The following is a 121,896-nucleotide window of genomic DNA, read 5'->3' as shown; positions in this document are numbered from 1 at the left end:
GGAATCTATTGTAATTTTATTTTTCTTGTCTAACTCGTCCAATTATTTCTCTAATGGTTGCTTCACTATTAGACAGGATGATGATCTGAACTGAACACATTTTCCAATTGCATAAATTTCTGCTTGAAAAATGCTTGGTGCACTACTCACTGAATGAACGAAGACTTATTCATATTTGTTATGTTAATTCAGTATATTCACAACAATCACTTATCCCTTCCATTTTTAAATTTTTACAAGGAAAAAGCACATAACAATGGTTCCCATTCCACCGCACAATTCGCACAGATTGCAGCCGTTGGATGTGTCTTTTTATGGACCCCTGAAAGATGCAAATAGGCATGAGGGCAACAGGCACATAAAAACATTTAATATCTAAAATAAACCCATAAGATGTTGCAAGTATTTAGCATAGATACAAGTTGGCAATATAAGTAGAGTATCTGGGTTTGGAGCCACGGGAATTCACCCATTGATCTTAAATGATCAAATTTTCAGACAAGACCGCTGATGGCACAAGTATTAGAACAAATTACTGATAATCAAGACCTGAATATCCAAAATTTTGTAGATGAAAATTTTGTGGTATGGTCATAATATCAGACAGATCTATCAAATATTGTTCAATGGTATGAATTGCTTGTAATAAAGATTTTGTTAATGAGCAAAGAAATCAGTTAACCTTTCTGTTATAACAACAACACCAACTATTGCACCATCTTATTAGCCAGGTCAAATAAAGCAAAAGCAAAATGCTACCATATCAAATGCGATTCCTATGAAAGTTATTTTCGATGATAAAGAAGGGAAAATTTTAACGAAATGCAATCAGACTGGAAAAGGTAATGGATGAAGACCGAAAAAAGTTGTCAAAGAAAAGGAAAATATATTAAAACAAAAATTTTACAAGAACATGTTACGAAAAAGTGGACATGAAGTACACCTTCGCTCCGATGCCCTGACATGAAGTATGTGACAGTGAATGTCAGAGTGAGTTTTTGTTTATAACATTGCAATAAAAATGGCAAATTTACTAAATCGTGAAAAAAAATAGAGCTTGTGTTAATTGTTGGAGACATAAAAACATTATGCATTTAACGGAGTACAAAAATTTTGAATAAATTTAAGGCTAGTGGAAGTATAGAAAATAAATTTAAGAATAAACGCCGAAAACGGGTTGCGAATGAAGACACTGAATTTGAGGTAACGCTTTCTATCGAAGAAGACCCAAAAATGTCATTAAGACAAAGGGCCTCTGCAATCCAAACTACTTCAGTAAGTAAAGATACAGTGGTAAATATTTTGAAAGGTAATAAATATCATGCATACAAACCGTAATTTGTACACACGTTACTATCAAGGGATTACGATATTCGTTTTGAATTCTGCGCTCAGATCCAAGGAAAGTTGGATGAAGACCCGTTTTTCACAAGAACTATAATATTTTCGTCAAACGGAACCGTCTCTTCACAAAATTGTCGCTGCTGATCTAACAGTAATCCAAACATTGTGATAAAAACTCAGAACTAATATTCTATTTAAACGAACGTATGCTGTGGTGTGTACAAAAATAAATTAGTTGGACCTTTTTTTCGACATTTCTCAAATGCCGTAAAATACTTACAATTATTAGGAAATCAAGTAAGTAATTCACGAATTTCCGTACAAGAACGTATGCCAATTTGGTTCCAACAAGACGGTGCTTCCATCCATAGTAGATTAAATGCTACATTACTCCTCGAAAATATGTTTAAAGGGAAGGCGATTCAAAGGTATTCAGATATTTTTTGCCTCCTAGGTCTACTGATTTGACTCCGCTTGACTTTTTTATGGGGTTACTTAAAACAGCAGGTTTATCAGCGAGGACCATTTGATGATGTAGTCTATTTGGAGAGGATTATTTCTGAGGAATTCCAAAACATTACTCCAAATATGATACGAAAAGTAATACAAGAGTTTGACAAAAGAACAATTAAATGTTTACAAAGAGAATGTGGATATATCGAAGCTGTAGGACATTAAATTAAAATTTAATTATGCATTCATTATGTATGTAAATTGCAAGGTTGTTCAAAACCTGAATTTTCGTAATAAATGGCTGTAATTGCATATTTTAATATAACTTTTAATTCAAAACAACTTTACTCCATAACATTTTTCTGAATTGTAAGAAATAAACATACTTTAAATTTTTTGACAAACCTCGTATACTGCTTTAAAAAATTAATATCTGATGGTTGCATTTTGACTTTTAGACCATGCAGAACTTTTTATTAAAAATAAGTTTTTTTCATAAAATAAAAAAGTTTTCCATATGGTTCCAACTTAAGTAGACAAAATGTAGACGGTAATCATCATGATAAGGTTGTAGTCAAGTGCCTTCATTATATCACTACTCACTTGCTAATATGTGATAATTATATTTTAAAAAGTATATGTATACATACTACTTACTTTTATAGATCCCGCTACTCAGCAAATAAAACAAGCAATAATAGATTTCAAATTCAAAGCGATGGTGACTTAAAGAAAGACAAGAGGAAACGAAATGTGTGTTCTCAAAGTACGGATAATTTTAAAAATAAAAGAATGGAATCAATTGTTGCCCGAGTATGTGTACCAACTCAAAGTGTCTTAATGAAAAGAGCAACAAAAAAAATGGTAAATTTCTTATTAGTGTAATTTTTATCGTATTTATTTACACTTCTTTTATTCGTTGGGGTAAATTAATAAACACTATCTCTTCTGTTTTTAATTTATTCACAGACTATACACTATTTAGCAGAAACATAACGGACGAGGTAGATAAGCAGATCAAGAAAGCAACTAGAATATCGGGATATTTACGGGACATTATATGGAGAAATGAATATATGAGCATAGAAAGTAAGACGCGAATCTACAAGACCTGTATCAGACCCATACTAACCTATGCCGCAGAAACAAGGGCAGACACAACACAAACAAAGAGAAAAATGAGAACAGCAGAGATGAAGATATTACGAACAATAAAGGGTACCACACTCCACGATAGAATACCCAACACAGATACCTTAAGAGAACTGGGAGTACAAGATGTCGTTAGATGGGTAAGAGCAAGACGCCGACAATGGAGAGACCATGTAGAACGAATGGCTCCAGAACGGATTACCAAATGGGCCAAAACACAAAAACCAGACACAAGACGCCCAATCGGTAGGCCCCCAAAACGCTGGTACGATAGCTGGACATCGGCGTCACAAGAGGGCAGATGACAGACCTGACAGGACCTCGTCCTACTACAAGAAGAAGAAGAAGAAGACTATACACTATTTATAATAATTCACTTATAAATATCACTACGACTATTTGTTCAAAACTAAACTAACTGCGCTTACACAACTACTTATATATCCTAAATAGACTTCTATAAACTTCTAGAACAAAAAAAACAACAAATAAATAAATAAACTTTCCTAGAAATCATTTAAAGGAAATGCTGCTATAAAAAAAGTCTAAAAGGAAACATCAAAGGCGCGTCCGCCATTTATAAAAAGTAGACTTGCTTGTAACATTGTATATATGTATGTATAGATTTGGGATTTCGTATACACTGCGACACAAAGGATCTATTGTTCCCCCCTTTCTTGCTTCGATACTGGAGGACCCAATGTTCACAGTTGATCCATTAATCTCACTCCTTTTAAAAAGTCCAGAATGTGGAATGGTTTCAATTCTTCGTCTTCTATTTCATACGCAACCAGACGTAGTGCTCTGGAGTTCCTTAGTGTTTCACACTTCAAGAGAATGTGGATAGAGGTTTCGTCCTGTGTGCAACAAAATCTGCACGCCGCATTATCTGCTAAGTCTGGCGTCTTAAGATGTTTGTTGAGGCAACAGTGCACCGATAGAACTCCTGTTAATATTCGTAGATTGTTCTTACTCAGGTTGATACATTCAGCAGACCTACACTGGTTATAGTTTCCCAAAAGAGTTCAGATCCGATGAAGGGCTTGTTTGCCCCCGCTTTAACGAGCTTAACAACTCACTAACTAGTCTGGCACCCAATTTTTTTCTCTCGGGCGTATTATAAATAAGCAAAATAAACCCTGGTACACTAAAGGTTTACGTATATTTGCAAAAAACATGCGATCTTTATCTAACCTAAGGAAATTCTCGGATAATGTCTTCTTCAACAATTACTTGAAACGATACAGAAAAATTTATCATAAGACAATAAAAGCTGCCAAAGATATTTATTATAAGAGGAGACTCGCCATGTTTCTAAAGAAATATGGTCCAATGTGAATGATCTAAGAAATAAGGTTTCTTCATCGAGCATAATCTCTCCTTCATCTTATAACCACAATAATTACTTTGTGAATGAATGCTTTGATATCTCCCTGATGCTAATGCTAACTTACACAGTTTCTTTTTTGTGTTCGCAGTTTTAGCAGCATAAAAATACATTGCTGCTCTTTTTTATTAAATAACACCACCATTGACATCGTTGGATCTGCAAAATTTTCAGGACTTATTGTGGACAATTCCTTGAAATGGGAGGTATATATTGCCGCATTATCTAAAAAATTAAGTTCCTCATATTTTGCTCTAAGATCAGTTTCCAACTAACTGAACCTCTTCAACAGTTTATTATGCCCTCATTGGTATACCCTTCGCTTATGGGATATGTGTGGTGCGACTTAATTTGAGCGAATCTTCAAACTACAAAAAGGAGCCAATTTTTGTAAATACAATTGTTCAAATGCAATTTATCACTTTTAACAGACCATTTAATAGACAATTATAAAGATAATGCAATAGATATTGCATTTTCTTATTCATTGTTGCATCTGAATTGTGACAGAAATTACAGAATGTATCTGTTGGATGAGGTATAAAAACAATAATACTCTCCTGAACAGTGCACAATGCTAAGTATAAGAAGTGCAGCCTTTGGGTAATTTTCTAATATGCAATTTAAACACTTTCCTATTTGCTTCGGGATAAAAAAACTTAAATATTTCCAAATACAATGTACCAACCCATAAATCATACAACTTTTGACTTATTGTGATAAGTTTAATCAAGAAATAAAAAATTCATTCCATATTTTCAGCCAATGGACAACCAAAATCAAGAAAATATTAAAAAAGCCAGACCAACTGCCTTAGAATGTTCCAAACGAATTTTCTTTTGCAAATTATGTCAAAAAAGAAATCCGGAAGATTAGTGATGTTATATTTTTTCAAATAAATGTTCTCTCTTATATTCTTTTCAATTCAAATTTTTTCAAATATCGCTAATGTTCAATCATTCGACAGGATGATCGTCGGAATAAGCAAAATGTAACTGCGAACCAAAAGAATAATTACAAAATTTAGAATTGAAAAAAACATTTGTTCTAATAGTCTACTTATAGTTGAACACAAGTTGAAAACGTGAAAAATGAAGATAGATGTTTTTAAAGGATTTTGATGCAGGTATAAAATTGCAATGTTATAACAAGATAAGATTAAAAAAATGGTATTTAGTTTTTCGTTAATAACTCAAAAAATATCAATATTTAAGCAATTTTGAAAAAAGCTCGTTAAAGAGGAGGAAATTTCTGATAAAAAGTCCCAACTTCCGGAATTCTATCTCCATTATTTATAATTTTGATTATTTCACGTTGAAAATAGGGCTCCGCGCGGCTGTTACGGCATGCGTGCACCGCCGCTTAAGATTATTGACTAGACACAAATACCAAACAATAACTTCCCATACAAATTTTAGATTAACAAGAGATGTATACGCGAAAAACCATATGTAGCTATATCGTAATTTGAATGCGTTTGGGATAATACCATTTATTACTGGTAATGTTTCGGTATATCATGACTCATTAGCATCATCATAGTTATTTATGTAACAAGTATTTAAAGTAGCTTTTTTTCCACGTAAATATTGTCAATCACATGAGTCGAAAAAAGGCTTTTACACACGAATTGCATACGATATTTTTCAAAATACAGAATTTTAATGGCATTTTCTTCATGTACTAGTGCGTCAAGTAAGTTTAATTTTTCTTTAAAAGAAACACTTTTATCGATTCCTCATTAAATATATATTTATTAATATTTTTAACATTTTATTCAAAATTATAACAAATTAACAAAACAAGAGACGAATTCAATTAGTAACAATACTAATATTAAATATGCACTTTGTGCAGTTATTTCTACGTTACGAAGTTAATAATAAATTTCTTTACGCACTACTGCTTAAAATTTGTTTTTGACACACTAGTGCGTGAAGTGAAATTTTACTCACTCGAAAATGTGTCTAAGTACGTAGTTTACGCACAGTAGTAGAAAAATATAATTTATTACACTCATACTACAAACTATGCAATACTATTTTCCATTAATTTGTAAAATAAGTTGCATATATACTAATTCCAAATATAAGCACAGACCGTGATCACAAAAGATGATAAAAAAGAAGATTTCTCGAAGCATTTTTATTAGGTTATATTAACAATCACATTGTGTTATTGTCTTGAGTTCTTTTGTTCATACTTTTTCTGTGTTGTTACTTCTAATAAAACTCTTAATTGGAGCATAATTTTATGTCCAGAAGACAACATTGACAAGTTGAGGATGTCTATATTGATTCAAAGAACTCGCATGTAAGTACATAATTACTATTTTTGTATAGAATAATGAGGAAACTATTCATTGATGTTATTCAAATTATGAAAAGATGTTTACATATTCCAGTAATGTATTAATACAACGAATCAAAACAAATAGTATAAACAAAACATGTCGTAGTTGATACAATATGAATATATAAAGTAGAATAAAAATTAATTTACTACTCTCTTCACCATGAAAGACTTCTAGTACATGATGATAAATATTTACTGTTAAAATTTTCAATACACTAGTTACAGTTCTCAGTTTGTTATATGCCTTAACAGTTATTAATTTAATTGCAAAAAATTTGTTTCTGGCACACATTTTTAATGTTTATGAAACGTGTTTTGTTTTTATCTTATATTATTATATCAATATGTTTATAAATTCAATACAACACATTTTTCTTAGTAAATAGTGCTATTCCGTAATTTTTGCTTACGCAGATTCCTAAAAACATTCAAAACAAATTTGAAATAAATACTCAACCATAAAAAGAGATCTCAAATTCTACTAATACCCAGATTACACAAATTTTGTTATTTTCCCAAATACTGAAGCCTAATTACTGAAAACCAAAACCACAGTAATTACAATTAAAAAATAATTGATATTCAAATGCATGTACCCCAAAGAAGTTCTCACTGTACTTTGAAGTTACAGAAATTATAAAGGTTGTTCTAGGTTTGCTCCACTTTGTTCCAACATGGCATAAGGCTGATAATAAAATTTTTGGAGAAAAAAACTGAAAAAAAAAACGAATTTTAAGCTTGCACCGCATTTTCTAGGTATCGCGATTCTAGCAGTTGTTTGTTCTATATTGATCAAAAATAAAGCGTTAAGAATTTTCTTTTTTAAATTTTCAGAAAACTAATTTTAGAGCAAGCACCACATTTTCGATATTATAATCATTGTTCTGAGTTGTTTTAAGTTTTTTCTCAATTATTCCAGGATATTGCTTTTGATAGAAATGATATTTTAGAAATTTTAGGAAAATGGATTATATTATTTAACTAAATAAAATCACACTGCTACCTCAATTTTGAGAAAACACTTCCATATAAATTTTCTTGCTTTTTCTTAGATTTTAGAGGTTGTTATAAGCTTGTTCTACTTTGTTCCCCATAGGGTTGGAAGAGAAAATTGAAATGAAAATCTGCATATTTTTGGAATGAGATATTTTGGAAAATGTTAGAGCACCAAAAATGCAGTAACAGCTTGAAATTGAATTTGTTCCAAACTTCTGAAGAATAAATTGCTCGCAAACAAGCTATTATATAAGATGGTGGAGAAGCCTCGAAAAATCTAGAACAACTCAGAACATTCAATATAATCCCATTTGAGGAGACTGTGGGCTATTAGTGGAAATTTCTAATAAATGTTATTAAAAAGCAATAATTTGAAACAATTTAAAACAAATTTGTAAAAATAAACCTAGAACTGCTAGAATTGTGATACCTTGAAACTGTGGTGTGACTTAAAATCATTTTCTTTAAAAGTTAGCTCTCAGCCTTATGCTTTAAAGCAATGTAGAACCATCTCTGAAATGTTTGTACCTCCAAAATGTGGTGCCAACTTCTTGAGGGTAATGCTTGTAGTTAAGAAAACTCCACAAAACAAATTTATTTACCAATTATATGTCCATAATGAAGAATATAACAAATGAAGGGAAATTAAGAGAGAAATTACCAAAATTATAAAACAATACTACCATTATCCCAAGTATTATTTTTTAGAAATCATAAAAGTATAACAGTATAAGAAGCAATTAGACCGTGTATCAAGAAAATCATAAATATTAGTTATACAATATTATTAAATATTTTGGATTGGAAAATAACAAATATACAAATGCTTCTACAAATATTATTTTATAGTAATTAATATAATATATATTATAGCCAAAGAGCAAAGAAAGTATTTTTATTAGTTTGACTGAAAAGAGATTAGATATATGAATTATATAAAGAAGAATTATAAAGAAAAGGAAATTTCGTGTTTCATTTACAAGTAAACTCTATTCTAAACTTTAGATTTGAATATTTCTTATAGTTTATGTCAAAAGTATCTGCTTGCTTTCTTAGTTCTTTATTTAAATTATTGCAAAACAACTATGCATCCAGCATTAAGAGAGAATTTATATGGTACCAAAAGTTTCTCTAGGGTTAGTTTTCTATTTTTCTATTTTAATCTAATAATGTCATAAAGATATTGCACAGAAGCTCTCTACTGCATTCATTGAGTCACAATGATTATGCACCATTAGTTAAGTCACAAAATATGAAATACCTGAGCAAATTAAAGATGTTCAAGTTATGCATTTCGAAAATCTAGTGATTGATATAATTAATTTGAGATCCATAAACTTTTTTCCTAATAGAATACTTCCAAAATTGTACTAGTTTCAATGCACAGTGGATCCTCTGCTGCTATTCGAACACTTTGTTAGAAATTCGGTAGCAAATGTGGGATATGACACTGCAAATATGTGTAGACCCCCGTTGAGTCTCCTATTGGGGATACATCTGAACCTCAATAAGAGCAAATAAGAAAACTAAAAGCTCATTACAGGAACAGCTGGATTTACGAGATTCCTTCCAGGTATAATGTAGAAAAATAAGAGATGAAATTGAATAATAGATTATTAAAACATGCATTAGACCCATGCTTGTTTGTTCTATGTTTATATTTATATAAAATGTTGATTTTATGACCTCTGTTAAACTCTTTAAAGTAAGGTTATCGATTAATCACATAAATAAACATGTTTTTATATGACATAACCTATTTTTTGATTAAAATGTGTATAATGCGTTTCTTGGTACTTGCTATGGATAATGACATAATTTCAACAACATTGATATCAAAGAAATATCAAATCCTCTCAGTATTTAATAAATACGTTATTATACGTTCGAAAACTAAGGCTTTCATTAATGCAGAAATATTATCTTATGTTTTATTAAATAAATGATATATTTCTTTGTAATTACATAAAATTCTTTTTATTTTAAAAGAAATTTGGAACAATCAAAAAACCTAATTTTAACAAGATAGGGTAACATACCTCACTTTTATTGGCTTTATGATAGTAGCTCTTGAACTTATTGACCAACAACCGAATTTAATCCACATCCCCAATTTATTCCAAATGAGTTTTTCTTTCAGAAACTGGATTCATATGAACAAATCAAAATATTTTTCAGGGGACAATGGTCGTTACTTTAATGTAAAAATACATAAAATTTAAACTTAACTGTGTAGTAATGTGATTGTTATAATCGTTCGATTGGTTACGAGGCTCCTAGTCAAATTAATATTTCAAATAGTTTTATATGAAGGGCCACCTGGAAGAACGATCACAGTCCCGAAAACAAAAATTTTCAGCATAAACATAAATTTTCAGCATAAACATAAATTTTCAGCATAAACATAAATTTTCAGTCGAATAAAAAGCTTAAAAATGGAGGTAATTAAATTTTTCAAAGTCTTGATGCTGTAATACATTATTTAATTACATTATAACAAATTAAGAAATGCATTTAGTACATTGAACCTAAACAAATTATTTAAAAAGTAAAAATAAATATGGACCCTGATCGGTTTTGCCAGATAGCTACTGGGGAGGTTTATCAATTGGTGGGTCATCTACAAACTCAATATCATCATCTTCTTCTTCGACAAGGGCAGGGACAAGTGACACAAGATACCAGACAAAGAATCAGTCCAAGTTTCAAATTTTACCACATTGCCGCAGTTAATTACTGTGAACGATGAAGGTTTGATTCTGCTGTTTCTGAGTACATCTCTCCAGTCATCGGGTGTCTCAGTGTATGATTTCTGGTTCACAAGGCATAAGAGTGACCTCTTATGTTGAAGACCACTTTAACAGTCTGAAATCGTGTCGGTGTACAAACTGTGTAGTGAAGAGAATGTATAACCGTAAAGTTTTTGTTTTGGCCTGCGCACGAGTCTAAGTGCTTTACTGTTGGCTCAGGATATTTTCAAAGTGTTTTAGCATGGAGCAAACATCACCAGCTCCCTTTCGAGCGACACTTTCGTCGTATGTGTAAAATACTGATGTCGAGTCTGAGAACACATGAATGTTGAAGCAAATGAACTTCAGTTGACGACGGTAGTACACGTCAGACGTAGTTATATTAGGAGTTGGTAGATTTTTTTGAAAGTCAATGGTAATTATCTCATTTATCATTATCTCATTTCCTCATTTTTTCTAGCTTCTTTGCGACAGTTTCTTTTGATTGAAATGAAAAAAGTGAAAAAATGTTCACTTCTAGCTAAATGTACTTTTTTTTCGCTCTCCTGTTTATGTAGTTCTTTCGCTAATGTTGCTTTAATTTCTTCGTCAATAGCCTTTGCAATTTTATCTTTTAAAACTGAAACTTAGATTTAAGTAAATCACAACTGCTGCATGTATTCTTTCGAGGAAAACCAAAGGAAATATTGAAGTTTCCATAAAAAATTTCACGAAATGTTGTCAAACCAACACGGTGATCTTTGTTGGCCTGATTGTACATTCTATGCAATTTTGCTTTATTTACTTCTTCAGGCAAATACACCCTAGATATATCTTTTAATGAATAGTGGGATTCCCTCCCTTTAAGGGCTGGTTTCTTCACGTTCTAATAAAGATCCAAATAATTAATAGCCACATAACTTTAGTAGGAACTTTTAATTGTCGAATAAATGTTTACCGTTTTTTTATCGTAGTTGGTTTAAATCCGAACTAACTAATAGGTATTTGTCACTTTATTATGTATTTAACAAATAGTCTACTGTTGGTAACACTATGAAAATTGCCTATATAGCAATCGTCTATGTATTGACGATTTCCTATGATTTGTGTGTTAAGATTAATGTTGAAGTTTTCGCTAGTTGGAGAAAGATGTGTTGGTATGAAAATTATAGATTATATTGAAAATAATTGATAGGAAAGGAAAAAGAAAACGATTAAAAAATTTCATCATCGGACAAAAAATTATAATGATCAATTTTATGACGAACGGAATAAGCTCGTTCTGAAATGTTCTGTATTTCTTCAATCAATTCTTCATCAAACAAATCTTCTAAATCTTGAAAAGCATCCATATTAAATATTTACTTATTTGTATAACGAATATTCCCAAATATAGGTATATAATAACAAACCACGATCGATGTATATTAAAGATTTCTACTAAACTCTTTAATTAACAGTTGTGACTGCCTAATAACTTATTTGGCAAATAACTCGATTTACTCGGAGGTTTACTTTTTATTTTTACGATTTTTTGTTATTCGGTAAATAATAGTAGGGACTTTATTAGGAAGTGAAGAAACCCGGCCTAAGTCATAATTTAGTTTCATTTGGCAGTTGATTTGGTCTGTTTTTGTGTTCACCACAACCATTTGGACTTCACCAAATTGGGTCAACTGTTTCTTTAACGGCGGTTTATTATACCGTATAAGGCTAAAAAAGCTTTGTGCCAAACATCCATTAATGTTTCGCTAACATCAACATGAGCACGTACAGGGTCCTTCACGACGAGCTGAATCGATATGTATATGGGAAAGTACTGGGACTAGTGTTCTGAAAATTTGCTTGCATGGCTTTTTCAAAATGCTCGTTTCAGCCAAAATAATTTCAGCTTTCTGAAACTTCCGGTTATACCAAAAGTGGATCCAAACTTCGTTATTTTAAACGCAATGCTAAGATTTTCATTAAAATTTTTAAATCTACGTAAAATTTCAATACAACTTTATATAAGGCATAGTATGTGTAAAGTCCACCATTTTTTAATTATCACCCTTAAAGACCCAGCACGGGTTTTTAAGAAGAATCCATAAATGTTTGGAAGTTGGGGGCAACCATTTCGAACATTTTAATTTAATTTTGTTCTTCTTCTCTTAGTGTAGTGTTTTTAAATATTTTTTAATTGACTAAAGTATTTTAATTTTTGATGCGTTAACGTTGGTTATTCGTTGTTGGCCATCGGCAGGTGACAATTAAAAACCATGAAAATTTCAGTTTTTTCAGTTTCAACAAAAACCGTTAATTTGAGATATATGGATTTACTAACGAAGTCCCCTTAATTTAAAGCGTATAATCCAATGGTAAAGAGAAAAATGTGGGTTGCCATTTGAATAAATTAAGTCTTCGAAGTTTTTGTATATCGAAATTTGGCACCATTTTCTGAACAACCTATATAGATTTTTGTCAAGGCTTTCACATATTTTGAAAGCTGTAAGTGTTATTTGTCCAAATCCCAAAAATATTAGACCTGACTGAATTGAACTTAGAAATATAATTTTTTTAGTGGAGGGCTGCACGTGTCCAAAAATTTCGAAAATGTGAAATAATTAAAAAATGGTGGACTTTAGGCATACGATGCCTGGATTCCAAAAATTTAATAAAAACCTTAGCATTCCGTTCAAAATAGCGAAGTTTGGGTCCACTTCCGGTATAACCGGGCGTTTCAGAAAACTGAAATTATTTTATGTGAAACAAGCAATTGGGAAAACGCATGCAAGCAAATTTTCAGAATACTAGCCCCAGTACTTTCCCATATGCATATCGATTCAGTTCTGAATGACTCTGAAATGAGTTGACAAAGCTACTCAAGATTTTATGCGTAGGACAATTTATAGTTTATATAAGGAGAACAGGTTTGCGACATTAGAAGTAATCCAGGAACATGTAGCATATTATCCAGAATAAAAACTGAATAAACGAACGGCAATAACCGAATTTCAAGGATCGTTCGATGGCGACATGATTATTTGCGTCAGATAAAAGACTATCGAAGTTCTTACGGACACATAATTTATCTAGATGAAACATGGTTTGACAGTCACGATGTAGTAAATTTCGGTTGGGATGACAATAGTAAAAATTGCTGTTTGAATGGGCCATGTTCTAAAGGGAAACACATTATAATAGTACACGCTGGAATCGAAGACAGTTGCGTGCCTAATGCTTCATTAATATCTGTTAAAAAAATTAAAAACTGTACAGCTGATTATCATGAAAATATGACAGCAGAATTATTCGAAAAGTGGTTTAATGAACAGCTTTTACCTGACATTCGATCACAATCGTTATGGACAACGCATCCTACCGCTCGTGGCAGCTACTTAAGATACCAAATAGTAGTAGTAACAAAGCTCTAATTTTAGCATTTATGTCTGAAAAACTTATTCGTATGCCTGTCAGCGCTCGTACAAAAAACCCCAACAAACAAAGAATTGCTTACTGTTATTAAAGATCTAAAGTTAGAGGAAATTTATTATATTGACAAGCTGTGCGAAGAAAAGGGTCATACTTTTCTCAGAGTACCTCCTCACTATTGCATATTTAACCCTATAGAGTTAATGTGGGCATACGTAAAATCAGAATTACGAAAATGTATTCAGTCTCCAGAACTGAGTAAAAAGGTTGTAGAACTCGTAAAGAAAGTTCTAGCAGCCGACCGCCAAGAGCTTTGGAAAAACATGTTATCAAAGAAGAAGATGAGTATGTGGTATCACCCTATTCACAACCCTTCATAATTCAATCAAATGATGACTCTAGTTCAGACGATTCTGACTACCATTATTATTTATAATGATACTTTGGAATTGAAAATTTTGTTCTTTTGTTTTATTTACAAAGAATTTTCGTTTTCCAGAAAAAAAACGAAAGGGGTACAAAAAGGGCTCAGTTCACGTCTGGTACCCTGTTTAAACCAAACTCTCTTACAGGCAGATACATTTTACTCGTCTATTTACGTTTTATGAAGCCGTCCAATTTATAATGATTGGATTGCTTTTATACGAATACTTTCTCGTACAAGATATACATATTTTTAAAAGTATTCATAAAAATAATAAAATTATAAAATGAAGTATCTACGCCTATGGTAAATCAAACAAAAATATCGTCAAGGCTTTTTATAATCTGCTATTGATTTAAGAAGAACTATACAAGTTTTTCCCAACTTGTATCAACTATTGCATTGAGCTAAGCTCCTATTTATTAAGAAATAATGTACAACAAAAAATTATAGTTTGAAAAACACTATTGTTTTTCAAAAATTAGAAATTTATTGTTAAAAAAAGTCCTATATAAAATTGCTGTTAAAACATTTCAGTTATGTTGAAGATATAATATGATAGTCAGTTTAGCAATTAATTCATTATTCAAATCAATCTAATTAGAAATCTGTTTAGTTGACACTTTTGAAAACATATAACTTCTGTTATTATATTTGTTTCCAAAATATTAACTATAATTTGATAGACATATCAAACAGTCAAAGTTTAATGAGGTCAATGATAAATTACACCATCTAACTTTTATTCAAAATATATGAAGCAATTAATAAAACTCGGGGCGGATTAATTGAAATAATATTATATACACCTTGACTTATTTTATTACAACGTCTCTATTGAAGTGGTTTGCGACCTTTTGAGTATCGCAACCTCTTTTATATTTTTAATTTTAATTTTAATTCCTAACATCCAATATTAATAAAGCAAAAAATAAACTGAATAATACATTTTTTCTACGTTTATTCAATAAACACAACTTTATTGATCTATATTTACTGACAAAAGTGGATATTTATTCCATTTGTGCAATAAATATTTATTGCATTCATCTGTCATTATAGTATAGAGATCAAGACAAACTTAAACATTCAAATGAGCGAAATATTTAGTCCTTTTTCTGTGAGGTCGTAATCAGTCAAAGAAATGTCAGTCAAAAATTAATTTTGACAATTAAACAAAAAATGAGTAATATTATTGGAAAACTAGATGATAGTGATGAATAAGAATTTGTTGAGACCCAGCCAGATGTTAGTGAAATACAGCGTCATTAAATTTATCACCTAGTAAATCAAGAAAACTAAATGAAATTCGATATAATTGTTTGAAAGAGTAGTGCTTCGATAAAAAGTTGTAAATCTAACAGAAATTGTGCTTCTTGCATATTTTTCAAAAAGGTCCACTCCACTTCACATTCTATTGGCTTGCAAGAAGACATCGTTGTATCAATTCTTAGAAGCTGATTTCTGTTGGTGACCATGCGTGAGGTGTTTCCCGAAACCGTATTACTGCAATTTGTTAATTAAAATATTATGATTGACACAATGGAAAGCCTTAGAAAAATCCCAAAAAGTTGTTGTACTGGAGTGATGGCTGTTTAGGCTACAGTACACATTATTAAGGAGGAAGAATATAGTATCATTTGTGCATTTGTTATTTAAAAACCCAAATTGGTGGGTAGTAAGTATTTTATATTTAAATAGAAATGATAAAAGCATCCATTTGACTTTTAACATTTCTGATCAAATCAAATCCTTTAAAAACATCTAGAAGTGATTTCTAATGCAATGAGCTATCACTCACATTTTTAATGTATTATCATTATTTTCAGATGCTTTTCGGATCTTAGATTTTTGTATTTAATATTAGGGTTTTGTTTTCATTATTATTATCTATTTGAATTCATCGAGGATGATGGATTTTTGGCAACTATTTGAGGCAGACTATACAGTATCGATTAGTAAAATAAGTGCTAGTACCTAAGTTAAGTCGAGAATTTGTGCATAAAGATTTACATGTCTAATATCTAAAGGACCTATGGTGTTAGCTATTCACTAAGATTTTATTAGATATTTGCTTTGCTCCTTTTTGTATTTCACTTATAAAAAATAAGGTCTAATAACTTAAACAAATAATGCTCGAAATATCAGCTATTAGTGAGGTTTACGTATATCTGCAAAGAACATGCGATCTTTATATCACCTAAGGAAATTCTCTTCTTCGAAAATTATGTGAAACGATACAGAAAAATTTATCATAAAGCTGCCAAAGATATTTATTATAAGAGGAGACTCGCCATGTTTCTAAAGAAATATGGTCCAATGTGAATGATCTAAGAAATAAGGTTTCTTCATCGAGCATAACTTCTATTTTACCTGATAACCTTAATAATTACTTGTGAATGTAGACAAGAATTTATCAAATTCTATAACTTCTTCTCGTGATCCGCTTTCATATCTTCCTGATGCTAATGCCAACTTACACAGTTTCTTCTTTATGCCCGTAGTTTTCCCAATTACCTTAAGATGGCTATAATTATACCTCTGCATAAAGGAGAAAATAAAAATCAAGCATCGAATATTATCGACCAATTGCACTCCATCCCACGTTATCCGAGATTATAGAAAGATTGGTCAACATTTCTGATTAAATATAAAATACTTACTACCTATCAATTTGAGTTGCACAAATGATGCTATATTCTCACTCCTAAATAATATCTACTCTAGCCTAAACACCGATCATTCCATTGCAACAACTTTTTGTGATTTTTCTAGGGCTTGCACTTGTGTTAATCATAATATTTTAATTAACAAATTGCAGTACTACGGCTTCAGGGGAACACCTCTCGCATGGTTTTAGTCATACCTTACCAACAGAAGTCAGCTTGTAAGAGTTTGTTTCTTCTGTTTATAAAAGACATCGCCTATCTAGACATCGGTGGTAAAATATGTCTATTTGCAGACGACACTAGTTTCTCTTGGAGCAAGCCTGATCTCACGTTATTTCATAGGACCATATCTAGTGACCTAATCACCCTTAAATCATGGTGCAATTCTAATATTCTTTGTCTCAACGTTTCTAAAACTAAAGTTTTATCATATCAAAATACATTGCTGCCTTTTTATTAAATAACATCACAACTGACGTCGTTGTATCTGTGAAATTCTTAGGGCTTGTTGTGGACAATTCCTAGAAATGGGAGTTACATATTGCCTCCTGTTTTGCGCTGAGATCAGTTTCCAAAGAACTGAACGTATCCACCTCCTTAACAGTCTATTATGCCCTTATTGAGTCGCATCTCCGATATGCCCTTCCCTTCTGGGGGGGATTAAAAATTCTGACTCTTCCATCCTTATTTATCTTTGAATCCGTTTCCCTAATTCGTAAGCACGCTGCTCCAATTTCAGAAAGGTCGTTGCACGGCTATCCACTTAGGAAAGCAGAGCACGACCTTTATTTACCTACTCCATGTTCAGAATTAGGCTCAATATTTTACAATGTAAAAAAATGCACAACCATTAGCCAATTGAAATAAAAATCGATATCATTTTTTCCCGCATTTCGCAATAATTTGAGGACATATTTACTGGAAAGTGCCTTCTCTGGGAGCGACGTCTATTCTAATAATAATATTTAATACTGGGCATTCTGCATACTGGTTTAATTTTTGCTATGGACTCATATACGACTTATATACTAATTACTATTACCTATAATTTTCTTTTTGGTTTTTCTCTGTATATTATAATTTTATTATATTTGTCTCTTTATTTAGTTATTTTTATGTTTGTTTTTTAGTTTTTACTAGCTTTTGTCTACAAATTGTGACAATTGTAACAATAAAGCACTTCTCTCTCTCTCTCTCTCTCTCTCTCTCTTTAGAAAATATATTTCAATGAATTTTCATAAGAATTCATTCAAGCAATATAGGCAGTTAGTCTGCTACAAGTTTGGAGTAAAATCATTCATCACATGCGCGGTAGTTTCCGCTGGTAGTGTCATCCGTTGAAGTCATTGAAGAAACCTATGGTGTTTTCATAAACATAAATATTATTGCAGAAATTCCATGACTAACGAGTGCTAAAATGACAAAAACAATAGTTATCATTTATGTGACCCCGATATGGTCAAAAAACAAATTATGTTTCATTTGTGTGGACGTTTAAGTTTCCTATTTTATAGTATTTATTTAGTAAATAAGCTGCTGTTGCTATTTGTTTCGTCACTAGCTGTTTTGGAATGTTATCTTCTAAAGTTGAGATTGTATTTAACCTTGTTTTTATAAAATTGCATGTATAACAGATAAATGCGTGGGAAAATATGTGAAAGGTCAAACTGATAAGTGATAATTCATACGGCCAACAATGTTTATTTTAACGTAACGATTATGATAAGACTATCAGTAATTAAAAGTTTGTTTATATGAATGACACGAGATCACATTTCAAATGATGCTCAATTTTTTCCAGAAAACGAGTTATTTTTCATTCTAGATTGAAATTTATGTGGCACATAAAATAAAATATGTACAAAATTTGACCTTATGGAAAATCACTTCAGTGTTCACGCAGAAACATGGATAGAATAATGTGGAAAATTACCAAATTTTCCATTTTATTTAAATATAATTTCAATAATCAAAGTGTAGGTATTCTACAGTTTACTTCTTCAAAACGTTGATAAATTAATGTTATGAATAAGTTTTCAAAATCGTTTCCTTATTCGCGCGGCATTTTTTTATAAATAGCGGAAGATCCTTTTTCTTATAGCGGGCGGTTTATTTACAATATTTCTTTTAAATAACTCTAGGAAAGTCTATTTATTTGTTTCTTTTTGCTCTAGAATTTTGTAGAATTTTATTTAGGTATATAAATGGTTTGTGTAAACGCAGTTTTAGTTTTAAATAAATGATCGTAGTAAAAATAACGAATTAGTGATATTAATCGCAGAAATTATTCAAGTTATATTTATAAGTAAATTATTATAAGTTAAATGTATTGTATAGTGTGTAAATAAATTACGAACGTAATATGCAGTGTTGATTAATTCACCCCACGAATAGAAAGAGTGTAAATAAATACGAAAATTTTTGGTCGTTCATTAAAAAATGACTACTAAATAATATACAGTGTGTTTCTAAATTCATGTGACAAAATTCAGAAGGTGTTTGCTCGTATGAAATTAATATGGGTCTTTCCTATAACAAAGTTTCCTCATCCCACCCCGTTCCCAGATATTATCCTTAAAAGTAAAATTGAGTTTTTTTTTTATTTTTCGAAGTTCAATAAAAGTGGAAACTTGAAATTCTGCAATTTTCATGTACTCGAAAAGGACCAACTACGGGTATTTTTTCAATATTCCTGTACGGGGGTGAAATTAGCAACCCTTACTATATTTCATGTCAAAACTTTTTTATAAGATGTAGTTTTTTTTATTAAATGGATTGGAAAACGATAAAGATACAAAATGTAATATAATAAATGTTGGAAATAACCACTTCTAACCAAAATCACCTTTTAAGGGTGATATCTCAGAAACAGGTGGGATGAGAAAATTTTGTTATAAAAAAGACCCGTCTGAATATCATACGAGCAAATACCTTCTGAACTTTGTTGTATGAATTTAGAAACACCCTGTAGATGTAATAAATAAATATTTAATAAATATTTCTATCAATCTTATTCTGTTAGTTTGTCTGTCTGGATGAAATTCTTTAATCAAAATTTCACTAATACAGGGTGCGGCAGCATAACTTCCTTTTTTCAAAAGTTAATAAAACTTATTGTATGAATCAGAAAATTTTTATTCGTTTTTTATAATACAGGCACATACATAAAGTTTTGTTTTACTGAGTTTTGAAGATCAAATCAGTTAGGTGACGTCCCCCATTCTCCATATACTGAGTAAACCGATTTCTGGCGTTTGTCATGACTCTTGCCAGCATAGCAGGCGTTATGTTGGCAATTTCTTCCTGGATGTTCGTCTTCAAATCTTGTAGGGTCCTTGGACGGTTCACATACACACGGGATTTCAAAAAACCCCATAGGAAATAATCACAAGGGGTCAAATCGGGAGAGCGGGCTGGCCACTCCAAATCGCCCCTAATTGAGATAAGGCGCTCTGGGAAGTGTTCCCTCAAAACAGCCATCGATGTTCTTGAAGTGTGTGCCGTTGCTCCGTCTTGTTGGAACCAAGTGTCCCCTAAGTCCAACTCATCTAGCCGTGGGAAAAAAAATTCCTGTAACATGTTTACATACCGGTGCGAATTCACTGTCACTGTGACTTCATTTTCCTCAAAGAACCAGGGACCAATAATTCCACGTGAGTAAATTGCACACCACACTGTGACTTTAGGTGAATGCAAAGGCCGTTGATGCAATTGTCGAGGATTGGTATCAGCCCAGTAGCGCATGTTTTGTTTGTTTACGGATCCACACAAATGAAAATGGGCTTCATCACTAAAAAAAAACAATAGCGTCCTCAGGAACGACTTCCAGAAAAACCTCACACGCGTTCCTCCGAGAATTGAAGTCACGTTCAGAAAGTTCCTGCACAATTGCCATCTTGTATGGATGAAAATGAAGATCATCATGAAGTATTCTCCTCACAGAACGATCGGAAAGTCCAAGGGCAGACGCATGTTTGCGCGCAGAACGCCGTGGTGATCGCAACACTGAAGTTCTAACTAACTCAATGTTCTCCGGTGATCTAATGGGCCGAGGGACTCCAGTTCTTCGTCTTGTCACACTTGCAGTTTGTCTGAACGTAGTGACCCACGTAACAATTGATTTCCGGTCCGGGACAGGGGCCAAGGGGGCTAAATTAAAGCGATTCCGAAAGGCGCGCTGGGTTGCGATCACAGAACATCCGCTCGAAAAGTAAACCTCAACGGCAAACGCACGCTCCTCACTGTTCCAACGCATGATGGCGACTGAACTGTGCCGGGACAAAACTTTATAGTCCCCCCTCTCGAACGAGACCACTAGCACTCCGTTACGACATCTACCGACTAAATGGCGAACTTTTTAAAAAAGGAAGTTATGCTGCCGCACCCTGTATTTAATGAACTTATTGACTTCAAATTTCATTCACTTCATCAACTTTGATGACAATACGTGATTATTGAATCATTTAATTAAATTTTTATATGAAACTGATTATTCGAATTGTATTTAGTATTGTTGTCATTCTTTACTAATATGTTTAATAAATTAACTTTTGTTCAAAAATTTCAAAACGATTTCTTGGAAATTCCAAATGAGTTTTCAAACGTAGCTTTGATATCTCAATTTTTCTTAAACGCAGCTTGTATGTAGTTCAGGGTATCATGTTTATTGAGATCCAAAGAATCTATTTTCTCCTTTTCTGATCCATTAATCCCACCCCTTTTAAAAAATCTAGGATGTGAGATGGCTGTAATTGCCAGAGATCTTCGTCTTCTAGTTCAGGCGTTTCCAGGTGGAATACTTTAGAGTTATTATTTTCCATACCTCGAGAGAATGGGGATATAGGTTTCGTCCTCTACGTAACAGAATCTGCACGTTGCACTAGGCTAAACCTAGAGTCTTTAGGTGTTCACTGAGGAGGCAGTGACCCGACAAGACTTCTGCTAGTATTCGTGGATTGTTTTCGTCTATATCTACGTCTTTCAACAGATCTTTCCTGGTTAGAGTTTTCCATGAGTATCATTGTCTGTCACACCCCTCATAAATTGTTCAATAACTGTTCTTATCCCTATCTACGTTCTTTTTCAGTGCTTTCTCTATTATTCTATAGCTGATTCCACTAAAGGGTGCAAGTCCTAAGAAGGATTTATCTTTTTAGCGAGTCTGTTACCTATTTCGTTACCCTTCACTCCAGTGTGTATTGGAATCTATTGGATGGTAACTTGCATAATGTTGACAAAGTTATTTCAATCCAGTGAATCCCCACTTTTGTATCTATCATCACCTCGTATTTTATATGAAATTGCTTTTTACCAAGCCATTTTTTCAAGTTAGGGAACAAAAAATATCTGAAGCAACAGGATCAAGTGAATATGTGCGGACTAGCAATAAATTGAAACACAGTCCGGTTAATTTTTTTGCAAAATAGTGGTCGAATGGGTAGGCCCATTGAACGCATCAACCGCTTCTTAAGTTGTAGAAAAACGTTGATCTCGCTTTTTATTTTTGATCTGCGAGAATTAGAAGAAATCATTGGGTGTCAAACAAGGACTGTACAGTGAGTGAATGATCCATCAAATGGATGTTTTTACTGATCAAAAAAATTTTTGTTTGAACTGATGTGTGAGAGCTCGCATTGTAGTGGTGGAGAATGATTCGTCTTCTGAGATTGATTTCCCTGATTTTTTCGAACACTTATGGCAAACAAATGCTGGTTTATCACTCAGAATTGACCGTTCTACTGTGTTAGAATGGAACGGTGGAGACATGTCTAGGTATTCCGAAAAAATAGCCGTCCATTTGCTTCGAATTGCTTTGTGAGCGAACAATTTTTGTTGGCTGTGGATCGTCTTGAAAGACCCATACAGTCGGTTGTTGTTTTCGCCTAACCAAATGTTCATACAATGTTAAATGTATGCGAATGGAACTAATACCCAAGTACGCTTCAATCTCACGGTATATTATATGACGATGTTACAATATCAGATTACGCACAGCATCGATGTTTTCTGATACAATATCCGATTTTGGACGACCCTCACGAAATTCACCTGTAGCGAAGTGCGACTATGATTGAATTAGGAAAACCAGCAAAACACGGTGGCTCGAGATGGTGCTTTATCACCAAAAGTCGAAACGAATTGATCGACACACTCTGTTGGTTCAGTCCACGTCGGAAGTCATAGAAAATCATCACATGAAAACGATCGTGATTTTAATTCATTTTTTGACCAAGATGAATGTTTCAAATATCTGTATACAACTCAAATAATACTCGTATGACAATACGTTCTGAGACGTTCACTATTAAAAACGTCAAACTTGTGGGTCACTACACTTCCCACGAAAGCATTGTGGTTCGTCGGGGCTTATAAATGGGGTAGTTTGTGTTTGAAGTAACCCTGGTAGAAGGTCTCCTGGTTCCCTGTGCCTGCTTCATTTTTTTGTACGCTGGGCAGGCTTCGGTATGCCGAAAATACCCTTTCGACTACAGGGGAAGTCGGGAAGGTCAATAGTGAATAGTGAAGCGTTGGTTCTAACGATAACAATTATATTAAGTGAAAAACAAGTAAATATATAACAATGCCTACTTACTATAATAAAACCAAAAAAGTATAGGTATATGTGTAGTGTACAAAAATCGAGTTTATATGTGGCATAAAAAGAATATTCAAAGTTAAAACAAAATGTCTCAAGTCGCACACGCCTTATACAAAAAAAATTACATCAGAGGGTTAACCTCCCCAATGTTCTTATTTCCCAATATATCCTAATTGAATATTCATAAATAAATTATGTTTATATCTGGATTCTATCTAAACACCCACGTCTTTGTATTTATATTAAAAAAATCTCTCACAAATTGACAAATCCAAAAATTTTTCATACGTGAGGGTGCTAAACCTTGTCCTAACTTTTAAGTTTGGTAATGAAGGAACTAATACAATTAAGTATTCGGTTCAATTTTTAATGCAAGCTAGCTTTGGATTAGAATCTAGGTTTTAATAAGTATTTATCAATTACGACCCTCGTACTATCTGTCAGATTTATGTAAAATTTTGACAAATTACATCAGAAACATGACTGAAACTAACAATATAACAACTGTAATGTTAGTTATAAACCTTTGAAAATTCATTTTCCGTCAAACCGCCTGAGTATTTTCACTTTTTGTGGTATTTATATCATAATTTCACAGTAATAAGTACCAATAGTAAAACCTAGTTAATTCGAGGATAATTGGTCTCGAAAAATCACGTGTGTTTAAAGACGTTAATATTCATTTGTACTATTTGTTCCTAATAATTTCTTAACGGCATTCGTTATTTTAATTATTTGTTTATATTTCTGTTGTTGGTACATATTTATTCGAGATAATTAAATTTGTTTATTTTAGGCTTTATAGACGTATACCATTTAGGAACATCGTGTTCGTTTCTCAAAAACCGACTATAAGTTCAAGGTTCTTCCTAACACCAGCTGTCAACAGAAGTTTATCTACTACGAAGAAATCTTCAAGTAAGTCCAACTACGATAACCAGAGGTTATTATAGGATAACCTTCTATTTTTTCGTATATATAAGTATTAGAATTCTGACATATTTCTAATACTGTTGTGAACCTTCTTACAATTAATTATGGAGAAACTAGATATCGAATTGTTTTATTTGATTAATTATCAATCTGCAGAAGGTTTGATAGATTTTTTTAGTTTGGTAAACGCTAAGTGGTGATAGAATGTTGAATTTGAAGAAATATTTGTGAGTTGAAAGATGGTGAACTATCGGTAATTAGTCAGTGTTAAGGTGTTTAAATAAGGTATCTTAGAAAAAATTTAAATATACTATTTCAAATATCAAATATTGAACTTCTTTTTATTACTTATTTATTAATTACTTGGCAATCGAAAACCTGTTTATAGGTATATATAAAACAAGAGTTTCGACTAGCATTTAATATTTGAGGAAAAATAAATGAATTGCGACTCGTGCTTTAGTACTGTACTTTTTCTACGAATTTTGTTCTTGTTATAAATTTATTAAGTACAGTTTATGGAAGTGATTCCCTTTCACTCTTTTCTATTTTTTGCTTTCGTTTTCCAGTCCTCTGCGTACCATCTTTTCATTGGTCTCCCTTTTTTTCTTGCTCCTCCTTGTTCTATGTCCATCATTTTTTTTGTTGGTCTAAAATCTGACATTTTCTCTATGTGACCGAGTCCCTCTATTCTTTTGAATATTATCATTTTGCTTAGATATCTACCTCTCCAAATAAATTGCTTATTTTATTATTTGTTATGTTAAGCCATAATTCTTCCTCGTTTTTACCACCTAGTTTCCTCCTGAGTATTTTTCCCACATATCTCTTCTGCTTTGTTAAGAAACCACGTTCCACTTTCGTTGCTCCCTATATTTTTTGGAGGAGATTATCGCATTCAGTGCTTCCAAATGTTTACTGCCCTTCATCATCCTTGCTTCTAGATTTCCTTCCTCGTCACCGTCGTTCTTGTAACCACCACAAGATATACATAACTTTCAACTTATTCTAAGGTCATTACTTTTTTTTCATTCGGTTTTATCGAAAAACTTCTCATTGCTCTTTTCCTTTGTGGTGTTTTCATTATCATAAACTTCGATTAATCTTCATTGACTCGAAGATTCTCTGTCTCTGCCGTTTCTATGAAGGCTCTGCAAAGTTCCTTAAACTCATTTCTCGATGTTGTAATGATAGCTACATCGTCCGCATGTGCCAGTAGTTGCGTTGTCCTTATGTCCCTGCTCTGATCACCCTATTGCGACAACGCTAGATTCAGCGAGAAGTGGCCAGTGCGCTAACATGAGTCAGTCTTCTGTTTCCAGAGTTTACCGTCGTTACCAAAAGACTGATAAGTTTTATCGAAGACGCGGTTCCGGAAGTTAAAGGTGCGCATCCGATAAATCGACCCCTCACTGGTGTTCAAGTTCAACACGAGCTCAAACTTGAAGCAGCTAACCATGACCTAAAAACGCCAGATAACCTTAAGCCAAAAAGGCCAACTAATGGCCCCAAATCAAACCCAGCCCGTCCACGATTCACCAGAGAAGACGTTAATTAGACTGACGAACAATGGGGTTGCGTTGTCTTCTCAGACGGAAGTAGAGTGTTGCGATAGAAGAGGACGAATCCACAAAAGACCTGGAGAAAGATTCGCCCATTGTTGCATAAAAGAAAATGGGACTTTTGGAGGAGGTTCCTGGGTGGTTTAAGCGGTGGTGGTTTCAATGGAAGGAAAAACTGAGTTGGTTTTTATTAAAACTGGCGGTGAAGCGGGGAGATTAACGGCAAACCGAAGCATAGAAGAAATTTTAGGGGATCACGTCGTTGATTGCGCCAGTTTCATCAGCGAAAACTTCATCTTAATGTAGGACAATTCCCGTTCACATTCATGCATGTCGAAATTGCCGCTATGGATAAACCAGCGCATAGCCAGGTCTTAAACCTTATCGAGCATTCATAGGATGAATTTAAGAGAAAAGTTCGGTCTAGAAATTCTGCAGCGGCTACGAAATTCGACCTTGGTATTTTCTTTACTGTTCATTATAACCCTTTTTCATTGTTTAATATTTCTTTTCGTTTGACATTTTTTCTTTATCAAAGAATATCTAAAGCACAACATAGACCTCTTGTTATGAAGCTAAGAATAATGGTTTTGAGATGCTGAATTCAGAAAAAGAATGGGAGCTACAGAGTTTCCACAACGAGCGTGCGATATGAATCCATTTTTTTGTTCACGACTGTATTTTCATGATTCGACTTCAATATACGCAACAAGTGTTTAAACTAGGAGGTAACTACTTAGGTATTAGAATCAAGTTAATCTTATCCGATCTAGGAATAAATTTCCTCCTTATTATGAACGTTTTAAATCAGATAAAGTTAAAAGTACACTAAGCACACTAGCAGATCCGGCCACGCCTTGCTGTGTCTGAGTGATTTGATTTGAAATAATTCTAATGACAATACAATTGCTCTCTCTTCTGCTTGTTTAATGAAATTAAACTGGCATCGAGTTGTTACACGTTCTTCACAATTTTATGATATACCTGGCCTTGAATTTTGAATGTTGTCTCAAAATTACGACCATCAGATGACAAATCACAAACTTTGGATGCTCCAAATGACGTCATTTGGAAGCAAGAATTAAATTTTCGTGTCTTACGCAAAAATGTTTTTGATTCATTTGAAATGCCATAAAGAAGGGATTTCAAAGGTTCAGGTGGAGTAGGGAGTCGTGACAATACAACTTTTCCTGATGCGCAACACATACCGGGTGTTTCATTGCGAAATTTTAACGCCTGACAATAATTGCATATTTTGTCTATCGCACCAATACTAACAAATGATCCACTGTTACTGCGCGGTTGGTTCGATGATTTTCTCGATTTTGTTCTCTATATGAATCTATGTGTTATTGACGTGCCACCCTGGTTCTGAATGCATTTTCTTGTCGACAATTATCACTCTGTTCTCGTGCACGAATTTCAGCTGTGCGAATTTTTTGAGCTGCATTTCTTTCTGCTCTTTGTTCGACTGATTCATGACCTCTTTCAACACGTGCACATCGAGTCTTCTTGCTACGGGTTGGATTTTTTGGGTGGCATTTTACTAAAAATAGTAATTGAATTTTTAATGTGAATTAATTTCGCTGTTCTCTGAATAACTAAGTTAGAAGTAAAAAAAATAAGTAATATACGCAACGAAGACAAAATGAAGAATGATTTGAAAGAAGCACCTTTAAGTGGTATAGGCAAAATAAGACATGTATAGTATGTAGTCTAAGAAAATATATCACCTTAAAGTGTGGCGGCATCCATGAGGTGCAAAGGACAAAATTTTACAGATCTGTAAAGAAATTCGCCAAAGGCGCCATCTGTTCCAGACTTATAGCAACTACTTATTAATTATTAAGACTATTAATTTAAATAATAACTATCCTATCATTCAAGTTGGACCAAATTACATATTCATGCCATTTCATTAATATCAGTTGACTCGTTTTTGAGTTCATTCGTAACATACACACGAACACTGAATTTTTATATATTAAGATTGAATTAGTATAGTTCTCCTAAACACTCAACTCACAAATATCTTCTGTATAATCTTACAAATTACTTCAAGTTATCATTTAGTGATATTTATTTTTAATATAGATGGAACAGAATGGCAAACAGTATTAAAACGCTTTTTACCAGTTGGAATATGTTTAATAGCAGTTATGCAATGGAGAGCATTTAGGAAGAGACAAAAAGAAGGACCCGCTAGGCAATGGGAAATTAATTGTTACTGTATGTTACCTTTGAGGACAGTATCAAGATGCTGGGGATATATAGCAGGTAATTCTAAACAATTTTCTTTTTGCTATCAACTTGTATTATATTCCTTATTACACTTGTTATGTACCATATATGTTATTGGATATAATATTAAGATCATATTTTTGAATCGTTTGCCTTTGTTAATTATATAGGGATAGCTTAATATACTGCCTTTAAAAGGTTTTTCAATTTTCTATTCACACTTTTATTTTAGGACTTGAAAAACTGATTTCATTTAATACAAACAAGAAGTATTATTGTTATTAGATTATTTATTTGGTTCTCTAAATATGAGTCATCTGAAAAAATACACTGTATGAGTCGATGTTCAGGCAATCCTTACATATCCCTATTAAATAGCAAAGTTGCACTGCAAACTTAAAGTTTATTATACATGGTCTCAACATCCACATCTAATTTTTTAGTTTGTGAATTCTATTAAACTCCACTATATTGGTGTCAAGCTGATTAACATATTTAGTTCTACTTTCTTATCAGAAACATTTCTTGTTTATCCTTGCAATGGCAAGATATTTTAAAACTAGCATTTCTTTTTCATCTCCACAAAATTACACATGCTAGATTAATGTAATCATGTACAAGAACCTCCAGATAATTTTTTTCTCAGTTTTCTTCTTCATTCAAAACACTTTCCTATAGGAGCGTTTTTATACACCACAGAAATACACAGATTACAATTGAATTTAGTATTTATAGATGATCAATGATTCTATAATCGGTATAATTATCATAATAGCTATAATGTAAAATCAATTTGATCTTAATAATATATTGTGTAAAATTATTTGCCAAAAATTAATAGACTAATAAATATTTCGATTGTATGGCTTTTTTCTTATTCCAATTCAAGTATTTTTAGAAATAATTGTAATTTTTGGCAAATGTAATCTTATTTCTGTGTAATTACCTTTACCTTATCTTTCAGAAACAAGGATGTGTCTCAACTGACGAAATCGCCAGTGAAGGTCCTTCGTTTTTGTGTTTGTCACAGGTTATATTCTATTTTTATTTGAATTTCTAAAAGTATGACAAACTAAATACATGTCCTATTCTTTTAATATTATAGATGTAAAACTACCCGAACTTTTGAGACCGCCCGTATACAAAATGTACTCCAGTGTATTTGGTGTTAACATTTCTGAAGCTGAAAATGAAGATCTAACGTCTTATCCAAGTCTGGCAGACTTTTTTGCCAGATCTCTGAAAAATGGAATGAGACAGGTTGATCAAAGCAGCTGTCTCGTATCACCTTGTGACGGGACGGTCCTCCATTTCGGGACAGTTGATACTGAACAAGTCGAACAGGTGAGCTCATATTAATTTTTAGTTAAATCTGATTTAAAAAATCAATTTCTATGTTCTCTATATTTGTATATATGTATACTTCAAGGTATACACTGCAACCCAAAGTATCGGTTTTGTCCCCTTTTCTTGCCTTTCCACTTGGGATGGTCAGAGTTTACAGTTTTGATGTATTGATTCCACTATCACATTCAAGTTGTGGGTGGTTTTGAATATATTAAGCTGAAAGTGAAGTAAATTGGTCTGTTAAACTGTTAAATATTTATGTCAGCATGACTGTGTGAGACTCATTATTTCGTGTAATATATCATTTTTTATGGCAATTTGTTTTAGGTAAAAGGGGTGACTTATTCACTGAAAGATTTTTTGGGAGAGCAAGTTACAAAAATGCAAAAATATGGCAGTGACTTCAAGACATCTTTATTGCATAAACCTCTCGAAGGCACTACATTGTATCAATGTGTTATATACTTGGCACCAGGCGATTATCATAGGTAAGAAAATTGTACAAAATAAGCTCCTAACTCATAACTAGTATCCTCCTTCTGATGCTTCTGATATGCCATCAAGATTCTATAAGTAACATCTACCTCCCCTGGGAAAATGAACCATGAACAAATATTCATTCCAAATCACCATTGCAAAAATAAAATTCACTTGTTTTGTCGTTTGGAAAACTGGAATATACATTTTCACACGAGATTTTTTCCAGTAACTTCGAGGTTGGAAGTCAGCAATTTAAATGCTAGGCCATGTCAGTTTTTATAATAATGTATCAAAATACTACTCCATCTAATGAAATGTATATATACTCTCTTATTACAATAGATCAATTATCACTAAATTACATCAATTTCGTCAATGTAATAATCGTTTCTAATTACTTACGTAATTAATTAATTACGTAATTACTTACTTAATCCTGAAGCCCTTTTCCCTTTGCAGGCATGATGGAGTTTAGTCATTAGGTGGGCTTCCTTTTTTCACGGTAATTTCCATTCTTTCCTATCCTGTCTTTTGTTTTATTTCATACCGTCTCATTCCTCAATTTTCCCCTGTCATCTTAATTTCTTCTGTCTAGCTCTTCATCGGTCTTCCTTACTTCCTTATTAATCGTTTATTCTCATAACATGACCAATGTATCTTAATTGTCTTTATTCTATTTTGTTTTGAATTGATTTTGAATTCAAAATTTCCCTTATAGTTCTATTCTTTATTTTATCTTATCTGGATTTATTCTCTATTATTCTTAGAAATGTGGTTTCTGTATTTTTTTATTTTGCTTTTTTGTTTCTATGTGATTGTCTATATCTTTGATCCATATGACAACATGGATGTGGCTACCTTTTTATATATTTCTGTTTTTATTTGTTTTACCTCGTTGATTAATTTTTTTGTATTCCTCTGTAATCTAGGATTTTCCATATATCATTCTTATTGATTCCATCGAATGCTTTTTAAATACCCATAAAACACAGTTGTATCTCTCTCTTTTCTATTGTAAATGCATTGAAAACAAGTCAGATCAGATAAAAAAATTAACAATTAGATAATTAGAAACCATTGGAAAATTTGTTCTTCCATCAACATTTAGCAGATTTGTCAAGAAAATAAAGTCTCAAAAAGCTGTTGCCTTGGACAGATGTCTAAACACCATACATGATTCTAAAAAAACTGATTGTGAATAGGAAGTGATACCATGGTGGAGCTGTGTCTGTATACTTTATACTGGTTCAAAATAAGACCTTCCCATCATTTCCCTCGGGTACTTTGTCCTGATGAAAAAGAACACCTTTGCAATAAACTCAATTTTCTCATTGATGTTGAAATATTTCTCATGCGTCTCAAAAGAAATATTGAACAAAGCACTGATTTATAATACATAGTACTTCATTATCCAAATAAAATTGTTAAACAAGTGTTCTTCAAGTTTTGTTAACAACAGGTAATCGCTTTGGCCAGAATCGGCTCTATATGGTGGATGCTCAAACAACTCAAACCCTACCTAAGCTATTGCGACTAATGCAATGGTGGAGCTGTGACTGGGTAATTTATACTGGTGCAAAATGAAACCTTTGCATCACTTGGCGTTTTTCTTTAATTACCTTATAGTTTGGAACTAAATTGGTATAATAAACGTCTATATATAATTGTATCCCCCTTTGGCAGAAAATCTATTAAACTTTGTTGTCGAGACGCGATGATGAGTAATGATTGTGATTCATAAATAGGCCAGAGGCGACTTTCGTCTACAATTTAAATGGAACGTACCTATTGTACACATGGGTAATTAGTTATTGGAAATCTATATATCTAGAATGACAAAAATTGAAAGTGTTTTTCTTCACTAGTAGTTTATTAAAATAAAAATCATTATTGAAGATATAATTGCAATAATTATGGTTGTAATAATGAGCAAATAGAAGTTTATATAGAAGTGAGAATAATATGAAAATAGATCTTTTAATAATGATGAACTATCATCGTTGGAATTTGGAAAAAATAGGAGATGTACTTTTGAATATGTTACCAGTTCTGCACAATCTTTTTTCTGATCAAATTATTTAATCCGGTGTCTACAATCAACTCTCTTTATTCCGATGTCTCTTTTTTTAGAAGCCAATCTACTGCTAAAATACTTTAGATATGACTTAGAATTACATGTCAAAATCTGGTGTATTTTTGTAGTTATTAGTTTGACCTTCTGTGAAGTGTATATTTTCTCACGTTTTTCTATTTTTTATAGATTTCATTCTCCGGCGGAATGGAAACCTACACATCGAAGACACTTTTCTGGACAACTCCTTTCTGTAAACCCCAGTATAGCAAGTTGGCTACCAGGTCTATTTACTCTTAATGAAAGAGCTGTTTATTTAGGGCATTGGAACTATGGATTTTTTTCATATACTGCAGTTGGTAAGTTATTTTTCATGTATTTACATCACTTTTATTGTAAAATCAATATATGATCACAACTCAATATAGAAAAATGCACATATATCTTTAGCACTCATATTTTATTGTAGTTTAAACTAGCTCTATATATACTTGTAGTATATTCCTTCAAAACAAAAATTATTTTCATCTATATCTTGGGAACAAAGGTTTTTAACATGGGAAATCATAATATCCTAAATACTTGCTTTCTAAGGTAATATAATGGGAATTTTGCTGACAATATTGCTATAAAATAATTATTGAGTTCGAAACCAGCAAATTATAATTTTTAATATAAATAGCAATTGTTTCCTTATTAGAAATCTTGTCTCTCAGTTTCCCATTCATATTATTAAGTTATTAAAATTTGAAAATGGAAAGATAAATTTAATATGGAAAACAGCTTGGGTATACCGATTATTCTCAAGTTTCTGGCTAAGTTGCTTAATTTATCATACAGCTTAATGTTTAATAAAATTCAACCTCACTTGCCTGCCAACATATTGAACTACAATTCAAATTTCCAACTTCTACATGTAGGAAAATTGTAAAAGAATTGACTCGAGGATATTCACAACATCATCTAATTCCAGGTAGCATGGGTGTCAAACAAAAGTAACATAAAAATTCAGTGGCAGTGTTAATACGGGGAGTCTTTTTTCTTTTCTCATCGGTCTTCAAATGATTTCACAATTCTTCTCCACAAGTTGCGATTCTGTACTTTTGCGCTGTAACTCGGTTCTACCTCTCCAATATCCTTCAAAACTTCATCCAACCATTTTTAAATTAGTCTTTCCCTCTTCTACCTCTTTCCTCTTCTTCAATGACCCTTTTAGCAAATCTATTTCCCAGCATCCCTTCAATATGCCCCAACTATCTTACTCATTGAGTTTTTACATTACTTGTTATTGATGGGTATTTATACTAATCCTTCAGTACTAGTAAATTGTTCTTTTCTAAAGTTCTTCACTTGTTTTTATTTCCCCAAACATTTTCCTCAATACCTTCCTTTCCTATATAATTAATTAAAAAAACACGAAATTAAAAACGCTGATATGAACATTTTCTGTAATTTCTTGTCATAAAATTAACATATTTTCATTTTTCCAGGTGCAACAAATGTTGGGACAGTGAAAGTGTATTTTGACAAAACTTTGCAGACAAATAAACCATACAAAAATCGTACTAAAGAAGAAATATGTTTGGGCAATGCCGTGGAATTGAAAAAAGGTGATATTATGGGCGAATTTCGGATGGGTTCTACCATCGTTTTAATATTTGAGGCGCCATATAACTTTAAATTTTCCATCATGCCCGGAGACAAAGTCAAAATGGGACAGGGAATTGGTTGTGTTCATGAACAACAAAATAAATTCGTAGATAGGTTAACCAATGAAAGAATAGGTATTAAAACTGTCGAATAATTTAATATTTAGATTTGTATATATTTTTGTTATGTATTAAATCATTGTGATATTTTTTTAATAAACGAAAAAAGAATTAGTAGTTTCATTATTAGTAATAAGAAACTAAAGATTGAATTATTGCACATTGGAAAAACGTTCTGGCTGCACAGAACTATTCTATAAGAGATAAACCGAAACAAGGACTTACACTGTTCTGAAGCGAAACAACTAGACCAAAACCGATCAATGCATTTGACCTCACATCTTTCCATTTATGATTTATTGAAGATGTTTATATCAATATGTATCGATCGGCGCTTCAAGAACAAAAATGGTCGTTGGATTATACTTATATCCTTGCAACTCCCATGTATTAAAGATATTGACAGAAGAGTCGATCGGCGTGTCGTGACTGTTATCGATCGTTAACTACCATATTAATAACTTTCCTTTTGCAAAGGATGTGATTTCATTCAAATTGAGCTGATGTTATCAGCTTGCCTGTTCTCATTTTTTTAAGGTGTGTCAAGGGCAATGACAAACTTAGATAGTCAATGTTCACGGTTGCTTTAGTGAAAATTGGATCGTTCTGATTAAGTAGCTTCTGGAAGCAGCTGATGCATCTTTCAACTTCTTTTGAGGGTCAGTTATTAGATTTCCGTCGGGATAGTTACAAGCGGTAACCTGAGAATTGCATCCTATGTTCATTCTTTTTAGTTCGACATAAAATTTAAATGATTCATCAGCGTCAAATACCTCTACCGATGCTTCCAGTTCCTATTGTTCAAATGCTCGTTTCTCATTACGAAACATGTTTTTCGCTCTGTTCCGCTTTTTCCTATGCTCCTTGTCTGTTTGTTTAATTTTTTAACTTCTTGAGTACAGCTTCATACACCTAAATGATGGTTCCCAAATAGAAGTGGAGATGGTGTCTGGTGGTGAATAGATACTTTTACAAACTACATAGTTGATTGGTATTATCTTCAATCGGATTAGACACTACCAATTATATATTTTCGAATATTTATTTTCCGAATAAAATCTCTGTAAAAACGAATAACCTAATTTCGAAGAATTCTTATAGCCACACAAGATTTTCAAGAAAAAAGTCAAATTGACTTGTTGAATGAAACAATGTTGCTCATTGTATTCGAAAAAAGAAGCGGTATCTATTTTTTATAGGTTATGTTTACCCGGTTAACTATAATAAATTTCAAAATATTTTAGAATATATATGGTCTTTCTGTTATAATTTACTGTGTAAAAACATTATGGAAAACTGTCCTTCTGTTTCAAAAAAGGTAAAAAGTGGAAGTGATAAAAGAAAATGTGAAGAGAATTACCCAGAAGAAACAATAAAAAAAGGTCCTATATTAAAAAATAAAGTGTCCAGCTATTTTCACAGAACTTCAAGTGGTTTTAATTCCTATTGCGATAAAGGAACAAGCAGCTTTGTAGAAAATTCATTAGAATCTATTGTTGATGAAAAACTTGCGGTGCTTTGTTTACCGATTAATCATGAATCCAAAAAAAGAAAAAGTGAAACATCTACTGATTTGACAGAAAAAGAATTATCAGAAGACACCTTTGATAATACTTTGGGCTCTGTGAATATTAGTACTTTAATAGAAGCAGAAATGGGTAAAACAGAAGGTAAGAAAATTTTTAATGTAAAAGTATGTTGAACATTCTTTAGTTATAATGTACATATGAAAATTTGGGAAAAATCAGGACATTTTTCTTTTTTGATGTGAAGAATTTTCTGCTAATATTAAGCGGTCAATAGTAATAAAAACTAATTTCTCTCAGTGAATTTGAAAATTCAAGAATCACGTTGATTTTGAAACCATTAATTTTCAATTTTATTCTATGTAATTTTAATGTCTGATATCTATTAAGAATTACCTTAATTTCAGTATATAAGTTTTTAAATATAAATATTAAGCTATTTCTACTAAATTGAGATTGGCTAGATATTCTTGTCTTCATATTCTTTTGATTTAGAGAGAGATCCTCTACTATATCTATGGCTTGGGGATGCAACCTCCACTTGTTCTATATTACAAGAATTTTTTACAATATTAATATTTCAAATCTAGGTCTGCAAATAGTAAATAATTTTCAACTACTTTTACATATAATTTTCAATAAATACCTATCAAATTTCAGCTAAATTTGGAGATAATGATGGATTTGACGCTTTTGCTAGTTACCTGGGTAATGCTTGTGTTTCAACAAATGTAAGTAAGCAAATAACAAGAGAATGCCCACAGAATGATGATGATGATGATATATTTCCTTCCTTTCCTGATACTCAAACATTGCAAAAAATAGAAGCTAAATTAGAAGAGAAACTCCCCAATCACAACACTGAAAATAATAAACGAATAAATGAGAATAAAAATGTAAACAAGGATGATTATAGTAAACAGAAAGTTGGAGATGAAAAATCTGCTACACCTTTGAAATTATGCTTCCAAGAAAGATTGAAATCTAAGGAAAGTGTCAAAGAAAATAAGATAGACCAAGAAATAGCAGAACGATCTATTCTATTTGAGAATGAACACGTTACCACAGAATATAGAAAAGAAGTTAGTGAATTATTTGAGCAGATTGAGAATTCTATATGTGCAATGGGAGAGGTTGAAATAAAAGTTAATGTCCCAGAAGAAATATTAGATATAATATTCAATGAAAACAATGAAGCTTTCTCCAATAAAACAGATAGAGGAAATGACAGTGAAGAATTACAACTTACTAGTTCTAATTTAAATTCAAGTTTTGGTACTCTTATTAGAAAAGCACTTATTAATAATTCCACAAAAACTTGTATAGAAAGAAAGAAGAAACAAATTGAAACATTGAATTTAAGCTCTAGTGAAGCATATGCAACATTTTGTAGTCTGGGCCCTTTCTTTGGACTGCCTTTAAATGTTAAGAATCTAATCAAGCAATTCAAAGGAATAGAAGAACTTTATGGTATGTTTATCTGATTTTTATATTTTCAATGTATTCTGTATTGAACTATTAACAACATAGCACCATCTAAATAAATAACAGAGAATGCTATACCCCCTGCTGCAGGATTACATGACAAAATTCTATCTTATTGCGAGACTTTCATAACCATAACATTTCTATACATAGGCACTAATTTCAAGGTAAGAAAAATGAATTTATTAAAACAATTATCATATTTCACTATTGAAATATAATTCTCTTGTTTCAAATTTGCCTGAGCAAATTGTACCATATTGATAATAAAAATATGTGATCATTTGAAGGTTTTTATACTTCATGGTATTCTATTGACTAAATGATTCAGGCTGATAAGAAGGTCAATACTGGTTAATGTGAACTAGGCATTCTTCTGACTTAGTTATCCTACATTGGCTTAACTGATTTATTTGCCAACTTTTTTATGTCATTTACCATGGTTTTAACTCCATAGAAATTAACGCGTCTTCTAGAGTGGCCCAGGACTCAGTACTTGGGCCACTATTATTTTTAATATTTATAAATGACCATTAACTTGTAGAATTTCAAATGTTTTGATTATAATTAAATACAAAATTTTTTATGTTTTTACACTCCATAGGAAAAATAATGAAAAAATCTATTTTGAATAAAAAGTGAAAAAAATTATGTTTTTTGTATGTATTATACAAGTTTGGAGTTAGCCAGAAAGCTTCAAGGAAACCAAACCCATTTATTGGAGACATTGCAAAAAAATAGGACTACCCATAGACATTGTACAGAAGAAGTTGAAGAAATTAAATTACTAGAAAAGAAAACGATAAGGCAATAACAATACTAAAAAGATAATGATGCTTTCTACAAAGTATGCTGATGAAAAAATAAGCATTGACAGACGATCAGCAATGATTGTAAAGTCTTAAGCTGTGGTCGACTATAACATAGGCAAATCTTCTATAGATCTCAAATAGCAAGTTACAGCATTTCTTTGAAAAGGATGTTGAATGAGCATAGGAAAATTGCTATTGAGATGTTATTTGGTACAGAAATGCTAAATGCCTTTATAAAAGAATAACAAAAAAGAATATAGCAATTACTTATTCTGAAATTAGTAGCAAAGAAGTTACTGATGAAAGAAACTACGGATGTTGCTGATTAAGAGATGCCAAAACTAAAAAAAAACCTATTGTCTAGTGACGAAAGATCACAAGGTAAGAAGAGATTGTGTATGGTACAGTAACAAAAATCATGAAAAAACAAAAGGATCAAGTGTAAGGTAATGTTACAAGGACTCAGGACGGTTCAACCAAACTGGAAAACCACATATTTAAATATGGTTCCTTGGGCCATGAAGAAGGTTCGAAATAAAATACGTCGTGGGGTCCATAGGACTGTTCTGGGCAGTGGGGAAAGTCCAGTTGCGGGCATATGGACCACACTGGAACTCAACGTGTTAAAGAAAATTTGAAAAATTTTGGGGCTTCGATATCAAGATGAACGATGCGTGTCAGCGCTCAAACGTAAACTTTATGAATTTTTTTGTCGTTATTAAAAATACTTACATCATAATTGTTTGTTAATTGTTTTCTAATTAGCTGAACTTGTAATAGAATTTTTTATCTACTTTATTATTGGTAGCAAAATTATATAACCTGTTATAATGTCATTATATATCTCCTCTATTGACATTTTTTCGCAAAAGTTCAGTTTACTTTATATAAAATATTCGAGGTAGAAATCCGTGGATAACCTCACGCGGCTTTCTTTATTTACTATCTGTATACTTTTATTCTTTTAGATTGGCAAGAAGAATGCTTAAAACTTCCAGCAATAGAAAATAAAAAGAATTTGATATATGCTTTGCCCACAAGCGGAGGGAAGACCTTGGTAGCTGAAATTTTAATGTTCAGAGAGTTGCTGTGCTATAAAAAAAATGCTATTTTCATTTTACCATATGTGTCCATTGTTCAAGAGAAGGTATGTTATATTATATCTCAATTGTATAATTGGTTCAATCTAGAAGTAGTTTTATCACTTAGTAGATATTGCCATTATTAAAAAAAAATTGACTATGGGACATACATTAGAGAAATTATGTATTCATTCATGTAGTAGTGCAGGTAGCTGATGCGTACTAATGTTCATAAATGGTTTGAGAGCTGAAGAAAAGTTCCAAAAGTTTTTCACTGAAGGACACAACTTTGAACTGTTTTTGACTAACTCTGTATCCACTTCAACCTAAAAACGATCTTCAGTGTCTTTAAATGCATCCAAAACTATTTGAGGAATTTTATGTTCCAACAACGCTTATTATATTTAGTTAGACTAGCAGTTAAAAATATCGACATTGTTTTAAAGCAATGACACTTATATTTTTCTTGATGATTTAATTAAACAACCTATGACAATTACAAATGTATTTAGTTTTTCTTGCATTATCTAGTAAAGGGCAGTAGGTTTCTTTCTCTTGCCATTTTTATTCTTAGATTTTATCTTGCCCCCCCCCCGTTTCTAACGTCTAATCGCCACCACTGTGTAACCCTACAACAGACAAAGGCATAATATGCTTAACTATTTGATTGAAACCTGGACATGTGGCTAGTTTCTCATTTATTTTGAGTTAAGTGGTCTTTAGGCAACTAATACAAGAATAGTAATAAGAGGATACATCTAAAATACATTAAGTATTTGAGGAAAAATATACAGTGTTTGTTTTCCTGTAGGTATGGGCTATATCACCATTTGGTGTTGCTTTAGATTTTTTAGTGGAAGAGTATGCTTCTAGTAAAGGAGTTTATCCGCCTAGACAACGACGAAGAAAAAATTCAATATATGTTGCTACAATCGAAAAAGCTTTAGGTATTATTAATAGTCTAATTGAAACGCGAAGACTACATGAGATAGGTCTCATAGTTGTCGATGAATTTCATTTAATCGGAGAAGATGGACGAGGACCTATATTGGAAGCAGCTCTCACGAAAATTATGTTTTTAAAATGTAAGTAATACTTAACAGGAACTTGATGCCGTTGAGATAGTACATTTTCTCAAAATTTGCTGAATATAACAATTAGAAAGTGGTGATACAAACCATTAGTCTTCTCAAACTTCTATGGAAACATCATCTAAAATTGATGCAAAATCATTTTGTAAAAATTCTTAATGTGTGGACTTAATAGTTTACCAACTATTTCTGTTCACAAGTTTACGTCGTCTATTTTGGGTTTCATCAATTTTTCACCAACACATAAATGTGAATTACAAAACTTTCTGTACAAAGAATGTACAAACAAGTTTCTCTGGATAATTTTCTACACTTTTAATAAGTGGTACACAGAATGGCCGTGAATATGATAGGCTTAGACGTTCATAAAATTGATAAACTAGACTAGAAAAAACTAAATTTCTGTCTCAATAAGGCTTGGAAATGTTTTCTCTTAAAAATTAGATATGACAAAACCATTCCTCGACCAAATTAGACTCACAGAAGCCATTTTTGGTCACTTAGAACTTACGAAATTCATTTTTTGGCAAATTAGATTTAAAAAGCGAATTTTTCACCAAATTAGAATTTAAGAAATCATTTGTATACAAATTTGATTGGGACAAACCATTTTTTGACCAAATTAGACTTTTAAAAGCTATTCCTAAACCAAATTAAACTTAAAGTCAAAATTAGACTAATGAAAGAAATTTCTTGCCCAAATCAAATTTAAAAAATCAACTTTTTACACAATTGAACATTGAATAGCAATTTCTTAACCAAATCAAATAAAAAACGCCAAATAATCACAAGATTAGCTTAAGAAAAGTCATTTTTGTTCAAATAAAAGTTTTATAAAAATCATTTTTTTAGTCCATTCGTTTATCGAATCTTTTAATAATTAATTGGGTAATGCTGTTTGTAATAATAACCCATACTGGGGGGAAATGAATCAGTGTCAAAGTCTACCAAAGATTACCACAAAAAATTAATGATGTTTTTGTATTTTTTTCAATTTTTGGACTTATTTCGTAATTTTGGATAATATCATTTAAGGTCAAAAAACCCATGGATAATTGAAAAAAATAATAATATATAGAATATTCATCAGCATCTGAGGAATATGCTATCGATGTCAACACCAAGAAACTAATTTTCTTTGATGGCGAATTGATTTCAGTCAAGATTAGTTTGGCACAAATAGAAGAATATATGTTCGGCAACTTTTAATGCAGTCATTATCAAAAATTATAAAGAAAATTGATAAAAACTCACAGAACACGTAATTCAAGAAGAATAAAAGTTGTAGGGCTTGAAAAAAAATTGTAAAACTATTTGTTATATCTAAGATGTAATTTCTGGAATCGTTGGTGATACTCATACTGAACACACTGTTTACACTACACCAACACTCACAATTACACTGTTTGACGCGCGTTTCGATAACCAAGTTATCGTCTTCAGAGACAGAAGGAAAACCTGTAATTGTTAGTGTTGGGGTAGTGGTAGTGTAAACATTGTGTTCAGTATATTTGTTATATCTCTTAAATCTTATATATTACTATAATAAGAGCCTAATATAACAACTACAATCTAAATGAGATTTTCAATGTAAAAATAATTCTAACTATAAATGTTACACTGAACTGTCTAATGGCAATTACAATTTACTCTTGGAGAAACAAAATATTTGTTGAGACACATATTATATATTTTCTATACCTCTAAATGGAATCTTCATATTGCCCGAAATGAATTAATATTCTTTACTTTCAGCCAATATACAAATAATTGCCATGAGCGCCACTATAGGCAACGTATCAGATTTGTGTACATTTTTGAATGCCGACGTATATACAAAAAATTTCAGACCAGTTGAGTTGGTTGAATATGTGAAATGTACCAACAACATTGCAAAGATTAACTGGAATTACAAAGACGAACAAGATTTATTGGTAGATCAAAAGAAAATTGATTTTAAGGTAACTTTTCCTTTACAAATACAAACCATATAACACTTAGTTCTGAATTAGAAAATTTGTTCTAATAACAATTAATATTTGTCCTAATTTTCCACCATAAATTAACAATTTGTTATTATAAATTGATCAGTATAAATATTTTAACAATCCAAAACATATTGTCGATTATAATCATGTAACCGTTCATAAAATCAAGAGACCTTTCATCACTTGAGGAGCTATTACTTGAATAGTAATAGAAAATGGATCAAAAATAATGAGTCACGAAACAATTTTACGGAAAAACTCCCTTCTCGCTTTCCAGTGAATAGGAATCTTGCAACAGGACAAATCTAAAAGCTTTCCAAAGGAATTTAACACAAAATACAGTAATAAAAAGGAGAGAAATTGAAATACCATTAATAGAGTATAACCATGACTTCCCCGGCAGAAGACTCTTCCTCAGGAAGTGATATTCTATATTCTATATAAAAACTGGTACTCAGATGGGGTGAACAATTGATATTAAATTTGACGCCACTAGCTTTTGCACAAATGACGTTAAAAATTAATAAAAAAAGTCGGAAAACTGGAAACACCTTATTAATTAAATTAAAAATAAAAATTAAATAAACTAGAAACTATCCCTGGACACTATTATCCAAATTAATATTTATTGCTAAGACTGGGACTTATCTATTGAAATCCAGGATGGTTGCAACCCTCAACTGAATTCCCAGTTGTTGGAGTTGAGTTGAATTTGTTTGTGTGGTGTACCGGTTGAGTCCTTTTTGTGTGGTTGAAACTCCAGCCTGGCGTCTGTAGAACTGCGGGAAAAAATAAAATGAGGCAAGAAACGGGAACACATATGGAAATTATTGAAGAAAGAACGAGTAGAAAGAATAAATTTGAACAAAAGGAGCTTATGCTCTAACATATCAGAAAAATCTGAATTTATATTTTTTAAATATAAATATGTTCTATTCTATTCGTTCTGTTCCCCAAACAAATAGAAAATAGGATTTTATACCTAGACTATTACAAAATTTGCTCAAAACAGAAGGAAATCTATAAAGATAACTGGAATTTTTGTGAGCCCAATAAAAAAAGTAAAGAAAAACTTACCAGCGATTACAAAAAATAAAATCACCACAAATTTAGTAAAATTTACTTTACTGATTTAAAGTGTAGGGAGTGGGAGGTCGATAACAAATTAATTTCTTCAAAAATTCGAATGTTTGAATAAATAAATAAGAAGTGACTACTGTGCCACAATACGTGAACAAAGGAATATTCAAAATGTTTGGATATTACATGTTACAATGGGGAAACAAAATCATTAAATTTTTTATAAATGGTCAGAAACAAACTGGAATACTAATGTAAGGGCCCGAAATAAAACACTGAAAGTTTAAATAAATATCCAAGCATATTACAAGCCGAAATTTATACCATCGGAAATGTATCCAGTTCAATAATAACAATTAGAAATACGGAAAACAGAGAAATAAAAATGGTGTCTGATAGCCAAACAACCATTAAAGTACGAAGCTCTTCTGTAATATGTTCCAGAGTGGTTTTGGAATGCTTGGGCATGCTTAGCGAAATAGGCAGAAATACTTTAACCTTTAGTGGGTATAAGGGCATACTGGAGGAATTGAACTATCAAACGAAGGGCCGAAACACCCATTTTGAAGACGAGAACTCTTTCGAACCAGAATATTGAAATAAATAAATAGATCAATAATAAATGAAGAAAATATTGGACTACTGGGACAACACATTACAGCCTGAATGGATACATCAAGAAACTCTGGTGGAAAAACTTAATATTAAATAAACAACTAAACTTACCTATAATAAACCTGGCGAATGTTAAATCTATTAAAGGATGTGGAATAAAAAATCTGACTGACTAGTTTCAGAGACAATCCTCAGAAACGAGTAGAGATGGAGGGCACAATAGATCTTACATGTCTCAGTAAATTCTATCAAACATACAAGATAACAAGAAATTGTTTGAATATTAAAATATCATTTAGGTGTACTGGATTGAATTGAAAGACTTATCTAAACTGAAGCTGGCAGATGTCTTAAAGTGTCAATGAACCGTAGGAGTATTGTACAAACTTAAAATATTAGTTTAATCAATGACAACTACATGATCAAATTTTTTGTTGATTACTCATTTGATCTATGATTAAGCAACTGTGGAAACTTCATAGATTAATTTAAATACAGACAAATAGAGTTATTTAGGTTAAATATTTTTAAAATGAAGCAACAGATAAAATAATTCATCAAGTACAATGTAATGTCGGATTTGAATTTATTTTCAGTTTATTTTTAGTATTCTGAATCGATTTTGAAGTTAGATCCAGATTTTTTGGGTGGTTTAGTAATGGAAGTTATTCCAAATGGGTCATGTCTCGTGTTTTGTGCATCCAAGAAGAATTGCGAAAATGTAGCTAATTTATTATGCAAAATTTGTAAACCGTAAGTGATGTTTCCTTTTTAATTTTCAAAATATAAGAGACATACATATCAGTTTAATTAATTTTTATATCAATGAACTTATTAATCTTTTTAAATTGAAAATTATAAATTGGTGATAGTTTTTTGTTATTGCTCAGATTCTAGTGAATAAATTTTTCTAAGAATTTTTTAAAACTTTGAAATTATGGATCACTGTTTTCAGATATTTTTCAAAAATGGACAAATAGTAAAATCTTGTAAATCGTAATAAACATAAATGATAGCATTAAGTTGCACAAAACGAGATATGATCAAGCAAGTATAACATCACCTAATAAGTCGTGTGACTGACACACAGATGACGCCGACATTATCAAATCCTTATAACGTTTATGAAGTACCAACTTTCAAAAGACTATGTATAAAATCTCATGACATTTCGATTAATCAGAAAAAAGTGACAGCCATTTAACTGAAGCTACTTTTGTTATTTTCAAAACAGTTTTGTGTGTTAATTTAGCATTGCTTCTTGATAAAAGAAATACTGTAAAAGCTCAGCATCGGCTTCGATAGTATTATCCAGACTGTGCTCAATCAACAAGAACCAATTGTTATTGTTATTGGTTTGCTGAATTTACACGTGGTTGTAAAGACAGCGATGATGGTGAAAGTTCTGTTCGTACAATTGAGGTGGTTACTTCAGAAAACATCAAGAAAGTCCAAAAATTGATTATATCTATTCGTAAATTAAAATTGCGTAGGATACCTGAGGCCATAAAGTTATCAGAAAGCACTGCCTTTACAATTATGCATGAACATTCGACCATGAGGAAGCTTTTTTCAAAGTTGGTGCCGCGTTTACTCACAGTCGATCGAGAACAACAACATGTTGATGATTCAGAGCAGTGTTTGGCCATGTTTACACGTAATAAATCAGATTTTTTGCGTCGATAATGGATAAAACATAGATCCGTCACTTCACTCCATAATCAAAACGATCATTATCAATATTGTTCATTGACTATATCCAAATAGGACAGACAATCAATAGCGAATACTATATAGAGTTGCTGGATTGTTTGAATGCAAAAATCAAGGCAAAACGGTCTCATGTGTTGAAAAAAAACCACTGTGTCGCCAAGATAATGCAACGATTCACAAGTCGATCGCAACGATGTACGAATTAAACGAATTACACTTCGAATTGCTTCTTCATCTCCGAGATCTGGCCCCAAGTGTCCACTGATCTTAAAAAAATGCTCGCCGCGAAGAAATTCAGCTGATATAAAGAAGCAATTACTGAAACTGAAGCCTATTTTAAGGCAAAAACAAATCCTTCTACAAGCACAACATCAAGAAGTAAGGGAAGCGTTGGAATAATTATATTGGTTTTGAAGGAGATTACAATGATGAATCAAATCGATTTTTAGCAAAAAATGTTGTTTTCTTAGTTAGTCACACGACCTATCGAGTGATGAGTTATATATAATATAATTTTTTCTATTTACTATAATCTTAAAATAACTTTGATTTTGCATCACTTGCATATTATGTGTAACTGGGGTTCAAATAATTAAACATTAATTTATTCAGAGTGGGCTATTGATTAGATTTTGAACAAATGTTAAAATATGAACAAAAACGATGTGTTTCCAGCATATTCTCTAAAATTCAGTGAATACTGCCACATATAGGGAGGACTATTTGCTGTAGCTCAGTCTATATTTTTGATTCATCATTACAACAAATGCTGCATTTGTTATACTACTAATTTATATTTTTTACACTAAATTAATACATTGTCTCATATTTTAAGGGATCTCAAAAAGTACAAAAAAGAAGAAAAGCAACAACTGTTACATGCCCTAAAAGATGAAAGTGGAAAACTGTGTGATATTTTATCGATTTCTGTACAATATGGTATAGCGTATCACCATTCAGGTAAGTTTATGAATCAATAATAATTCATTAACCTTGTCATATCTTTGTATATGATTACTTTGCTTGAAATATCTTAGATCTAAATTTAAACTTCAGAAATTATTAATTGGAAATATTTCCGACAATCTTAACTTTATACTTTGAATATTGTGTCGAGTAAATTTTCACATTATAGTAAAATAAAAATGTTTTCCTATATGATGTTTGTCTCAAAAGTATCTTCACATCTCTCTCTTCATGAACTGGTTTTATTTTTATTCTTTATCGTGCGGTGACTAACATCCGTCAAAGTAGTCCCCATTTAATTGAATAACATGGTTCCAGTAGTATTAACAGACTTGGAAGTCAGTTTTAGGAAATGCCTTAAGTGTATTCGTCGCATTAGTTTTAACCAACTGTTGTCGAGCGGCGTTTCTTAGCTGAAAAAGAGCTAAAAGTAACAGAGAGCTAAATCTTGACTGTACAGAGACTGGCCAAGTTATAAGACTTCAGAATTTTAATGCAAACAATGCATCCCAAAGAATGGACCACCAACAGTCCCAAGAATATATCACCAGATTAAAAAACTTACCGACAGATATTAGTACAGAAATAACTTAAAAATTTTCTTGAAATAAAATTGGTTCAGAGTTTTAACACTATTCCTACCAAGACCGGTCAAATGACTGTTTTTAAATTATCAAATAAAATTTCCTACATTCAACGTTAGTAATTCGCCGTTAAACTTTACGACATTTCCTCATATATATGTATGATACATTTGTCAATATTCACTTATTTTTTTATTGTTGATTTTCTGAGAAAAATCTGTAGTCTGTCTTGTAGATTATGTACTCTTGAATAAAAAAATATCTTTTTATAATGGTAAACTGGCTATTGTTTTGCATTCAATATTGAAAATATAAGTTGTGAAAGACGGTCATCTGATCGGCTTCGGTAGGAGTAGCGTTAAAGCTGTACCTTGTTGTCACTGTATGTGTAAAGAAATTGATGACAAAAACAAGATTAAGGAACTTTTGTCACTGGACGTGACAAAAAAGAAAACAAATAAACTTCCCTTCTAGAAAATCGTCATTGAATTAGAGTAATGTATTGGTGCTCTGATTATCTGTGAGAATGTAAGAGACATTATAGTTTATATAATATGACAACAATCAAAGAAAATAGCCAACATAATCTTCAATCTTCATTGTATAACAATCTTACAATTACGTGCACTTGTTTGCGATACAGAAAACTTTGCTTTTCATATTTTTTCGTTTTTTTCAACATAATTCAAATAGTATTTGATTAATTTTTTTATTTTTGCTACCTTCATGTTACCTTGATCTCATCTAATATTTCTTAAAACACATTGCACATTTTTGTACCCTTTACATAAAACTATAAATCATCGTTGAAAGGATAAAAACGCAAACAATTTCGAATAAAAAGTGCAAAATATGATGTGTGTGGTCCATAGGACCGCTCTGTAAACTTTCCGTAGGCTCCACAAAAAAGCATCATTTTTTCGCACTTTTTATTTCAAATAAATTTTTCTTTGGATCCACACTTCATAAGGAGCGTAAAACTACGAAAAAATTCTTTTGACCCAAGGGAACGTTTATAAAGTTTGGTAGGGGCTCAACGTGTCACTGTGAAGATATTTTAGAAAATATTTTTCGAGATATATTATTTTGCTACTTTCTACTTCTTATTATTCAAGTATTATTTAAACTACAATATATTTTAGCTCCCTTTGGTAGGTAAAATTTGCTTAGTTAATTGTATTTGTAATATTCTATTTATTTATAGGTTTAACGAGTGATGAGAGACGTATAATAGAAGAAGGCTTTAGAGCCGGAATAATATACGTAATATGCTGCACCTCTACTCTTGCTGCTGGAGTCAATTTACCTGCACAAAGAGTAATATTAAGATCTCCTTATATTGGAAAAGATTTTATAAATCTTTCCCGTTATAAACAGATGGTAGGAAGAGCAGGAAGAGCCGGATTAGGAGAAACAGGAGAGAGTATATTGATATGTCAACCACTAGATTTACCTAAGGTAAAGGACTTGTTGATGTCACCTATGAATAAAGCTATGTCGAATATGCATATGAATGATGGAAAAGGATTAAGGTGTGTACTTGAAAATGTGGATAATCATAAAACAATATAAATATTGCAGATGAAATTTTTTAACTTAGAGTTTCTAGATCAATTGGTAATAATCACACTGATTGTAATGTTTACTACTACTACATTTACACATATGCATGCACATATGCATATGTTTTCATTTGCAATGTTAACAAAAAGACTATAAAAATGTATAAAATAATGCATAAAAGTAAGAAAAGTATATACATTCACGATTTTATTCACTTTTGATGTACTGGGAAGTTGATAGAAGAAATTTCACAATAATGTCAAAATAAAAACTTTGAAATTATGAAACTGTAGTTTAAGAAACAAATTTGGAACAATAATGATAGGATCTTATCTAACAAACACTCCCGGTATGTTACAGTATTAATAATATAATAAATAATTTGCACCTACGCAATATTTTAATTTATTCTAAATGTTTTTACTGCCCAACTCTTTAAAAATTCTGTTTGAAATATGTTATTGCAAAACAACTGTATATGATATATCGCACCCCTATTTCCATTGTACCATAAGCTCATAAATACTAATTTTACAAGAAAGACAAAACAAGAAATGTTTTCTGGATCAGTTTACTCGGTATTTGGGTGTACCAAATTCGGTGCACATACAGTTTGAAGATACCTTCACTGGTTAGTGATGTAAAATCTATAGAAGCTATAAAAAAATAATTTTTGGAATGATATGGCACTACTGTTACACTCTTCAATTTCTCACTGAAAGGTGCCGCAAGGAGCATCTGAACGAATCCCGAAGGAACTATTTGCTCACACAACACCTCGCCTATACGGACGATGTTGACATAATGGCACGAATCACTCGGCTCTTTAGGGACGATTGAGGAGCTTGATCGAACAGCTGAAGCAAGAGGACTCAAAATCAATGAACCTCTAGCGATAACACTGTTCAAATTCTCACTGGAAGGTACCGCTAGGAGTTGTTGCGGGAAACATATGCTTCTGGGCAGACCAGAAAGCGCTCAAGTTTAGAGGGTCCAAACTCACAATTTACAAGAGAATAATCCGTCCCGTAGTCACATATGACGACGACAAGTGAGCGGATTTTAAACTGTAGGGAACATAAGATCTTACGAACGATTTTTGGCCCTGTCTGATTTTATGGCATTCACTTGAGGTGACTAGGACACGTGGAGAGGATACCTTCTGATCGATACCTGCGCAGAGCCATGTATGGAGTACCTAGAGGATGGCGATTGAGAGGAAGACCCCGCCATCGCTGGTTGGAGGACGTTGAGGCGGATCTGAACCGTATCACTGTTTAAAGAAGAAGAAGATGACACTACAGTTGATGTTAATTTTATTTAGCCTTGTTGAGGCAAATGAAACGAAATATAACTTTATTCAAATTTTAGTTTCATATAGGAAAAAAACCCAAAAAATTTGAACTAAAAATAGCTCACAAAATTTGTGTTTAAACTTGTCCGGTTTAATTAAAGAAAGAACAATTTGAGAAAAAAAAATAATATTGACGTGGGAAGGCTTCAAATAAAGATAATAAAGCCTTTGTTTGCCTCAATCTTTGACTTACTTGTGTAGACCGGGATCAAAACCAAATTAGAAACATTTTTTTCTTCCTCTTTTTCTTATAACCACCTCTTGGAAATCTTCACACTCATAGGAGGTTTTCACTTGAAAAGAAAGGAGGTTTTCCTTCTGGTATCTCACGACTTTTATATCTGAAGATGTATTCCATTATTTAAATTTTGAAAATCAGTTCGGGTTACAGCTACAGCTTTGATTTTTGTAGCATTTCTTGACGAAATAAAATGACATAGTGGCTACGGCACTGTTCATGGTACTTACAGTCAGGTGTAACTCAGGGTAAAAGTGACACTTAACGCCTCACGCAGAATTTATCAGCACTAATGATATGACAATATTGAATCCTGTAGTCAATTTTATTGTTTTGGGATACGGCACTATTGAAATAGGAAAGCTATATCATCAAACACCAAAAATATTTTGGTTCGCAGCGACAAGATATTTTTATAACTTTTTATTGTGTTTTATCTATCTAAGAGGCTCTGGTTTCTCTTGTATATCGTTCTTCGTCTTCGGTGTTTTCTGTCTTTTCTTATCCTCTCAAATTCCTTCAACATTTTTTTTTCTTTTTTGTCCCCAGCTTTTTTATTCAGTTGCTACTCGACTATTTTTCTGTCGTTAATTCTTGTTTTGTTTCTTTTCCAACGTCTTTCTACCATATCCTACCCGTCGTTAGTTTTTTATTTCATTTCCATTGCGTTTATAATGCAAGGAAAACTTTATATTTCCATTCATTACCTAAGTGTATTCCACAGAACTGCTCAATAGATTTAAGTAAACAGAATAAACAGAATAAATAGAAGAATGAATAATCGTATATTCCAGAACCATTCAATGAATATTATAATGTGCTAATAATTTGAAGAATAATCAGGTATAAATACAATTATTTATTTTAAAAAAGGATTTTTATACTATTATTTTTAATGAGGTAAAAACTGGATTTTATGTCATTTTATATATAGAGTTTGATAGAAATATTTTTCGTATCACACTTACCTTCTATACTTGTAATTTAATATTTTTACAGACATTTGCTCCTAAGTTGCATAAGCTTAGGAGTTGCAAATACCAGAGTACAATTGCAAGAAGTAGCAGCTCACACATTATTGGCCGTTCAAAAAAATGTTCTTGATGTAGATATTAAAAAAATAACGGATGCAGTAATCAAGAATCTTTTTAAATTGGGAGCCCTAAAGGATTATGCTTCTAAAGTGAAAGAAAAAGATATTTCCACTGGTTTGGCTGATGTTTCTGTTAAAATGGATGTAAGATATAATACCACTGTAAAAAAATAACATTACTAGCTTCTTTTGAGATTACTAGTTGAAAGTGTAAAAAACTTTCTTTTCAGTTATATCACTTAGTACTATTCTCACTTTCTACCTCGAGAGTCCCAGAGTTCTATTAGAAATAATAGGATAACTAATTAAACTTACTATATATGCACATATACCAACAAACTGGCGACAACTAGTGATCATAAATCTGTAATCCCACTAAAAAACTATATGTGTCAGTAACTCACTTAATGTAAATTGTCATAATATAATTGGTTTCTTGCTCGTTAGTACACAATGTATTTTATTAAATTATTGTTTATAGTAAAAAATATTTTTCAGACATCTCTTCAAGACACACCAGTTAGTGAAAGTACAGAAACGCATAGCAAAAAGAAGAGAATTGTGCTAACAAATGATACTAAGTTAGTGGTTAGCGAATTAGGGTGCGCAGCCATTAAAGGTTAGCTATAATTAGATTACACAGTTTTTTATTATATAATATACGAGGTATGATACAACTACACTTACTCCAGTATATTAGCAACGATCCCCAAGTAGCTCTACCTCAAAACTACCATTATGCCAACAATCTGTGATACCGGTACTATTGTCATGATTTAATATGACCAATCAGCAGTATTAGTTATATATCCAAAACATTTGATGGCTGATATCTAACACCTATTGGCCTCATTTATGACTCCTATAATAAATTCAATTTTTTCTAGTGCATTTTCCTTGGTATTATAACAAAGTTCCATCTGATGCTTTGCAATCTTTCTTAAGTGGTCTCTCCTTTTTTTCAGTTTATTTATGTCTATCAATTTATTGTTCTTTTCGTTTTTAATCCCTTATATTTCTCATCAGTCTGTCTTCATTCATATGTCCATACCAATTGCTATTTTTATGTCTTGATTTGGTTTTTATCCCATTACATTTAGTTTCAGACAATAGTCTTCTTTGATATTTTCATTGAGTGTATTTTAGTCTCATATTTTCTTTTAATTAAGTATCCAACTTTCTGCTGTATATGTTTTAGTATTAGTGGTATTGATTTTAGTCGTTGTAATGTATGTAATGTGTTATAATGTAATTCCCCAAAAATATTTGGAGAAGGCTTTAATATCAGTTTTTAGTAATGTCTTTACAATGAAGTACTTCAGGAAATATTAAACAACTGTCAAAATGGGTTTGCATTAAATTAAATATATATTGAAACTAAATAAAATTTATTCCCAATTATCTGTTATTAATTTATTTTAGGCGGATTGGAGCTTTCCAGGGCGCATATGCTGTATGAAGATCTTTTCGAGGCTCAATCTTGCTTAGTTCTACAAGGCCACTTGCATCTATTGTATTTGGTTACCCCTTATCAGACTGCGGATCAAATAAAACCAAATAATCAAGTTTATTATGAAGTGGTATGATATTTAAATAACCGTTTATATTTCTTCTGTAACCATTATTGAATAAGTGAGTAATCACCTTTAAACCTATTTATTGGATTTATTCAATCTTAAATGTCGTTTTAAATTAAAAAAATATATTCAACCAGTTAAGTTCAAGCTTTATATGGTGCTCCCAGATACTTCCGTAGTCTGACGAAGATAACAAAGACAAAAGTGGTACGTCACGTTAAAATACAGAATGGAATGTCTGACCCATTCGAGACAACAGTAGGTGGGAGGTAGAGTCACGCGTTGGCCTCTCTCCTGCTTAGCACAAGAAAAAGTAGTTCAGGATGCGAAACTTGGTACTAGAGGTACCATCTTTAATAAATCATCACTGGTGCTTGCTTACGCAGACGTCCTGACCTCTGGAATCCTATGAAAAGGAAGGGAAACGTTTGTAAATTTTGAGAATGCTCCAAAGAATGTGCTTGCCCCTCGATATTATTTCGGACTGTCAAAATACTTACGTAAAACGAGTCTCTCAAAAAATACAAAGATCAAAAACTATAAGACTTTAATTAGATAAGATGGAGAGACGGAGTCTCTGGAGATGCTACAAAGATTGGTGCATCAAACTGGATGGTCCTTGCAAGAAACCGGAAAGGATGGTGTTCAAGGCTAGAGAAACTCGAGGTCCTCCTGTAGGGTTATACCGCTAGATATGATGATTCATCTATATTTAAGATTAAATTATAATTATTGTTATATGCATAACTAAAATATTTTGGAGCTTAAGTTATAGGTATGTAATTATTGCCCATCAGAAGTTGGTTGGTACATAGCGTTGCTTAGAAGAGGGAAACAGATGGATTGTGGAACAGAGATGATAATAGCTACGACGGTGTGGATGTATTTCACAAAACAAAATCTTCATTACTATGAAAATATATTTCTGTTAAAATTTGAAATATTTGGTATCGTTTTTACTTGGGACTGTACAAGATATTAATGGCAAAAATGTATAGATACCCCGCCACCTTTTGCTACTTCGTACTCAAACCTTATGTGGAAGATAGAACTGCCGTGCTTTAAAATTTGAACAAGTTTGAACTCTACTAAAGCATTTGAAGGATCAGAATTGTTATGTTTTAGATGAAAAAATCACAATTCTCACAAGTTTCTTCATATTCTATATATATCTACTTTTTTAAGTTAAAGTGAATATTTCACTTCACGTTATAATCTGAATTTTATCTCCAAAGTACTAATTCTAAGGAGCTTACAACTAACACCGAAATTTAGTTTTATAACTCAAACATAAGCTGATTTGTTAATATAATTATTTTGTATACTAAACCTTGTCCATAAAATTTTGTCACATATTATGACATCTCGTTTAAGAACGTCTGTGGAACCTAGAGTTGGACAATACTATTACGGATTGCGAGAACAGATTTTCATACTACGTTAGATCCTTAAGAAGTGCTACAAGTACAACATCGAGACCCTATAATTATCAGCGATTTTATGGCGGCATATGATTCTATCAAAGACCAGGACCATCAATGAATACATATACTAAAAACTAATTGAACTGACAAATATGTCGATCTTAAAAGTGATATGTCACGTTAAAATACAGAATGAAATCTCTGACCCAATTGAGACAACAGTATGTGTAAGGCAGGTTGACGCACTGGAATGTCTCCTTGAAAAAGTAGTTCGAGATGCTAGAGATACCGTGTTTTAAAATTTAAAAGTTTTGTCATATATTTTCTGGTGGATTGAGGATATTTCATTTCATAATCTGAATTTTGTATCTAAAGTACACAATTCTAAGGAGCTTACCACTTGAGTTTTACAATTCAACTATAAGCTGTCTTATTAAGATAATTCTTATATATGAGTGTATACAAATCAATTTTTTCCATTTATATTTTTGATGATATGTTGAACATTTTATTCTAATTTTTAGTTTACCCGATTAGAGCCTAGTGAATTAAAAGTAGCAAGAACTTTGGGATTAAATGAATCCATAGCTGTTAGAATGTTATCAAACAATCCCATCAAGGTATGTAGAAAACTTGATTTCTCTTTAATCGATCTGTTGAAGATATATTTCTAATTATGTAGACTGTACCAGAAAGAGTATTAAACAGATTTTATTTAACATTGATGCTGTACGATTTATGGAACGAAATGCCAGTTTTTCAAGTATCAGAAAAATATCAGGTTAGTGTAGATTTGTTAAATTTAAATTTCGTTCTTCATTTTTTTTTCATTTATTATAGATCAATAGAGGCATCGTACAGAATCTAATGACGGCCGCTGCCACTTTTGCATCAAACGTAGTGAACTTTTGTGAACAATTGGAAGAATTTTGGGCTTATGCTTACCTATTAAAAGGTATGAGCCAGAGATTATCACACTGTTGTGTTAAAGAACTATTACCTTTAATGGACCTTCCAGCTGTAAAACAGGTAATGGAAATATGCAACATGTTTCAATATAAGCATTTAACAATAACACATTTTGTTGAGAAAACCTTTACCACCGTTACACTTATTCTTTGATCAACAAAATCAAACAAAAACTGTTTCTTGAATTATAATGAACACATCGTTGTTTGGAAGCATTTTTTGGGTGAATAAGCTTGTGGCAAAATATTCTAGACTTAGGAGTTTCATCCAATTACTTTTAGGATCTGACGGTATCTTATTTCTGATGATGCTTTTTGGCTGGGAAGAAACCACCAGAGTGCATCTTTTTGAATTGCGAAATTCTCACAGGAGCATATTCTTACAAAGAGTTCTGGCAAATAAAAGTCGTTTGCGTTCTTTTTCTTGGGAGTGTTTTGGCTTCTTGATTCCTGTGTGACCAGAATCCCAGGCATTATTTCTGTTTATATCATCAAATTTTTAGGATTTATAATTAGAAATGAATTAAAGAACAGTGTCATTAATTTCGACGCAATTTCGGAAAGACTATATAAAATAAGGTTACAGGGCAAGTACAGGAAAATAAAGTAATAATTGCAACTACAGAAAACAAAGAATTGATCATAGAGATATTACAGATAGAGTAGGCATGCTATAGGCGCCCATACAAGTGGGAGCGTCTGGCCGATAGAAAGAGAGAGATAATAATTTATGTATTGCCGTCTCTGTCTAGTGGCGCATGCGCGTTGATTAGATTTCGTGTACGCACTTTACCGTTGCCCGTTGAATCAGAGACACGCATGCGCAGTACGCAACAAAAGAAAGAGATAGAAATACATAAATGATTCTCTTTCTCTTTTCATTCGCGAGACGCTCTCACTTGTAGGCATGCCTACTCTATGGTAATATCTCTATGGAATTGACACAGAAGTACGAGTTCTATGAAGATATGGCAAGTGCACTACCCCAAGGTACGATATAAAGATGGTGGTAGGAGATATGATTGCTAAGGGGGAATGGAAACAATATACAAGAAAGTAACAGTAAGCACGAGCAAAGTATCGAAAATGGGAAGTTACCAATTAAGTTCGCTATGTAACATGAAATTAAGATAAGCTTCACAAGTTTTGACCATAGAGAAATGCATAAAATAACATATATTTCACCAGATGGGAGGACTAGGAACTAGATTGACCACATGTTAATAGAAAGAAAACATCAAAAACTGGGTCGTTTTCACAAACGCCGATTAAACAAAACTGGCTATATGGGAAAGAAATGTATTGAGGAAAATGTTTGAGGGAACAAAAACAAGAGAAGGGCTATGGAGAAAAAAAACTGGACTCATCAATAACAGGATGTATGAAAGCCCAAACAGTAAGTTCGTTGGGCATACTAAATGGATGCCGGAAAAGAGATCTACAAAAAGGGTCATTGAAGAACGGGAAGGTGGAAGAGACCAAAGAAAAAATGTTTGGATGCATTTTTGAAGGATATTAGAGAGGTAGAACCGAGTTACAGCGCAAAAGTAAAAGTAATAGTAATTTTTTATAGCTTTGCAAAAAAAGTTCAATACAAATCTTTATCACATTGATTAACAATAATATTATAATAACAATCCTTTTTAATACAATGGATTGGTATTCGTTATACAAAAAGTTGAGGTTTTATTTTTTAATTAAATGGCACTGCCTAATTCGTAAATAAAAATTAATAAGAACTTTTTTTTAGAGTAGAGCAAAGCAGTTATATAATGCCGGTTTTAAAACTTTACAAAGCATCGCAAAGGCGAATGCAAATGCATTGGTGGAAAATATAGAGTTTATGTCTCTTAGAGTAGCAAATCAACTTATTGCAGCATCCAAGGTAATACTTCACTTAAAAAATGATGATTAATTTTAACACTTTTATTTTTGTAGATGTTGCTTCTTGAGAAAGTTGAAAACTTAAGAGAAGAAGCCGAAGATGTTCTAGATGGCGTTGACGTACCTAGAGATAGAGTATAATATAATTTTGAATACTTTATACAATTTGAAGGTTTTAGTTTTCAATTTGATAATGAATAAAAAAGTTTTTAAACTGATTCAGGGTTTTTTTATATTAAATATAGCTGTTGAATTTGTAAAACCAATAAATTTATTTATCTCAAATTTATCAATAGACCGATAAACAAAACAATAGTAACACCTGTATATTAATCAACAAAGTGAACAAAAAATACTGCTTTTTTTAGCAATATTGATAAGTGTTATGGTATTACAGTACACAATTTGACGACCAGCTTTTCAGTACTAAAGATTTTAAAATTATAAAATAAAAAACAGTGAACAATAAAATTTAATTATCTCTTCTTGTACAAACAAGGATGTAAACCTATAGTTGGCAATTTGTTTTTGTGTTTAATCGGTCTCTCCTTTTTGAAATCCAAAAAATAGAATAAGTTATTTGATAGATCTTTTAAGGAGTTCTTGAATCCATAATAGCTAACCCCTTTGATAAAATCATCGATGTTTTCAAATCTGCTTTCTACTTCAGCAATTTTTAAGATGCCTCTGAAAATAAAAAAAAAATGTTTTTATATCAAAGATTTCACTGTATCCTTGATTAGGAAATATATAATGTGCTTGAAATTTGTTTTTGGAATGAGACAAATCCGAGTTTGCATTAATCACTCTGAAACTGAGACGTGGAAAAATTTTGGAGTAAATCTTGTCAAAGTATTGAGTACTAAATTATGAATTTAACGATATAACCCCCAAAAATATTGTCACTTCTATACATAAAATGAAGATTGAGGTAGAAGTGATGAGTCAATTTTGTTCTCAATTGAAATTCCACACAAAAATTACTTCAGAAATGATTCTTGACTTTCTAACAAAAAATGCATGATAACCTGGGTCATTAAATGTTTTTGATTTTTTAACAATTCGTTCTCTTGAAAATAAAATGAAAGTCATTGATGTTCCATGCAAACTAGATGGTCCCATCTGTCACCCACGTTGTGCAGACTTGTGATTACACGTATTGTGATTGTTCATACGTCCCAAGCCAGGGACGTATTATACATTGTTCGATGCCGGACCATTATCAACAAAACAGTAGCTGCCCTTTTTGCTATCAACCCTACAGACCTACTTTGCCTCATCTTTCTACCTACATAATCCCGCTTCTTCGCTGCCAGACCAATATAGATAGATATAAATTAGCTTTCAAACTTCACTTCTGCCCCAATACCTGTCTAGAGCATTTACTAACAGTCGTTGATAAAAATTTATATGAAAATGTGCCAGGAACAACAGTGAAAAAGCAACTGCTTTTGCCGACCACTTGGTTAAAGTATTTAACCGCAACGACGAGGACCCCAATACAAACTACCATAATATACATAACTATTTAGACTCCCCGTTTCAAATAGAACTTCCCATCAAACGGTTTACACCTTCAGTTCTGCGAGTAGGTCATTTCCCTTGCCAGTAGAAAGTTCCGCAAATTATTTTAATAATGAAACCGGGATGGCGCTATTGAGTACGTAGAGTAGTGAAAAAGATATCTTTAGCTCTGGAAAGTGAATCCTACCTCTCAGCAGGTTTCCTGGACGTTATCCAAGCATTCGATAGAGTTTGGCATGAAGGCCTTATATATAAATTTAAAAATTCCTTTTTACTTATTCTAAAATCCTATTTAACAAAGAAACATTTTTGGTAAAACATTGAGATGAATTTACAGAATGGTATTCAATCAAAGCTGGGGTACCTCAAGGAAGTGTACTGAGGTCCACTCTATATCTCCTTTATTCCTACTATCTTCCAGCGAGCAATCATAGCGAAGTTGCCACATTCATAGATGACACTCAAGTATTGGCTCTACATCATAATCCAGTAATTGCCTCAAGGTACATACAAGACAACCTAAACAAAATAAATAAATGGCTGATTAAAGTGAACGATGCCAAGTCCACTCATATAACTTACACAATGAAACTTGACTCATGTCGACCAGTCACACTTGATGATTCGATGATTCACAAATAACCCAGTTAAGCAATACAAAGTACTTGGGTACTCATCGTGACAGACGTTTAACTTGGCAAAAAGATATATTTATGAAAAGGAAACAACTTGGCAAAATTTAAACAAATGTATCCATAGATTTAGGACATTATTATATACTTTAAAGGGGTATATTCACTGAAAGATACTCTTGCATGTCTATTAAAATCAAGTGAATTATTTAATATCCTACTTTGGTTAGATTGTAATTATAACTGCAGTTTATAAAGAAAAATTAGATGTACCATCAGCTTTAGAAATTGATGTATGCACATAATTCTGGAAGAACTTGTATAACATTTAGAAATATATTCCTTACCCGACTTTTAATACCCTGTTGGCTTCTAGCAGATAGTCTTTCAAATTTGTCCCCATAAGTGATAGACAGAAAACTGCCACGTCCACAGAATCGTTGTCTAGAGGTACTTTGCACATATCACATTCGATAACTGTATCATTAACAGCTACTAGATCAAAAGAATGTACTTTTTGATCAACTGACTTTGACAATCTTGCATCTCCACAACCGAAGTCGGCCACGACGTGACTATGGGGCCTTCAAAAAATAATATAAATTTTCTTGGTCTATGTGGACACTTCATAATACGATTTCAATGGAGTTATAATTTTATGAGTATTCACATGGAATTTACTAAATTGTTTATTTTATTTTTGATTGATGTAAAAAACTCAGTAATAAACTTATTATTAACATTGAATGTAGTAACTGTGTTGCGACTTACATTTTTTTTATACTCTTGATGATTACATCTAAAGGGTTTAGAGGCCACATTTTAACTTGTTTCCTATAACCATCATGATAAGCTTTGAAAGCATCCGGATCAGTTTGAAATAGTTTCTGAGCTTCTTTACTATCGGTAGTATAAATTTGTTCATTTATGAAACGAAACCGGGCCGCTTTCAATTTTTCCATCATTCTTTGTCTCAAACTAAGTTTAGGTTTGGTTTCCTTGACTTCTTCAAGAACATATTTTAATTTATCATAAAATTTCTCTTTCTTTTTATCTCTATTAGAACCTGATGTTTCTATTGCCCTTAAATTTCTCTTTGGGAGTTGATTATTTATTTCAATTCTTCTACTCGTTTTTTCGGATTTGTTTTTTAGTTTTTTGGTATTATCAGGAATTGTTTCAACTATCTTATTATTGGTATCTTTGAAAACATTAGACCTATTTCGTTTCTTGTTTTTTTCTACATTATCTTCCTGTGTATATTTTTTTGACTTTGTAATTTCTTGATTACTGCTGTTAACTTTGCCTTTTTTATTTTTCTTTATTGAATTACTATCTAAAGGATTGCTAGAACTTTTAATTTGCTCAGTTAATGTATTGGTGTCTATTAGTTTTTTCAACCGTCTCATTCTTCGTTTTTTACTTTTTGTTATTATCTCTTGAGCAGATTTTTCTTGTAGTTTTTGCTTTTCAAGTTTATTTGCTTTATTCTTGTTGGTAGTAGTTGTTGACCCAGTAAGGTCATTATTTGTACCAATTTGTGAATTTTTCTTTTTATTTGTTAATAACTTTTTACTGTTGGTTGTACTTTTTAATAAATTAGTTACCTCCTCAGTTTCTACATTTGAATCAGTCAACTTATTAACGACTGTATGCAATTTCTTCAATTTTTGCTTTTTAATTGTTTTGATGTTAACAAGTGTGTCCGAAGAACTAGTCACCAAATAATTATTTTTTTCCTGTATATTTTTATTATCGCAATTAAGCACATTGTTTAAATGTGATACGTCTATGTCATTTTTAGTAAGTCCTTTCTGCTTTTGTTTCTTCTTTTTAACTTTTTTTATTGGTGATTTAATGAGATTAATAGTATCATCAGACTGTAAATTCAATTTATTTGCTAATTTTGAAATTTTTTTATTAACTTTGAAATTAGGTGTTTGTTTCAACTTTTTCTTTGCTTTTTCAATCAATCTTGATTTACTTCTTTTTTTCTTCTGAAAAAAAAAATCTATCAATTAATATTGAGAAAAACTTAAAACATTAATAACATATTTTATAAAAGGATGGGATGGATCTTTAACCTTTTTATGTCAGATGAGAACTAGAGCCATACAAATTTTTCTTCTTATTTTAAAGGATTCTTAAGGAAGATGGAATCTATGATAAGGACGGGAATCAATGGAAGTTTATTATTAGTGGAATATTAAGACTAGTACCCCTCATATTTTACGCATATTGGATTATTTATCATCTTTCTCTATTATGAGCACTATACTGTTTCAAAATCTCAAGTGAAGGAATTCTATAACAACATATAGAGGATGGACTGTTACCACTAAGATTTATTTAATGATATTCTCTTTCAAGTAACCCACCTAAGCAAAATAAGAAGAAGGTTTTAAACCAAAATTATTGTAATGTAATGAACAACAACCATTTTTACTTGTACAAAATGTGATGTTGCTTCAAGTATCAATGAAAGATAGCATAAAGTGGTGAAATTTTGATTTTCTGTTGCATTGGGAAATCCACAATATGAATGGAATACCTGTTAGCTATATTTGTTGTTCATTTCGATTTGTGGATTATGATATTATTTTGTTTCATTAGTTTTTGGATTTTATTTTTACCTCTTATTTGATTTGTTGTAGTGAAGTGTATAAGCTGAAACAAATAGTATACCTATATATTTTCCACATTATACTTTCCTTCATACCTTGATATGTACTAATGTATTAAGGACTTCTCAGATTTTTGTTTTTATGACTCATTATGTTTGAACTTTACATTTTTTACTTTACATCTCGTCGCTCAAGTTCTAACACCATGTAAGTCTAAAAAATGCCTTTTTGATTTTTGAATATCATTTTATAAATAATCAAAAGACCTCAAGACAACTGATACAAAAATCTTGAAACTGATATATATTCATAAATTTTCAAAACGATTTATGATTTTACTTCGTGACATTACATTCCATTTTTCTATAATATCATGAGTTCTATAGTTTTCAAAATTAAAAAAGAATATATCATAAATTTAAACAAGTAAGATTAGAAAGCAACCAGAATCGATACTGTATAAATAGCCTTCCAGTCAGCGTGGATAGTTTTCCCGTTGCCATCCTGAAAAGGTTAATAATTTTATGAAGAATTTAATTTAACAGGGAACTAATAAGTATATAGCTCTGCTAGATAGTTCTAGATCTGCTGATCAAGTTCATATGATACAATCTAAATTTTGCTAGAAACAAATAGTTACTGTAAAGGTCATAAGCTATGATAGTAGACAGATAAGAAAAACTTCCCCTTTAAAAGGGTATAAGAGATTATCAGAAGAAAACACAAATAACTGCAGTTATGGGAATTGGATACACTTATGGTGGTATTTTTTATTCATTCTACATTAATGTTAGTTCGGAAATCTTTGATGATGTTTTGTAACGAGCCCACTTTACACTATCATTACACCAACATTGATTGTTTTTTTTTGTTAAATGATGTATGTTTCGATAATCATATCATCTCAAAGACAATAAATTAATTAAATAAGTTATCACTCATCATGAATACTAGCAGGAAGAATTTAAAATTTTTTAAAAATTGATAACTAAAAAGTCGTCTAGGAAATTATTTTCGTTGGCTTTACCCAAGCTCTTCTTTTACACAAACAACTATTTCTTTATTTCCAAATGTAAATAATCTACTTATTTCAATATACTTTAATCTTCCCACATTTTTCAATGACACTGTATGAGTCAAATTAAACACCACTAAACTTGCCAGTTCACCCACATTGTAAATTGCACAATTAATTTTTGAAAAGCTTCCACCAACCTCATAGATTGCTTGTACTCCTAATCACAAAACCTCATGGGCAACGAGAAGTAACATTTTTCTGTACAGAATGAAAAAATCTGCCAGGTAGTAGAATTCACAAGCAGTAAATTTTTTGTGAACTTTCAACTTTATTGTAAACAAAAATTTTTACACAGTTTTATATAATACAACACTGACAAATTAATTAAGGTAATATTTTATAAAATTAGTAATTTAAAATAACCATTTGTTCATGTGAAATAATCAAATACTTTCTTAGAATTTGGAAGACTTCTAGGTAATTTGGGTTGCTCTTGCTTTTGTTTGTTATTTTCTTCATAATATTGCATTTGTTTCCTACGAAACTCTGTTAATGGATCATCATACTGTTTGTAAAATCTTAAGACTTCCCTAACGTCGTCGATTTCGGTATGTGCTACAGTCATTAAAAATGATGTCAGATCTACAAGAGCAGTATCATCATCATTTCCTTCCCATCGGGTAACGTTTAAATGGTTGTCAGGATGAAATTTAATAGATTCACTATTCCAATCAACAACGATAACCTTTTTCAAGTCTCTATTGAGTTTATCGAGATTTTTAACATGATGACCATCAACAAAGTGAGTGGAATCTCTAACAAGTTTATACGAAATTAAACCTTTAGGATCAAGGGCTTCAATTACAGGGAAAATGGTCATACCTGACTCTGATGTGAATATAACTATTTCATATAAACCTACAAGGTTTTCTAGCATGTAATCTAAACCTGGACGTTTCTTAAATCTCCAACCTGTTTTATATGTCCAGTCGGCATGTGCTAATACATCTGTGAGTCCCAGAATTAATGTATAAGGAGGTTGATAATAAGGATAGCTTAGAACATCTGGTAACAGTTTGTCTCTAGAAGGTTCTTGAAAAAATAACGTAAAATTCTCGATTTGTTTAAATAAGTTTTTCAAATACTGCTTCCAAGCTGGAATTTCTAATCCATTTTCATCTGGTTTTTGAAGTTCTATGAATACATAGGCGCCTGCTACTATGATAGACAAACCCAGTAAACCAAATGCAAACTTAACTTTTCTTGATATTCTGCCATAGTCCACTATTTCCTTTCTAAGAGAATCTTTTCCTTGACAAGATTTATTAACAGCAGTATTTGGAACACTTTTATTTGTAGAATTATATCTTTCTATAACAAGGTTATTGAGAGAAGAAATATTAAGTTTTTTGTTAGCAAAGATAATTTTCAAATTTCTTCTTGCAAAAATACCTGTTGTTCCCCACATACTAACATAACTTTTCAATGATCTAACATGAATTTATGAAAAATGTGACAATGTCACTTTGACTTTTGGAGCATTTGGAAGACATATAATTAGACAAACATAAATTAATATATATATAAAATTTAATATGTATTATGATTCGTCCAATGTGTTAAAAAGTAAATGTCTACTATAATCTAGTTTAAACGCATACTAGATTAAAATCTGAGATATTTACTTGCTAAAATACCTTGAACAGCTCGTCAAATATGTTGTTGTCTGCATCCGCGTCCCATTTTACACTATTGAAAGTCTTCATTTTGTTGAAAATGAAACAAAATCACATAAATACCTATAACAAGATTCATATATAAACAATTCTAACCTTAAAACAACGAGAGTAATTTCGCCTGCTTTTTTATTGGAAGCTGGATTTTCTTCTTTTTCAAGATTATAAGTACTTAACAAGATCGGTAACCATCTAACATAATTTTCAATCCTGACTCATCTGAAACTTGATATAGAAAAGCATGTATTGTTTTACCAAATCAAGAGAACTTACTTTTTCTTCAAGTAATGTTACTGTATCTATTACTGTTTTACTTCTCAATCTTCATCAATTCACGTCTTGCTCACATAGTTTGCATTTCTTTTTTCCGAATATCCCTCTCTGTACTACAGATTTTGGCATAACGGAGCCAGTACTAAAAACGGAACCTTCATAGGAACTCCTAGAAGAAACTGGAGTCATCGAGATCCTGCCAGAAGAACAGTTCGGGTTCACAAAAAAACGAAGTCAAGTTTTGAAGCTAGACGAATACGCAACTCAACGGATTTAACAGGAACCAATCTATTGGAGTAATCTTCTTAGATGCTGGATTCCAGCTAACCGTTCACTCTTGTCTGGCACGAAGACCTTGTATACAAGATAAGGGATAAGATACGAAGGAGAATGGATAAAGGCAGGAGTACCACAATGAGCAGTCTCTCTCTTGTATTCTACAACATCTACGCAGCAGATATTCCCAAGACTAACAACACTCCGTCGGCCCTTTACGCAGACGACACTGTCATAGAAGGATCCAACTGACTACGGTAACACGAAGACTTCAGGAACTATGGACCAAATTGATGATTGGCGTAAAATATGGAAGATCAGCATCAACGCGGAGAAGACCCAAGCAATATTTTTAACAAAGAGGAGATAGATACCAGAAGACACTGTGAATATCACAGGAGAAGCAATCATCTAGATCAACAAGGATAATTTGGAAGTCATCCTGGACTAAGCACCACATCGACTACCTATTGGATAATACACGGAGGGCAATATAACTATAATAACTCATATCAAGACGATCTAAGCTGGAACTGAAGATCAGGACCCAGCAGATCTACCGATTATTGTATATGAGATATAATGGAGGAAATTATTAAAAGAAGATTTCAAGAGCTAAAGACCCACCTTAACTGAGGGAGCTAACAAATTACATGAGAGAAGACTACGCCAGGCGTTCAAGACCGAGAAAACGGCTAGACCTTCACCAGCAGGAAAGATAATTAGGAAAAAACGAACAAAGAGAAAAGGGACCACCTATCAGAGATCCTTTCAATCCAAGTATGGAAAGGATCTCGAGTAAGGTCAGCTTTATCAAGTGGATTCACTCTTCAATGTTGTTTTTGGTTGGCTAATATTTTACTCTTTATAGAGGATGCGAAAAACACCAGCATGCCAGAATTTAAGAGAAAATCAAGTAAAGTGTATAGTATTATTCTGTAAAAAAGGAAAAATTAGCTTTACTTCACTAAATTTCACTAAAATCATGGGAATAGTAAGGAGAGCGAGCAGCAGAGAAGGCTGGCGACGCCATCAGAAAAGATGCAGTGGTGGAATGCATCGTTTTTTAAGGAATGCATTTTAGTAGGGCCTGTTTGACTTGGTATGTGTCTGGTATGGAGATATTGAGTTGAAATTAAAACCATATACTTAGATCCACAGTCTTTTAAAAACATTTAAGGCCGTTTATGTCGCTAAAACGTATACTTCGACACTCAAGGGAATCAAAATTTATAGGGTACGAGTATTCTCTCATTTATATTAAACTGTGAAATTTTGTCACTAATAGCGTTTTATACTACGAGTACAAGTGAAGGGATAAAAATGAACTTTAGTATGTAAAGGATTTTGGATTGATTTAACAGTTTTATATATGGTATTTTGTCAAATCGGCTGCAGTTTAAACGGATTTTTAATCATTTTTTTCGTGTATGGTTTGTATTTACAACCAATAATGATAAAACAGTTACCTTGTCTATACGTTTAATTAATAATTATGGTGCATGCAGTACTTAACATTTTGCGCATTGATGCGGATCGGCTCAGTCCTTTTCCCCAGATTTGACACATACAATGCGATACTATTCATTCTTATTTTAGTGACCATTTAAAAAAAATCACAATCTTTAAGCAGTTAGCTGTGATTTGAGTTGAGTCGCTTATTATATAACAAAGTTAATAGAGCATAGGATTTGCAAATGAAATGTTTTCAAGGACGCTGGGTGAATGCAATCAGCTGACGAGTTGCTTCTGTGGTTTTTTAAAATTTGAAAGTTTTTTATACCCTTCAATATTTGTCTACTATTGATTGATCTCATGAGCAGCGTAATTGATAGGTTACTGAGGTTTGCGTTTTTATACTTTTAGGTATTTAAACATAAAATAACTTATTAGTACTAAACTTTAGGACAAAATTGGTGTGATTGATAGAATTGAAACACAATGAAATAATTAAAATTCAAAGCTCTTGTAGATATCACAAAATCGTAGAATATATCACAGAAAGTTGAACTGGACATTCAGAAAATGTGATCTAAATCTCGTTCTGGGTTATGATCCGCAGTCATATACAAAAAAATCTGTGTTTCACAGATATAGCGAACTTCAAACACTTCACTTAATAATGAGACAGTTGTTTGTAGGGCCTGTTCCTCGGTTACTATGTGACACCTTGAAAGAGGGAGACGTCTGCTAGGAGAAGATCCAAGATGCAACAAATTTTTAATTGTTGGGTGCTACATGCGCGTAATGATTTACAAAAGGCAAAACGAGTAAAAATCGCGCGAGAAATGTTACAAATGTTAAAGAATAGGGCTCATGGTATTCTTTTTAAAATAGTAATATCAAGTGTTGAAACATGTATACCATTTTATGATTTTCCTTCCCGCCTGGAGAGCCATTTGTGAATTCACGAAGTTCACCCACACCAATAAAGGCGAAAAAGCGAAGGTATCTCAGAAAAGTTATGTACTCAGTTTTTTTCGTAGTACAGGATTAATGAAAGCAATTAAGATTAAAGATCAACGTACAGTTATATCAAAATGATATACCACAAAATGTAAAGCTCTTGAGTCAGTCAATATTGCACTCGAAACAGTTCAATTTTTCTTGAAAATAATGATAATAATAATAAAACGTTAAATGATTTTATTACCAATGTCTCACTGCCCAACTCCAATTTCAAATTTTGTTGCAAATTTTTTCTACGTCTCTGAGAACAGAATATCAAAACATCAGTCTTATTCACATTGAGCTTTAGAAAATGTGGAATATTCAAAAATACTTGACATATCTCTATTTAGGTGTGTAGCTGCTACATCTGGATCTGCAGAATAAAAGTAGTAGAGAGTATCATCAGCATATGATTGAATGTGACAGTGCAAGACACTGTTACATATATCAAAGACATATACGAGGAACAAAAGCGGACCAAATATTGAACCTGCGGCACACCAGATACTATTTCGCCAACCTCAGATGAACTGTGATACGTGTGAACTTTCTGCCTTCTTCCTTTCAAGTAGGATTCAAAGAATTTACAAGATACAAGATTGTATTGATATCTAGTTAGCCTAGACCAGTTCCATACACAAACAAAATATTGCGTTACCATAGCAACGAACAACAACTTATTAGAAGTGTCAGTGTAAAGTTTGACGTCAAAAAAGTAAACCAGATTTACGCAATAAATTAAAAGAAAAAGGATGTATTTGAAAGGCTTAAGAGGTAAGCAGATTTACGAAGATATGCTTAATACCCTTGGTGATCAATGTCTTTAGTATAGGACTGTGAAAAATTGTACTGCAAGCTTCAAAAGATGTAAATTTTCCATTTAAGATGATGACCGATCGGGAAGGCCAGTTTCTGTGTCAGTCCCCGAAAATATCGATGCAGTTCATGACATGATTTTATCAGACCGTCGAATTGGCCTCAAACGGATATCTGAAACACTGAATATTTCATACAAAAGCGTTCATCATATAGTTCACGTCAATTTGGACATGAGAAAAATTGCTGCAAAATGGATCCCCAAATGTTTGAATGTTGACCAAAAGCGTGCAAGGGTAGAAGCATCGAGTTCGATCTGTGCTCGATTTGAAAACGATGTAGACTTCTTAAACCGAATTGTTACTATGAATGAGAATTGGGTATATTTCGGTCCAGAAACAAAGCAACAATCGATGGAATGACGACACTCTGGTTCTCCAAGACCTAAGAAGTTTCGTGTCCAAAAATCTGCTGGAAAAGCTCTTGCTTCAGTTTTCTGGGATTGTCATGGAGTAATCATGATTAATTTTTTGGATAAGGGTAGAACAATAACTGGAGATTACTATTTAACATTACTGACCCCTCTACAGGAAAAAATTGAAGAGAAAAGGCGCGGAAAGCTATCCAAAAGTGTTTTGTTTTTGCAGGACAATGCCCCTTTACACCAATCTCATGTTACCTTTTAAAAAGGTGAAACTCGCTAAAAAAGCTTTTCTCCAATTTAACGAAAAAGTAACATAAGCTTTTGGAAGTAGTTTCACCTCTGTAAGAAATTCTTCACTATCTTATCTAGAGAACTACGTACCTAGTCCGCAGTTTATTTATTTTCTTTACTACTGTCTCCCTATTGGCTTAAGGATCAATAGATTTGTACTTAATAATTAGCCTATCGAACGCAGCGTTTTTCTTGTTGCGGTTGTGATAATCTTTACTTTTCTTATTCCACAAACGTTCGTCTACATCGACAACGATTTATGGAATAGATTTTGAACCTTGCTCCGATGGCTTGCACTATCCAAAAAATCTGCACCGATTTTTGTACATACGTTCAATAAAACTGCGCAAATGAAATGTGCAGTTCGTTAGTGTAGTTTTATCGTTGCCGTGTATACCGGCCATAAGCTCGGAAAAAACTGCGAGATTCGATTCCCGAACTATTGATAATAGGTACCAGCAAATATATATGGAATCCTCGGTGGGCGAGTCTCACTCGTACTTTTATTTAAATTAGAAATTAATAACGTTCATAACTATGTGACAACGTACTTGTCCTTAAAGTGACATTTATAATCTTTAGTATAGTAACGTTTAATGTGTATAATGATTAAGGCAGCTAATACCTTATAGTCATCTGTCAAAGTAATCATAAAATTGATGTTGAAACGGAATATTTTATCTTATTGTTGAATGGGCAACCTAACATAATGTAATAATGAAGCCGATTTAAAAAAAAAGCCTTAAATAAAATGATAAATTACACGTAACGAAATTTTTAAATGTCAAGTAAGTACATTTTAATTAGGTAAGTCTGTTGATGAATACTTTTTTTTATCTTTTCAATTTTAGGTATAACATCAAGACTGGTAATCGAACAAATTGATGTGTGTTTAGGCTATTTGACTATAATATCATTACTATGCCTAACCATTGTTGTAGAGTTTATTTTCCTAATAGTAAAGACATTAACAGATTCAATTTTATTGATATTACATCTCATTTTATTGCCTATATATTTGATACTAATTGCCATTACACTCCCAGCAAGACTCTTATTTTTTGTCGTTAAAATATTACTGATTCTTTTTATATTTTCTGCCATGATACCTTATTATACTTACGATTTATTGGTTGCAATCTTTTTAGGATCCAGATTGAGAAGCTCACAGTTACAATAAAATTTTTAAAAATACCTACTTCTGACTTTAATCATTTCATAACTCTGTAGGGAGGAATATATTTTACTTTAGAATCTGATGATAATTTTAAATAAAGATGTTTAGTAGTCGAGTGAAGGGCAAGTGGAATAATATATTCAGTAGACGAAATATCAACATAAAGTTATTTCATGGTTACTGGAGGGAGAACAATCAAAACGGAAAGAAAGGAAGTAAATAAAACATTATAACTTTGCTTCAAAACTGTTTTTATACATTTTACAACTATAAAAATGACTAATCTTGTCATAAATTGCGAGACTTTATAAACTGGAATACAAAATCCAGAGTTCAGATTCTAATATTTATTAGAAAACATGAAACATCTTAGAGAAAATTGTTCGGTAAAATTTTAGGAATAAAAAAAAAAACTTTTTATTTATACATTCGCGGTGACTTTGTTTTTTGGCTTTATAATATCGAAAAATCTTCTGATTTCGATGAATTTTTTTTAAATCTTCGTTTTTACCGGGGATTTAAGGAAAAAACATGGGAAATATCTGGAGATTTCATATATTTTTATGTCTTTAAATGTGATCATAAACGCAATTCTTTGTATATAATCGTTCAAAACTTTTTTACAAATCATCAAACGCACTTCATATATTTTTTTATTAATCTACACAAAAAACGAACATTTTGGAAAAAAAATTGAAAAATGTTTGTTCAATTTTTATCTCTAGCCTTACTATGATACCATTTTTTTAATGAGGAAAATTTTCAATTTTTCAAAGTTAACTTAAAGTTAAAGTCAAGTTAAAGTCTACCGAAATTGTGAAAATTTCGGTGGACATCATCAAATCATCATCAAGTACCTATATTTAAAAGGGTTAAGAGGTAAGCCGATTTACGAAAATATGCTTAATCTTAACTGAAAAAAAGTTTAAAAGGTCGTAAATTCTCTTCCAACGAGGAGGTAATAAAAGCTCTGGAGGTCTGGTTTGCAGAGCAACAAGAAACATTTTTTTTTCAAAGGTCTAGAGACGTTGCAGGTTCGCTGTAATGAATAATTTTGTTTGGTCCTATAGTAGGCTAAGAATTTTTCAATATATCCTCGTATGTGAGAAAAGGTCAATTTAAGAGGAATTGTTATTATTTTTAATTGTAAAAACATGATAAATTAACATTTTTGTATAATTTTTTTTTCAATTTGTTCGTTTACTTGTATAGATTATGAAAAAAATATAACAACTTCATTTGATTATTTTGAAAAAAGTTATCAACAATTATACGTGAATGAGTGCAAATTTAAAGCCCTGAAACCAATATAAGTTTTAATTTTTTTTATTCCCATAATTTTACTCGGAAATCCGCCGTAAAAACGAAGATTTGAAACAAATTCATCGAATTCTGATGATTTTTCGATTTTCTAGAGCAAAAAAACGAGGGGAGCGCGAAAAAAGGAAATTACCAAATTTAAATTAAAAAATAATAGCTGTAATGATAAACAATTAAAAAAAAATCTAAAAACTACATAAGTCGGTAATCCTATTAATGATCTGATCAAAAGTTTCTAGAGAAGAAGAAAAAATTATTGTTGTAGCTTTACAGCAACGAAATAAAGGAGAAATAGATTGAAAAATAATTTAAAAATATTTGTGTTTAATAAAAGATGATCGTCACTAGAATAGATATAAAAATGAAAAATATTTGGAGATTGTTCAGTAAAAAAAATTCGTAACGCTATCCATTAATCCAATGAATTTGTTTTTATGTCTGGTTCTCATAGAGGGCGCTAGTTACACGGTTCGTACCAAGTAGTATTGAACATAACTTTTCCAATGTTAGATTTAATAAGCATCATTTACTTTTATACCAAAAAAGGTACCCTTGATAAAATTCGATACTGTTTACCGTTTTCGAAATATTTTGATTTGAAAATTATGAAGTAATAACCGAAGCAAAATCGTAAAAAATGTGTGGCATTACGAAAATTTTTTACTGAGCACACTCCAAATATTTTTCAGTTTTCCATCTATCCTAGAGACGGGAACATCTTTTTTTGAAACACCCTGTAGGAAAACTTTTTGTAGCAATCACAATTCATAAAGGTCTAAAAGTGTTTCAAGAAGTAAAAAATTAGAACAGGATAAGGGTCGTGGCGAACAAGGTAGATACATATGATATCAGAAGCTGGTAATAATAAGAGTTAAAAAATTTTTTTTGTATCAATAATAAAAACGTGGATGCTCAAAATTTTATATTAATTTCATATTTTAAGGATAGTATATGCCCTCTTATAAAGCGCCCATATTTTGGCATTGTCATAATAATTCTTTTACAACTTGCCATACGTACCAATCTTGTCGGCCACGACACTTATTCTGTCCTTATTTTTAACTTTTCATTGCACTTTTAAACCTTTTTAAAGTGTGGATTTGAAAAAAGCTTTTTTTTCATAATATATTATTTTTTTGTCTTTGTGATATTTATTAACTTTGAAGGTTAAATTACGAACTGAAATGAGCTCAGACCGAAGACGTGACCGTTAGTTTTTAAGCAGGTCAAGTCTTTATCATAGTTTTAAGTGCTAAGTAGTTAGTATACTTAAACGCAGTGTGATTAAAGATATTGTACATTTCCATCCTTTATTCCCGATTGGGGTAAGTCCGTATTTACATTAATTCCCCAGACGCCGTACCACATACACTACATTTTGTTAAATAATCTGCTCCAAGAATAATTTATAATTACTCATATTAAAACCAATTACTGAAAATGTTATAACCGAAATTTGCACATTTATTGTTAATATTAATAGCACCATCTATTCTAATCTATACAGAAAGTATAATTGTAACTATCGCCATCTATTGGTGAAATCATGAACAACATTACTTAAGCTAATTACCACTAATTGGTCTATTATTTCGTGGATTTTCTAATTGAATCATGTATTGCCATCGGGAGTAAGTGAGTAAACAAAATTTTAAGTTGATAGGTTAGCGGCAAGCTACTTAAATATTGCTTACAAAATTTATATCATACTAGGATGGTCCCGGAAAAATACTATTGAATTAGAAACTACACAATCTAAACAGCAATTGTTTCAAGTTTGAAGATGCCACGTTGTTCAGTATTTGTTTGGCAGCCATCAATATTGAACGTTTCCAGTGAATTTGTAAGCATGGAAAAAATTGGTCATCTTTATGTGATACGATACTTTCATTTGAAAGCCCTTAGCCAAAGCCATATAAAAACTGAACTAGATTCTACTCTAGGTGATACTGCTCCTTTGTTATCAACAGTAAAATATTAAGTAGCACAGTTTAAACGAGGCCGTATGAGTTGCGAAGACCATCATCGTAATGATGGGGCAACTGCAGAAATGTTAAAGAAAATCAACAAAGCATTACTGAATAATCATGGGTGCCGCGTTTGCTCGCAATGGAATAAAAACAGCGCCGTGAAGATGTTTCCATCGAGTATTTGGCAATGTTTCACAAAATAAAGCCGATTTTTGAGCCGTTTCATAATCATGGATGAAGCGTGGGTTCATCACTTCATACCCGAGACAAGAGATCAATCACAACTAACGACTGAAAAGGGAGAACCGGCTCCAAGGAAGGCAAAGATCGTTCAATCTGCAGGCAAGGTCATGGCGTCGGTTTTTTGGGATATGCGTGAAATAACTTAAATTGACTATCTTGAAAAAGTATAACTATAATCAGCGAGTATTATGTGAATTTATTGCAACGTTTGAGCAAAGAAATCATGCAACAACGACTGCATTTGGCTGAGAAGAAAGTGTTGCTTTATATTGCTTTATGCCGGCAGGTAATGTCTATTTTGAGAAGCTTGACGATTCTTATTATAAAAACATTGCTGGGAAAAGTATATGGAGCTTAAAGGAGGTTACATCAAATAATAAATATATTTTTTTTCAAAATTTTTGTGTTTTCTTTGTTGGGTCAGGTACTTCTGGGACCATGCTCGTACAGACAGCGTGAGTTGAATAAGTTCACCAACTCCAACGTTCATAGAGGATGAAAAAATACAAAGAAACAAGTAGAAAAGATTTATGAAGGAATGAAGTAAATGATGATGTTAAAGAAGAGCGGCTTTTTACTGTGAAAAATACCTCATTTTCGGAGTTAATCTTTTTATTACCCTTAGCTCTTAGTCCAGTGAGTTTAAAGTTCTTTACAAACCACCTAGAAAATAATCTTTCAGATATTCTACCGACTAAGCGTTTGTCTCTGTCATCACCCCTTTATTTGTATGATGCTCTAAAGTCATTTTTTTAGTTTGTAACAGAAATACATTGGATCAGATGAATTTGCTTTATGAGATAATAAATTGTAACGCATTTCTAATAATTTTTTGTCAAAAATAGTGAACAAATGGGGTGACACATTATCGTTATGCAACAAAACTCTTTTTTTCGGATTCGAAACGTGGCAACGAATCAGAATATAATTGCGAGTTATCGTTTTCGTTGTTCTAAATAATTCATGAATATTATCTACATACATATATAATAGAAAAAATTCTCGAAACTCTGAATACTAAACATTTTCTAACTTAAAGGGCTTTCCTTTCCTAAACTAACCTAACCAATACATTCGTTGCAGGGCATGGTTTTTTAAAGGTCCAAGATTAGTCCCTTCAAATAGTTGTTGCTTGGTGCTTGTATTTGAAGGTACTGTGACCTTGAGGAAGGCTCATTCGCTACCTGAGAAAAACAAAATTTCTTGATAATAAAAAATTTTGTTTTAATAGTTTAAGTTATTATATTTCTTGTGGAGTTTGAATCGTAAGTTACAGTGGACATTTTTAAAAATGACATTTTCAAAAGCTTACGAAATTTGTAAAACTTAGGTATTGACATTTTTCTTTGAATTAATTATGTTGTGTTGATTAGATATGAAATTATATTTGTAAGTTATCGTTTTCTTCGTATTTAAATAACCAATGAAGATTAAATTTTCTGTAACCATGACCTTTTTGTCCGACAAAACGACTTACACTCGTTCTTCCAAGGAAGTTCAATGTTTGGACTTAATTTTTGTTTTTTCGGTATAACAATGTACACAAATTACTTTAATTGTTTTGTTGTAAAAACAGAAACATTCACTTGAATATCCAAATATTCGTTTAAATTTACAACCCGAACGAGCTTTTGATCAGACTTAAGCAATCGGTATCTACCTTGCAGATACCTATTTCAAACGTATCCTTTTATGAAAGAACATGGATTATATTAATTATTTTTGGAAAAGTTACTGACAATGGTGGTTCCGAACTTTCAGAATAATTAGTATTCATAAGTCGTATTTTAAACCATTTACAAATTCAAGCACATTCAGAATTATATTCATATATCATTTTCGTAGTTTCTTCAATTGTTTTTTTTTTCTATGTTTTACACTTTTATACAATTCTTTTTTCTTTATATTCACCCAACAAGAAAACAGCTCTATCATGAGTAATAAAAATAAACTATGTATAAGATTTATATAATATTTAGACGAATGGTATCAGGAAATTGGCGGAAATTTACAATTAAATCAGTCAACTTCTGAAAAGTCAATCTTACTTTTAACGTGAAATTATTCTTGTTATGTAGTTTCCTAACAAACTTGTAAAATCTCCTTATAACGAATCAAAATAATTTTCATTGACCCTTTGATAGAATTGATTTATAAACGCCTATGTTATATACCTATCTGTTGTAAATACTGAGCTCATATCTAGATGTTGTAGATCGGTATGGCGCGACATGTCCTGAAAAAAGTGCAATTGCAGCTATGGATGTGAAACACATTGCTATGCGACATATAAGTCTTGACCAGTTTTTTCCTTTACATATAAAGATGAGATGGTTTCTTGAAAACCTTAACACTGCTCATATCGATCAACTTGGAATGTCAGATATACGAGGCATTTAGAAAATACTTAATAGCCTTTTTTAAGTTATTTCCTTCTAAAATATTTTTTATAATCAAACCGTATTTATACGGTCTCTGACAGTTTTACTTGAATTGTTGTAGTAGACAGATGTTTATTAATGATAAAAACTTTATTGTCATACAAAACATAAAGTTATGAAGGCCAAATACAATTAAGAGTTTCTACTTTTTTTTTATATAATATCACATCCACTTTTACAGGGTGTTTTAAAAAAAGGTGCTCGCGTCTCTAGGATAGATAAAAAAATGAAAAATATTTGGGGTTTGCTCAGAAAAAATTTTTTTTACAAATTTTACAAATATGTTTTAGAAGCTGATACATCCAATGAATGTGGTTTTATGCCTGACTCTCATAGAGGGCACAGTTCGTACCAAGTAGTATTGAATATAAGTATTTTAAAATTAGATTTATTAAGAAAAATTTCAAGTGAACTTAAACATCATTTAATTTTACACTGAAAAGGTACTCTTGATAAAACACCATACTGTGTATCGTTTTCGGAATAATTTGATTTGAAAACTATAAAGTAACTCAACCGATGAGACCCCATCGATAAAACGGATACATTTAAAAAAATGGGACAATTTCTTGTAACTTTTCACAAAAATCCGGTCTAATCGGTATAGGATCTTGTTTTTCAAAGTTAAATAATTATGGGCACTAAGCTATTGGAGGCCTTAATTTGAAACAAACAACAATTTGATGATCATGTATTGCGGCTCTGAGACTCAAACTGTTGTTTGTTTCACACTAAGGCCCCCCAATACCTTAGCTGTCCATATTTGACCGATTTGTAAAGAGAATGGCGCTTAAATATTCTATACCCTATCTTACTCAAGGGGTTACCCCGTCTTGCCCTACAGGTGAGGTAAGATTCGGAGATTTAATTATTTTATTAAAGTTGATATTTCTATGAGAAGACTTATTTTTTTGTTTTGACTAATTATTTTCTTAATAAAAGTTCCTATATTGTGCAATTAAAAACTGAGGATTTTATTTATGAAATACCTTCCCCATCTCATTCCACCTAGTTATCATATTGATTCTTTTCTCTTGTAATGATCTCTAATACTTATTTAAAGGCTTCAATGCTAAACCGCAGGTAAAAGCTAGTTATATACGTGACCATTTATTTTTTGACTGGTTTATTTAGGATAATTAACAGGTAGTCAATGGAAAAAACACTTTTTTAAAGTTATGTATTCAGAAAAAGTCAGTTAACTTGAAAGTTACAAATTAAAAAATATATGTACTCGAAACTTTTAGTTATATTTATATTTATCAGAGGAACAAATTTGCTTTAATATATCTGGTGACGATTTTAAGTGCGTATAAAACGCTTGGCATGTTTTTTTATATTCACCTTAATTATCAACATCGCCTTTAGAAGTAAAATTTGTTACTGGGTTTTCTCAGATGGCCACAATTTGTTCATCATAAAAAATACTCTTTCTACCGGAGCATTTGTAGCAGGCAAAGTTTTCATGCTGAAGATTGTTGGCTTGAAAGTGTTTGAATATTTCCACCAAACGAGTTTCCGTGGAAAAATTTACATTATTCCATTCAGTTACTTTCTGCGATGTAATGTAGTTAAAAGTTAACGAAAATTCGTCAAAAACTTCTGCATCTTTATTACAGTCAATATATTCCTTTTCAATTAATCTAGAGATTTTTGAACGTATTCCCCTTTTTTAAATCTACCCTATCTCCATTTCTTTGGTAAGAAAGCAAGTCCACTGCTCCAGATATTCACGGCTTGTTCCATGAAATTCTGTAGCCTCTCTTTTCATAAACTTTTCATCCATGTCAGTAACATTATCTTTCAATTTTACTATTAATTGACGGACCACAAATGGAAGAAACTGATTGATCTGTTTCTGAGTCAAATTGTGTTTTGATTGATTTCTTTTGCAGCTTCAATTGCTGATACCGTCTGTCCTTCCAGTTTCAATACAACTTGATGAAAACTTGCTGACTGACAGTTTAAAAAATAAAGCAACAATTCGGATGTGAAATGATCTTCAAAAAAATTTCATTCAACATTTTTCAATGCTCAAAAAGTAGTTTTTTATTGGCTGATACATGTTTAAAACCCTTTCCAAGGCAGGAATAAGAGCAAGCCATCTGGTTTTGCTATAGCCGAACATTTGTTGATATTCCGTTTCAGTTTAGGCACAAAACTCCTTTAGAGCTTCAACTCGAATCGTGTAAATATAAAAAAATGATTATATATATTTTCTTGTATCGTGTGATAAGCCCAGACACCTTCTGCCGCGGCGATATCCAGATCCTTTAAAGTTGATGTGGATTTCTTGAAAAAGGTTAACACCTAAGAACTAGGACAGCGGCGCGATCAGCATTTTTATGTTATTCAGGCTTCAAATGTTATTCAATATCACTGGTACCAGTATGGTAAACGCTAAATTCACACTTTTCACATCTGACATCTGAGAGAGTATTTTTTTTGCTTGATAATCGGATATTTTGCTTGTAAGTTAACATTGAACGAACATTTACGTTTTGGCATTTTAACTTATGGTTTCAAATCGAAAGAAGTTCAAGTTATTTACAGGGTACACAAGCGAGCGGTCTTCGCCATCCTCGGCTATCGTCGCGTCGACCCACGACGCGGTCTTGCTGTTCTCTCACACCGCTCGCCTCCAGCCGGCTCGTCTACTCAAATTTTCGCGCGGTTTCAAAAAATGGAACAATTTGGCGTCCCAGAGTTCATTTCGGGGACACCGGATCACGTAACTATAAAAAGGGACAGTCCCGTTCAAAACGGGACGTCTGGTCACGTTATTTATATTATAAAAACTAACTACCTGAAAAATATTCAGTATTTTCTATTTTTCCATAATAATAATCAACTCATACATTTCGAAAGAATGACTTATCGTGTCTTCTCCACGCAACAAAACCAATGGTTTTATTTTTTAAAATTAATTTTAGCCCCGAAGTTCGACCGAAAAATTAACATGAAAATATTCTTTTATAGTAGCAACGAAACAATACAGTTTTTATGTTTCATACAAGACTTCTGCTCGGGTTAAATAATTCTCATGGTAAACGAGGGAATTGCATAGATTGTTCACGGTAAGTTGAGTGTTTCCCTCATTCAAAATCCGGATATTAGACTCGATGAGTCGGTGATAGTCACAGACGTTAAATATTCATTCTATTAAGTTATTGTTTATTGTTACGCTTTATAGTTCCTTGAACTCAATAAGTTCTTTGTTCACTACTGTTTTATAAAGCATTCATTATATATGTGCCTCCCAAAGTATAATAATACTTATTACTCACGAGTGAATTATGGTTCTTTCTTCAATGTATTACATCCCTTTCTAAGGCATATCTAACTTGAGATTATCATTTACATTTTTAGTGCTTTTCTAGACCCTTGACTTTAATCTTCTTTCCCACTTCCTTCGGTCTTTTATAGCTTCCCAAGTTGCAGTTTATTCCCCCTTGCAATTTATTCCTGTCTTTCTTTGTCATTGTCTCTGTTGTTAATTTATAAAGTTGTATTGTTTGTTCTATATAGTGAAAGATGGAGCCTGTTATTTGTATTTTACTTTCTCTTATTACTATTTCTAATATACGAGGATAGTTCAAATGTAAAAACTGGAATTTTGCTGTAAATAAAAAGTCTCTCGGCTTGTTACCTATCTCCGCATTGCTTTAGAATGGTAGTCCGTGCCTCTTTCAATAGATGAAATATATAATAGTTGTATAGTAACAAATCGGGACTATGAGAAGGGTGTTCCAATGTTTCCTAACCTAATTCGTTCAATGTTGCCATCATAAGCCAACCTATAAAGGGTCTGGCATTGTCATGCAGCAATATCAAGTCGTTTTGATCTATAGACTATTTTCATCGTGTTTTTTAGGAGCTTACTACAAAACTGTGTATTAAGAATTCGTTGTTCAGTGATAAAATCAACTGCAATTACTCCTCTAATGTCACAAAACAAGGTATACAACACTTTTCCCGTTGGCAGTCTCGTCTGTGTTAAATATTTGGTGCAATAAATTTTCTTCTTTCTCTTCATACCGCTGCAAGACACGCGCGCAAACTTCCCAGCGTGTGAATTTCTGCAAAAAATTCAGAAGTCGTGGCACCCATTTTCCATAAATTTCCGCGAATTACATATTATCTGCAACCAAAAACAATCCTTCTCGGCGAAGGCTGTAAGTACACTAAAAAGCGAGGTTCTAACATCCACTGTAGCAATTTTTACGACACTAAATTTTTCGCGCGCTTATTCCATAATTCCGGTTTATATTTGACCCCCTTGTAATAAAAATAGGTTCATTTAAAGAAGATCGCCTTGTCTTAGTCCTTAGTCTTTTTCCATTCGATAAATATTGTTTTTCTCTGTATATTGAGTTGTAAGCCTGTTTAAAATTAATAAAAATTAGATGAAGCCATACATTTTGTTCGTAACAGTTGTTCTGTACCAGTTTTAGCGTTAATATTTTGTCTCCCCCAACTATGTTGTCTTCAAGCTTTCTTCACCTATTTTATATAACTTGCCGATTATTCTATATACTGAATATATAATTTCCGAAATCCTAACATACAGTAATGAAGTTCAAACCCTAAATACTATATTATCGACGTACGATATTACCGACGGTCAAGTCAATATCTATTTAATCTATACATCCAATTCAATTGACTATAGTTTCAAATGTTTGGAATTTTTGAGGTTAGGTACCATTGTTATTTTCAACTGTTACTAAAAGCGTATGCCTAAAAAATGTCTCGGAAGCGTAAATCTACATTATCTAAAAACTCGTCAAGGGCCCGTGCAGTAAAAGTTGCACGAAATCAAGAATCTTCGGTTCATGCAGAGCTGAGAAGAAGACAACGGCAAGCAAGTCGACTGATCTGCAGAATGTATGAATCTAAGTAAGAACAATCTATGAAAACTAACAGGAATTCTATTAGGTCAACCTCGACTCTCACCTCAACAAACACCTGAAGATTCTAGGCCTAGCAGATAATAGGGCGCGAAGGTTTTGTTGCACAGAGGATGAAACCTCTCGAAATGTGAAACACTAAGGAACTCCATAGCACGAAACCTAGGAGCGTATGAAATATGACGAAGATCTCTGGCAATTAAAGCCATCCCACATTCAAGACATTTTGAGAGGAGTGGGATTATTTGATCAGCTATCAACATTGGATCCTCCAGTATTGCAGCAAGAAAGGCCGGACACAATAGATCCTTTGGATCGATCCTAAATCCATACATACATACGAGCACATAACTGTGAACATCAGAATGAGATGCCTTATTTCGTACATCCTTATGACCACACAAAAATGTTTCAAATATACAGGGCGCTCAGGGGCTTGAGGCAAAAAATTCGGAAGTAGGAAGAGCAAATACGTCTTATGCCCAATGGTTAACAATCCGTAAGGAACAACATGTTAAATCTAAAGATAGCAAAAATGAATTTTTCAATCGATTTTTTTACAAAAAAGTACTCTTTTTTATACTTGTCAAGGGAACCGTTCGCTATAAAGAAACATTCTGATGAAAATTATCATAAATTGTATTTATTGTGAATAATACGTAGTCTTTTGAGGATTAAAACTTGGACTCTGCTAGAGTTTCTCAGTAGTGATACACCATAAGCCAGATGATTGCGGATCAAAGCATAACGTGATTACTGCCAATAAAGGAGGGCAATTATCTCATTGCAAAAAGCTGTGATGATATTTGCGTGAAAATTGATAGATACCTGAATATAATATGATTCTAAAAAATTTCACAGATTCCCCTATGTCATCTCGTTTTGCAAAACTAAATGTTTTTTTTTTTAGTTTTTGCCTCGTTTAATTTCAAATAATTTGAATTAAACCAAGATTTGGCTACCTTTAGATTCTCGATGCTGACGTTTTCGTCCCCTTTTATTAGGGATGTAGCATCGTCGGCGAATAAAACTTATCGACATTTGAGAGACGCTGGTAAATCGTTTATAGAGCAGAAACAATAGTAGTCCCAATACTGAACCCTGAGGAACTACATCGCTCACCAATGCCAGAGTAGATTCACAGCTGTTGTAGCTTATCTAATGCTGTCGATTTTCCAAATCAGATTCAAATAAGCAACAAAATGTCTCAGTTCGCTCTGTCAAAGGTTACTAAGCTAGGTCACACATAATGGCACACGTGCTTTAACCCCTATCAAGATCCTCAACTATGCCCTCAATAACGTTCAAGATTTCCCTACTGTTATTATTTTCTAACCTAACCTAACCTAATCTAATCTATCCAAAGTTTATTTTTTATTAGTATTTCAAATATTTTAGAGATCACAGGTATAATAGCTATGGACCTATAGTTGTTAACGAATTTGAAGTAGTCACTTTTAAACACTGGAATTATTTTTGATATTTTCAATACTTGAGGCCAGTTTCCCTCGTTTTGTTGTATAAGATTGTCGAAGGTCCAACCAGCGAATTCAAAGCAACTTTAAACACGCCTACAATTAATAATTTTGTGATAAAAAATTATCCGGTAGTCGCAATTAGTTACCGATTGAGATGCGTCCTCGATTTTAAATGCACAAAATCAGTTTTTTTTTCGGTAAAACTGCGCCGCTCCGCTTACTTTCATTAATTTTTGATTGTTTTGTGCTTCTTTATATCATAACTGCTTAAAAATTTAAGAGATACTTTTATTTATGCCCGGGAGCGATACGGCTTACTTCTTCTGGCTTTAAAATTTTAAGTGTAAGTACCGTAACCTTTGTCTATCAAAAGACTGGCACTTATACAACAGGTGTCCGACGGTTTCTTTTGGTTTCTTGAAGAAACGACAAGAGCTGTCCAAAGTTTAGATAGTAGTTCACCGAAAAATGTCCAGTGGGCATATCAGTAACTCTACCTAACTCATCTTTGCTTAATGAAATTGTTTTAGGACCAGTTGGTAGAATAAGAAAGAAATCTCTTCGATTGTATTAGTCTATGTTTCTTCTCGTTTTTCTACTTTTTTATGAACATGACTTGATTGCTTTTTAGGAAACCTATAAAAAGTTGTTGTTCTATGAAAGGAGATGTCCTAGTTCTCTTCGCCAGGTAATCGACTTATTCATTGTTATAGTTAAGTACTCACATAAGAGTAATTTTATTGTTTGCTTCCAGTGAGTTGTATGCTAGTATGGAACTGCATTCAATTTTTTACTCAATTTTATAAGAGTAAAGTGTGGTAGATGGATAAATATCTTTGCATTGCATTGCGGTAGTTATGATGGGTGCATGTAAGGGTATGTTTTCGACCGGAATATAGAAGGTTCTAAGCCCATTGGGATAGTGAGCTTGGTTCTTGGGTCATATATTCCCATCCCTACTTGTCTGTTTTCCTTTTATGAGTTATTATCAATATCAATTAACCTCGCGGAGGCGCAATCTTTGCATTTATCTATTGCTGTCGACTTGTTATTAGGAATTTTTAGTTTTTGATAAAGCATAGTTTGGGAGTTGGGAGACATGGTGTGATCATATCTATGGGCACCTTATATTCCATATATACCCAATCAGGTCGCATGTCTGGCCGTTAGCTAAACTTGCTGCACATTTAATTCAAATTTGAATCATTCGATGAAAATCTCCATGGTTTGTCAACGAATAACAAATCTTCGTGTTTTAATAAAATGTATTCTTCGATTAATGCTATAAAAGTTTTTGAAACAAAGTTGTATGTGGAACGGAGAGAGGTTTTCGCAAACAAAGCATTACTATTTCCCTACACTTAATGCACAAACTAATTTTTATTAATTTGTGTTCGGTTAATAGTGTAGATTATTTTGGTACAGTTACAAGACAATAATCTTCACTGTTCTTTTATAATTTATCTGAAAACACTTCCATGTTTTTTTTTATCTAACTTATTAACTAGTTCATAAATTTAAACTCTCTATCTTAACTTTATGGTATGCTCAGATAAAAGAGTAACTTTTTTTTTGAATTTTTGACCAGGTAACTAAGGAATAATCGAGAGAAAATAGCATTCCATAAAAAACGATATTTTGAATAACGATAAAAATTAATTTCGAACCACGAAATAAGATTTGTTGTTGTTCAATTTTTGTTACCTAAATACAAAATTCATGTAATCCAGAAACAAAAATATACGAATTTATCTCGATCGGAAAAAATTCTCCTTATCATTATAATATTTTTCAACTACTTCTCCATATTTTTTAATAACAAGTGCCATTTTTAGTTATCCGAATAAATTTATTCCCAGCTGTTGAGATATAATACAGAAACTCACTTAGCCCCTACCTTAACGCCACTGATTGTACAACTTCTTGTCTCTTTTCTTGTAATCTTTCAGAGGCCATTAAAGATATTTGACCGTTCATTCTGTTGCTATGCTGTTCAAGAATGACCTTGAGTAAAAAGGCGCGGGCCCTTTTCGTTTCAGTACTTCAGACTCGAAATTACCCGCCATGTTTTTCTTTTTATATTCTCATTCGTTACGATGAGCTTCAGTTGAATAAAAAGGTTTATTTCAATACAAAATCGGTTTTTATGATTACATTATTAAATTGATTTTATAATTTTTAGATTCTAATAAGATATGGCAGAGTTATAGAAACGTATTTTATTGAGTAAATGGAGCAATATACAGGGTGTTTCACGATTTGATGCATGGATTGATCAGGTCACCGTTTTCCCCTGAATTAAATGGATTCATTTTTGGAGTTTTTGCAACACCAACAAACACAAGCAACGAAATTATCGATATAGTAAACTTCCATTGTGACGCTATAAAACGGAATCTTAGAATGCTCTTCCAAGTTCAAAGAAATATCCTCCGCTACTTGAAAGTGAATTCTAATGTAGAATAATTTTTATAATAAAACCCTTTTTCGTAACTAGTCTCGTTATTTAATAGCCAGACCTCGTATTAATTCGATGGGGCGATGTTCACAGTGATCACGTGATTAACGCAACATTTTAAGTCTTCTTCTTTTGGTTTTCCATCTAGACTGTGATTGATGATCACACAACTGCAACAGCTCTTTTTAAAGCTATTTCTATAAATTTCTTATCTGCTTTTGTCCATAACTACTATAAAATTGGGTGGTAATGTATCATTCGACTGATAGTTTCTTCAAAAACATCATCAGTTATTTTTTCTTGGTACTCTTTTCTAAAACAAAAAATAAAAATTCTATCAAGTCTTTATTAACAAATTTTATATCGGATCCAATATAAATGATATTTAAACTGTTACCTTTTCTATTCTAGAAATATCAAGTCAGTATGGTTTATCCTGTCAAACTGTTTTATAAAATGTGCATCACTTATCCATCTTTCATCAAAATTTAAAATATTATTGTCTTCTTTTCTCAGTGTTCAGCTTTAAATATTGCCTCCCCATATAAATAATTTCATTTTTTTCTATAATTGCAATTTCCTATAATTCGTCTCCTAAACAAAATTCAAGGTTTTTCACAATTTGTCTATTTAACTGTTTATCAAAGTTTTATCTCCATTGATGTCTATTGGAACTTCCAAATTAAATATCTTTTTTTGTAAATAAAGTTAATGCACTTTTCTTCATATTAGTTGTTTCTTGGTAGGTACAGTCTATTTTAATGGGTTTTGTTCCAGTTGACGTGTTATGTGTCTTTGTAATACTTCCATTCTCCGTTTCTTTACAAGTCTATAAAAGGTTGCTTCTCCAACTCATATTTGAATACTAAGAAACTATACTATCAAGTGTATTATTAAAATTTTCACACTAAAATAATAATTTACACTTCCGGTTAGAAATTTTATTCCATTCCAAGAGCGTTGAGGGTTACTTGACATGATCTTAAATTGTAAACATTCTCTATCAATTTTGACTCTGAATCTGCGCATGTACGAGCACAACTCCGATAACAAACTGGATAATTCTTTTTTTTGTGTTCGTTAGTGCCACGTGAAGGTTTTTATATAAAAAAATTGTAAAAATCGATCAATTAAGTGGTTTTTTTTACTAAGATTTTGGTGACAAGGGCATATCGACACTCAAACTCATTAAAACAAGTAAGAAAGGCATCGCACTCGCTCAACGCAGACTATAGCGCATTTTATCGTTAGCAAACAGTGGATATTAACAAACATCGAAATTTATAAAAGGAACTATCCATGTAAAGAGAAACGATAAATATATCAATATTATTATTTATTCAATAATTTTGTCTTCATTATTTCTTGACAATTGTCTTATGAAATGAAAAATAACCTCAAATAACATAAATCGACTTCTGTCAGATATATTCTATTTACATTAGTTGAAGCCGATTGAGGTCGATTGTCACTTTATGTTGATTAAGAATTTCTGATTTCTATTGACACCGATTAAAGTAGATTCACATTAATTCTTATATATTTGGTTGAATTGGCGTTTACTTTTGTCAGATATATTCGATTTACATCTATTGAAGCCGATGGAGGTCGATTTTCACTTCATGTTGATTCATAATTTTTAATAACTATTAACGCTGATTGACATCTATTGTCATTTGATATTGAGCGAAGTCTTATGATGTCTATTGACGTCGATTGATGTCAAGTCTTGTCATTTGAGGTCATTTGGCCAATGGTATGAGATCAGATTTTTAATAATTCAATTACCTCTTTCTTGATAATACCAAAAATTTCTTTCGCTTTGGCATATCTACAGCTATACAGAAATTAAACGCAAAAACCCCTCCCTAGCTCGCTACATACTTCCTGTGAAGAGATATCGCTGTTACAAATGCGCTAAATCACGTAACAGGAAGAAGTTACTTATCTATTGATGTCATTTGTTTTAAGATCCAGAAACACTATTGTACGGACGTTGTTTTGATAATAGCTTAGTTTAGTTTACAAGGCTGTTATGATTCAAATATAAATATTTAGAGTAAAATTGATAGACATAAACATTTAAGTCGATCGATTCCATTATAGATACACATGAAGTAGTCAATTATCCAACTGAATTTTTAAATTCATTGGATTTGCCAGGATTACCACCACACACTTTGCAAATCAAGCTTGGCTCTGTGAAAATTATGCTAAGCAATCTTAATCAACCAAAACTGTGAAATGGAATATGATTATTGTTAAATGGAAGCCACTACATTCACAGGGAAGTTCAAAGGAGAAGATTTGATTTCAAGAACACCACTTCTACTGCTGACTTTCCTTTTGAATTCAAACGTGTTCAGTTTCTAGTGCGCCTTGTATTCACAACGAGAATTAATAAATCCCAAGCGAAACTTTCGAAGTGTGTGGAATTTAAACTTTGAATTGCTATATTTTTCTCATGGGCAGTTGTACGTTGCGTGCTCAAGATTTGGTCAACCATCGCCCCTATATGCTTTTTCTCTAAAAGGAAAAACCAAGTAAATTGGACATTACACGTCATTACAATAAAATATAAGAATAATTTCAAGAATAGTATTCATTTACTATAATAGTGTCAAGTTATTCATAAAATCATTTAATATATTGACAAATAAATGTATTCCAATATTTGTTAATAAACAAATTAATATGATGAATATATACAGTCATATTATTTTATCTCATAACTTTATTTCAATATATGTTCCTATGAAAATAGTAGCTATTGTTTATTTTTTCTTGTCATAAAACAGTCTTTCAGGTCTTCAGAAATTCGCCGGGTCAGCAAAAACATTAGTTAGTGACGTCAATGTGAGCACAAGTATTTAAGCGACTGATTTATATCAATGAGAATTTGGTCATTAGGAAAGTCTGCAATACTGGGTTTCGGTTCCAAAATTGAAGGAAAAAAGCAAATTCTCAAATAATCGCGTCCAATGAATATTATAAATTAGTGCGGCACTCGGCAGACTCCCCCGGACGCTTTTAAATATCGCTAAACAATGAAGTTGTTCGCATCTGAATCAAAAATCTTCAATTTATGAAGAAAATAAGCTAAGGCGACTCGTAAAGACTCGTAAAGAATTTGATTGCAATGGCACCACCCGACTCGGAAGTTGAGCCATACAAGAGGCCCTGTAAACCAACAGAGCCGGTATTTTCGCAAAATTCCGGGGGTTACAATAACCCTTTAAGTCATTGTCTTGCACTTCCACACTGTTTGCATGAACTAAATTTTTAACATCTTTCGAGGTGACGTGTTGAATGAATGCAACTACATTCTTCAGAGTTGTTTGGCTGCCTTTGTTGTTGCATTTAGAAGTGAGAAATATAATATAATTTTGCACTTACATGACCAGTAGAACCTCATAAGCAGTTAGGTTCCACAACTTCTTTTAAATGTTTATAATATACGATTAGTTAATATACCGCAAAGAAAAATCATATATCTGCTACGCATGCGCATGACTCCCGAAATTTTGCGAAAATACCGAGACGTGTAAGCCAAGATTAATATCAAACGTCAAGGGTCAGCTTAGTAACGCCAATTGATGCTGAGAAGCAGACTTTTTTTCACTGCCACGTGTGCATTAAGTCGTAGATTTAATATTATTTTAGCCTTTTTCCTAATTGATGTTATCATTTTTTACGGAGTTGAAAAGCTAAAGGAATATTTTGCTTTTAATTTGAATCTTTATTAAAATTATTTCGAATTTGAATTTTAGTAATTTCTTACTAAAACCTATCATTTAAGTTTGTCAACTGCATAATTCAATTTTTTATTATTAAAAATTATGTATATGTTACATAGGGGGGCATAAGAATTTTAGAAGGGGCTAGGTTTGTATTTAAATTATTCAAAAAGTTTCCAATTCTATTTGTTTGTTCAAATGACTTCTTAAATTTATTTAATTAAAATTATTCAGGAAGTTATGTATGATGGTACCTAATATTGTTGTAACGTCTAGACTAAAGTAAATATGAATTTCTTAAAGGTACCCTTATTTTCTCAGACTATTGTGTGCCTGAAAAGCATCGAAAGGCACTGATTTCCTTTTCAAGGAGTCTGTATTAATTGGGTGCCATAGAACACTAATGAAACTTTTTTTAGATGACCATATATAATGATTTTGTACGGCTATACTTATTTTTCTATAATTCATAGTTAAGGTATTTGTCATGACAAGGGAGATAGTAAATTCGGCCAGTTCGAAGGCAGATGAACTTTAGTTGTAGTAAATTCGGCCAGAGAAATATTGGAATGCAATCAGTAACAAGCTTAGGTTTGTTCCCCCCTAGGCCCCTTTCGATGTGCCGTCCTCTTTGATCAAATTGATTTCACTAATTTTTATACAATATTTTAATTCGAAATAAACCTATTTTATTGAAGTATGAGTCATATTAAACGGAACGAAGGCTTGGACCCTAAGGCGCTTAGAGAGTTTCGAAATGTGTATCTTTCAGAGGATGCTGAGAATTTCCTGGACCACTCATATCAGTAACGAAGAAGTAATACAAAGAATAGGCACCAACAGGGAACTTAGAGAATTAATAAAAACTCCAAAAACTTCGTATCTGGGACAAATATATAGAAATGTCAAATACAGACTTTCGCAACTTCTAATCGAAGGGAAAATCGAGAAAAAACATGGTCCTGGCAGACGACAGGCTTCATTGCTGAAGAATATTCGCAAGTGGATTGGTTTAGACTTTCAGACGCTGCTAAGAAGGGGCAGAGACAGAAATGACTTTGCTGGGGTTATCACCAAACTACATTAGAAGAGATCACCCAAAGAAGAAGATAAGTCATAATCATAAATATAAATAAGTTGTAAGCCTTATGTATATAAATAATAAATATATTTTTTATTATCAATCAATTGGAAAATTTCTTTTTCCTGGCTCTGGTCTGCGCAAAAATATCAATTATATCATCATAATTTCTTGGATTAGTTTAGTTTCAATAGAGAGTAATGGAAGTGCATTTAGTCTATCCTGGTCCATGTTTGAGCGTAAATATGTTACAGTGGTAAAAGATCTTTCTTCTAATTTGTAGCCGTAAAAATTCGGAGAGCAATGATCATATTTCGATAAACATGCTCCGTGATTGCAATACATTTCATATTTTTGTGCAGAGCTTACATCTTCCGTTTTTGCTTCTTTGAGTTGATAATGGATATAAATACATAGATCATCAGAAAACTTGAAATTTTGGTAAAGTTTTTCATTTGAATTTTTACGCCAGGCTAATTAATAGGTACATTCAGAGTTTCTAGAATAGGGTAATAAACATTTGTACATAGAAAAGTATTCTTTCATTTACTCGTAAATTCTCTGGGTGAATTTTTCTGTTATAACGATAATACTCATGAGCTCCAGATACTACCTTGGCTTTTTCTTCATTTCCAGAAAATTGTATCAAGTTTGATCTTCAGTGAGTATAGTAATTGTTCTCCTCATCATTATAACATGTGAAAATTGTACATGTTGACGCTTTATTTTGTGCATTCAGTTTTTAATATTCTTGGTTACATTGTTAAATCAGAAAGACCAGGAAATATATTAAAATTCTGTGAGAAGTTTATAATATACTTGCAGTAGTTGCAGACTTGTGTCGAGGAGTGAAGAAGAGGCGGAATTCTAAAATCCACAGAGACCTTCTTTCGCCCACTACGCTTTGTTGTTTTAGAAATAAACGGAACTTGAAAAATAAATTGCATTCGTATTCAGATTTAAAAATAATAATAAAAAATCACTTCTAGATAATATGAATTCTTTGAAAGTATTTAAATATTACAGTGTTAAAAACTTCCAATCAAACCGCTAGAGCAATTTTGCTTTAAAACTGCATCTCTTCAACATACAGTTTATGTAAGAATTGGAGAAAAACTATTTACTTTTAAAAACTATATACTATGTGCGAGCGTTTTGGTAACTTCAATAATATTTTGTTCTCGGACGAAGCCCTCTTTCACTTAAATGAAAATTTCATCAAACAAAATTGTAGATCTTAAGTTGGAGAAAAGCAATTAAAATAGCAAAGATCTTTACATTCTACGAAAGTGGTGGTTTGGTAGGCAATATCTTCAAAGAACATAATTAGTACAATGCGAATGTGTCATACTTCCAAAGATATACCCGTGATTAAAGAAATGTTCTCAAACAAATTGATCTCATGGAGAGGAGATATTCCGAGGCCTCTTCGCATCCCAAGCATATTCTTGGCTGATTTATTTTCAAGAGTTTCTCTTAAGAGTCTAGTCTACGAAAATAATCCAAGAACAAACTTACAAAGGAGAACATTTGTCCAGAAATTGTTAACATACCTGGCGCCATTTGTCGAATAGTGGCAGCCAGCTGAAGGATATAATTTTAAAGAAAGAATTTCCCATTTTAAATAAATATTTGTTTGAATGTGTTTTCTTTGTATGGCACATTCTCTATAAAAGGATTTTAATAATTTAAAGTTCAAACTAAAACATAATTTATTCAAGATTCAAATTTTCGTGCAAAGATTTGAGTTTAAATTATTTGAATATAAAAAAGCTATACGAAAGATTTAATTTGAGGTTTTTTTTCAAACAATTTATCATACATGCAACATATACAGTTATGTTCTTATGAAAATATTTATAAATATGAGAAATCTTCTGGTATGAATGATTAATTGAAACATTTACTCAATTATCTCACAATTGACATTTTAATGAGACTTCCTTATAATTGTGAACATTATTGTTGACATATTAAATATCAAAGTTATTATAAAATTGATTATTTCAACAATATATTCAAATATGCAAATAGTTTTATCCAAAGTCTTCCTAATCTCATAATAAAATATAATTTTGACTTGTGAAAACACATTACAAGTGCAAATTATACTGTTACGAATGAGTAAATGAGTAGTTATATTATTGATTTACATATATATTTAATATCAATCTCGTGTGGACGACACCAGTTGTGAAGCATATTGAATTTATGTTTCTATAAATTTGAAATTTATCGATGTCTCAGCTTTCACTTTGAAGAGAAGAGGTATAATGGTTATTGGTTCATTAAACTTGAAAGTAATCCAACTCCATGCAATACTTCATCTTAGTCTTTTTCAAAGATCTCAGTATAAAACGAAAAAAGTTACATGTTAAGGCATAATCTTATAAAATTTCTTTTATTAGGACTTCATTGCGTATTTACAGCACTCGCCCTGAGACTCGAGCCACCAACTTATACACGCGTGAGAAAAGTTGAACTTTAATACTATCTCTTGTCTTGATTCTCCACTTTGTTAAAAATGTAACGTAAAATAATCATGAAACAGCTATTGAAAATGAGTTGTACAATAGTTGCTAATTAAGTTGGATATGGCTTTGTTGTTTTCAAAATATTCTGCATTAAGATTAATACATGTTTGCATATGTTTGAACCAATTATTGAAGCATTTTTTCGATAACGATTGAAATACTTCCAAAACATGTGATTTGAAATTATCATCCGCTTCTTCAGGTGTAGTGAACTTCTCAATTTATTTTTGATCCGCGGAATAAGAAGGAATTATTAGGTGCCAAATAAATATTGTACGGCGGATGAGCCATCAATTCGATGTTTTAAATGTTGAAAAACGTTGTTGTCTGAACTTAGTGTGAGAACTCGCAATGTTGGTGGTGGAGATGAGAGAAGATTTGTTTTCTGCGATTGCTTTCCTTGATTTTTTCGAACACTTCTGGAATACCATTCAGAATTAACCGATCTACATTGCTCTGATGGAACGGTGGCAATATATCCCATTTTTTCCAAAAAAGCAAGCTTCAAAATGCTTCGTGTGCGAACAGATTTTTTTGGATTCGGGTTGTCTTCTAAGACCCATACAGTCGATTTTTGTTTAGTTTCTGATTCATATGCATAGATCCTCAATTCGTAGCCCGTTACGATCTTATAAAGTCTTTTGATGCACCGCCGTAGTATTTTTTCTGCATTTCTTTGCACCAATTGACTCACATTTTTTGAGCTATTGTCAAATTATGTTGTATCAAACGTGAACAAATCTTTCTGGCATCCAAATTATTTATTGCAATATTGAATGTATGCGAGTGGAATTAATGTCTAAGTATGCCTCAATCTCACGGTATATCACATGACGATCTTGCAATATCAGCTTACGCACTGTATCGATGTTTTCTGGTACAACAGCCTATTTTGGACGAGCTTCACGACATTTATTCTATAGCGAAGTGCGACTACGATTGAATTCGGAAAACTAGCGAAAAGTCATAGAAAATCATAGCTATGTAATTCCATTTTTTAACCAAGATGAGCATTTCAAGTATCTGCAAAGAACTCAAATGGCAATCGTATAATAACACGTTCTGAGTACGTCACAATTCACATCAGTTCTGCCATATTAATAGTAGCAACCGTCGTATCATGTTGTGGATATTAGCAATCAATTCATAGTTTGGGCAATTTTTTATGTTAATCTGATGTACTATATCTCTTCAACATCTCAATCATATTATAATTTTTCAACAATCACACAGTATATCTCATTTATACGAACCGATAATTTCTTTAAACTTTGATAATTTTAAATAAATAATTTGAAATATCTGGTTAGATATTTCCACACCAATAATCATTGATTTTTTATAGTTATTTTGTTCCGATAAATCTAATTATTCAAGTATTTACACAAAGAATTCTCAAATAGTTTATTTCAATCATAACTCTATCAAAAATATTGTATATTGTATATTGTAATCTAAAAGTGAATTAACAGTTTAAAGAAGCAGTCTTAGTTAAATCCAAAATAACCTCAAATTTATGTCACAATTGAAAAAATCAAATATTGTCTCCCGCGAAAATTAATTCCAGCGGAAAAAACTCCTTGGCTGGAATCTTCACAAATACCAAATTTGGAAAAGAGAGGTACGAGGATTTATTGAAAAACTCTTAGCCTACTATAGAACCAAACAAAATTTCAATGTCAAAATATTTTATTACTCAAAATATTCTCCTCTATGGGATACATTAATTAGAGCGAACCTGCAACGTCTCTAGACTTTTCAAAAAGAATATTTCTTCTTGCTCTGCAAACCAGACCTCCACAGCTTTTATTACCTCCTCGTTGGAAGAAAATTTAGGACCTTTTAAAGTTTTGTTGAGGAAAGAGATGATAGTCGGATGGAGCCAAATCTGGTGAATAAGGGGGGTGTTCTAGTAATTCAAACCCTAAATCACGAATTTGTGTGCAGGGCGTTGTCCTACAAAAACAAAACACCTTTGGATAGCTTTCCACGTCTTTTCTCTTTATTTTTTTCCCGTAGAGTGGTCAGAAGCAAGAACTTTTCCAGTAGATTTTTGGATAAGAAACTTCTTAGGTCTTGGAGAACCAGAGTGTCGCCATTCCATCGATTGTTGTTTTGTTTCTGGATCGTAGAAATGTACCCGAGTCTCATTCATAGTAACAATTCGGTTTAAGAAGTCTACATCGTTTTGAAATCGAGCACACGTCGAACGCGATGCTTCTACCCTTGAATGCTTTTGGTCAAAATTTAAACATTTGAGGATCCATTTTGCAGCAATTTTTCTCATGTCCAAATTGACGTGAACTATATGATGAACGCTTTTGTATGAAATATTCAGTGTTTCAGATATCCGTTTTAGCTCAATTCGACGGTCTGATAAAATCATGTCATGAACTGCATCGATATTTTATTTGCCTCTTTTGAAGCTTGCAGCCCAATTTTTCACGGTCGTATACGAAAGACATTGATCACCAAGGGTATTAAGCATATCTTCGTAAATCTGCTTACCTCTTCACCCTTTCAAATACAGGTACTTGATGATGGCTCGATACTCCAATTATTCGATTTTTACAATTTCGGTGAACATCTTTTTTTTTTTAATTTATTGCGTAACTCTGGTTTACTTTTTTGACGTCAAACTTTACAATGACACTTCTAATAAGTTATTGCTCGTTGCTATGGTAATGCAATAACGCTATCTAGATATCAATACATCTTCGTAACTCGTTCTTTGCTATTTAACTGTTTTTTCTTTTTTCTTTCTATTTGGCATAATAATACTTTTATTCAATTTTTATCAAATAATTTCTTCATCAAATTCTCGTTGGTTTTTTATTGTCCCGTAATATTCCCGATAGTCTCATACCCTGGTACAGGTTTCTCATTCTCACATTTGACTTTTTATAACATAACATTGCCAAGGTACTTAAATTTTTATCGTGACCCATTATCAAAAACCTACCTGCTCAAGACCTTTTATACCATTTCGTTTTATTTGTAGTCCCAAGAGAGAGGAAACAGTTAGTTTTAAAAATTGAATAATATTTATTTATGTTTCTTTATTCACAAACTTGAAATAAATAATTTCTATTATGGTAATTCTGGACGTTTGTCGACAAAATTATAAAGTATAATAGTATATTTGTCAATGACTGAGGAATGACAGCTATTACTCATGTGGATGAACGTTGCGAGTTGTGTAATTCATCCGAATGAAGAATGGCGAATACTATCGTTTGGTTTTTGCCTCAAAAAATGCTCAATTTAATTATTTAATATTAAGAATATAAGAATGTTAATTAGCTTAAACAGAAGTGCAAAAGATACGTTAAATATGGAACAGGTACTCATATATGAAAGATAAACTTTCTTTAGTAGCTGGAAGAAATTACTTAATTTACTTACAAAAATCACATACCCATGTGTGAAACTCTGGCACAACACAGTCGTTATATGCCCAGAGATTAAACATCTGACCCACAGTTCTCTTCCAGCGCTCCCGGAGCATGGGAGCATCTGGTTCACTATATGATTTGAAGTGGATATCTTCTTTACCTTCACTTTCTTCAGCGACCTTGGTTTTCTTATCTTTTTCAATTTTCTTGTTCAATCTTTTCTTATTTGTTTCAATAAGGTCATTGTTATAGGGCAACGAAGTTATAACCGGACCACATCAGCTTTTCTACCTTTATTAGATGTCCTCCTAGTTTTTTTTTGGCACGGGACTTATGTCATAAGGAAATTCTAGTCTTAGACTGCTGTGATCAATTCCGGAAGATGAAGGCTTACTGTTATATGTTGGTTCATGTCCAGTTTCATAAAAATATTTTTCATAAAACGCATAGTTATAGTATTTAGATCTGATTTTCATTTATGAAATAACGAATTGATTAGTACCCCAGAAAATTTTTCGACTGTGACAACACAAGTATGGCCGACACTAGCGACAGCTCGCGCCCGACTGACGAAAAAGAGTGAGTACGATGTTAAAGCGAATGAACACGATAGACGATAGCCAATATTAAAACCCTGGTCCATATTTAATTACCCTACTACAGTAGAACCTCTATAAGTCGAACCTTCCTAAGTCGAAAACCTCCTGAACTCGAAGAAAAGTTCCGTTCCCTTCTCTTCAAGCCTTAAAACCTCCATTGCTCGAAATTTTAACCCTCTATAAGTCGAAAATTAATTGAGTCCCCATAAAGTGAATCCTCTGCATCTCGAATATAAAATTGTTACCGTACCTAAGTATCTTATAAGGATTATCAATTCTATGAAATGGTTATGGAATTTACAGTTGACGTCAGATTTTCTGTGGGCCGTTGTAAAATTATCAGGCTTAGTTTGGATTAACTAACATCAACTTCAACGGTTGTTCACAAATAAAAATTGAGAAAAAATGAGTGTAATGACCCTACTATGTATATTAAAATTTTATTTAACCATCATATTATAAATTGTACTTCTTGTAGTAGTTTTTACTTATAATATTGTTAACACTTTTCAAATACTTCCACAATTTTTCTTTCTTTTTTAATTTGCTATTTATGTTGCCGTCGATGTAACATTTCTACCTTCCTAGTTTTTTTACAGCCTTAATGTAACAACCACTGCTCATAAAAATTGTTTTCGATGTTTAGGATTTTTCAGTTTTAGAAACATACCAATTTGTAATTTCAAAATAAAGAATTTGATATATTGTGAGGTAGTTACAGTGAGGGATATTCTATACGATATAATTTTGCCCAGCAAGGTAAACGATTTCAAAATACTTTGTTTTGCTGACAGGTTTATTGACTGTAATACTGCGTTTCACTCTTTCAAATCTTATTGAACTATTAGTTGATGTAATCTGTGAAATACACTGATGTTTTTTTATAAATTTATTAATTGTAAAAGTCTTGGATCTTTTATCAGTGGAATTAGTAGATACTTATAATTTTCCAGACATTTGACATGACGATTGAGTAATATCATTTGCTGGAGTACCATTCAGAATTAACCGATCAACGTTGCTCTGATGGAACGGTGGAAACATATCCCATTATTTCCAAAAAAGCAGGTGACCATTGGCTTCAAAGTGCTTCGCAATAAAGTTTTTGTTTGAACTGATCTCTAGGACTCGCATTGTCGCGATGGAAAATGATTCGTCTTCTACGATTGATTTCCCTGATTTTTTCGAACAATTATGGTAAACAATTGCTGGTTTATTATTTAGAATTGACCGTTGCCCTAATGGAATGGTAGTGACATGTGCAGTTATTCCGAAAAAACAGGCGATTATTTGATTCGAAGTGCTTTGTGGGCAAACAACTTTTGTTAGATGTAGCTCGTCTTGAAATACATCTTCATTCGTTTGTTGTTTCGATTCGGGTTCATATGCATAGATCCCTGATTCGTCGCCTATCACGTTATTATAGATGTCAATGTCTATTATCAGATGCTGTATACAACGCGAGCAAATCTTTTTAACAGCCAAATGTTTATACCATATTGAATGTGTGCGAGTGTAACTAATGTCTCAAGGTATGCCAATGAGGATCTTGCGATATCAGTTTACACATAGCATCGATGTTTTCGAGCATAACAGACGATTTTGGATGACTTTCACGAAATTCATCCTGTAACGAAGAGCGACCACGTTTGAATTCGGAACCGGCAAAACACGGTAGCTTGAGATGGTGTAGTGTATCACCAAAAGTCGAAGCCAATTTATCGACACACTGCTGTTGGTTTTCAATTCCAAGATGAATATTTCAAGTATCTGGAAACAACCCAAATAGCACTCGTCTGACAACACGTTCTGTTAAAAATGTTTACGGTGGCAAAGTCAGATTTGACATAATCATATCAGTGTTGCTATATTTCAAAATTTAAGTGAAAACATAATGCGATAGTATATTGCGAAATAAGCATTTAATGGGCTATTAATACACGATGTATGAAAGTTACAAGACGATCTTTGGCGAGTATCGTGGTAAAAAAGAGTGTCTTAATATCTATTAAATGCGAATTGTTTGCACTAGTTTTTCTACGACTAATTTTAAAAATTTATAAAACTTTGAATGGAATTGTAAGCTATAATTAAAGAATTATTTATGTAAACTATGCAAACTACAAAATTAAAATTTTAGAAAAATTAGTTTTTGATAATTATTTCAGTTGATTTATATGAATATTTTGAACTGTACATTTATTACTACTGAATTGCGGCACTTCGGTGGATGATATTGTTGATGTCGTTGGGTAATGTTTATGGCATTATTAGTTTTGGTGGACTCAATCGATTTCAAAATTTGATTGGCTACGTTCATTTTATTTTGGAATGATTCCTCAATGTAGCTTTCTTGTCGTTGATTTCCATCCACCATGCCACTTAAATGAAGTGATGTCACCACTTGCACCAATTAATACTGTGGTAAACTACGACGATTTCAGTGTTCGGCATATAAATTGGGATTTGGAAGGTTTAATTAAGCAGAAATTTTTTTCCATGTTTCCAACTTTATTTATTCCTACGTTTTGTTTGGTGCATTTTTGGCTTAGGAAATTTATAGAAAAAGAAGAAGTTATACAATGTTTTGCATGCAGATTCATGTACTTCTTGCAAGATATTTATCGTGTAATTTTTGTTTCTGTATCTAGAGTTGTTTCAAAATCATTTACATCCAAGATCCAACTTGTGCAGCTCATGCTCATACACGCCCCCATAATACCAAAAATACATGTAACCTACGGAAATAATTTTTTTGTATTATTTTTGACATATATCTCTTCAAAAACTAAGAGAAGTTTTGATACATTCACAGTATGTCCTATGAACTATTTTCTTAAACAAATATTTCATTGGACTTTCGTGGGATTTTTTATGTCGCAGGTCTCAAATTTAACTAAAATAGAAACCGTCGATGACCCGCTGAAGATATTTGCTTCTTCCGTTTTATACGATTATATTATATTATCATCGAAGAAGACAGACAAAAAATTTTCAGTATTTTTTAATAAAAGAATAAAATGATTGACAAGAAAATTAATGTCATTGTTATAAAAGCGTAGGCTGCTCAATATTAATCGTTATAACTCCTAACTAGTTTTATTTTGAAAGAGAGAGAGAAAGAGAGGAGAGAGAGAGATAGTTTTAAAACAAAATTTGTCGTACGAAGCGTCCCACGCTTCAATGACAATGCCATTAATTTTCTTGTCAGTCAGGCTATTCTCATATTAACGATTATTTTCTACATTTTTGTACGATATAGATTATGAAAGTGTGTTGTTTAGTTTTTCCAAATTATATTTAATTTTTTATATCTGGATTCGATCAATAATAATAATGTTTAACTATACTTTGTATGTCCAATCATATATGACTATATATATGACATATATCAGGTGATTTTCGGAATTATTTCTCCGTATAATCATGTCATATACCTCACCTATATATTAATGGGTTGGCGACAAAATAATTTCGGTTTTGTAGTATAAAATGAACTACTTTTTTGTTAACAAAGCACAACCAAACTGAGCCAAGTGCGACTGAAGGTCATCGTCATTTGTGAAAGTTTGACCATTTAAATAATTCTGTAGAGTTCGAAATAAATGGTAATCAGATGGTGCCAGATCAGGGCTTTATGGGGGATGTGGTATCACTCCAATAGTTCCCCACGAGTTGCCAAAGACGCGACGGGCCTTGAATTATTGTGGAACAGTAAACAATTTCGGCCGTTTTTCTTGCTTTATTCAGTTTCATTAATTGATGACAGTAAACATCAGAATTGATCGTTTGGTTCCTTGGAAGCAGCTCAAAAAACACAACATCTTTGTAATCTCACCAAATTGATAGAATGAGCTTTTTTGTTGTTTTTGAGCTTTCTATATGGTGTATGCTGGTTCATCGTTATTGCTTCATGATCGAGCTATGTTACTGTACAGGAACCATTTTTTATCACCAGTGATGATTCTTTTCATTTTGTTTAAGGTGCATAACGCAAATGTTGATTCTTTGAGTTGAATAAATTTCTTTCAAATCGTGAGGTACCCAAAATATCAAGCTTGTTAACTAGTCCGAGACATTTTAAGAGTTTTACAATTGTTCGCAGCCACTCGAACAGTTATATGACGATCCTCTTCAATTATAACTTTGATTTGGTCATTATCGTTTTTAGTAGGCTGACCAGAGCGTTGCTCATCTTTGAGGGAAAAATACCCAAAGCGGAATTTTTTATACCAATTCTGAGACGTGCGTTCTGTTAAACAATCAATACCATAAACTTTACATATTTATTTGCTACCGCAGCCACTTTCTTTCCGTTTGTTCGTTTCTGCAACCCATTTAAAATTAACCCACAACTAATACCTTCAATAAAAATCACGCACTACTAGCTTTTTACGTTACGTTATCAGTATCAGAGAAGTTACTCAAAAAATAAAGCAACGCTCTCTATCAGTAAAAAGCAAAAGTACTTAGTTGCCAGCCTAATAAAAGGCCCAGTTCGCACTGCGATTTTTACCGCGCAAATTTTTTATCGTTATTTTGTAACACACTTTCCATACTATAGGAGAAGCCTCGCTGGCGTTAAATAATTTGTGCGGAAAATTAATTCCTCGCGAATGTTTTGTGCAGTATAAAGTTGTATGAGACTGGCCACACAACTGACTACGCTATGGACAAGATGTCACGTGCATCGTCTCCCACCAGATCGTCAAACGCGCAGAAAATACCAGAAGATGATGAAATTGAGATAGAGCAACTAATCATGCTAATTCACAATCTATGTATAATTTAGTTGACGTTTTCTATTTAAAATAACAGCGGCAAAATGACAATGGTGACGAAAATAAGGTGCAAAACAAACAAAAGAAAACTTTGCTTTCCTTAGATGAAAGAGTGATCTCGCTGCGCTGCGAGACCAATTATTGATCTAAGATTGCTTTCCTTCAATACGACAATTTTTATGAAATAGCTTTTTTCCAATTTCTATCTTCATATGTAATAGCTGGACCAACTAGTCGTAGTAAATTATCGAATGATGTAGTACTCATTCTGTAATAGCAGAAAAACTTTTAACTGTATTTTCGTAGCTCTTGATATTTTATGAAAAAGAATCCTATCATGGGTCTCAAGGCCGTAAATGGATGAATCCAATGTTCATGACATCTTTTAATGCGTCTGTTACGTTGCCGCCATTTCAGACGTCCATCTCAGTCAGGAACTATACGAAATTTTATTCGAAGTACGTATTAGAAGTCACTCCGATGACGGAATATAAATCGCGAGAATAAAATTCGCGCGGTGAAAAATAGATATGCGGACTAGGCCTAAGACTCTGCTAGTCAATTTTTAGCAATTGAGTTTTTCTATTGGATAAACCGTTTAAGAACTGCATGCGGCTAAGTGTATAAGTGCATAACTACAGCAGCAAACAACCAAGAATTTAGATAAACCGCTGCATAATTAATCGTATAGTTTTGCATCTTGTGGACAGTCGACGCTCAACTGATAATAATTTCAATGAATAGATATTTCCTATTAGTTTAACGTCATAACAATTACTCACCTGTTTATTCCATTTTATTGGCTACGTTTGGCGAAAGATCGTTAAGCTGATATTGGGAAGGACTATGGCGAGGATAATAGGACAAATTTATGAAATTATGGTATTGCTATCTCTATTTGATAAATGTGTAAAATTTTGGAAGAATAACAACCAAAAGTTTTATTACATGCTATCCCTAGATATCTGATAAGGATAATGGTAAGATTCCAGAAATTATTAAATTGTCATTGGTCTTCAATGTGTTAAATTTCGAAACACGACAAATTTAAATTATAAATTGACAATATTTAAAGTAAAAATGCCTTCAACCTACTTCGAATAGGTGTGTGAAAGTTATCTTTCTTTGATATTGAAAAATGTTTCCAAGTTTAATGTAACATTGAAAATAGAATAGAATAAAATCATATGATTACAATCGCTACAATATAATCAAAAACTAAAAAATTATGAAAAATGTGATGAAATGTTGAGCACTAAAAAGAACTATGTTAAATAATGATGTACTAAACATACCGTTTACAGTACCACTAAACCAACACTCACAATTACACTATCTGACGCCAGTTTCGATAATCAAGTTATCGTCTTCAGAGACTGGAGATAAACTATTCAAGAAATTTTAACTTTTAACTCAATGAAGTAGATGTTCAAAATGATGATGAAGAGACTTTTCAAACGATGCATCACAAGTTTATGCTTCTCATTACGAAAATGGGTGAAGGTACCGGTCATTCGAAGTGGGTCAAAGGTAGAGATTATAATCACACATAAGAATGCCAACTTTTTATTTAAATTTAACGGGATTTTTCATTAATACAAGATTGTATTGATATTTAGTTAGCCTAGACAAGTTCCATGCATAAACAAAATATTGCGTTACCCAAGCAACGAACAATAACTTATTAGAAGTGTCAGTGTAAAGTTTGACGTCAAAAAAGTAAACCAGAGATACGCAATAAATTAAAAGAAAAGAAAACCACCGAAATTGTGAAAATCGAAAAATTGGAGTATCGAGCCATTATAAGTACCTGTATTTAAAAGGGTTAACAGGTAAGCAGATTTACGAAGATATGCTTAATATCCTTGGTGATCAATGTTCTTCGTATGCGACCTTGAAAAATTGGACTGCAACCTTCAAAAGAGGTGAATTTTCCATTGAAGATGATGTCCGATCGGGAAGGCCAGTTTCTGTGTCAGTCTCCGAAAATATCGATGCAGTTTATCATACCATCGAATTGGACTAAAATGGATATCTGAAGCACTAAATATTTCACCAAAAGCGTGCAAGGGTAGAAGCATTGCGTTCGATTTGTGATCGATTTGAAAACGATGTAGACTTCTTAAACCGAATTGTTACTATGGATGAGACTTGGGTACATTTCTACGATTCAGAAACAAAGCAATCGATGGAATGGCGACACTCTGGTTCTCCAAGACCTAAGTCGTTTCGTGTCATGGAGTAATCATGATTGATTTTTGGGATAAGGGTAGAACAAAAACTGGAGATTACTATTCGACTTTACTGACCACTCTACGGGAAAAAATTAAAGAGAAAATACGCGGAAAGCTATCCAAAAGTGTTTTGTTTTTGGTCAACGCCCCCGCACACAAATCTCATGTTCCCATGAAAAAAATTGCGTGATTTAGGGTTTGAATTACTAGAATAACCCCCTTATTCACCTGATTTGGCTCCGTCCGACTATCATTTCTTTCCTCAACTGAGAAAAAGTTTAAGAGGTCGTGAATTTTCTTCCAACGAGGAGGTAATAAAAGCTGTGGAGGTCTGGTTTGCAGATCAAGAAGAAACATTTTTTTTAAGTTTAGAGACGTTGCAGGTTCGCTGTAATAAATGAATCCAAATAAGAGGAGAATATATTGAGTAATAAAATATTTTGAAATTGAAATTTTGTTTGGTTCTATAGAAGGCTAAGAATTTTTCAATATATCCTCGTATATACAGTGGCCAGAATAATGAATTTATTCCATTCTAAGCTTGGTTTATGCAGCCAAAACTAAAATCAACATTGAGTTAAGTTTTCTTGTTGGTAATTTTATGGTTTATTAATAACTGATAAACCAATAGAAATTCTTTGTATGGGTCCTTTTTGACATACAAATGGGGAAAGCTTCTGACACTGTTTATCAGTATTCCATCATCTAAAGGATATTTCTGAAGTTATCTGATATCAGTTTTAAAAATGAAGCACTACGGTGGAAATTGGCGAAATTACGCGAATAATATTTTCATAACCAAAGAACAAAGATGTAAACAAAACAATAGCACCAATACACACTGACCTGACTCATTCTGTGTTCATAACCTCACAAAATTAAGGAATTAAGCTAAAGAGTTGAAAGTTGGCGAACTTTTAATTTAATTTTAATTTAAATTTACTGTTACTTTAGTGCATGAACTACAAGTATCATTTTCTTTTAGCCATTTGATTTCTTTAATGTTAATTTACAATTTTGTCTTCAAAAAACAAACTTTACTTTTTCACACTGTATAAAGGCGAAGTTAATAAACGGTCGAACTTTATGTGGCTGCATTTGGGTTTGTATTCTTATCTCATACTTGTATCTCTTTAAACTTATTGTAACGTTTCTAATTCAAAGTGACTCACTAGCATGTGGAAAAACATGCTTACATACAGGGTTATACTTTTAAAGCTATTGATTGCAAGTTTATTATGCTTTTTATCAATCGTAACTTTAAATATACCGACGTAATATACCTTAGTATAGAAGAGAGATCTTTCACCCGACTTGCAATTAATCACCCTCAATTGAAAGTCGTTTATAATATTAATATGTATTTATAGCTTGATTAAATTTTCAATCGTGAGAAAAGATATTCGATTTTATTAATTTTTATGAAAAAGCTTCTCCAGACGTAGTCGCTTAAGATATTGGCATCCTACCCACTGAGATAAAGAAAAGAAAAAACAAAAAACATAGAATAGAGGGGCAACCAACAAGTAAAAGAGGACCGGTTCCACCGCTACAACAGTGACTTTTTGCCTTCGTAAGCCCCCACCATGACACCTGTCGTCTCTCGACTGCTGTGAATACCTGTTCAAGACAGTGCTTCGTTTACTACCAGACTGACAGTTCCATGGCGGTTATTTCTCTCTCTCTGATAAATAATTTAATTTTTATAAAATCGGATAAATTCTATCAATCTTCTAAAAATACTTAGTTTCGGAAATCTTCGCGTGAAAAACTATGGTGAGAGTGGACTGCATAATAAGATACTTGCCCTCGGTTCTTTGACATCTTTCAAGGTCGATGAAGCCGGTAATGAAGGTAAGTTCTTTAAATATTAATTTTCTTAAATAACAGAGCTCATAATTCCAAAATTTGTTATTTTTCTTCGGTTTCATTAATTATTATATAATATTTCTCAACATAAAATTTTTGTTTGTGTCAAGCTTTTGATGTGTTTTTAATGATGAGAAATTGAATGTATGATCTATGGATAGATCTGTTATTTGAATTGAATTTCTAGATTGATTCATAGTGAAATAAGTTTTACTTATTTTCAAGTACTTAGTAATGGTGAAGCGATGGGTTTTTTATCTCAAAAAGAAACACTTAAATCTAGTATCATCCTCTTAGTTGTACTAAAAGGACAGATAATTGATAACAATAAATTTCTATTTCTTTTTTTTTGCACAAAAAGTTCCTTTTACTTTGCGAGGTACTGATTTATTGTAGTTAATACCGAAATAAAAAAAATATCAATTTCTTCTTTGATAAATTTCAATTCTTGATTCGCAAATTAGATAATCCAACTAAGTCAAACTTCTTATATACATTTCTCATCTTCAAAAAGCGATTTTGAAATTTTTTAATAATCATTATGTTCTCTTTTATCCTATTTATTGTTTAATTTATTTTTTATCCATTTTTGTATCTCTCTTCTCTATTTTCCCGCTTGTCGTGACAGCGTATGCTGTTTCTTGTACTATTTTTCAAATGTACGCGAACCATATCAAGGCAGCAACCAGTGAGTTTCATTGGCGTACTTTTCTTTGAAAGTACACTTAATAAATTCACGCCGCGTCACGGAGTCGTTTGCTTACTAGTAGTTATTTTAAATTTAAAAGCGTAAACTTTTATAAATTAGAGGATTTGTGTGGTAAAATACCAGGGTGTTCCAGATCTACTATATTACGAAAAATTTGAGTTCTGAACAAAAAAAAAGTTATGGGAAATATACTTGAAAGCCTTACCCATGGATTCTTCAAAGCTTAACAATAATTTGGTTCATTTCAAGATCTACGGGTATTGAATTATCAAAGAAAGAAAAATTAAACGAAAATTTGAGACACTGGAAATTATTTTAGAAAACCAGCATAAATTGTGGTACTGGATTTTTGAAAAAATGGTATTTGAAGAAACTTTTAGAAAGATGAAAATTCTGCTTAAACAAAATTGTAATAAACCTCTGATATTGCAAATATGAGCCACACAATTATTCGGAGAATTATTTATTGGCAGAGAATATAGTAGAATCGATAATAATGAAAGTAAATACATTTTTTAGATAAAATTTGAGTGAATTAAGGTCATACCGTTTCCCCATTTGTACAAGACGAAAACAGAAAAATTCTTGTCAAGCGTTCATGGTCTCGATATTGGAAGAGCGCGAGGATTTTAATATAATTAATTAGCTCCAGTTTTTTTGACGAACTATGGCTCTAATTCAATATTTATAACAGTGGCCATTAACTGTACCGTTAACGGGAAAGACTATCTTACATTTTGCGTACACGATTATTTTCAAATAATTCTTATACTAGTGCTACTATATAAGGATAAAAATTATTCTTCTAAATAATGTTACAGACTTATCTTAGACTAAAATTATGTTCTGATGTAATTTGTCAATTTAACACTCTAACCCTTTTGACAGAAATGTTTTGTTTTCTACTTTCACCTCAGAATTCCATTAAGACGCATGGATTTAAATGAAATTTTGGAATTGAGTCATAATTACCCTTCATTTCAAAATAGAACTTATGCTAATATGTGCAAATTATTGTAAGGGGTTAAAACTGCCTTTATTGTTAAATTTCAATAATGAGCAATTATCAGAACATCTTCGAGTACATTTTTAAAACTAACATAAATTAAACTGACTCAATAAAATAATGCAGATAATAAATATATCCTATGGTAATGTAATCATGTTTGGTACTATTACGATGTATTTTTATAATTTTGAAAATTGAATGATATAAATTCAATTCTCATCCTTTTTACGTCGTTTTTAGAAAAGTATAGTAAAAAGTATCGTTTATAACAAGTCCAGAAATGAATTTTATTTAAAACCGGCTAGAAATTAGTACTTTCCTTTTTATTTTTAAGTCAGAAAATCTCATTATGTTGGACCGAGCCAGAAAATTATTGTGATAATCCGGTAAAAGCTTTTACCAGAGTCATTTTTATTTACTTTCCGGCCTATCTTTAATGGAAAAAATAATAAAATAGTTAGCCTAAGATAGTGGTCAATTGGTTCCTATAGTAAACGAGATTTGTATTATTTAAAACTATAAAATTACTTGACATATTTTGACGTTTAGTTGAAAACGTGACATTTATTATAAAGTCATTATTCAAAATGATGCATTTAATTGGGAATTAATGGAAGATGAAATTATACCAGATGAAATGGTTAAGGCGGCCACCCAAGCAACGTTTAATTACCGTGGAAGTTCCGGAACCTATATGTGTTTTTGTTTTAAAAATGTAAACTGAATAATATGAAGTTTATTGTACAACAATGTCCGATTAAAAATATTGTACATAATACGTCCCGAAATTGGTGTTTTACTGGACTCGTGGCTTGCAGTTTGCAAGTTGCCCACTCGTCCAGTAGACGAAGACCACTTTCGGGACTTGTTACGTAAACTACTATTATTTACAACCATGTATGCAATGTTGTCATTGAAGGTTAGAAAGTGTCATATTACACACCTCTACTTACCGCCATCACTTCCCGCCCTCTAAAACATAGTGATCGTTAAAATTTAGATGAATATTTTTTATATTTAAAAAGATAACACATTTACAAATATTATAATACCTATTTAATGGAAAACAAAAAAAAATAAAGCGCTGGCATCTTCAACAGTTATTTCTTTGGTATTTTGGTATTGCTGTTAAATGGCTGGTTAAGCTCCCAGGCTTTTTAATTAGAGTACATTTGCACCTCTGTTGGCAAGTCACGTGGCAGCGATTCTTCTTAGATCGTGGCCTGTAAAGACTTTCGAGTCCTCTAAATTCAAAAAATAGTAATTTTTTGGGAAAAACTCTAGCTATTGTATTGTGCCCAATTGATTGATTTCTTATTATTCCTCCTCTATCTAAGTTGAACAAAAAATCTATCGATTTTTATGTTTTGTTTCATATTCATGTAGTCTCGAATGATCTTCACCCATACAGGATCAGTAATGAAAAATGATATACTTGTATGTTCTGGAATTTCAACCGAAAGTTTTTCTTCATAAAAAGCAATATCGAAAATTTTCATTTTCACTAATTCGTTCGTCCGGCAAGCTCCAGATATTAATAATGCGACTTAAGACAATAAGAAATATATAATATTATAATAAGTGTGCATTTCTATAAGCTCAAACATGATTTAAAAAAAAATATAAATTCATTTGGAGCTTTGTTTAAGAAATCCTCTCTATTTTTCCTAGAAAAGAGTTTCCCATGTTTCGAAGGAACACTTTTTTCTTCAATTTGTAGCATCGTTCGAATCATACTGTACATTGCCCACAAAGTGGACGACTTTTGTCTGGTTTGTTCTCCAAAATATGCTAAGAGTACACTTTCGAAACTGGTATTCTTCACTTTTTTTCTTCGCACCACTTCCTATATAGTTTAATAGCTTTTAGGAAGCGATGCTTTTTTCTGGCACCATCCTGTGTGCTGCTGCGTCTTGGAGGGGTACAATCCATCAATTCTTCATCGGAGGACATTTTTCTCAATTTATTATTCGCGAAATCAATATGCAAATGACTTTATCTAGCATTTACTTATATTGGTGACAGTTGTTTATCACATTGCAATAGTATACAATATACACTGACGAGCAAAAAATTGAGGTCTCTTCAGACATTGCGAATAATTCAGAAATTACGAATTGATAAGAATATTGATAAGAATTAGTAGGCGTTAACGATTGCAAAACGTAGTGATTCAACGGGCCCATAATCCTTTTAGATACGATTGTTGTGGCAAGAATTGTTGCGCTGTTACAAGATGGTCGAGTGCAACGTGAAACTGCAAAAATTGCTGGTGTTAGTCTTTGTGGTGTGCAAAGGGTGTACCAGTGCTTTCTGGAGACTGGCCTAATCTCTAGAAGACCAGGGTCTGGGCGAATAAGAGTTACCACTCAACGAGATGACCGTTTTTTGGTCTCCACAAGTTTGCGGAATAGGACAGCTACCGCGGTTTCACTACGAAATTAGTTGGAGGAAGTGAGAAATGTCAACGTTAGTGAATGAACCGTAAAAAGAAGACTTCATGCTGCTGTAATGTCATGCAGAAGAATGGCTACAGGTCCCCGGTTGCAACGCCAGCATCGGACTGCAAGATTGACATTTGCCAGAGATCACGTTCGTTTGAATGATGATGACTAGGCTGGATATTGTTCTCAGATGAGTCGCATTTTTGCGTCACTGAGTCAGATGGACGCCAGGGAGTATCTGGATGGGGTGATTTGACTGGCCAGTCCGCAACCCAGACATGAATCCCTTAGAACATGTCTGAGACGAGTTGAGACGACTGATCCGCAGCACCAAGAACTGCCCAAGAGCTGAGAAGATTGCTGTTGCAGGAATGGGATAACATTGACAAGAATGTGATCCGCAACTTAATTCATGCCGCGCCGACTTCAAGTAGTCATCAATGCAAGAGGAATGAATACACGTTATTAATGTCAAGTTTTTTTATTAAATCATAAGATCCAAGAAAAAAATTTTTCTTTAGTATAGAGTATCACATTCAGCTTACAAAAACACATGCCATGATGTACAGTTTGCGAATACTATCTGAAAACGTAAAATTTCAAAGTACATGAAAATTTTAAGGTGACCTCAATTTTTTGCTCTACAGTGTACCTGATTATTCTAAAAAAATGCCTGGTAATATTTTGTTGAATGTAATATTTTAGATATGTTCAAAAAGAAACAAAGATATATTAATTTTGATCAAAATATGATGTTATTTCCACGAGACGTTCTGTATATTTCTCATTGTACATTCGACAGTATTTCAGTTGATTCTATCGGATAATATTTGGTTTCGTAACATATATTGTATTCAAATATATATTGTATAACAGAATATTATAGCTTTACATCTAATGTCAAGTTTAATGATAATTTCCAATAAAGGTCATTCTCCATATTATAATAAAGAAATAATTAACATTGTGTCCTCTCACGTACATGTGTGATTAGGAAATATCAATTAAAACGACTTTTCATTCGTTGTTGTTCAATAAATTTCACATATGATCTTTAGTATCCATGCTCCATAAACTATCCATAAAAGTGAAAGCATGGATAATCCATTCTTAATAAAACGTCAATAGTATAAAAATATTGTTAGTTAAAGGTTAAATTTTATTATAGTTCATTAAATTAATGTCTATATAATATTTAAATTTTATTTTTGATAAACGATTTATGGTTTGGGGGATAAAACTTTGAATTTTTGGGTAACAAAGGTTTATTTTGATTATTGAGGGTCATGGATTTAATAGTTTTTTTTCACTGCCCAAATTAAGTGGTTATGAATACAATTTGGATCAATATTTGCAAAAAAATGAGATTCAAGCTTTGGCAATGAATAAAATTTTTATACTCGTCTACGGAATTCATCCTTGACATTATTTTTTGGTACATCGTCATCGTTACTTATTACCCATTTTTTGATGATGCATTCTGAAATAATCTTCCAGTGGAGAAACTCTTTTAAGTATTTAGCAATATAACTGCTACTTTATATCAATTTTGTTTAATCTAAGTATGAATAGTATAAACCAGTAACAAAGTTAACATGACGCAGTGATATAAATGATAGAAGGCAACATGATACGATGGTATAATACATAAAAATTAACTTGACACTGTAGTATAAAACAGAAAGATCTAAATTATTATCACTTAAAGTGTGAATCTATCTATCTGGTGTGAAGCGTTTTAGTCGTCGCACTTCGTATGCGTTATTAAATAACTGGTTTACTAGAATATTGGAGTGTTAACTTATTCGATCACTATATTTTTCACTGTAACGTTCTATTTCTTCTTTATTTGAATGCGTTTGTAGGTCTTTTTCTATTGATGATGATGTAACCTACCAGGGGGAGTTCACTATGGATCGTAAAGTTTTGATTTGGAAGCGTTGTAGAATACTGATATTGGAATTGCTCTCAGTTCTCCATAACTGTATACCATACGTCCACACTGTCTTGAGGAAAGTCTAGAAATTTGTTTTCAATGATTAATTCTGAGTATCTAGCAATTAACCAGTAGATCTGTCTGAATATAAGTCCCAGTTGCTTCCTTTTGGTAAATACATACTTTTGTCAGGTTAATCGTCAAGATGAACGCCTAGATATTTTGCATCGGTAGCTTGAGTTAGTTAAGTTTAACTGGTGGACAATCATCTCTCTTCATTGTGAACGTTACATGAATAGACTTGGTTTCATCTGCTATGACACGCCATTTTTTTAACCAGATTTCTATTTGATTAAGGTTATTCTGGAGATGCTTCTCTAGAGTTTGGATGTAAAGCCAGGATTGCAGTGTCATCTGCAAAAGCTGCAACTTTTGTGTCCCTAGTGGAAGGAAGATTTGCGGCGTACAGAAGGTAAGGATAGGTCCCAAGACGCTTCCTTGCGGTACGCCAGCCGTGAAGGGATATAGTGGAAACTATTTTAAAACTTTTTATTTGAGAATAGTAAGATCTGTTTGGGCTTTAGACCAGGAAGATCAACTATAGAGGCAATCCACACTATAGACTAAATGATAGAAAACACAGCGTAATATAAAAGAGAAATACATATAATCTTTATTAAACTTCAGAAGTGCTTTTAACTCAATAAAAAGAAATAAAATAACAGAGGAATTATAGAGTCAAGGATATCCAAAAAAACTTATAGAAATAATATTAAAAAAGAGTGACATTAAAGTGATATTTCAAGGTACTACATCTGATAATACGCACACAAATAAAGGCGTTAAGCAATAAGACTCAATGTCACCAACGCTATTCTATATAATTCTGGAATGCATTGTGAGAAACGCAGGATTACAAAATAAGAACATTATAACAGATGCAATACAGTTAGTAGCATACTCAGATGATGTAACGACCAAAAAATAGACGAAGAAGCAAGAAATTACGGACTGCAAATATATGCAGAAAAAAACAAATATATGAGAATGGGAGGAAAACCAGAACAGAAAGCAAACCAACTGAAAAATAGCAGATACAATTTAGAAACAGTATCGACTTTTAACTACCTAGGAATAACGTTGAGACAAACAACCAGAGAGAAGATAAAGGATACGATACAAAAGGGCTATCAAGCCTATGAAAGAAACAAAAACCTCCTAAAAAACAAGAAAACAAAAAAAATGTACAAAACGAAAGAAGAGCACAGAAAAACTAAGAAATAGAGAGAGAACTGAGGAAGGAGAATATAGTGAGATACATAAAAGCACAAATGCTCAACTGGGTCGAGCATATAATGAGAAGGAAACCAATTGAAATGATCAAAAGAATAACGCAATGGATCCTATTGTGGCCAAGGAGAAGGGACAGGCCGATAAAAACTTGGAGAAACGAAATAGAGGAGGACATAAGAGCACTCAATAGAGAAAACTGGAGAGCAAATTGCCGGAACCGAAAAGAAAGGAAAATAATAACAAAAGCGGCCAAAAAAAAACGACAAACTATAAAAAAATCAAAATTAGAAAACGAGGAGTAATCCACCTCAAAAAAAAGGATTTAAAGCGCCAAAAGTAATAGCCATAATACACATTGGAAGGCTTGATGATGATGATATTGAAGATCTGCCTGAATATAATGGTAATAAATTCGATCAAATGTCTTACATCAATAGAATTCAGGATTCAAGATTAAAAAAGTAAAATCCGTTAAAATATAAAAAATCATCCGTATTAGTTGATAATCATTTCTAATTTTTGATACACCTGATATGATTTTTTTTAAGAATAATAGTAATCTACAAAAAAGCTTGTAAGTAAATTTACTCTATCAATCAAATCTGTTCGTTCCTACCTTAGAAAAGTTCAACTTTTAGCTTGAACAAATATTTGACATGACCAAGCGGTTGTGCTTGTTCACCTACCCACTCAGTTTTCGTATTGACAAACTAGTTTTTTACATACAAGTTCATCCAATAGCGGCGGTATGAGTAGAACTGGTTACATTCCATAATTTTTCAGCTATCAGTATTAGTTATGGTAAGCAGAATAAATTTTATTTAGTTTTAGTAAACAACATGTATTGGATGTTTTATTATAAATTGGCTAGTTTCGATTATAGATAAATAGCAATGCCTTATAAACAAGTTACACGAAACTTCAATGAGACATTCTGCATAGCTGATGTTTTTTGGTAGTTTTCTTAAAATATGAGACATTATTCCAAAAATTTCTATTTTTTATCAATATTTGAACATTATACAGTATCAACAGAAAAAAATGTTAATATTGCCTTCACATCATTATCTCCAGTTGGTAAACTAATTGGGATAACAGATTATTCAGTTCTGATTTAATTCTTTAATTTTGTTTATGACAACGAAAAACTCTGATTATGCTTAATAAATTCATTCTTTAGATTGACAAAAACGTGTCCAACTGTCGTGCAAAATATGCTGCATTTTGATTCCCTAAAGTGATACGTTTCTGAATATACCCAGCAGATATATATATATATATATATATATATATATATATATATATATATATATATATATATATATATATATATACTGCAAGGAAGCTATCACACATTACTAAATAAGTTTAGAGCAAATTATCTGTAAAATAAAAATGTATCAATAGAATATAAAGTCTTCCTATATAAACGATTAATTATACCTAAGCATAACTTCTACTTTCTGCAAGTGGTACAAAAGAAGTGTTTAAGTTAAGCGATCAAACTCTCTTGCTACCAGAAGCTATTAAGAAACTTGTCAACATACATACTATTAAAAATTTCATATGAAATAGGTTTAGAAACTTTTACAATTAATGTTAGCCAAAAAATAAAATGATATCAAAACGTAGTCAAAAGTATATGAAATGTTTTTATTGTTAAACACTGATTAAGTTTGTTGGAATATATGAAAACAACAATTTCTTATTATAATAAGAGTGTGTTTTTTTAAATAAACGTTATAAACTATCTATAATATCTATAAACTATCATAGCCATTATTCAATGTGAATTTAGTGAATTTAGAACTTTCTTTTGCCGAGGAGAACGTAATTGATTCACACAAGTTTTCTACCTCATCAGGTGGCTCTAAAGCTCTACAACTTCCGGCTATAATGCTTTCCACCGTTTCCGTGAAGATAAAAAATATCATAATTGATAATCTCTTTACTAAATATTTGTTTGTACTGGTTACCGGTACTACTATCGCAACTCCATTTAGAAGTTAATATTAAATTGAGACGCATATCAAGGTGAGTAAAGTCGAAAACTTCCACTGGTACTTCCATAATTTTTTAGCAGTGTGGTCGAGAAAATAGTGGAGTCTAGCTTCTGTCATATTTACAGAAACAATTACGTAGGGTAACATTTCCCTTTGCAACACGAATATTGTTATAACTGGGATATATATCTGCTTTTTCAATGCTTCATCTGTCATACAAACTATTTTTCCAGTTTTGTTACATTCTTTCAAGCTTTTCTTAACCTAAAGGCACTCGTGGCACTTCTAAAATCAGTTTCGACGCAACCAATTTTCATTCTTTGCTTGAACTCATTTTCTTATTTCAGTGCTCTCTCTACTGACTTAATATTAAACTATGTATCCATATTCCTGTTGCCAAAATTTTCTTATGATTCACATATTTAGACAGTGCTCGAAAAAATAAGAAAAGCGGATATTTCAGGTATATTTTATTGCATCACGTTACAGACCCTATAATTATCAATTTTTGTGACATTCTTTGATAATTTGGACTTAGGTCAGGTTTTCAGTGCTGCGGGTGCTTCTACATTAATGCTGATCATAAAATATGAACTACCTCTAAGAAATGAAATAGAACAAACTTAATTTTAAACGTGTTATATTCTTGAAATCTCATTTTTGACGCCCTGTTTTTCAAATGGTTTCTTATGAGTAACCCAGCCGAGATTTTGGAAATTACAATCATGTACTGGGGGCAGTGTTATTACACAATGTAAACCCTAAATTATGACAAGGGCAAAACATTAAAAGAACATCGTCTTAACTCAATTTTTATCAGCCAAATATAAAGTTCAGAATAATATGAATAATTTAACATTTTTCAGCTTCTGTGTAATATTTATTTGATAAAAAATATTGAACATCAACGTGTCATATAGTTTGTAAACTAATTGTCGTACAGTTGATCAACTACTGAGCTTACTAAGTGGTTATTAGAATTTAAATCTCCAATCTCAATATAAGAGAGAAGGGCAGGTATATGCAAATAAAGAAGGTTGCCAAATTAATAGGGACAGTCATCAACTGTTGGTATTTTGTAAAATATTGGTCCATAGCGAAATTATAATATCGTTTCAGGTCTAATTTACATTTAATAATATTGGATACATCTTATAGTAATGTCAGTTGTTAATATTTCTTTTAGTTTCTTTTAGTGCTTCAATTCGCCTCGACCTGCTGTCTATACATTGTTAGGCACTTTATTTTATTTGGTTGTTTCAATACCACCCATTTATTAGCTTATCAATTAGTTCGACCTTCGTTGTTTTAATCTCTATCTATTAACAACTACCGGCTTAGTAATTTGTCATAAATTTTTTATGGGGGTTATATCTGGTGAATTGCTAAGGTAAGGTGAAACTGGAATGTTATAGCTTGGTAAAAACCATCTTATTCTTCTGTCTTTACGACGCAATTCTTAATCTGCATAAACACAAATTCTCCTCCTTCTTGGAACTCCATTTTTGAGTTGCGGTAACATGTGTTTTCAGGAGTCCCTAGATAATGTAGTGGTTTTTATCACGGCCCACACTATTAGTTTAACGGTGTGCTCAACATGTTTCACTATGTAGTTCTAGCAGTGCCTGACTAAGCTGCAATTGTTCACTAGAATCTCGAATGTTGACCAGACCAAAAAGATTCGTAGATTCTTATAAATATAAATATAAAAAAAAATTAGAATGAAAACTAACCCTATTGTATTTTCCAGCAAACTTTAAGTGGTACTTACGAGGCCAGATAAGCCGTTTCGTCTTCATCTCCTTTGTTAATTGCCGTTTCTTAAGTTGTTGATGTCCCATCAGCTCTTTATCTGCTCATCGTTACTGTAGAGTTCTTTAGAAAATGGTATGCCATATTCCTGAACTATCTTAGTTCAAAGTCTCGATATTTTCTTTTGGTTTTGTTAGATATCCAAACACAAATTCTCCTTCATCTGGGAACCTCATTTTTGAGTTGCGGTAACATGTGAATTTTCAGGATTCCCTAAATAATGTAGAGGTTTCTATGACGGACCACACCATTAGTTTATCGGTGTGCTCAACATGTTTCACTATGTAGTCCTAACAGTGCTTGACTAGGCTGCATTTGTCCACAATAATCTCGACTATTGTCAGATTCGAAAAACCAGACCAAAAAAATTGATAGATTTATAATTTTTATAAATATTATTTCATATGACATAGAAAAAAATTTAAATGAAAACTAACTCTTGTATTGTATTTTTCAGCAAACAAGTGGTACTTATTAGGCCAGATAAGCTGTTTTTTCTTCATCTCTTCTTCTCATGTTAACTGTAGAGTTCTCTTAGAAAATGTTATTCTAGATTTTTGAGCTATCTTAGTTCAAAGTCTCGACATTTTCTTTTTGTTTTGTTAGATATCCCAATCCTGTTCACCGTACAATATAAAGTAACCGATTATAGTCAAAATTTATTTTTGTCGACAACATAAAGAAGGGAATTACTGTTTTAGAATTCACTTCAAATTATTTTTGTAATAATACTTGCATTTAATTAATAATTATTCTACAAAATTACGAAATAACTTTTTTCAATAATTAATATTTTACATTTACATGAGTAAAATACTCCATGTTTCAATTTTTATTGAAATATTTTTAATTATTGAGATAATAATAATAATAAACCACTTAAATATGCAGTCAAGTGTGCTGACGAAATAACTTATAAAAAAGTGATTGTCCTTATTATTTTGCTAGCCCACTGGATATTCGAGATCAGGAAAAAAAGACCTACTTACTAAAAAATATAATATTGAATATCATATTTGGAACACCTGTTCGTTCTTCGATACTTTTCCTCATCTTGGCTATAGATTGTCACTCCACCTCTACTCCGTGTATTGTCTGTCATTCATTTTTGTTTTGTTCCATTGTTTTTTATGCTATTATCTACGTCACATATTCATCTGATGCTTTCGCTTTGTTCTGGGTCTAATAGTGTTTGTTCTGAGATTCGTCTAAGAATTTTCATATCTAAGCTTGCCTAAGAGTTGTTTTAGTTCTGATGTTACTGGACTTGTTTCTGATGTATAGGTCATTATTAATCTGCTTGTCTGTCGTTTTGTAAATTCATGTCTTGGTTTCTTGTCTCAAGTATTTGTTTCTCTAGCTACTTTTCCTTCTTACCTTGCATTACACGTCTCCATAACTGATTATGTCAATTCCGAGATACTTGTATTTCAATCTAGTGTTAAATTATTTCATTGTTTTCCTGTCAGATTGAAGATATTTAATAATCTTTGAAGATCATCTTCATTTTCTATACATATCATGACGTCATCATAGTACAGGATTTTGATTTCTCTGTCACCCATTCTGTAATCTTCACTCTTTTCCGTGATTTCATCCATTATTACGTTGAATAACATGGGACTAAGCGATTCTCCTATCGGATACCGCTGTTGACTGGTTGATAGGTATGTTTCCATTGTACAATAGGTGAATAATATCTTCCACTTTTGTACGGTCAAATGCTTTTAGGAGGTCAATGAAACAAAGAAATGCTGGTTTGTTATATTCTATGGATTTCTCAAACAGTTGTCGTAGGATAAATGCTGCGTCTACGCAGGATCTTCTTGATCTGAATCCTTACTACTCATCTTCGAATATTGTGATCGAGTTAATTTTGTTGGTGATAATTTTTGTAACGAGTTTCAATGTTGTATCTATCAAATTCATCCCCTCTGTTGTTAGCCGGATCTTTTTTATCTCCTATACATAAACTTTATTCTGCACAACTTGAGCAACTATATAGAGTATGTGTATATTAAAAATTATATTTGTTATTATGTGATTGCATAAGTATAAAGCAGCATTGATATTTTCCATGCTTCTTAAAAAAATTGAACTGAATTTTTTCACGTGAAACCCCAAACAAAAATGAATGTTGACGTCTATGAGTTAAATTGTTAGGTCGAGTTCGATGGTTGCTCTCCACGGGTATATCTATTGCATCTCTGAACAAACTGGTTTGGGCTCGTTCCATAATTAAAAAGTAAATAACTCGAATAGTTAATATGGTGAAGTTGAGTTGTTTTTTCAACTAGAAGCTTTCTGCCGTATATGTGTATTTAATAATGCTTGAACACGTATAATAAAAGAAATATTGTAAGAGCTATTGCTTCTTAAACCATGTAGAAATTTTTAACGAAAGTAAATAACATTAAACCTTAGACGTGGAAAATATACTTCTATTTAAATAGTTATTTATACTACAAGAGATTTAACTAAGCATAAGCGAAAACTGAAAATAAAGGTTGAGACTTAAAAATTTACTGACATCCCTTGACGTATATAAGATTTTTTTTCATTCGCGCAGAATTTATTCTTGAATTTTCTCCAATTTAATTCGACACTTTTTGCTTAAAGTTACAGACAACTTGCATTTATTTCTATAGCATTGTAAGGATTGTTATTTTATCAAAAACCTAAAGCTGACAGATTATTAACAAAAATTGAAAATATTGAACAGCCTAATGGACAGTGATGGATTCACGCCTAGGCCTGCGAGGCCCAGGCCTATGGCGGAAAAATTTACCAAAATACCAATATTTCAGAGATGGAAAAAAGTAAAATCAATTCGGATAAATTTTTGTAAAGAATTTTCTATAACTATACCCACTAGATCAATCCATCGTTCAAGTCTTGGTACAGCGTACAAATTTAAAAGTTAAGATTCTTTCTCAAACTCGTTGGTGTGCTCGAAATGATTCATTTTACGCGCTAGAAAAAGAATGGTCTGCAATTATTGATGCACTGGAATTTATTGCTAAAAGCAGAGATGAGAAACCGACTACACGATCTGAAAATACGATACAGCAATTCTAATCTTTCTTTTCAATGTAATTTTGGATTGATTTAATGCTGCTAGTGAAAAGCTTTACGAATCTCAAGCTGATTTATCATCTGTTGTGTAGATCTATAATTCTCTGGGTCTATTCCTTCAGGATTAGAGAGGCAGATAATTTTCTGAATATGAAGAAAACGGTTATAAGATTATTATCGTTATGATACTCGTTGCAAAACAAGGACCAGAACATTTCCACATAAATGTTTACTACCCTATATTAGATACTTTGAGTTTGCAATTGACGTAAAAGTGCCTATGTAAAGCTTTCCGAAAACTTTCTTCGATAATTCGAAATTGGAAAATCTTTCCAATAAACTAGTCGACAAGTATCCTAGCAAGATGAGACATTAAAAAAATAAAATACGTATTTTTTTGAATATTCCGACTACAAATTGTTCAGGAGAAAGGTCTTTTTCTACTTTGAAAAGATTAAAAACCTATTTACGTGTAAGTACGGGTCTATTGAAGCACAATTAGTCCAAGAAATTAATTATGATGATATAATTGAGATTTTTGCGCAGACCAAAGCCAGGAAGAGAGAATTTTAAATTTGATTAATACTAAAAAAACTTATTTATTTATTTGCCAAATGTTAATTACTTATGTATCTCTATTCTATTATATTCTAACGAAATACATTTATTTCAAATTTTCAATGAAAATAATATATCAAAATTAATAAAATTTAATCCTACATTAAGAGCGGCGCGGTAAACAGAGCCTAGGGTGGCATCAAGCCTACAACCGTCACTGCAAATGGATGTAGAAGAATCAGCAATTATTTTTTGTCTGTCGCTGATGCCAGAAAAATTGATGAAGAGGAAATTAGCGCCAAACAAAGACTACTACTGAAAATTGAGAATAAAACGAGGAAACATTTATCCAAATCTTAATTTTTTAAATAATGTTCATACCACCACTTAATATTACTCAATTTTTATTAATCGTTATTAGTTTGTATTGTTGATGACATAAAATTGAAGGTCTTCTCTATGGTTCTTATTGATATTGCAGCCTAATGAATATAGGCTGCTTTTTAAGTAAATAAAGATACACTTTTCAGGATGAATTTTGTTGGTAAGTTTCTTACAATCCGAGCAATCGATAACTTTTTGGTAATTGTTATTTACGTTCTTCAAAACAGTGTCAGCTAGCGTTTTTTTCCAATATAGGGAACAGAAAAAAGTTTTTACAGAACATAGTTTTAATGTAAAAATTAACCATCTCACTTCCCTTCTGTATGTGTGAATGCCATTAGAACGTTCCCATAAATTATGATAAACTCAACTGTTCTATTGGTTTCCCACCCCACCCTTGAATACAAAAACAAGAGTGGAGAGGTGTACGTTGAGACACAAAAATAAAATAATTTATTTTATTCAAAAGATTATTTGTTTCCGAGATTACAAATAGTTGAACTTGAAGGTAGATAAATTACATATTTTAGCTGTTCAACGATATTTTAATCACAAATTTGATTTATTTTTTATCTTAATTCGTTGAAATTTTCACCTTTTTCAAGTCATGTCGATAAATTAAGTTTCCTCAAAGTCAACAGGGAGCTATGAAGGCGTAGGACTCATTTACTTTTTTAAAAGAATTTATTTAAGATCGCCCGAAAACTATTAAAAGTAAAACTTCCGTAGTTTAGTAGAAAAAAAATGGCGACGAGATTTTCGATGTCTCATTTATTATTACATTTTTTCTATCAAAAAGACGCAAAGAAGCAAATTATTTCCCAACCATGCTCAGTCAATTTTTGGAGTGGTATAAAAAATATGTGTTGCTGTAACATAACGTTTGTTCTTTTGAACAGCTTTGGGAAATACCGTTACCAATTAAGTGACACTCACAGCTTAAAATTACCAATCCTTCCGAATCTTTTTCTAATAGTGTGGATTATCCTTAGAGAAGAGAGATACATAAGAAAACTGAAGAAGTATATAATATTTTATAGAATGTTAATAATAATTTAAAAAAAAGTGATAATGGAATGGTTTATTAATAGTAGAATAGGCGAATGGAAACAATTATACAAAAAAGTGGTTTTCTATGACTGTATTATAATAATTATCATAAGTTTCTAATAATTGAAAGTAATTGCAAGTGCAATACGATAATTACTAATTTCAAATTCACACCAGCTTATTAAGGTGTAGATAGAATAGTTATCTCAATTCATGTGGTAATATACCATATTTCACATTTCAAACAACACTCACTTATTCATATAAATTAATTTATTAGCGTTATGGGTAATGTACGTGCTACTAATTTGTTGTCTTCCTTGTTCACCATCTTCACCCAAGAATTTGGATGTAAGTGAATAGTATT

The 121,896-nt window shown here is 32.1% G+C and overlaps 4 protein-coding genes and 1 long non-coding RNA gene across 6 annotated transcripts; 3 read left to right on the top strand and 2 right to left on the bottom strand.

Annotated features, from left to right (window-relative positions):
• Nucleotides 1–6,461: 6,461 nt before the first annotated feature.
• Nucleotides 6,462–34,035, top strand: LOC130452699 (phosphatidylserine decarboxylase proenzyme, mitochondrial). 2 transcript variants are annotated; one of them, XM_056792108.1, is made up of 7 exons: nt 6,462–6,649; nt 24,315–24,436; nt 28,108–28,290; nt 29,360–29,598; nt 29,929–30,089; nt 32,342–32,511; nt 33,643–34,035. In XM_056792108.1, exons 1-7 carry the CDS (start codon nt 6,621–6,623, stop codon nt 33,954–33,956), a joined length of 1,218 nt encoding a protein of 405 aa, XP_056648086.1. In that variant the 5' UTR covers nt 6,462–6,620; the 3' UTR covers nt 33,957–34,035. The 2 variants fall into 2 exon arrangements, with proteins under 2 accessions (XP_056648086.1, XP_056648087.1); XM_056792109.1 differs by lacking the exons at nt 6,462–6,649; nt 24,315–24,436 and adding an exon at nt 24,466–24,610.
• Nucleotides 34,036–35,077: 1,042 nt separating this feature from the next.
• On the top strand, nt 35,078–57,217 carry LOC130452697 (helicase POLQ-like). Its single transcript, XM_056792106.1, has 16 exons — nt 35,078–35,591; nt 36,108–36,917; nt 38,713–38,891; nt 39,638–39,911; nt 41,673–41,878; nt 44,208–44,353; nt 46,149–46,273; nt 48,068–48,395; nt 51,018–51,255; nt 51,610–51,730; nt 52,534–52,691; nt 54,637–54,732; nt 54,795–54,893; nt 54,953–55,141; nt 56,831–56,965; nt 57,019–57,217. The coding sequence occupies exons 1-16, from the start codon at nt 35,210–35,212 to the stop codon at nt 57,103–57,105; spliced, it is 3,573 nt and encodes a 1,190-aa protein (XP_056648084.1). The 5' UTR covers nt 35,078–35,209; the 3' UTR covers nt 57,106–57,217.
• LOC130452698 (ribosomal RNA-processing protein 8) lies at nt 57,213–64,635 on the bottom strand. The gene is made up of 4 exons (XM_056792107.1): nt 64,460–64,635; nt 59,892–61,117; nt 59,468–59,704; nt 57,213–57,651 (listed from the first exon to the last, which is right to left on the bottom strand). Exons 1-4 carry the CDS (start codon nt 64,526–64,528, stop codon nt 57,441–57,443), a joined length of 1,743 nt encoding a protein of 580 aa, XP_056648085.1. The 5' UTR covers nt 64,529–64,635; the 3' UTR covers nt 57,213–57,440.
• Nucleotides 63,071–64,466, bottom strand: LOC130452701 (mitochondrial import inner membrane translocase subunit TIM50-C-like). Its single transcript, XM_056792110.1, has one exon. It carries the CDS (start codon nt 64,228–64,230, stop codon nt 63,193–63,195), a length of 1,038 nt encoding a protein of 345 aa, XP_056648088.1. The 5' UTR covers nt 64,231–64,466; the 3' UTR covers nt 63,071–63,192.
• A 4,867-nt stretch (nt 64,636–69,502) lies between the features above and the next one.
• Nucleotides 69,503–75,124, top strand: LOC130453131 (uncharacterized). The gene is made up of 3 exons (XR_008911020.1): nt 69,503–69,817; nt 69,881–70,421; nt 74,823–75,124. It is a non-coding gene; the product is annotated as an uncharacterized LOC130453131 (long non-coding RNA).
• The last annotated feature ends 46,772 nt before the right edge of the window (nt 75,125–121,896 follow it).

The sequence above is a fragment of the Diorhabda sublineata genome, chromosome 2, assembly GCF_026230105.1.
Source record: "Diorhabda sublineata isolate icDioSubl1.1 chromosome 2, icDioSubl1.1, whole genome shotgun sequence".
Lineage (NCBI taxonomy): Eukaryota > Metazoa > Arthropoda > Insecta > Coleoptera > Chrysomelidae > Diorhabda > Diorhabda sublineata.
The sequence above is the reverse complement of the archived record's forward strand: the minus strand, read 5'-3'. Positions and strand labels throughout refer to the sequence as shown.

Coding starts and splice junctions, on each gene's coding strand:
- LOC130452699 (XM_056792108.1), top strand. CDS start 6,621: ATGTCTATATTGATTCAAAGAACTCGCAT. Junction 28,291..29,359: donor ATGCTGGGGATATATAGCAG/GTAATTCTAAAC, acceptor TTAATATTATAG/ATGTAAAACTACCCGAACTT. Junction 30,090..32,341: donor GCACCAGGCGATTATCATAG/GTAAGAAAATTG, acceptor TATTTTTTATAG/ATTTCATTCTCCGGCGGAAT.
- LOC130452697 (XM_056792106.1), top strand. CDS start 35,210: ATGGAAAACTGTCCTTCTGTTTCAAAAAAGGTAAAAAGTGGAAGTGAT. Junction 39,912..41,672: donor GAAAATTATGTTTTTAAAAT/GTAAGTAATACT, acceptor CTTTACTTTCAG/CCAATATACAAATAATTGCC. Junction 51,256..51,609: donor ATGTTTCTGTTAAAATGGAT/GTAAGATATAAT, acceptor AATATTTTTCAG/ACATCTCTTCAAGACACACC.
- LOC130452701 (XM_056792110.1), bottom strand. CDS start 64,230: ATGTGGGGAACAACAGGTATTTTTGCAAGAAGAAATTTGAAAATTATC.
- LOC130452698 (XM_056792107.1), bottom strand. CDS start 64,528: ATGAAGACTTTCAATAGTGTAAAATGGGACGCGGATGCAGACAACAAC. Junction 59,705..59,891: donor ATCAAGAGTATAAAAAAAAT/GTAAGTCGCAAC, acceptor TATTTTTTGAAG/GCCCCATAGTCACGTCGTGG. Junction 57,652..59,467: donor AACAGGGTATTAAAAGTCGG/GTAAGGAATATA, acceptor TTTTATTTTCAG/AGGCATCTTAAAAATTGCTG.